The 111,117-nt window shown below is 37.4% G+C and overlaps 2 protein-coding genes across 14 annotated transcripts; one reads left to right on the top strand and one right to left on the bottom strand.

Moving 5' to 3' along the window:
- Window positions 1–19,769: 19,769 nt before the first annotated feature.
- On the bottom strand, window positions 19,770–48,646 carry NDUFAF5 (NADH:ubiquinone oxidoreductase complex assembly factor 5). Of its 12 annotated transcripts, none has more exons than XR_006606291.1 (11): window positions 48,357–48,646; window positions 45,724–45,764; window positions 41,884–41,947; window positions 38,668–38,715; window positions 37,469–37,572; window positions 35,875–35,914; window positions 33,035–33,232; window positions 27,031–27,091; window positions 22,796–22,892; window positions 20,041–21,706; window positions 19,770–19,881 (listed from the first exon to the last, which is right to left on the bottom strand). XR_006606291.1 is itself a non-coding variant. In XM_004754204.3 (11 exons), the coding sequence occupies exons 1-11, from the start codon at window positions 48,576–48,578 to the stop codon at window positions 19,789–19,791; spliced, it is 1,038 nt and encodes a 345-aa protein (XP_004754261.1). In that variant the 5' UTR covers window positions 48,579–48,645; the 3' UTR covers window positions 19,770–19,788. The 12 variants fall into 12 exon arrangements, 6 of the variants coding, with proteins under 6 accessions (XP_004754261.1, XP_012912547.1, XP_044934360.1 ...); XR_006606293.1 differs by having other exon boundaries at window positions 20,041–20,563; XM_004754204.3 differs by lacking the exon at window positions 22,796–22,892 and having other exon boundaries at window positions 20,041–20,123; window positions 20,469–20,552; window positions 48,357–48,645.
- A 26-nt stretch (window positions 48,647–48,672) lies between these two features.
- ESF1 (ESF1 nucleolar pre-rRNA processing protein homolog) lies at window positions 48,673–110,408 on the top strand. Of its 2 annotated transcripts, none has more exons than XM_004754205.3 (14): window positions 48,673–48,774; window positions 50,361–51,042; window positions 54,338–54,723; window positions 55,740–55,853; window positions 57,747–57,847; window positions 58,741–58,893; window positions 61,034–61,148; window positions 63,017–63,164; window positions 68,796–68,957; window positions 94,447–94,568; window positions 97,949–98,036; window positions 105,723–105,802; window positions 108,712–108,858; window positions 109,567–110,408. In XM_004754205.3, the coding sequence occupies exons 2-14, from the start codon at window positions 50,403–50,405 to the stop codon at window positions 109,858–109,860; spliced, it is 2,550 nt and encodes an 849-aa protein (XP_004754262.1). In that variant the 5' UTR covers window positions 48,673–48,774; window positions 50,361–50,402; the 3' UTR covers window positions 109,861–110,408. The 2 variants fall into 2 exon arrangements, with proteins under 2 accessions (XP_004754262.1, XP_004754263.1); XM_004754206.3 differs by lacking the exon at window positions 48,673–48,774 and adding an exon at window positions 49,721–50,080.
- Window positions 110,409–111,117: the final 709 nt, after the last annotated feature.

Below are 111,117 nucleotides of genomic sequence, written 5' to 3'. Positions count from 1 at the left end.
TTTCCCTTTTTTTTTTTTTTTTAAGATTTTATTTATTTATTTGACACAGAGAGACGCACCAAGAGAGGGAACAGGAGCAGGGGGAGTGAGAGAGGGAGAAGCAGGCTTCCCATTGAGCAGGGAGCTGACAGGGGGCTGGATCCCAGGACCCTGGGATCAGGACCTAAGCCCAAGGCAGACACTTAACCGACTGAGCCACCCAGGCGCCCCCTCTTCTGTTTTTCGCATTTCATCTTCACGATGAGGCTGGAGGTGCACATAATTACCTCTGTATTCCACAGAAGGAAACAGAGGCTAGGAGAAGCTATGCAACTTGTTAAGATCACACAATAATGTGATCACATAATAATAAACAATAAAGCTAGAATTTGAGTCCAGACCTGACTCCAAAATACTTTTTCCTCCATAGTACTATTCCAGTTATTTCTCACTGCTTAACAAACTACTCAGACCTCAGCTGTTTAAAACAACCATCATTATATCTCAGGCATTTTGGGCAGGGAGTGGCTGTGTGATTCTTCTGTTCCACATGGCATTGACAGGGGTCACTGGTTGGTGTTCAGCTGGTGGACAGATGGTTCTAGAGACTCGAAGACAGTTTTGCAATCCTGGCACCTTGGCAAGGTCGCTGAAGGCTAGACTTAGCTGTGAGGGGTGACCGGACTCTCTGTATGTCGTGATCTCTTCTGCATGATGGACGGAGTCATGGGACTTTTTACACAGCATCTCAGGACTCCCAGAGAGGTTCACAGAGACCCAGGCAGAAGCTGCAGGTTTCCTAAGACCAAGGCTCAGAAAATCCCAGAATATCACTTCTGCCACATGCTGTTGACTCCATCTCTCAATGGGAGTAGCAACAAAGAATTAGTAGCCATATTTAACCTACTACAAATAGACGATCTAAAAACTGACCAAGGAGGGGGAAAAAACACCTACCTACCAAGGGTTATATAAATTCACTGAGGCATTGAGCTACTCGGAAGACAGGGTGGTCTGTGAGGTGAGATTCTTCTTCCATGTTATAGCCTTCCCGCTGCAGTGATCTGATTACTTCTTCAGAATAGTGTGACTATTAGCAGAAGATACTTAAAAGCAGAATCATAGTATTTTGATACTAACTGATGAATCGGTTCTGTCTCAAGAAGAAAGATACGTGTAAGCAAAGTACATGGATTGGCAAATGTAAGGAGTATGTCAAAAGAACTGAATGCAACAAGTAGGCCTGCTTCAGCCTGGAACCCCTGACTGAGGAGCAAGGGAATATGGGAAATGGTCAGTTTGAGCTGTTTCCTCTCCTATCCCCAGCTGCCCTGCTTCTGGCTCTTCCATGGTAGAGGGAGAAGGAGTGGCAAGAGGAGTGGCTTAAGGACTAGGCCAGGTTTTGCTAAAGCTGCCTGGAAGAAATCTTGCAAAAAGTGCTCACTGAGCATGGAAGTTTACCATGTCTGTTCCCATGGAATAGTTTTGTGACTTTCTTGTGGATTCCACTGCTGGGAACGTTTTTGTTTGGGATCTCCTGAAAGCTAAGCCTGAGACCAGGATTTGTGTCTAGACAATTCAACTGGAAGGTGATCCCAGGATTCAGAGTGAGGGAGCCAGAAGGATGAAAAGTCATAAAAGAAGGTGTATTATTGAGGTCACTACTGTGACCTCAATAGGTAGGACCTTGGGGGTCCTACCAAGGACCAAAAGTTTACAAAATATCTCCCAGAATTTTATGTCTGAAAAATGAGAGGCTGGGTCACTTGCCCATCAGTTACCTTCTCCAACATCTGAGGATTGCGCAGGGCTGCAATAACTCCCCCTCATCCCTTTCCAGGCTATTTCTCAGAGGCTTTGGGGATGTCTCTGAGATAAAGACCTGTGCCTTCCCTCAACATTGGGCACAACTATCAGGAGTCTGGGGTTGCAGGAAAAGGCCCTCCACAGCTCTAACTGAAATCAGAGCTGACCAAGAAAAGCATCTACTTCATGAGTGAGGCCTCCTGAGCCCAACAGCCCTGCTCATCCATTAGTCCATCCAACAGATTCTCTGGTGGGACTCCCTACCTATGGTAGGCTGAATAATGGGCCCTCAAGGACATCCATGTCCTAATCCCGGGAACCTATAAATGTTAACTCCTATGTCAAAAATAAAACTTTGCAGAAGTGATTGCATTATGGATTATCAAGATGAGAAGATCATCTTGATTATCTGGTAAGACCTAAAAATCCAGTCATAAGCGTCCTAATAAGAGAGGGGCAGAGAGGCCTGACACAGACAGAAGAGGAGGAGGCAGTGTGACCACAGTGGAGTGATGTGGGTGCAGCAAAGGAATGCCAGCAGCCATCAGAAGCTGGAAGAGGCAAGGAATGGATTCTCCCTTAGAACATATGGAGGTAATGTGGTCTGGCCAACACCCTGATTTCAGACTTCTGACCTCCAGAACTGTGAAGGAATGACTACCCGTCATTTTAAGCCACCAATCTCGTGGTGATATCTTTATAATAGTTCTAGGAAACTAATGAAGTACCCTCTCTCCAGGCAAGCTCTAGGCTGGCTCTATCCTTGTGTCCTTCATCTGGTCCCAGAAGAACACACATTCTTGACCCTGCCCTTGGTGGAAGAGCAGCCAGCTCTAAGGACAGCCCATTAGAGAAGGATGATATGGAAAAGCAGAATCATGGTATTTGATACTAGCTCATGAACAGTGTCTGTATCAAAAGGAAATGCAGGTGCAACAAAGTAAATAGATTAACAAATGTAAGGAGTATGTTGAAAGAACTGAATGCAGTAAGCAGCTCCTGACCTGCCTACTTCAGCCTGGGACTTCTGAGAAAGGAGAAAGGAATGCTCCTCTGATTCTGTTGGTCTCATTCTCTCTCTCTCATCTGGGGCAGGTAACCATAGCCTCTCCCCACTCAGCGTCTGTCACACTCCAGGTTACCATCCCCCACATTCTAGGCACTGCAGATGAAGTTCTCCAAGCTGCTTCCTTTGAGCCCCCCTCCTTTGGTGACAGTTGATGGCAGAGGTCCCTCTCTCCCTCCTGCCTTGGGAAATACAACAGCAATCAGAAAACTCCATGCAAAAAAAGTTGCTTCAAATACTCGAGCCCCCAATCTCCACCACTTTGCAAATCCACGGAGGATATCCAGCCACTCAGTTTAGAAAATTGGTTCTTTTAGTTAATTCTCAGCCTATAGGCCTCAACATAAATCTAGGCACCAAGAGTCCTGTATTATCACCCAGAAAATCCCCATCTGACGAGGTCATCACTGAGAAGTGTGCGCCGAGCTGGGAACAAGCAAACAAAGAGCTCCAGTTCTAACTGTGCCAGAAACTACTGCTGTGGGCTCCATTAGTTTCTTTCTCAGGAAAAGTACGAAGGTTAGAAGAGTCTGCAGTTCCAAAGCCACGAAACCAACAGTGAGGTGCACAAAAGTAGCTTCAGAGCTAAGATGGCCCCCCTACCACTGGCAAGTTAGAAAAGGCTCCTTCAGTTTGTAATGGGTTCATAAAAATAGTCTCAGCCAACTCTATTCCACACCCATGGAAAACACCTGAGGCATCAGAAAAGAAATTTATTATTATTTTTTTATAAAAGTCATTGTTACCAAAAAAAAAAAAAAAAGGAAAATGCAGAACGTGAAATCATGGATTTCACATTAAATTTGGCTCCATGTGAGGTTACAGGTTTCCCCACCACTTCTGTCTTCCCTTCATTCCTTATTCTGCGAGAATGAATTCTTTCCCCATGGAGTATTTTGTTAATATGATTAACATGGAAAAGCTATTTACCTCCTATAAGATGTATCCTTTTCATAAGGAAAAGTAGCAACCCATAGCAAATATAAACATGCCATTGTAACAATGGCTTATTATTAATAGAAAACTAAAAATAGTGATTCCACTAGCGCTACCTGGAGGAAAGCAGTCTTGTGCTGAACATGCATTTCCAGAGGCACCATGGACCTGAAGGGTTTATAGTTCCCCAAACTCCAAATGCTTCTCTTCTCAGCATCTTCTGGGAAAACCCAAACTAAAATAATCTGTTGAAGAACAAATTGTCACATCTTCCAGATAAGAATATCCTGGCTCAGAGAACACATAGGCAACATGCCCAAGGTCATACTGATGAGGGAACAGAAGGCTGGCTGAAGACAAAGTACCACCTCCCCAAGCCCCCTTGCCCCCACTCCTGGATGGGACACGTGTGACATTCTTCCAGAAATCTCCCAACTATGTTAATGTTAATGCCTTGCTAGAGGGGAAAGCAAATCTTTTTTAAGATTGTATTTATTTATTTATTTGTCAGAGAGAGAGAGTGCACAAGCTTGCAGAGGCAGAGAGAAGCAGGCTCCCTGCCGAGCAAGAAGTGTAGGACTTGATCCCAGGACCCTGGGATTGTGACCTGAGCCAAACCCAGTGGTTTAACTCACTGAGCCACCCAGGTGTCCCAGGAAAAACAATCTTAACCTGACAATGGTAAGTCCTGCGGTATCTTGTAGGTCCTCTTTAGCATATGAAAGTTCATAATCAGCCACTCCTCACAACCCCAGGGCAGCAACCCTTTCTGCCCACAGGTCCTGTCCTCGTGCTTTAATAAAATCACCTTTGACACCAGAGACGTCTTAAGAATTCTTTCTTGGTACTCGGCTCTGGACCTCAGTTACATTCTAAAACTTCATCAACACTGTCAGTTAGTGGAAAGATTTAGAATTCAAACTCAGAGCCAACCTCAAAGCCAGTGCGCTCTCTTCCATTCTATCCACCCTCCCCATTATGCTATTATCTTATTGTCAAATATAGCTTTTAACATGACATCTATTATTTTTGCTTCTTCACATTAAAAATATTAAAGTGAACTAAAGTTAAAATTTATATGTTTCTTTAGAAAAATCCTTGTTTTAATCATGTTTCAAAAGCATCACAGAGAAAACCTTGCCAACATACAAAAATCCAAAAGGCTATCATTAATCTTGCCATGTAATTCACTGACAACTCAAAATGGAATGTGAAATCTTGATCATGATCAATCAATGCCATTGACCAATACTGTGGGTCATTCTCTGAGCTATACTGACTTTCCTCACTGTCTGGTTTTTTCTCCCATTCCCAACCCCTTCCCCACACTGTGTAAATTTGCTTTCCAAAGATGGCTTCCTTTTCCAGATGAACAGTGTCAGTATCAGCGCCCCATCCGGGTCCTCTCAGGCCAGTTCTCAGATCACCTGCATCTTCCATGTGCAGTCCCTGCACGTGGCTTCCTACCTCCAGCACCTGCATTTCTCGGTCTGAGGACGGTCCTTGGCTGCAGGAGAGTTCTTGGCCACATACAGGGCACTGGGACCAGGCCTCAGCCAAAGAAGAAGAGGAATTTCCCAGTCTCCTTGCCTGAGCAGGCTGATTTGGAGTATTTAGAGCTCTCAGAAGGTGTCCAAGCAGGATTGAACCCCAATAGTCCCCTTTAGTAACCTACTAACTAGCACTTTTTTTTTTTTACAGACTTTTTCTCCCTTTCATTTTTCCATTCCCTCACTTCCCCACTCCCTTTCCAAATAAACTACTTGCCCTCAAATGTTTGTCTCAGGGTGTGCTTTGGGGGGAATTCAAACCAAAAAAGAATCTAAGGAAAGATCATATTTAAAATACCAGAAAACAGAGATAATAACCAAGTTGGAATGAAATCAGCATCTATTTCCATACGCACTAGATTGTACACTCTGTGGGAACAGGGATCATATTTAATTTGTTCACTATGTATCTTGAAAATAGTTTATACTGTTTGGCCCCACTGTATAAAAACTGAGAAGTATGTATTTATATCTGTAATATATTAGAAAATTCTATAAAAGCATACATGAAAATGGAACATGGATCTCTGAGGCACTAGATAGAGACCCTCTCCCCAAATCCTGCAGACTTGTCCTGAATGAGAAATTAATTTTTGCTATGCAAGCCACTAGTAATTCAGAGTTTATTTGTAACTGCTGCCTAGTCTAGACTAGTAGAACTAAAATAAACAACAGGTAGATTAAACCACTTTATACAGAAGCATTAAGAATTAGCCTAGAAAAAAAAATCAAGAAAAATATTTAACATCCCAGCATGAAGAAATAATTTTTAAGCACCAAAGCAGTGAAAGTTATCACAAAGGAAAATATTACAGATATGAGTAGAAATGAAATAAAATTTCAGTACATTAAGAAAGCCACCACATACAAAATGATAGAAATGTGGAAAAATGTATGGAATGAATAGGTCAGAGAGTTAAGGTCCTTAAAGTTTAACATAAACTATGAAATAGAAAAAAGTGGGGAAAACACATGAAAAGACAAATAATTTAAAGCATGATCAACATTGATTTGCTCTACATTTGCCTGCACTACACTTTATACATCATATTATTCTTCATCACAGTGATTCTATAAAGGGGGGTACTATTATCATTTCTGTTTTAAAAGGAGATCACAGGCTTAGTGAAGCATTTTGCAAAACTCAAAAAATTGCACAGCTAGTAAGTGTATGTGAACTTGAATCCTATCAAATGCCAGAATGAGCCAATACCCTTTCACAGGAAAATACATGAGCTCATACTTAATGATCAAAGTAGTATTTGAAAACAATAATATATCATTTTTCACTTATCAAATTGGCAAAGATCCATTAAAAATTATAACTGAAATAGCGAGGGTGTGGTAAGACATCCATTCACTCACTCTTCATTCATCTGTAATTTCTGACCATTAAGTAATTGTTGAAAATCCATGAGGAACCAGGTACTTTCTAGGTCCTGAGAGTGTAACAATGAACAAAACAGACCAAAGTCTTTGCCTTTCTGGAACTGTCCTCTATCTGGCAGGTATATATTGGTACAACTTTACTAGGGGTGCAGCTTGATAATAATGCTCAAGAACCCTACTTATGTTCATGATTTTAATCTAGTAATCCCACTCCTAGTAATTTATGCTATTCATCTTATAGTTGTCTATGATGAGAAAAAAAAATAGAAAAAGGTACAATCCTACAAAACAGAAATCTCTTACTAATATATGACTTACTCGCATGATGAAATGTTACATTGTCATTAAAAAGTTGTGTTTTTTAAAGAATGACAGGAAAATGCTCACAGTATGATATGTGAAAAGGACAGGATGCCAGATGATATACTATATTTGATTTTTGTTATCTAGTTAGCTAGTAGTATAATACTGGAGAGATAGACACTGAAAATTTAATGGTGGTTGATGGGATTTCAGGGTTTTAAGAATTATCTCCCCACATGTCCACAGTAAACCCATACAACATTTATAATGACAGTAGGAGGTAATTAGGAAACATGTTTTCAAAAAGTCTTGGTCATCTTTTAATGGACAGCTCAAATGGGAAGGAAGCTCCCTGCCTGTGTGGTATTTACTTCTCACTGGATACATTCTTCCTTCTCTCTAGCATTCTCCATCCTCTTCCCAGCTTCCAAGCTGATCAGTCAGTCATGGGTTCTCACTGATGACCACCTCGTACAGCTCCCGTCCTCACCTGTCAGTGTAGACTCACCTTCATCACCATCTGTTCCTCCATTTGGGATGCTTCAACCTCTCTGGACACTTAGCTCTCTGGACCTAAATGTTCTGTCTCCCTCATGGCATTCCTCACACTGTATCAAAAAGAAATGATGTTCCTCACACTGTATCAAAAAGAAATTACGTTCTTTTTCAAAAAGAAATGATGCACCACTCCTCAATTAAAATTCATCAATGACTCTACATTGTCTTTAGGATGAAAGTCAAACTCCCTATTATTCGTTTGGGTTCCCTGAAGAAAACCTTGAAACAAGGACTTGGTATGTGTAAATCATTTACTCTTGTCTGGGCCATAGAAAGCACTCTGAATGATCTATTCCTACCTTATTTCATTAATTCTAAAATACATATTTTCCCAAAATTTAACATCTCTAAAATTAGGATACAAATCACAATGAACAGCACTTAGAATTGAAAAAAAAAAAAATCCTGTATTTTTTGTTGTTGTTCTGCCCCAGCTGACTGAGGGCCCTTAAAGACTGCAGCCTCTTCATCATTACACCCTAGTACCTGGCACGATGTCTGGGACCTAGTAGGTGCCCAGATAATTGGTGAAATAAACAACACAATTAGCAAAGTCTTCTCTGATACCATCCCCACCCATACAGACAGCATATCATCTCTCTCCTTGAGTTCCCCCACATGTTTTGGCCAGACCTCTTTTCTGGCATTTCTCATAGTCCATTACAAACTATAGGGGGGCACCTGTGTTACCCTGCACCCTGAAACGAAGGCAGGATCCCTGCCCTATTTATTTGAGAATCACCACACACTAATTTGTATAGTGTCTTCACACACGTGTCTCAATCAGAGTATTGTTGGTTGCAAACAAACAAACAAACAAACAAAAAAACACATAATGTCAGCTTCACTGTGGTCTCTAGTCAGCCCAGGGAGAGCTCTGTGAGGGCAGCGATTAGGTCCTGCTTATCACTGGGTATCCAGTGCCTTGTCTAGTAGATGCTCCGTAAGTACTGAAGGATGAACTTGCACACACCCACCTTTCTTCAGCCTCCAACCCAGTCTGACACACTCTCTCTCTCCAACACAAGCTCATCACCAAGCGCACAAAGAAAGACTCATGTGTTTTTATAACCAATATGGCAGCACAAGTCCTTCAAAATCCGCAACCACAAGAGAAGAGAGGTTAAAAATGGGGTCTCTCTGTGATTCAGTACCGCTGCAGGAAAAGCTGTTGCTCTAGAGCAAGTTTTTAGCTTTTAACGCCCCCACCCCAGCTCTCCACCCACCCCTGCCCAAGCCAAATTAAACCAGAATCTCTGGGGTAGGAGCCAGGCAGTAGTACTTTTCAGTTCTCAACATTCAGTCTACTATAATCTGCAACATAGAAATTTGCTCTAAATAAATCCCACATAAGGGGTGACTCCAAGTTTTGCAAAGAACTCAATATGGAAAGCCCTTAAATGGAGTGTTGTGCAAGGGACCTCAAGGACATTCACTTGGCATGCTTCACGACTCTACATCCAGCGTAGGGGAGGTGTGGCAGCCGGGCCCCAGCTCTGCTGGGAAGGCTGACATCCTTCCACAGGTTCCTACACCAGACTCCCTGGAACACCTACACTGCAGACCCGACTCTCCACCACCAGCTAGTGACTTCAGGCAAATCCATCCCTGAATATGGAAACTAAGGAACTCCGTTTCCTCAATGGTAAAACGAGATTTCTCTGATGTCTTATACCTCAAAAGTTTTATAATTCTAATCTAGCCTCTAGAGAAGAAACAAAATGTCTACAATAGAAAAATGCTTTAAAATCTTTTCATGTGTGGCAAGAATAGAATTATTTTTTAAGCTATGAGGTTTATTTTAATTCTTAGTTGTTGGGTTTTTTTGACACCCAATTAATTTCATCCAGCATTGGTATCTATGTTTTGATACAGAAATTTTTTTTATCATGTGCTTGTGTGAAATAAATTATCCTAACTTGCATTTAATTAATCAGAAAATAATGTCTAAGTGCCTCTAAGAAAGAAACATTCAATCTTCACCTAAGAGAGAATTAGAACAAATCTCACTTAACTGAGATCTATTTGAATTTTGTGATAGAGGCTAAACAGCTGTCTGAGGTTGTGCAATTTATTCCTTTTTATTTTCTTAAAGATTTAATTTATTTATTTGACAGAGAGAGAGAGAGATCACAAGTAGGCAGAAAGGCAGGCGAGAGAGGGGGAAGCAGGCTCCCTGTCGAGCAGAGAGCCTAATGTGGGGCTCAATCCCAGGACCCTGAGATCATGACCTGAGCCCAAGGAAGAGGTTTTAAAAAACTGAGCCACCCAGGCACCCACAATGTATTCCTTTTTAAAAAAGAGATAATGACTTTAAAAACAGTGTCTGTTTATTAATCAATCTTCTTGTGTGGGCAAGAGGGAATTTTATGTAGGACAAATGGTAAGCTAGCATCACAACATAAGTCAGTAATTTATTCCTGAAAGCATCCTTAAAATTCATTCTGTCTAGAATAATAATAGCTAACATTTCATGCTTATTATGTGCCAAGCACTGTTCTAACCGAATATATTATTAACTCATTTGATCTTCACAGCTACCTTCCCAGGAGAATAGCCTATCATCTTTCCTCTTTTACAGAAAAGGAAACTGGGTCAAGAAACTTGTCCAAGGCCACATATTCAGGACAACCAGGTCAGAGTCCATGCTCTTAACCACTGCACTGGAATGCCTTGAGAAAGTTTGTAAACAATTTTTCAGGTGAGTAGATTCTGACAATTGAATGTAGGCTCTCCCACAACTATTGAATTCAACAAGGCTATATAAATATAATGCCTAGCTTTATCTAGGCTAACGTTCCCTCAAACAGGTTCAATGTCTTGCAAAGCACTCCTTGATAAAATGGTTATTGGGTCATTAAGTCCATTAGTCTGAAATTCAATGACGACAGCTGGACATCTTGCCTGGACTTGAGACCTACCATTCCAGCATAATGCCCACCAGCACCACTGCATACCTTGCTTTGACTCCCATCATAGCTCTAGTCTTATTCTCTAGGACTGAGCTCTTCCCTGTTTCCCAGTCCCAGCAACTATGTCCCGTACCGTTATCCATATCTGCTTTGTTTGATACCCAGATCCCACCACAATAAGAATCTGGCCTTGAAGTCCAATCAAGTGGCTGATTCTTAGGATTTGCAGCTGAATATGCCCAATGCAACTGCTGGTCTTTCCTGTCTCCTGCTGTTTTCTGTGCTCACAGAATCCCATTGTCTGCTTGGCAGTGACTCCTCTGGGAGTTTCCTGAGGCACATGAAACTCTGATTATAGCAATGTCAATAGTTCAAAGAACTGAATATTTAGCTGAAGAGGAAGAACTTAAGGATGGGAAATAACATATAAATGGAAAAAGGAGAGTGAACTAACAAAAGTTCAAGATAGTCTGGGACAAGAAAGTAAGATGAACTTGAGCTGGATTTCTTTTTTTTAAATTATTTTTAAAGACAGATTTATTTATTTGAGAGACAGCATGAGTGGGGTGAGGGGCAGAGGGAAAAGCAGACTCCCTGCTGATCCTGGGACTCTGGATCATGACCTGAGCCAAAGGCAGCCACCTAACCAACTGAGCCACCCAGGCATCCCAAGCTGGATTTAAAGGATGGCTGAGTGTAGAGCGGGAGGGATGCGGAAGAGGTTGGAGGGCAGGAAGCTCTGCAGGAACAGATTCAAGCACAGGGGTGAGCATGTTTTGGACAGTGGATGGAATCACCTGCCTGGTGTGTACAGTGTTGTGGCAGATTGGGGAGACATAGAGGGAAAGAATGGTAGCTCTTGGAAGGCTTTGACCTTCCTTTGACCTGAATTGCACTGTTTGTCATCTATGAGACTGAAGTCCCATATTGTCTGTGCCATTTATGTGACTCTGAAGAACAGTCTCCCTGAAACCGTTTCCTCCTCTGAAAAATAGGGACAATCGGACTAGTATCCACCCCATAAGGAGCTGTGAGGATGAAATAATTGAGAATGCATATCAAAGGCTTGGCACAATACAAGAGTGCAAGAATGCACTTTAGAGAAAGGTCTCTACCAACCCATGACATTTTGGTACAGGGTAAAGGAAGCTGCCTTTGTTGAGAAGTTCAGCTGGCTTCTCAAGAAACAATGCAGATTTCCTGACTCAGAGATCACAAGGTATTTCCTATCCGTGCCTTTGCTTGGTCTTCCAGAGTGCTGCCACTTGCAGCCGGAGCACTGTCTCTTACGATCTTACTGACAGAACCTTGTCACCTGGACAAATAACTGGGAACTTCCTGTGAGATTCAGGAACACTTCCTAAATGCTAAATGTTTGGTGACTGTGAATAAATGGCATGTTCCATGAAAAATGTAGAAGGCAGTTCATGCTGAATATGTAAGGATGTGGAGCCCTCCTTTGTGGCCCGTGGACTTAGAGTAACAATGATGCATTTGGACCACTTCTAAGACCAGGAGACCTAAGGTAAACCACACTGTGCCTACCTTATCCTCAAATGAAATCCAAGATAATTTTGAAAGGAGAAGTCTTGGGGCACTTGGGTGGCTCAGGGGGTTAAGCCACTGCCTTCGGCTCAGGTCATGATCTCAGGGTCCTGGGATCAAGCCCCACATCGGGTTCTCTGCTCAGCAGGGAGATTGCGTCCTCCTCTCTCTCTGCCTGTCTCTCTGCCTACTTGTGATCTCGGTCTGTCAAATAAATAAATAAAATATTAAAAAAGAAAAAAAGGGAGAAGTCCTCAAACATCAGCATGGAGTCTGAAAAACAGCAAAGGGAGGAAAAAGAAAGGCAAACCAAGAAAGAGACTCTTAACTATATAGCCAATCTGATGGTTACTGGAAGGGAGGTAGGTGGGGGATGGTGAAATAGGTGATAGGGATTAAGGAGTACGTTTGTTATAAAACCAGGTGTTGTATGGAAGTGTTGAATCATTGCATTGTACGTTAATATTACACTGTATGTTAACTATCTGGAATTCAAAGATTTATGGAAAAAAAAACCAATAAAACAAATCAGTATTGTAAAGGATTTCCAAAAAAAAAAAAGGAAGAAAGAAATAAGGATGGAGGGAAGGAAGGACGGATGGACGGATGGGTGGACAGATGGAGAAGGAAGGATTGTGCAGCTGGGAGGGCAATCTTACCAACTTGTCTTGGGACCCAGCTCCAAGTACTGGGCTAAATGCTTATGATATCATCCCGCTGAATGGCTCACTGCCATCTTCCCACCATGACATGATGAAGGGATGTCCCACAGTCCCTTCAGTGACAGAAGATCCCTGTGGCCAAGGTTTCCAAACAATAGGGAGATGGTAGAAATGTTCCATTTGAAAAAGCCCCTCAGGAACATGGAAGCAGGCCTGTGCCCTCCTTTGAGACTGAGTATCAAACCTGTGATTTCACAGATGAAAACCCTGAGGTCAGAGATGGAGTTTGCCCAAATGTTAGGGACCAGCAGGGCCAGGACTAAACCCAGACCATGACTCCCAGGCCCTGCACTGACAGAGCTACTGATGGCATCCTGAGCACCTGCATGACAGTCTTGAATAAGGAGTCTGGAGAATGTCCAGACTACATGGGCCACTTCGAAAGTGCAGGCAGTTTACCTTTACCTTTTGGCAACAGCTAGCAAGCCTAGATCAATCCTTGCTTTAGGAAAGCCTTTACCTACTTCCACAGCATCACGCTCATCTGACAGCCTGGCAATTAAGTGCACAGTGCCAACAGTCTATACTGGTAACAAGTTGTCAGGAACTCAACAGTTAAAGCAAAAGGGAAGGGAGTGAGGAAGCCACATGTACTTTTTACACTGAATCCTCATGGTCAGAAATTGACTTTATGGTTTCATTTGACTTTACATAATTTGAAATAGCAGGCTATCTTCTATACTTAAAGCAACAGCTTGGCATACCCCGGGCACCCAACGTTTCTCGGACAGTATTATCGGTTATCTATTGCTACATTAAGATATGACTCCAAGGACAATAGCTTAAATGACAAACATTATCTCAGTTTTCGGGCTTTGGAAATTTGGGAGAGGCTTAGCTGGGTGGTTCTGGCTCAGGGTCTCTCAGGAGGCTGCATCGAGGTGTGTCAGCCAGGACTGTGATGACATGAGTTAGACAGAGTGGAGGATCTGCTTCCAACACGGCTCCCTCACACGGCTGCTGGCATTTCCTCACCTCTATATCCTCTCTACGGTGCTGCTTGAATGCCCTCACGCTAAGGCCACTGGCTTTCACGTAAGTGATCCGGGACAGAGCAAGGTGGAAGCAATGCTTTTCATCACCTTCTCTCAGAAGTGACATACCTTCTCTTCGGTATTTTACTTGTTGGAAGGGAATCACTCAATTCAGCCCGTGCTCAAAGGGAGGGAAATTAAGCTCCTCCACTTAGAAAGGAACATATCGCACAATCTGTGGATAGATTTTAAAACCACCACAAGCCCAAAGCATTATTTACTCATTTGTTAACAACTTAACAGTGCCCACTGTACCTTCCATTATTTTCGAATTAATTGTTTTTATACCAGCAAGATAAATCTCTGTCAAGTATCCAGGCAGAGAACCACAGTATATCAATTTCTGAAAGGGCAGGCCCACTGATGGTAAGTTTCCCAAGATAAACTTCACATTATTAATGGCAACAGTAATAAAGCACTACTTCAAACCTCTCCCTGCAACCCAAAGCTCAAAACATTTCTTCTTGGGCAAGAGAATAAAACAGTAACTTACAAAGGAGTAAAATAACAATGACTGTGCCAAATATCCTTCTTACCCCCAGATATCTATTAATCTTCTTTCCTACCCAGAATCCAATCCTGATAAAATACTTTGATCTCATCCTTATTTAAGGGCCAGATGTGGAGTATAAAAACTGTGTCTTCAGTACAGGCCATACTGTAATTGTTCCCATCTAATAGATAAAATGGTACTAAAACAGTCTGAAAAGCAAAACTTGCTTCATACTTTATGAGTTACACACTTGTGTCACTTTTTACGGTCATATCACATACTCTTTTTTTAAAAAAGATTTTATTTATTTACTTGACAGAGAGAGAGAGAGAGAGAGAGATCACAAGTAGGCATAGAGGCAGGCAGAGAGAGAGGGAAAAGCAGGCTCCCTGCTGAGCAGAGAGCCCAATGTGGGGCTTGATCCCAGGACCCTGAGATCACGACCTGGGCCAAAGGCAAAGGCTTAACCCACCGAGCTACCCAGGTGCCTTTCATATCACATACTTGATGTCTAGGAGTGGCTTCCATCTCAACAAATCCTGCAAAATGTTTCTATAAAGCAACAATCTTTATTTTGTTTTTTAAATATTTTATTTATTTATTTGACAGAAAGACACAGGGAGAGAGAGAACACAAGTGGGGGAGTAGGAGAGGGAGAAGCAGGCTTCCCACCAAGCAGGGAGCCCAAAGTGGGGCTCAATCCCAGGACCCGGGGATCATGACGTGAGCCAAAGGCAGTAGCTTAACGACTGAGCCACCCAGGTGCCCCAACAATCTTTGTGGGTTTTTTTTTTTTTCCCTTAAAGTTTTTATTTATTTATTTGACAGAGAGAGAGATCACAAGTAGGCAGAGACAGGCAGAGAGAGAGGGGGAAGCAGGCTCCCTGCTTCCTGCCAGATGCGGGGTTAGATCCCAGTACCTTAAGATCATAACCTGAGCTGAAGGCAGAGGCTTAACCCACTGAGCCACCCAGGTGCCCCAATCTTTGTTTTAAGAAAGTTAGAGTGTTCAAAGCAGGCCCGAGCCGCCTGGATACCACAGCTAGGAAAAATACAAATTTTCATATACACTGCCTGTTCTGGAACTCTCCATACCAACAATGTGGAATACTGTTAAGAACCAGAGAATAACCCAAAGTCTCCCAGCAGCCGACAGACGTCCCAGGGGCCACAGGTAGAAGCCCTGTTAGACTGACAACTAAAAACAGCGAATTGGAAGCCTAGCACAAGAGACTCAAAGGAGATTTGTTAAGGGAACCAATAAAACCCAATGCATTTTACTGCAAAGGAGAGTCCTTTTCCCAAAACCTTGCTCCTCTTTCCTACCTTACACACTAGTCTAGAAACCTTCTAATCTGAACTCTAATAGATCAGAAAGTAGAATGGATTCAATAAAGTTCATTTTTGCTGAGCTGATGAAAGTGACAAGTGGCAGTAAATTTAAAAAGTGTTGGATAAGAGACAAACCACATCATTCCAATATCAGAATAAGCAATAAAGTACAACTTGAATTTATGATAATAACTGTGGAGTTATAAAGAAATGGCTATGTCCTACACACCATTCAAGAATGTGACATATTTTGGACTTATTATTGCTTAAATATTTTTCTAGATATGTCTCCTCAGGCAAGAGGAAAAAAAGGAAAAATAAACCACTGGGACTATACAAAAATAAGAAGCTTGCACAAGAAGGAAACCATGAACCAAATGAAAAGGAAACTTACTAAAAGGAGAAAACAGTTACAAATGATACAACTGATAAGGAGTTAATATCCAGAAACATATAAAGAACTTATACAACTTAACACCAAAAACCTCCAAACAATCCAATTAAAACATGGGCAGAGGACCCAAACAGACATTTTTCTAAAGACATACAGATGGCTAAAAGCCATATGAAAAAATATGTTTAATATCACTCATCATTAGAGAAATACAAATCAAAAGCACAATGAACTGTCACCTGCACTTATCAGAATGGCTAGAGTCAAAAAGGTAAGAAATAACAATTGTTGGCCAGGATGTGGAATAAAAGGAACACTCATACGCTATCAGTGGGAATACAAATTGGCCCAGCCACTGTGGAAAACACTGGAAGTTCCTCAAAAAATTAAAAATAAAAATACCATATTATGCAGTAATTCCACTACTGGGCATTTACCACAAGAAAACAAAAACACTAATTAAAAAAAATATATGCATCCCTATGTATATTGCAGTGTTATTTTATTTATTTGAAAGAGAGATAAAGAGGGAGAAAGAACAAGTGCACAGACAAGCAGGGGGAGGAGCAGAGGGAGAGGGACAAGTAAACTCCCCAGTGAACTCCCCGGCCGGGGCTCAATCCCGGGACCCCAGAATCATGACCTGATCTGAAGGTAGACACTTAACTGAGTCACCTGGGTGACTCTATTGCAGTGTTATTTATTATAGCCAAGAAGCAACCCAAGCGTCCATCAATTGATGAATGGATCAAGAGATGGTATTTATATACATATATACAATGGATACAATGGAATGTTATTCATAAAAGAATGAATTCTTGCCATTTGCAACAACATGGATGGACCTTGAGGGTATTAAGCTAAGTGAAATAAATCAGGTAGAGAAAGACAAATACTATATGATTTCATGTGTAAGTTGAAGCTAAAAAAACAAAGAAACAAAAACAGAAACAGACCCATAAATACAGAGAACAGATGGTTTCCAGAGGGGAAGGAGGTGGGGGTAGGCAAAATGGGTAAAGGGGAGTGGGAGATACAGTCTTCCAGTTATGGAATGAATAAATCTTGGGGATGAAATGTACAGCATAAGGAACATAATTAATGGTATTGTGATAGCATTGTATGCTGATAGATGGTAGCTACACTTATGGTGAGTACAACATAACATAAACTTGTCCAATCATTATGTTGTACACGCAACATTAATGAATGTGTCAACTATACTTCAGTTTTTAAAAATAAATTTTAAAAAATAAAGTATTGTTACTTAAAAAGAATGAGATCTTAATCACTTGGAAAACACAGCCATTCAGAAAAATGAATTGCCTGAGGTTTTCAAACAATTAAAGCTTGATAGATACTTCAAGCAGATATTAACTAAAAAAAAATTTCACTACTGTCACTCATGTTAAACAAAAAATATCCTCAATTAGTTGTGCTAATTTTTCTTTCCTTTGTTTTTTTAAGCCATGATCTTATTTATTTTTTAAATAGCCCAGGGTAGACTCCTTCCCAGGCTACCCCACCATCCATGTATCCATAATCAGCATGAAATAAACAGGTAATATTCTTGGTAAGAAACTTCAAATTTCACAGAGACATTAAAAAAAAAAAATGAAAAGTACCAGTCTCCTTCCGGCTTCTGGCCACCTCCTGCACCCAACATTCAAACCTGACAGATGCACACACACTGAGTTCCTCAGTCCCATTCCTCAGCAATAAGCACTTCACAAGTTTGTATGCATTCCTCAAAAAACAAATAATGCATACAAAACACATGTCCTTTAGGAAATACAGTCACCATAGTATATCCGTTCCTCAGTCATCAGTTTGCAATTTTAACAATAGGGTCTTTTATTATTTTTCTCTTCTCCTTTCAAATTCTGAAAATTAAGCTTAAAAACTTGACCAAATTTTACTTCCTGAATATTATTTTCCTGTGTTAAAAACAAAATAAAATAAAATAAGAGTTAAAAAGAGTATCCCAGTTTCTATACTATACCTCTGTAAGAAAGGATGAAACCCAACTTTTGTATCAATATGGATGGGACTGAAGGAGATTATGCTGAGTGAAATATGTCAAGCAGAGAAAGTCAATTTTTGTATGGTTTCACTTACTTGTGGAGCATAACAAATAACATGGAGGACATGAGGACAAGGAAAGGAAAAATGGGGGGGGGGGATTTAGAGGGGGAGACGAAGCACAAGAGACTGTGGACTCCTGAGAAACAAACTGAGGGTTTTGGAGGGGAGGGAGGTGTGAGGTTGGGTGAGCCTGGTATTGTGGAGGGCACGTATTGCATAGAGCACTACGTGTGGCACATAAACAATGAATCTTGGAACACTGATAAAATAAATTAGCCTGGGACAAGGGTGAAAAGCAGGCATAATATGGTTCAAAAAAAAGAGTATCCCAGTTTGTAATATTGATATATTTCCTGGGTTTTAACTGTAACTTAAGTTTTTCAAAGGGGATACTTTCCCCTATAATAATTTAATTCAATTCAAAATGTAACTGAATATCTACTATGTGCAAAGCACTATGCTGCGGACAAGGCAGATTAGTGTCCTTACCCAGGAAGAGCTTGGTGCCAGTGTGGTCAAGGGAAGGCAGGCAGGGGGAGATAAACAGTAGTAACTTAACTAAGGCTGGAGAGGGGGCTGAGGCCCATGCCTGGTGAAACGGTGAACTGTAAAGGGCAGCAATGGCTCTCCACCGCCTAGTGAATCAGACTCAGTTCTCACCAGTTTTTTTTTCAAAAGTATGGTTAGTTTTGTGCCTTATTCCATGTGAACTGGCATAGACCTGTCTCTGCTGGGTTTATTTCACCTGGCATTTACCAGTGAGGATGAAGTTTTAACACACCTGCTCAGGGTCCCACAGTTAGAAAGCTGTCAGCACTACTCCCTAACTCCCTAACTCAACTGGGAGCAATGGAAGTCGCCACTCACTCTTCCCAGCCTCCTCCCTGCTCCCTCATCACCATCTTCTTCCCTCCATTCTAAGCTGTCTGAGCCTGACGTCTTCCACATGATGGTGATCCCCGCTAGATGATAATGGGACAGTGCGCCCGGATTAGAATAATAGTGTCAAAGGCCTGAAATGACAAAAGAAAATCAAACAACAAAGAGCACTTTTCATCACTGTGTGGATACTTTCACACAGGATTTTTCTTCTGTAATTCTTTAAAATGGTCCCTTCTTACATAAGGTAGCATGGGGTCTAAAACCCTATGGTCTTACACAGATCATGAAGGCAAAAAAGAAATGACTGAATTCAGATGCTTTAAAAAAAAAATGCTGAGGAAAGATTCAGTAAAGGTCCACACTTTCCTGAAGTATAAAACTATGTAATAGCTCTGGAGAGACATATAACCCTATACTGTCTTCACAACAAAGATGACAGTGTGACAATTTAGCTTGAATAACTTAGTCATTATAAAAACTGTTTTTATTCCAAATGATCCATAACTCTAGATAATCAATCAACTTGTCTTCTTCTCATCTCCATAGCTATCGCCCTCTCATGGCAATAACAAAAGATCAGGAGAAAAAGGTACAAAATGTCAGTGTGAGCAATGTCTTTCCATCAAGTCAGCATTTATAAATGTGAACATATTTGTAGTTTTTTCATTGAAGTATCTTCCTGCTTTTGGCTGAATGTGTAAATAAGACATTCGAATCACCAGATAACAGTATCCATATGAAAACAGAAACCACATTAAAACTGAAAGGGTTACCAAATGTAGATTAGAATTGAATAAAATATTTATTGTGATTTTTTCCCCTGTGACATAAGATTGTTTATCTTTCCCAGTTCTCCAAATGACACAGTGGCCGAACCTCTTTCAGCTGGTCTTGCCTGAAAATAATGAAACATTGAAGATATTAGAAATAGATACACAGCTCTACATGAAATCCCTTAATGCCATCATATTTTTTTTAAACCCACCCTATGTAAATAAAAAGTAAATGAAAACATGAACCCACTAAGAGAAATGATTTGTCTTAATAATATTACCTGTGAATCATGGTATTTCCATCCTATCATGTAATAGACCTGATATGTGGCAGGTACTGAACCATCCTCATTTTTGTACATTTCTATAAAGACAAATAATGGTTACAATCTGAAAAAAATGGAAGTAGGAAGAAAAAAACCCGCTCAGTAAAAGTCATGTCTCCGAAGAGAAATGGATATTGGGATATTTGGAGGACTTTGAGAATGCCTTACATGAAAAATCTTCAAAGCTGAGAAGCTGACAGAAATACAGTTAAGGGCTGTTTGGAAAAAGGATATGGAACTACAGGATCTGTTCTGAAAGGAAGGACAAAAAATCTGATGCCTCAACAGGAAAGGAAAAAGTACTAGCAACTTTAAGGGATAAACCCGGCAGGGCACACGTTCCTCAGTGAGGCGAGGGTGGGAAAGACGGCCCGCTCACTTACCTCCGTACACCGCTGCGGCTGCCAGCATCGTGTCTCGGTGCAGCAGGCCTTTTCTATTCCAAGCACAGTTACTCTCACCCATACCTAAAAATACACTACAGGCAGTTTTAGATAATACCGCCAACAGCTGAGCTGCTCAAAGCACAATTTTAACCTCACATCCAACAGTGTACCCATCCCCATTCCCTAATAGGTTGTAGCTAGGCTCCTTAGGGACAAAACTACTTGAAGTTTCTAGATGTTAAGACCAGAGAAGTCAAATTTCAGGAGGCAAGTCCCATAAGCACACCTCACTTGCTAACAGTGGCCAGGTGGGCAAAAGCCAGGCAACTGACCGTCCAGGTGAGTCACAAGGAGTTGAAAGTACCTTTCCAAGGATGCCACCTTTCATGCTCCTTTTAGATGTTCTTCAGAGGACAGAGCACTGCTACAATGCCTCACTCCCTCTAAGCCACAAATGTCTGACTATGAAACCTGGGAGAGGGCTCTGAAATTCATTAGACAGTATCCGAACTACAATGTGTTTTCAGATTTTACAATATTTTCTTACTCCCAGATTAGGAAGAAATTATGTGCATTCTTTACAGGGGCACTGGGGCACTTTTCCTAATGTTTTAAAATTTAGACTTCTGGGACACCTGGCTGGCTCAGTTGATTAAGTATCTGACTCATAATTTCAGCTCAGGTCTTGATCTCAGGATTGTGAGTTCAAGCCCCACATTTAATCCAAGTCCAGTTTGGAGCCTACCTACATACATATATACATACATAAAATTTTAGACTTTTTTAAAAAAAGATTATTTGTCAGAGAGAGAGAGAGAGCACACACAAATAGGGAACAGCAAGCAGAGGGAAAAGCAGACTCCCCACTGAGTGAGGAACCCATTGTGGGACTCGATGCCAGGACCCTGGGATCAAGACCTCAGCTGAAGGCAGAAGCTTGACCCACTGAGCCACCGAGGCATCCCTAGACTTCTTTTCAAGTTGATAGCTAAAAGCTAGGATTGATATTTTTCTACAACGAGTGCTGTGTATTTAATTTTTTTATGCACACATTTAAAATTCCACTGAAAGGTCACATTTTAAACAAGTCCAAGAAATTAAAACAAATTTCCAAAGTAAAAATCCTTTACATTTATTCTCTATATACCATACCATCAAAAATCAGTTTTTCTCCTTTCGCAAAAAAGCCCCAACAATCTTCCCAATATCAGTTGTTCTTTAGATGTTTTCAATGGCTTTATTAAAAACAATCAACAAATCAGCTCTAATAAGTGAACGTTTTTTTTCTCCAATCCCAAAAGGTTCCTATTATTCCTTAAAATAATGATTCTCTGATACTAAAAGCAATGTCCAGCATCCTGTGAGTACAACAGCCCCAATTCATGAAATAACAACATACGAACTAGACTGCCATGAAGAAAAAGGCGGATCGTATTCTTACTGTCACAACGATGCAGCTATGACCTTAGACCAATTGCTGTGGGTTGAAGGCTTCTATGGCTAACATTAGAGACCTATTACATAACCTGATTTAAAAACATTCTCCTACACTGTGAGTACCAACCATATCAAGTGACCAGAGGTAAACTGGAAGCTGGACTGAAAGACTCTAAGTTGATGACGGCTGTGGTGTTTTCATTCCTGCTCACCTTCCCAGTGTAATGACTTACTACACATTAGATATAGGCAATACCAGCGGAAAACAGGTTTAATTTATTTAATGTAAATATTTAATACACGAGGATGGGGGGAATGCTTAATACACGAGAAATTCTAAAATGCCTTTTAAATAATTGGTATTAGATATACTAATTAAGATGATCAGGCATAGTGTTCTCTCTGACAAAGAAATTCAAGAACACTACTGCATAACACAGTAACTCTGCTGCTAGAGGAGCACACCTTTCCCTCACAAGAGAAGCAAACCACCATACCAACCTTCCTTTTTCTCTGCATGGTAGCAGTGTGGGGTGGTGCACAAGTCTAGACTTTGGGATCATAATCCCAGTTCTGATCCTTAAGTAATCTCAGGCAACATCCCTTAACTCTAATTATAAACTGTTTTATCATCCTCAAAATGGAATGACAGCACTTCATAATGCATCATGATAGACCTTTACTGAAGACAACCTGGGAAACACATTTAGGAATTTCTGACCAGCTCTGGGTTTTGGGATAACAGAAAAATCCTGGAAGCAAGTGACTGTTACAGACTCTCACAGTGTTTTTAAGGTTAAGTTCAACTACTAGTATAAAAATCTAATCTATTCTGCTTTAGGAGGAACAATACTGAGTATTGCCTTTAAAAAACAAATTGAACTTACCTTAAAACTACTGTGAAAGCCTCCAAAACTTTTCATGCATTCATCAGCTGATAAACACTTGTTTTGTAAAATTATGTCAACATTCTGGACTTTTTTTCTGTGAATTAATAACAATGGCAGCTCAAATGAGAAACACTACAACATCAAGAAAAAGTATAACAATATAAAGTACCAAAAACTAATCTGAAGGTAACACCATCTTCCAGTTGGCAAAGCAGCATACCTGGAAGTAGTCACCCAAGCTCCTCCCCTCCTCGGTTCTTCCCTGGACTACTCTTCTTCCCGTCTCAGCTGCCTCTGACCTTTTGAAGGCAGAGTGGTTGAGATTTCAGAATCTGAGTTAGGCTGCTTCACTGGACTTAAATCCTGTCTCTATCACTTATATCACCTTAAGCAAGTTACTTAATTTCTCTCTGTGCCTCAGTTTACTCATGTGTAACATGAGAAATGAACTATATTAGTTCTCGTCTTACCTTTCTCATAGAGTATGCCTTATAAACAATGCTGGAGGATGAGTTTTTTAACACCGTGATCTGACAGTCACTCTTCTGCATGAAATTCTCCCCCACAGTACCAGGCTCATCTGATAAAATCTGGAAGCCTCTGGTGGACTATGCTGCATCACTTCCCACCATCTCTCCATTCTACATATTCAAGCAATAGAGAATTACTGTAGAGTTTCTTAATTAGGAAAGTGAAGGAAGTTGTGTATCCTCTCGCATCTCCAAGATTTTACACAGACCATTCCCTTGACTTGGAAGGCAATGTCCCAAACCTGCACCCACTGACCCACTTTCCTGGCAAACTCATTTTAGCTTAGGTTCTGTCTCTTCTACAAAAGCATCCCTGACACCTTAAGCAAATTTAGGGATTCTGTTTTTCCCTATACTTTAAACCACAATTATCTCATTTTACAGTTAAATGGCTATGTCTCTCTCTTTATTTTGGTGTCTCTACTAGAGCACATGCTCCCTGAGATTAGGAACTATGTAATTTCATCACTGGCTCAATAGTTGGCACATGGTAGGTAGATGTTCAATAAATGGTAGGGGAATGAATATAAAATCAACCATTTACTGTTTATATCTACTTTGTTAAATACCACTTCTACAAGTTATCTTTACATAATTCTTCTTAATTCTCCTAAGGATAAGAGACTCAAAGACTAAAATATATGATTTATGTAAAAGGCTTAACAGTAAAAATAAGAGGCAAAGCCTCTTAAGGTAAATAGTAGGCAATGGGTCCTCAAAATAAATGACCATTTAAAACCTGTGGGGGAAGCAGAGGTTCTCAACTGGATAGTGGCATGAGGCAACCTTCTGAGGGGCTGGAAATGTTCTACTCCTTGTCTGGATAGTGACTAAAAATACAAGCAACTATACAGGTAAGACTGGAGCATTATACTATGCTAACTTCAACAACAAAAAAAAATGCGCACAGATCAAGTAGGCAGTATTGGACTTTGGATCCAGATCCAGTGTGACCATGAACAAGATACTCCTCAATGTCTTTATTTGCTCATTTGTAAAATTAGGATATCAGAAAATGTCACAGAACTGCACCCAGCACAGAGTAAGTCTGTATTTTTAAATCAGTGGATAGTAAACTTTTCCAGCTGATGCATCTAATTTCTAGTCTCTTTGTTGCTTCTCTCTTGAAATCAATCATGAGCATAGCATTTATTATAGAGCAGAATGAAAAAAATGCTGCATTTGGGAAATATTTTTATCATTAGAGTCTGAATGATACATCATCAGCCCACCACCACCGGCCTTTAGATGAAGGGGCTCCATGACTATGTCATGGGAAGCTAAGTGTTTGGGGCAGTGCCTGGGAAGGGATGTGTGATTGATCATAGATCCAATCCTTGAAGCACACACGCTAGTAATTTAATCCCTGTATTAAATTATAATAAACAAAGAGTGACTATAGTGGTAAGTTTTTAGCTACATAGCTTTCTCCTTGTAAAGCCAACAGAAGTACCATACTCAGAGGAGGCTGGATGATGGGTAAAATGGACTGTTATTAAAGAGGCAGCCAAATGAAGTAGAGTCGGGTAAGAAAGTGCCAGAACAGGAGTCAAGAAGGCAAGAGTTTGGTACCTAATTCTGCCACTAACAGGCAAGTGTTCCCTTTGGGCCCCATATTCATTCCGCACTTGTAATACAGGCATTCAGTAGTTACCAGAGGACTACCGAGAGAAGCAACTCAATAGCATTTAAGAAAAACTATGTATCTGTAAACAACTGCAGGGTATTTAGTCCTCCAATCTCTTGCTTGAATCATCTTATCACTTTTCAGGATCCAGATTAAGGTTGCCCTAGGTAAGCACAGTTCTGGTTTCAACGAACATACCTTTAATCGCTTCAGCTTCCCTCATTTATCAAAACTGCCTATGCCATTTGTTTAATACAAAGTCAAAGCTCATCATTTCTTAGGCAAGTCGAAGTTCTTCTTAGAAAAAATCACTTCTCCAGCAGCCCCGTTTGTGGCAAACATGTATGTCTGAATGCCTTACCTCCTTCAGAATTAGGAGGTAAGGATTTGTATCGCTGGTGTTCCTCAGAGCCTCTTCCAGGCCATTTTTTTCTCTAACTTGTTAAAAACCCTTGCTCTGTTGGGACTCACACTATTTGGCCGTCACCTTCTCCCACTCCTGCATGCTGTGACACAGACATCAGGCTCCCAGTCTCTCTTCTCATTACTGGAGGGTTGGCACCTGGTTCAGGTCCCATCTGTACCCCAAGTCCTGCCACCACCTTAGGTGACTTTAGTTTTAACAATCACCAGTACCACGGTTTCCAAGATTCTTTAGTCTCCCCACCACCAATGGATCTCCGTTACTCTGCCTCTGCCACCATTCAGTAATACGTCCAGACACGTCCTTCTTCTACACAGTCACTGTCTATTAGGTTCCTAACGGCTCAGAATCTGGCCGTGTTCTCTTCTTACTTCATGCTCTCGTTCCAGGCAATTGCTTCATAAACATATATTTTTATCCCCAGGGGTACAGGTCTGTGAATCACCAGGTTTACACACTTCACAGCAGGCAATTGCTTCAAATACCACCAATTCACAAGTGACTCATGATATTTTAACCAGGCAATCACCTCCTCTAAAACGGCACACCCACACACACAGCCACCTACTTGACATCTCCTCTTAGACATTTCACAAGCACTTCAAACCCAAAATACCCACATGTGAACTCAAGAGGTGTCCCTGCCTGTACTTGGTCTTCTTCTACTATTTTCTCTGTCAGCGAAGGGGCACCATCTGTCTGGTTATGTGAGCCAGAAACTTAGCAGTTATGTTTGAAATAGCTCTCTCCATGCACCCACAGGTAACCCATCAGCAAGGACAGCCAAATTTACATCCTAATTATCTCTAGAATCCATTCACTTCTCTCAAATCTCCATGGCCACCACCTTAGTCTAAGCTGCCATCATTTCTCAATAAGCTTTACAGCAATGAGTCTCCCCTACTAGTTGATCTGCCAATCCACTTTATCCAAAATGCAAATCTGGAATCATGACTTTCCCCCCTCTCATTCCATTAAATGCCTCAAAGGGGTTTTAAGATAAAGACAATCTCAACAGACAAAAGGTCCCCATTTACTCACTAATTTCATTATTTAATACTCTTTTTATTCCCTATACTCCAGTCAAAATGCCCTGCTTTTAGTACCTGCCATGCTTTCTTGCCACAGTGCCTTTGCACCTGCTATTCTCCCTGCCTGCAACTCACTTCCCTCCCCTCTTCACCTAGTTAACTCATCATCATTTTTTAGAGCATAATCACCACTTCCTCAGACATGACTTCATTGATTTTCTCCCACTAGGGTTTATCCCTTTAATAAACCCCAAACCTACACTAGCCCAACGACCCCACTTTCTTGTGCCTGGATCTGAACTGCCAACTGTTGTTGGAGAAAGTCACTGATGTGCTCTACCAGCCTCAATGCACCCTTCCAGAAAGTCCTGCCCTCTTTTTAGAAGCAGTCACAGCACTATGCACTTTCATTTAGTGGCACTTATCACAATTCTAACTTAACATTTATCTTTACGGCAGCTGTGTGATGTCTGCCTCATCCATTTATTTTATAAGCTCCATGAAGACAGTCTGCGTTCTCCTCACCAATGTATCCACAGTGCTTAGCCCCAGTACCTGCCATTGGGTCTGCTCTCAAATGGTTCTCAAATAGAGATTAAACATTCTTTAAAGGGTGTTACCTTGTAAATCTTCCATCAATTCAAACATCCCAGGATAGTTAACTTGAATTTCATCAGTATCCTATTTTAAAAAGAAAAAGGAATATTCATTTGACATTCATCATAAAAGACCCAGATTTGAAAACAGGCCACAGAGATTACCTAGACCTGTTTCTCATGGTAAACAGGAATGTTCTTTATAATAATCTTCACAAGGGCGCCTGGGTGGCTCAGTGGGTTAAGCCTCTGCCTTTGGCTCAGGTCATAACCTCAGGGTCCTGGGATCGAGCCCCACAACGAGCTCCCAGCTCTGTGGGGAGTCTGCTTCCCCTTCTCTGTCTGCCTGCCTCTCTGCCTACTTGTGACCTCTCTTTCTCTGTCAAATTAGAAAAAAAAAAATCTATAATAATCTTCACAAATGTTATCTTGATTATGCTTGATATATGAAAATGTCAAATTGCAGAATAAATACTCACTATTCTAAGAGAAATCTTCCTAAAACTCCATCAACCCAGTTCTAGTTCTCTCCCTGGAAACAACACAGAACAAATCTATTTTGTATCTGCAAACCATCACCCTCTTCTTCAAGTCTTTGAAATTTTCCAGGACACTATAGGTTTTAGAAGGAGGAATTAATCTTCTGGACAAAATTTCTAGATTTATAAATCCTAACACATCTTTACTGTGTTACATTAATGTAACACATTAATTAATTAATTAATTAATTAATGTACTAAGTACATCGTCAGTTATCAGTCTCTTAAAATGTGGCACCCAGGGGCACCTGGGTCATTCAGTCATTAAACGTCCAGATCTTGGTTTCAGCTAAGGTTGTGAACTCAGAGTCATGAGACTGAGCTCCACATTGGGCTCTGTGTTCAATTCAGAGTCTGCTTGGGGTTCTTTCTCTTTCCCCACCTTCCCTGTCTCTAAAAATCCTTAAAAAAAATGTGGCACCCCAAATCAAGCCAAATAGGGTCACCTCCCAAGATGTTTCCAATCTGCTTCTAGTAATGCAGCCATACTGCACTGCTCACTTGGGAGATAGGCACACCACTGGTATATTTCTCAAATGGACTTCTGGGCAATTATGTTCCATTCTTTCTGAAGCCTGAAACAAGAGTTTACTGTTGGTACAGTGGCTGAGACTGATGCTCCCCAAATAACCTGGTGCTCCTTGATAATTCCCAGACCTCAGAAGGCATTTCTTCTGGCCTACCACAGCAAAAGGAAAGGAAAGAGCAGGTAATAAAGAACTAGTGAGGCTTTTCCAGGCATCCCTTTTGCTGTGGTAACCTAAGAAGATGCCAAGGCCAGGTGGCACTATTACAGGACGGAGAAAAGCTGCCCAGCCAGCACAGGGCTGTGATGTGATAAAATTCTGTGTTAAGCACAAAGATATAGAAGTTTGTCTATATTGGAAATTGGCTCCCAAATACAGGACACATACTTATTTTTTTTTCCAAGTTTGGTATCAAAATGCTGCATTTATCTCAAACTTTATCTTATTTGCACTAACCACTTTTGAAGTGTCTAGATCTTTGCACATTTTCTAAGTTTATTAAATGTGTTCATTATTCTTCCTTATTTTGGACTTTAACGTTGAACAGAATCAAGATAAAGCTCAGGGGCGCCTGGGTGGCTCAGTGGGTTAAATCCTCTGCCTTCGGCTCGGGTCATGATCCCAGGGTCCTGGGATAGAGCCCCACATCGGGCTCTCTGCTCAGCAGGGAGCCTGCTTCCCTCTCTCTCTCTGCCTGCCTCTCTGCCTACTTGTGAACTCTACCTGTCAAATAAATAAATAAGTAAAAATATTTGGAAAAAAAAGAAAAAAAGAGAAAGCCCAAAGAACACTTATCAAAAACATCCATTCTAGGAGTGCCTGGGTGGCTCAGTCAGTTAAGTGTCTGACTTCGGCTCAGGTCATGATCCCAGGGTCCCAGGATTGAGTCCTGCATCAGGCTCCCTGATTCTTATACTGTTGATCGGGCACATAAATTGATGCTACATTTGGAAAGTCATCTGACCCTATCTGTCAAAATTTCAGTGTAGAGCTTCTTTGACCCAGCAATTCCATGCTAGAAATTGACCTGATAGATATGCCAAAATTATGTGAAAGGAAATTCACTGCATTGAATTAGAATTGAAATAGCAACAAAACAACAACGAGAAACCAAAAAACTAGCTGTAAATAATCTAAATGTCCATTAATGGAGAAATAGGTATATGTAGGGGAAGATCTCCAAGATATGCTATTTAACTAGGGCATGTGGGTGGCTCAGTCAGTGAAGCGACTGTCTTTGGCTCATGTCATGATCCCAGGGTTCTGGGGTTGAGCCCTATATTGTGCTCCCTGCTCAGTGGGGGAGTCTGCTTCTCCTCTCCCTCTGCTCCTCTCTCTGTCCAATAAATAAATAAAATCTTAGAAAAAAAAAATATGCTATTAACTAAAAAGAAACCTAAGAGTACTTATAGAAAAAAAAAAGCAACCAAATATACATATTGTTGCAAATATACGTTTAAATGACATAACTGTATAGCGGTGTATAATGAAAAATTGTTCTGAAAGAAATACACACACAACAATTGTCATCTTTGGGGCAAGGGTCCAGGTATCAGAAGTTGGGAGGAGGAGACTTCTTTTACTTTAGACCTGCTCTGCTTATCTCATTTTATCTATACATTTTTAAAAAATTTCTTTCCTTGTTAACACACACATGGCAATGTTGTATGTGTACTTTTTAATAAGACCATCTCTGGGTAGTCACTTTCTTTTAAAATTTCCTTTCTTGTTAACATATGCATGACAATGTTGTATGTGCACTTTTTAATAAGACCATCTTTGGGTAGTCACTTTCTTCTCTATGTTTCTCTACCTTAGGAAACTATTTTTTAATAAGAAATCATAAGATCGGGGTACCTGGGTAGCTCAGTGGGTTAAAATCTGCCTTCAGGTCAGGTCATGATCCCAGGGTCCTGGGATCTAGCCCCATATCTGGCTCTCTGCTCAGCGGGGAGCCTGCTTCCTCCTCTCTGCCTGTCTCTCCACCTAATTGTGATCTCTATCTGTCAAATAAATAAAAAAAGTCTTAAAAAAAATCGTAAGATTAAAAACAAAATTCCCTCCAGCCTGAAACATAGCCATTAAGCAAGATCTGTCAAAAACAATCTTTCAATGAAACTAAAAACACTATCTCCATCTCAATCCAAAGAATACTATAATTGCTTTGTCAAAGTCCTTATTCAAATTAAGATGGACCATATCTGCTGTTTCCTCCTAATATATTAGTCTGGCAACTCTAAAAGGAAATGAGCCTCATTCAGAATGCCCACTAACTCTGAAAATAATTCATTATGAAAGTCACATAAATGTAAACAGGCAAATCTTGAATTCATGTTAAAAATAAAAACCGACTGCAGTATAAAAATGATATACCTAATGTTGTATGCACAATAAACCTGTGTAACGAATTTTATTAGCTGTTTGGGATGAGATATTTTAGACAACGAACTATGATATATACAACATATTAGAGACAGTGTAAATGTACCAAGGAACAAATCTGTATATATTTATTATTAAACTTGCAAATTTCTTAATTTTTATAAACCACAAAGAAGATTCCACATCAATATTTTTGTATTATCTTATTGAATTATTCAGCTCATTTTTAGAGAAGAATACAGAAGGTATTTCAATAGATTTCCCAACTAACAGAAATGTAGTATTTTAAGTGCTATGTTAGGCTAAACATTTTTAGTAGAAAATTTTAAAATTTTATTTATCTATGAAGCATGCATGTGCTAGTCGGGTGGGGCAGGGGAGAGAATCTCAAGCAGACTCTGCACTGAGCACAGAGCCCGATGTGGGACTCAATCTCACGACCCCAAGATCCTGAACCTGAGCCAACATCAAGTTGAACACTTAACTGACGGAGCCACCCAGGGTCCCAGCAGAAATTTTTCTAAAATGCACAGTCCACTTTACAACATAGAAAACTGCAAGAAGGCACACCTTTGGGGGTCCACAAAGTCAAAAGTTAAAACTATTCTCCCCCCTCCAAAACTATTCTTATAATAATACTAAGATGCTATTTGGCTTTTTCACCTCTCAATCTCTCATGAGTACAATGGATTTTTCATAAGTTACGCGACATGTGATACTTTAATAGTCTTATGACTACAGGAGGAGGATGAGAATTTAGCACTTTTATTATGTCATACATCTAAGAAATTTGTAAAAATGTAAAGCAATAACATTCTTCTAAATTTTTCTTTTAAAAAATAGTTTCTTTCATAGGTTTTTTTATGTTAACACATAATAGGTACACTATGTTAGTTCTTAAACATATTAGTAAAAACTAAAATTCAGTTTAAATTTCTAATTTGGTTAATATTGATAAATATAACCCACATAACCAAAGATCTCTAAGGCCCCAATAATTTTAAGTGTGTAGCATGGTCCTAAAAGCAAAAGTTTGAGAACTGTTTCTTAAAGGAGAGAGCTAAGATTTGGGGGATTAAAGGCAAATAACAAACTGCCACTTTATATGTACAGTTTAATGTTTACAAAATATGTTTCTGTTATTGCTTATATAATTAAAAAGTGTTGAAAAATACACAGTTGTCCCTCCTGTACAACTGCCTGTGCTTGCCAGTGTTTGCTTTGATTACAAAGCAGAACCCTCACATGAGGCAGAGCTTTCCCCTTTCCAGCTGCCAACAGCTGACTGTTGTCTGCTGACTCAGGCCATTAACAGTTTACAAAAGACACAGCTGTGAAATCTTGAGGGTTGCTATCATTTCCTAGCCTACTGCCTCCTCCCTTCTTAAGGCCCCTTTCCAACTTCAGAGACCTTAGTGGTCTATGGTTTATGCCCTGTGCTTTGTACCCAAACAAGGAAGGACAGGACAACCTTTTCTTGGTTGGTTGATTTTATGAAATATATTCACACTGAATCTCCTTAAATGCTTATTTCAGTCTTAAGCCTATCATCAATGAGAAGCTTTCTTCGTCAGTAAATTCCTATTTCCTCAAAACAGAGATGTGTTTAAAGCTGAGGGGTTTGGAAATCATAGCAAGTCTGACCTCTGAAGGCAGAGTGACTATCCTTTAGAGTGACTATGCTAGTGAAAGGAGCTGGAAGGGGGCAACTGTCTCTCCACAGAACTCCCTGTTGGAAGCCTTGGATGGCAAAGTACTAGATGTATGAGGAGGGGGAAAGAGGAAGGCAGGAGCAAATATTAATTGAGCATCTACCATGGTCCAGGCATTTCACATCCTTTATCTTAATTCTAATTGCCACCTGAGGTGAGAAACATTGGACTTTCTTAAAAAAAAAAAAAAAAAAAAAAAGAATGCTCAAAGAAGAGAATTAAATCTCCCAAATTTCCCCAGCTAGTAAAGGGACAAGATGAGGAACCAAATTATCCCTGTCAGACATCTAGGCCCCATACCATCACTGTACCATGCCGACTCTATGTTTCTTCTGACATCTTACAGGTCCTCTTTGCAGATCTCTCTAGCCCTAATGGAGTATAGCCCTCTTTCCTACCATTTTGGTTTCTTCCCCCCTACCATCTACCATTGATTTTCTACTGTTGACCGAAAATGCACATACCTTCATCTCTGCCTCATTTCAGTTAAGGGCCGGTGGTAGAGGTAGAGCTGTAAATGCTCCTGCACATCTCCTTTTCTCCATCATCTGAAATGCTGTCTCATACTACGTCTAACTCTGGTTTTAAAGATTATAATGGAATAGTAAGTCTTGGAAAACAATCTCCTTGTTAACTGAGGTTTGGATTTTTTGAGCTACATTTTCAGACACCAAATACTAAAAATTTCACTTCCTACCTTTATCAATCAAGACGTGTTTATACAAACTAAATTTAAAGAGAGAAAAAGTGCAAAAACCTCTCTATGATACCATCAATACCTACATATTTTTACTTTAAAATGAGAAGTTGTTTCTGAACTGTGTGATTAATGGGTTAATGAAAATTAATCAACTCTCTTGATAGTTACCACAGTCAGTGTATTAAAGCCAGCTCTCCCAAGCAGATGTCCTAAGTCATTGACAGCAGTGAAAGGAGAAACATGTGGAGAAAATCCTCCTTCCCTTTCTGTTTCTGCCAACTGTAGTGAACACCGAAGTTCATAGAGTGTGTCACCTCCAAACATTGCACCAATAAATACTCCATCTGGTTTTAAAACATAATGAATCTGTAATAAATACAAGACAACAAAAGTAGTTAAAATTTTATATTAAAAATGTTAGAAGGAGAAAAACGTTAAAAGAACATACGCTAAATTAATATTTTACAATTACCATTCTTATTTTGTCAAATAATGAAAAAATAAATAACACCCAAGGCAACCAAATGTCAGAAAGGAAATGCAGTGTAATATTACAAAGATAGGCAATAATTCATTGATAGCATTAATACCTCTAAAATATATTGAATGTTTTCAATTCTTCTAATAATAGACAAAAATTACTTTTATAATGAGAAAATACTGAAAGAAAAAAATTTAAAAGTGTGGTAGATTGCGAAAATCACAAACAATTCCATCAAACAATTCCATCAGAAAATGAAGCTATTTCCCCTCTCCCTGAATCTGGGACAGCCTTGTGACTTGCTGCAGCCAAAAGAATGCAGTGCAAGTGGCAGTGTGCCAGGGTCACACCAAAGTTCGAAATGGCCTTACCTGATTCCCTATGCTGCCACCATGCTGTGAACAAGCCTGAGCTAGCCTGGTGAGGGCTGAGAGGTATGAGGAGCAGAGATCTCTGAGATGTCCCAGCTAATGCCATTCTTGAGAGGCCAGCTCTGATCTAGCAATAAATCACAGATACTGGCTTCATGAGCCAAGCCAGACCCAGAAGGATTTCCTAACTAATGCCAACACAAATTCCCACCCAATCCACAAAATCCTGAGCTAAGTAAACTGTTGTTTTAAACTGTTAAGCTGGGGTTGCTTTTTAGCAGAATAAGCTAATTTATACAGAAATTATTATGATTCACATTAACCCAATCAAACAGTTTCCTTTAAGGAGAAGTAACTAACTTATTTCCAACTTTCAAACAAAAGCAATTTTTAATTGATAACTCAAGCAAAATAGTGGTTATAATGGCTTCCAGAATCACAAATGTTTACTCACTGACTCTCTTAGAACTACCATCTGCAACTAGATTTGATGGACTATTCTCAACAATGAGGAACATTACAGGAAAAGGTAGATTCTAAAGTAAACCCCAAATCATAGTAGGCCCTCTCATCGAAGTATCCATCTTAAAATTTATATTTAAATTTATGAAGCAATTACAAAACAGTGTATAAGCAAACCAACCATAAAATCTTTGCTTTCTTCCCTTCTAACTCTTTGCTTCCTTCTCTTATCACCAAACTATAATATAGCAGGGACCTAAGATTCAGTCCTCAGCTCTCTGCGGCTTCTTTCTATCTCAGAGGAGCTTATCAATTCCCATGGATTTCATAAGGATGACTTCCAATCACTATCTTCAGTCTGGACATCTTCCCAGAACTCTAAACTCATTTTCATTTGCCTGTGCCATGGCCACTTGTATCTTGGCAAGCCCCGCCCCCACAACCAACACACACATACAACACTTAATTCTCAAACCCACTCCCCTCTCCAGTTGCTGTATTTCTGTCAGTTACCATTTTCCATTCCCTTTATCTGATCATTACCATTCTTTCCTCTGTTTTTACTAATTACTCTTTCAGGCATCCAGACTTAACTTTAAGGTGAGCTTGGACCCCTCCCTGTCTTTGATCTTCAGATCCAACCCGCCACCAAACTGAATACCCTCTCTTCCTGTTAACCCCTGCCACTGCCACCTAACTTTAGTTTCTCTCATGTCTGGACCATGGAAACAGTCTCTTTAATTGAACCAAAACTTCTAGCGTAAGTTTTCCAAGTAGCAAAATGAAGACATCCTACAGAGTTATTTATTTAATGCACATATAAAACAGGGCACAGCAATTGGCAAACAGTATGTGCTTAAGATGTGGTAGTTATCCTGCCTACCAGCCTTTTAATCACATCACTTTCCTCTTCAAAATTCTCCAGCAGCTCTGAATTGCATAAAGAATGAACTCAAAATTCCTTAATCTGTTACCTAAGTCTCCCTAAATCTGGTCCCAATATGCCCTATCTCCTAGTATATTAATCTCCCAACAGGCTTCCTCTCTGTCCCTCATGCTCCTGAGGCTCTTTTACCTCCCACCTACATACCCTGTGATTCTGCCTTCCTGCCCCAAATCTGACCTAATCCCAAAGGCCCTGCTCAAGTAATTTCTGCTTCTTGAAGCTTTCTGAGGCCACTCCAAGTCACAGTGATCCTTCCCTCTTCTGAACACAATGCTTTTTACTTACTCTTCACCAGTTCACTGATAAATATCAACCAACAAATATACCTCACACTAATTATAAGCTGCAGGGAAGACACAAATATGAAGAAATAGTATCCTCCCCACACAAAACTTATAGACAATTAAGAAAAGGGATCCACATAGGAAATGTCTTATATCAATGTGATGTCAATATTATTTTGTCCAAGTTATTTTGTATGACTTTTCATAAATATTTGAAACATCTCCATAATTAGATTTCTTCAATTCCTAGACAAGGGAGTCACTCAATGTACTTCTTAATATGCCAAAAAGCACCAACTATATCTGGCCCCTAGAAGATAATAAATATTTGATTTGGTTCCATTTCCAACTGTCAAAAGCATAAAATGGAAAATATCTGAAGTTTCTGGTAAAAAGTAGAAATATTTAGAAGTTTCTACTAATAAAATAACACAGGCTATTAGAATCAACATTAAGTTTCTTACCTGTTCAAGCGCTCTAGGAAGGTCATTCACCCAGTGTAAACTAGAATATTAATAACATATTGCTTTTAGCTTAATTCATGTAATTAATTGGTATAATTATCACTCCTATAAATAAAAGCCAACAAAAAGATATTAATTTTGAAGTGTGAAGTTGCATATCAAAATTCACTGACTGTTTTCATATAAGTTTTAAAGTAAAAAATATTCCTAGGGGAAAACCTTCCTTCTATGACACTAGAAAATGTGACAGTACTATAAATACTACAAAGCGTTTAGAACTTAATTTAGTAAATCTCTTGCATTTTATTTTGCCTCTTTCACCCCCTACCAGTGTGTGGTGATATGTGATGGCAAGAATCACAGTCTCTGTAGAGTATGGTCATACTTTCCTGACAGAAGTGGCATCCTCTTATACTGACATCCAGGATAGCACTGAATACCCATTTCAAACCATACTATGTTAAGATCACATTTATCTTTCATAATGCTTTTTAGTAATTATTAGGTAGTTTAAAAATGAAGAAGGTCATACCACAAGCTCTATCATACTTATGGGGAAACTGAAAGCAACAGAATTAGATATTTGCAAACAGCAAGTAGAAGAGCCAAAACTCATTCCTACTCCCCGTCCAGGACTCATTCCCTTAGACCAACATTCTTTATAATGTTTTTCATTTCCTGATAGAATGTACTTTTCTAAATTTGCTTAGCATACCTTAAAAAGCATGGAAGAAATTACAAACTCACTGAAGAAAAAGCTAGAGTACGACTCTCCCAGTCTGGGAATGAGGGGTTCCTGGGAGATAGGCCTTTCAGTGCTAACACTACCAAAGTCTTAGGTGAACCACAATGACTGGTCACCCTAAAAACAGCTATCAAAAGGGCTGTGTTGACATGAAGAGCATGTTGAATTTTTGTAAGAAAATATGACTATAAAATGAGGTAGGGGAAATAAAGTTACATACAAACTATTACTGCTGAGTTGTTTGAGGACAGGATCTCCGTCCGGACTCATTTGTGTATTTCCCTAAAGCATCAAGCTCAGAGCCTCACATATTACAAACTATTCAATAAATATTAATATGTTTATGTAATCAATGTGGAGGGGACATGGTAGGAAGCACAAATGGGAAAACATAACCTTAAGGACTATATTTCTGTGTGAAGAAAAATTGAAGTTGAAGGAAATACTAGCTTTTCCTTATTGGCCAAGATGAATTTCTAAGACTGCACTAATATTTGAATGCTGGAGCCAGTATTCTCTTTCCAAATCCTGCCTCCATCAATATGGATACTAAGTTATGTATACTGAAACTCTTCTATCACAGATGAGCTTCACCAAATTGAAAAAAAGTTGTGGAGAAAAAAGTTAAGGTAATATACCATATCAACTCCACTAGGGAGCATATAATTCGTTATTCTTTCCCAGAGAAATCTTATAGTTTATAACATAAGAAAACTGGTCTGTGACTTAAAAAAAAATTATTAAGAATTTACTTCATTATTTTTTATTTACCCCATAATATTAAAACTGTACATCATAAATTATTTATTTATAACATACATTTTTAGGAAGTACAAACAGATTACCAACCTTAAACTGCTAACCACCAAGTCAAATGTATTTTCTCTGAAGGGAAGGAACTCTTCATCAGCTAAAATGCTGACAGTAGGAATTTCCATTTCTATGATATTTTTCTAGTGGTTAAAAAATAAAAATTCAAAATAGATTCATATAGAATCTCAGTTACTAATGCAATCATTGTTAAATTTAAGTCAATGTCATATTTACTTGGCAGTTTCTATTCCTTCCCAAAAAAAAGCCACAAAAAAGCTCAAGAAGTATTTCTTTTTTTTTTTAAATATATATATATATATTTTTAATTTATTTGACAGAGATCACAAGTAGGCAGAGAAGCAGAAGCAGGCAGGGAGAGAGGAGGAAGCAGGCTCCCTGCTGAGCAGAGAGTCCAATGCGGGGCTCGATCCCAGGATCCTGGGATCATGACCTGAGCTGAAGGCAGAGGCTTTAAACCACTGAGCCACCCAGGTGCCCCTCTTTTTTTGTTTTTTTTTTTTAAAGATTATTTATTTATTTGACAGAGAGAGAGAAAGAGTTTGAGGGAGGGAACACAAGCACAGGGAGCAGGAGAGGGAAAAGCAGGCTTCCTGCTGAGCAGGGAGCCAGATGCTGGGCTCAATCCTAAAACCCTTTATTCTTTCTAATGGCAGTCTGATGTATATCAAAAATTTAAAGATGAACATCAATGAATCTGTAAATTCTACTAGTAGGAATTTATTTCCAGGGAGAAAAAGAAATCAAATGTACCAAGTTGCTTTATATAAGGATGTTCTTTACAGTATCAGTTATTAAGAAAACAGACATATAGCTGCCCTTCAATAGAAATTTAGCTTAATAAACCATGGAATATTCTTATATTGGAATACTATATAGCCATTTAAAAAGGTGGAATTTGGGTTTATATGTATCATTTGCTGATATAAAAGAATGATACCCTGTGAAAAACATGGCATGTTACCTGTATAAAATTATATGTTGGGAGACAGTTATACATCTGCAAAGGTGAAGATCAAAATGTCACCCGTGGTTGCCCCTGAAGGGTGGAACCAGGGATGATATTTTCTTTCCCCTTTACATTTCCTGTATTGTTTCATTCTTTATATGTATTATATATAATCAGGAAAAAAAAAACTATTTTCATTTTGAAGGAAATAAAAAACTAAAAATAAAACCAAGAGATCAGAAATCATGACTGTTATAAGGGTACCTACCAAAGCATTTTCTGCAATGTCTACTTGAAAAAACTTTCCAACAGTTTCCTGCAATTGAATAAAGTTAATCAGGTAAGACAAAACAAACAAAAAGCCACTGACAAAACAAAATAACTGCTGAAATTGCTAAAGGAGAAAGTGGCAATCATAGAGTCATTTTGAGCTTTGTAAGGGTATTTTTCTGCAATAAAACCAGTATAGTAAACTATTAGCTTTAATAACATATAGGAAGTTACACAGATTTGAATAAATGCAATCATGCCTATATTTAACACATTTAACTATATTTAAAAAATACACAACATATGTATGAGTAATCAGCCTCTTCAGTTCACGTCACTGGATTAAGGCTTATGTGTTAACTTTTCCATAGCACAACAGGCTGAGAGTTGGTCTCCACTCCTGGGCCACAAAAGACCTGGACCTTTCAGTTGTTCATTCAAAGAGTTTACAAAGAGTAAAGAAAGACTTAATAAATGCAGACACTTGGGGAGAAGGGGAACTCACTGGTTTCATTTTTCCCTGTTTCATCTCTCCTTTCTTTCTTCCGAGAGCCCTGCACCATTTCTTTCCCAGAATAACATTTTCCACTATGCTCTTTTCTCCAGGATTCTGCTGCCCCCATCATCATCTCTATCAAACTTCCATCTCTGTCTTCTGTGTCTCCTTCCCTTACCTTGAAACAGGCATAAGCCTCCCAATCTCTCCTCACCTCTACCTTCTAGTTGTTCTGTTTGCAATCTACAACTCCAATCTCAATGTTTTTCTCCTTAATTCTTCGTAATCTATTCCAACTTTCACTGTTCTAACAACACTATTTACAAACACTATTAACAACCTAATCAACTACAACAGCATGTCTGCTCTCAGTCCTACTTTACTTGACCTCTCTCAAGTCCAGCACTGTTGGTGGTCTCCTAGAAACATCTTCAGTACTTTCTACTCTGCCTCCCCTCTTTCTAATCCTTTCCACTTCATGCACACCCCCTTCTTAAAGACCTTTCTTGCCCACAACTTGGAAAGGGTACCCTATTATTGCCTGGTCACTGCTAACTAGTCAAGTGCAACTGGTGTGCAAGTGAATGTTTAACTACAGGCCTCAAAAAAAAAAAAAAAAAGTCCCCTGAGTTGTAGTGTTTGCCAGTTTCTGTGGTGTAATTCCTGTTCATTCTCCCACCCCCAGAAACAATTGTGGATGGTTCTTTTCTATATGCTTCTCAAGTAAGCTTATATTCCCATGGCTTCAGTTATCACCTCTGATAGGCTTCCAAATAAGAACAATAGCCTCCACGTAACCTTGTCTCACTTTATCCTGTTGCTAACCTTTGGAGATAGGTATTACTGCTCACATTTTACAGCAACTGAAGTCTGGAGAAGTTGGGTAACTGGCCCAACAGTATATAGTCAGTAAGTGGCAGAGCAGAATTTGAAATCCCTAACTGTCCAAGTTCAAGTCAGTGCTCTTAACCTCAACATCCCAATTCCAGTTCTACATTTCCAGCTACCTGTCAGACATTAACGCTAAAAACAGTCCACTGTTACCTCAAACGTAACATATTTAAAATGGGAAATTCCCGGGCTCCTTGCCCCACTACATCCCCTGACTTTTTCCAGTCACTGAAGTAACTTCAAAGTTATCTTGCATTTATTCATGCAATATTAACTTAACAAATCTTCACTGTGTATTCTAGGTATTGAGAACTTAGCAGTGACCACAAATGAGCAAGACTATGGCGTTTATATTCCAGTAAGAAAAGAGAGACACCAATTAAACAAACATATATCAGATGCCAATAAATAAGTGGAAATAAGCTATGGAAAGAGGGAAATACCCAGTGGTGAGTGGGGACCCTATTTTATAGAACAGTCAGGAAAGGAATCTTTGATGAAGAGTCATTTGAGCAAAGACCTGAAACAGGTAAAGAAGTAAGCCACCCAGATATCATGAGGAAGAACAGAGAACAACAAGTATAATGCAAAGCCCTGGCCAGTTTGAGAGACAGAGAGAAGGTCAGGGTTGCTGTAAGTAAGGAACCAGGGTAAGGACATAAGGCCAGATAAATGTTAGGGGAGCCAGATCACTGAGGGTCTTATGGATTAAGAATCTGGATTATTACTGAATTAGAGGAGAAGCCAACAGCTCTGAGCAGAGGGCTGGCAATGAAATGACTTGTGCTTTAAAAAATTACTTTGCTGTGAGAATGGACAGCTGAGGGCGAGGGTAGAAGCAGGGAGACCAGTAAGGAGGCTACTGCAGTATAGACCAATATGATAATAATGAAAGTAGTAGGAAGTGGTAGTTACAGATATATTTTGAAATCCAAGTAATATTTGTTGATGGATTCAATGTGGGAGGTGAGGACAGAAGAGGCATCAATGAACAAGTTTTCTGGCCTGATCAACTAGAAGAATAGATTTGCCCTGTCCATGACAACAGTGTTTTGGGAGCTTCTCATACCCTACGCCTACCAGCCTAGCCCAAGTGTATGTTTTTGTTGAAGTAGATTCAATATAGAAAGCCCACTGTAATCTGTTGTCCAACACAGTGTCACATATACAGGAGCTAAGATGATAAACAAATGTCTTTATTGTCTGAATTAGAAAATGCAAAATAAAATGGTATAAGCCTTAAAAAAGATACTTATATACAATCACATAGAAATATTTCTAATAACAATATTAATATTTTTCTCAGATAAAAGATTAGCTTAATAATATTTTCCAAATGAATGTCAATCTGATTTTACTTGAAGTATCAAAAACATTTGCACAAAATGAGAATGAAGAGCAACAGATCTCATACAGATTTAAAGAAATTTTAAGTAGGAATCACTGTATAAAGCAGATTGAAAAAAAAACCCACTTTAAGAAAAAAATACTTAGGAGGAGACACAAAACAACCATTGGCTCACCATTTTTTAAAAATTTAGTGATTTTGATAAAATCTAAATATGAGGGGCATCTGGGTGGCTCAGTGGGTTAACCCTCTGCCTTCAGCCCAGGTCAGGATCCCAGGATCCTGGGATTGAGCCCCACATCATGCTCTCTGCTCAGCCTCTTTCTGCCTGCCTCTCTGCCTACTTGTGATCTCTGGTAAATAAATTAAAAAAACAAAAAACAAAAACTAAATATGATACAAACTGAACTAAGGAAGACTTTCTTTAACAACAGTCAATTTTATTTCTTAAGGTAAATTAAGTCACTGAATAGATATACCTTATTCAAATGTTGTGCTATGTATCCTCTTCCACAACCAACATCCAAAGCAAGGGAAAAATTTCTAAAAAATAGACACAGAAGTTATATTTTATCTGTAATAACACAGTCTACAGAACAATTACTAAAACTGATTTTTCTTAAGTAAAAACATTTTAATGAACACAACTTTCAAAAAGTTACACCATCTGCCTTTTCTGCCTCACCTTATAAGCTGTTTCTACCAGAGAACATATTAAAGGAGCAAGTCTATCTGTTCCAGACATTCACAGGACCTCACAGTCAACTGGCTTCCCATGAGGTTGGTCCATGATGTGGATTCAAAGAACAAATTTAGTGGTGATATTTTAATTTAATTACACAAATAAAGAATGAAAAGAAGCTAACATAAGTTAACATGAAAATATCAGCATAGCTGTCAGGAACGTAATGATCCCTTTTTCTCAAATTTGTCGAGGCAGCAGATAACTTAAAATCATGTAAAATACCGTGAAATACTAATATGTTAAAATAAAAAACAAAACAAAACACCAACTAAATAGTAGCTAACTTTTACTAAAATCATAGCAGGTTTAAAGCAATATGCTAAGGGTTCAAAGTAAGTCAACCCAAGGTCACTCAACTAATAAGCAGTAATCAGAACTTGAATTCAGTTAGTCAGAATCCTGAACCAGAATTTTTTTTTATTAACATATGTAATGTATTATTAGCCACAGGGGTACAGATCTGCCAATCATCAGTCTTACACAATCCACAGCACTCACCATAGCACATACTCTCCCCAATGTCCATATCTTAGCCACCCTATCCCTCCCTGCCCACCCCCAGCAATCTTCAGTTTGTTTTTTGAGATTAAGAGTCTCTTATGGTCTGTCTCCCTCCCAGTTCCCATCTTGTTTCATTTTTTCCCTCCCTATCTCCCATAACCCCCTCCCTGTCTCTCAAATTCCTCTTATCAGAAAGATCATACAATAGTTGTCTTTCTCTGATTGACTTATTTCACTCGGCATAATACCCTCTAGGTTCCATCCCCGTTGTTGCAAATGGCAGGATTTCGGGTTTTTTGATGGCTGCATAGTATTCCAGTGTGTGTGTGTGTGTGTGTGTGTGTGTACCACATCTTCTTTATCCATTCATCTGTTGATGGACATCTAGGTTCTTTCCATAGTTTGGTTATTGTGGACATTGCTGCTATAAACATTCAGGTGCACAGACCTCTTCGGATCACTACATTTGTATCTTTAGGGTAAATACCCAGTGGTGTGATTGCTGGGTCATAGGGTAGCTCTATTTTCAACTTTTTCAGGAACCTCCATACTGTTTTCCAGAGTGGCTGCACCAGCTTGCAATCCCACCAACAGTGTAGAAGGGCTCCCCTTTCTTTGCATCCTCAACAACATCTGTTGTTTTCTGACTGGTTAAGTTTAGCTATTCTGACTGGTGTGAGATGGTATCTCACTGTGCTAAACGAGAATTATTATCTCCCATACTACATTGCCTCCTCTAAGTATATGTTATACAAAACCAGTTCATACATCTAGTTGTAAGCCAAATTCATTGACAAGAAAACTTAAAAGTTTTATCCACTAATAACATTTTTTCTACTGGAACCAAAATTAGGAGTCCTTTTTCAATTTCTGTTAAAAACTTATGTCAAAAATATAGAACACCAGAGAACTGGTAGTGAGAAAGAACCATTTACTTACATAACACCCTCTATCTTGGTTGTGAACACAGGCAGTATGACATGATAAAAGTATACAAGCTTTGGGATCGGAAAGACAAGATTTAGAATTCTGAGCCTGCAATTTACTGGCTCTGTGACCATGGACAAGTGATTTAATCTTACTGAATGTTTCCCCATCTATAAGATTAAATCACTTGTCTATAAAATGAAAAAGTTACTACCTCCCTCAAGAGAATTTTATGAAATGGTGCATTTAAAGTATCTAGCACAGTACAAATGCTCAACAAAAGTTAGTTATGAGTTATTTTTATCACAGATTATAACACTTCTTTAAAAAGATTTATCCATGAGACAGAGAGTGCGTGCCCGTGTGCAAACAGTGGGGGGACAGGAGGATGCAGATCCCCAGGACCCTGGGATCATGACCTGAGCCAAAGGCAGACACTTAACCTGCTGAGCCACCCAGGAGCCCCCAGTTTATAAAAGTAATTAAATGGACTTCAGATACCACAAAGAAGACACTTAATCTGTGGGGTTAAGTTTTTTTAAGAATAAACAAAAGATCAGTGTGGACAATATAAACTATACTTCATAACAATAGAACATTAGTGCAAGGGCATTTACACTGGTATTTTTTTAGACTGTATTTTTAATAATTTAGTTCTAAAGAGTTAATGTTAGTTTAAAACATGCTTTTAGCCACAATCCCAAGTCTCACTGTAGATCTATGTTTTGCTCAGTACTATGACATAAAAGACTGCAAAATCCATACTAACTTGGAAAATTTATTTCATTTTTATTCAATGGCCTATAATCCAGGCAAATGACTGCAGTACAGAGAGCTAGCTACTTGTTTCATATCCTTAAAATAATGGAACTAATAAAACAGATGAAATGGGGGTGATTATCCGTAACAATGAAGAATTTTTTACCATATGAAATTAATTCATCCCTAAACTCTTTTAAGTAGCAAGAAATCTCTAAAAAATGACTTAGTTTTTGATTTTAAAAAATTCCCCTTTTTATAAACAAATGTAATAAATTCATCCCTTGTTTGTCTAATTTAATGGATGTCTTTAGAAAAAAGAGCACAAAAAAGTGATTTGCTAACATCATAGAACAATCTACAGTAAAGACATTATTTAACTATTATTTATGTGGTTCCTGCCACACATCTATAAACTTGAATTTGTAAAATTTTTGTTATGCCTAATACAGAGCAAAGAATTCATCAAGGTTTTATTTTTTAATAATTTTTTTTTTTAATTTGACAGAGAGAGATCACAAGTAGGCAGAGAGAGAGGAGGAAGCAGGCTCCACTCCGAGCAGAGAGCCCGAAGCGGGACTTAATCCCAGGACCCCGAGATCATGACCTGAGCCGAAGGCAGACGCTTAACCCACTGAGCCACCCAGGCACCCATGGTTTTAATACTTCTTCAAAGTGTTCTCAAATCTGCCACTATATAATTGTCAGAGAAACCTACTGCCATTAACAATACTTAAGATAAAATGGCCAAAGTCTCATGTAATAACCCGAGTGGGGAATGAATCTAGGTAGTCTCTTTCCTTCACTTAGCCAAAGATTCTGTTGTTATTGTAGTTAAATTTTTAAAGCTAGGTTTAGTAAATCTTAAAAATTCACAGGTGGTCAATTTTCATCTTCAGTTTTGGAGCAATGTTTTCATTACTGGCTTTTAGCCAAATGAAACTGAATCAGTCATTCAGGTTCATAAAGAAGCTATGAGCTGAGCTTCTATTCTTTTTTTTTCCAACAAGGGGAAAAAAAGAACACTTGCTCTTCAGACATAAAAAAGGAGCGATCTGGGGTGCCTGGGTGGCTCAGTCAGTTAAGCATCTGCATTTGGCACAGGTCATGATCTCAGGGTCTTGGGATCAAGCCCCACATCAGTCTCCCTGCTCAGTTGGGAGTCTGCTTCTCCCTTTCCCTGTGCTCCTGTTTTTTTTCTTACTCTCTCTCCCAAATTAAAAAAAAAAAAAAAAAAAAGGGAGAGACTTAAGAGTGATTAAAATCACTAATCCCAGTAATAAATTCCTTCAGATTCTGCCATTCAAAACATTAAGCTCTCAACATTCAATCTCTTAAATCTTCAGTCAAAAGTTAATTGCATTTTATTATGATAGTCATCACATACCTCGCTATGTCATACACACGGTCTGCGATCCGACTTCCAACCTGAAGGATTACAAGCAGCAATGATGTATACAAGTTGAACAGGTTTAACAAAGGAGCAACACTTTTTCAGTATTCAATAATCCACAGGTTACTTATGTTTCTACATACTGTTAAGTACTTCTCACTATCCCACTTTCAATTTGACCACAAATTATATAAATCTGACCATAAATTATAAACAAAATAAATTATACTATCCCAGGAAACAAACTGAAGTGAATTACTTCAGAAGTCCATTTAATGAACCCAAGACTAAATATCCATGAATATGTATGTATACGTTGGCCTTTACATTCTATGTTCTATATAAGATTATAAGTATAAGAAGCAACAGAAGCATAACAGATACATTATTGTCCAGAGATATTAGCATGAAGTATATGAAAGTGAAAAAATATTGTTAGCTAGGGTTTATTACAGATCAATGTATAAATGATCAATTAAAAACTCTTATTATTTGAAGACTCATAGGAAATTCTGTGAAACTACTACACAAGTAAGCTGCTTTTCCAAGGAACATGTGCAAATTAGAAAGTCCGTCAGATCTGAAGAACCTGCGCTTCAGGCTATTCTTCCTAGTCCCATCCCAATTTAAAAGAGGCCATAAGGAAAGTGCTTCCTTTTGCCAGGCTAGCTTCATCTGACAGGAGCAAAGATGTGAGAGCCCAAGATTCTTCACATTCCTCTATTCCTTCATAAACACCCCAGAGCTTCTATTAGGACTTGGAAGTTCAGAACATATGTGTACTTGCTTTGGGGGAAAAGAAGGGGAAAGGAAAGAGGTATACCAGAAGTCTTTCCCTGGAGGAGTCTACTTTGTATATCATTCTTATTATGAATAACTTGTTTATTACAAAAAGAACATTCATATACTTCACCTCATTTATTCTAGTTCTACAGATTGATAAGGCCTCAGTCAATTCATAATCTACACACTTTGCTTGGAGAAGAGTGGTTAGAAATATACATCTTCTAAGTATATGTCATTATAAGCCCTAAGAACCAACACAGTCAATCACCTGGTCAGGCCAAACTTGCACAGAGTTCTGTCCAAAGGAGCTCAAAAACTGTTTCTTGCTTTGGCTTTTAAGAGTTCACTACACTTAACATCAATTTTAATTCATTCCCAAAGAAACATTCACTTAGGCCTGAAGTTGGAGCTGTGTGTCCAGAGAGTACAAACCCTCAGTTTCTAGTCCACTTGGGCAGAGGAAGAGGTCTTTCAAACGAGTATAAATCAGAGATCTTAATTTATCTTAATTAATTTTCCTAAAACATAAACCAGATCCCATCATCCCACTACTTAAAGACATCCAGGCGCTCAACAGGCTAGGAGTGCCCAGATGGTTCAGTCGGTTAAAAGACTGACTCTTGATATTTGGCTCCAGTAATGATCTCAGGGTTGTGAGATCAAGCCCCAGGGTTGATTTTCCACCCCCTATCCCCAAAACCAAAACCAAAAAACCATTCAACAGGTTCACATTCCTCTAGAGCAGGGCTGACCAACAGAAAAACAATGAGAACAATATATGTCACTTTTAAAAAGTAAAAAGGAACAGGAGAGATTATTTTTCACATATTTTACTTAACACAATATATCAAAACTACCATTTCTTTTTTTAAAAAAATATTTTATTTCTTTGACACAAAGAGGGATCACAAGTAGGCAGAGAGAAAGGGGGAAGCAGGTTACCTGCTAAGCAGAGAGCCCGTTCTGGGGCTTGATCCCAGGACCCTGAGATAATGCCATGAGGCGAGGGCAGAGGCTTAACCCACTGAGCCACCCAAGCGCCCCTCAAAACTACAATTTCAACAGGTAATCAAGATTTTTAAAAATCTACTAATGGAATATTTTGCATCCTTTTTTCACACTAAGTTACTGAAATCCAGTGCATTTTACAGATGCATTGCATCTCAATTGGACTAGCTATATTTCAAGCACTCAATAGCCACATGTGGCCAATGATTATCATACTGACTGGGCAGTTCAGCTGGACGAGAAAATCCAAAGTTCCTATCTTCTACTGCCCTAATAACCTGCGCCCCTCCCTGACCTCCTCTCCCACTCTCTCCTTCACCGAAGCTTCAGTAGAGACCTCAATAAGGTCCTTTCCGCCTCAGAAACTCTTCTTCCCTTTGCTTAAAGGCTATTCCCTCCAGATCTTAGCTTGCCTAATTCCTCATCATGTCGTCTGCCTGAGCGGCCTTCTCTGACCATCGCAGTCATTATACCACTTCACTTAAGCACCTCACCTTACTTCTTTGGCTGAAATTACATTTCTTGTTCACCGACGCCCACAAGAATGAAATTTCCTGAAGGTAGCGGTCTTATTCTGCCCATGGCAGAGGTGTAACTGAAGCAATATTTGCTGTGAGTGAGTGAATGGATGAATGGATGAATGAATAGCAACGTACAAATAACCTCACCCACCCGCTCAGTGATTACGGTAGACGCAGGCAGGGCAGCTGCTCAAGGTCATCCGGCGAGATGGGGCGAAGTGGGTTCAGGTGGGGTCGGCTGGGGCTTGGCCGGAGCCCCTCATCCGGCGCCAAAGCTAGGGGCCGTCCTCTCCCACTGCCCCGCGGACTTACCTCCTCTTTCAGGTAGTCAAACTTCATCGGCTCAGGCTGCCGGGCCGCCCAGTTTTTCTGTTTCCTCTTCAAATCCCGATCGAAGATATTTAGGGCTCTCGTCGAGGTGCTGCCTGGGGAAGAAATGCCGGACGCGACCTCCCTGAGGCCGAGGTTCTTTACTGGGACCCCAGCCGCGGGAGATCGCATTCTCAAGACCCAAAGACCACCAAGCCGCAGCATGTCCGGCTGAGACGCCACTTATCGGCGCACTTATCTTGCGCATGCGCCACCGCGTCTCCCGCGCCTGCGCCGAAGATCGCTGCAGAAAGGAAAGGGGAGGTAGTTTGGCCGGCCTCTCTTGCCATCACGGCGAAGCGTCACGCAGAGGATTGTGGGTGTGGGTCGCACGTGAGACTCGGCGAGAACTCGGGGGGAGGTGAGTGGATTTCGATTTCTAGAAGATGGGCTGTGGAGAGTCCCGAACCGGTTTTTGACAGGGTCTTCTTTGGATTCATGAGGGGTTGCGCTCTTTTTCTTTCCCATTCCGGTCTCATTTTTCAGACTTTTTGGTCCTCGCCAGGGTCTTGTCGAGGGGCCTCAGCCCAGTAGCTGTGCCTTGAGGTTTGGGCTTGGAAAGGAGATCGCCGTTCTAGGACCACCCTGGTGTTCTCTGCCTTAGAGGGTTGTTAGAGGGGACAGTGAAGGTGGGCGTCGGAAGGTGAGGTCAGGTCATCCATCTCTGAATATCTAACGTTTATCGAATGCTTTTGTTGTAAACATTTATATGCATTGCCACTCACAGTTGGATGAGATGGTACCTGCCTCGGTCCCTAACTGTTTAGAGGGTTAAATGCTTCATGTATAAGTGCATTATTGAAACCTGTGTGTCTTTTTTTTTTTTTTTTTTTTTGATTTATAAAAATTGTTTTCAAATTTAAGTAAAAATTCAAGGCTTGTTTTCAGAACAAAGCACTGCTATTGCTACCCTGCTTGATCAGTTCCTTTTTGTTAATGATAGTCAACGACTCTGGGGATGCCTGGGTGGCTCATCGGTTAAGGGTCTGCCTTCGGCTTCGTGGTGATCCCACGATCCTGGGATCGAATTCCCCATGGGCCCCTAGTTCAGCGGGGAGCGTGCGTCTCCCTCTACCTGCTGCTCTCCTGCTTGTGCGCGGTCTCTCTCTCTCTCTCTCTGACGAATGGATAGATAATCTTTAAAAAAAAAAAAAAATTAGCTCCGCAAAAATCTAATCGAGATGGGGAAAAATACTGATCTCTCTCTCTCTCTCCCTCTCTTCTCTCTCTCTCTCGAAAAATACTAATCTCTCTCTCTCTCTCCCTCTTCTCTCTCTCTCTCTCTCACACACACACACAAACACACAGTCTAATATGTTTGGGGAGAATCAGCCCACTTGGGCCTTATAGAATAAATTATAGAGAGAACTGATGTTTGTTAATAACTAGGATAAAAATTTGCCAGGTTTTTGAAGGATGGTAGGAGTTAAAGAGGGAGTTTTGTGAACCGAATCTGAATTGATTTGAGTCTATTTAGTTAGGAGACCAGCCTTGTACAACTAAGGACTGATCAGAGTAGTAGCATGAAGTAAGGACTAACAGGAAGAGTGGGACCAGAATGTGAAGAAACAAATAGGATCAACTGAGGCTTGGGAAACTTTTGATTACGTTAGCTTTTAACTTTTAACAGGTACACAGGTATACAAAAAGAAATGTAGAAATTCCAGGTGAGTGCAGTTGGCTAGTAAGCGTTTGTCTCCCTCTGTAAAGCCCTGGAATTGTGCTTGGTTTTGTTTTAAATTTATTTCTATGCTCTGTAGTCAAAAGAGGATACTCTGATAGTTTTTGCTTTTCTGTATGTGACTCAGAATAAGTTTGGGAAATGAAATTGGATGTGTTACCTTTATTTATATTTAACTTAGACTATATTGTGAATAAGCATTTTTTTCCCTAAGTATCTTTTTAAAACTAATTCTTCATTATCATAATATTTGTTTCACTTCTTAGGATTTGATTTCTTGAAGCATTTGTCCAGTCAGACATTTAAAAATGGCATCCAAACAAGAAATAATGAGTGACCAGCGATTTAGGAGGGTTACAAAAGATCCAAGATTTTGGGAGATGCCAGAAAAGGACCGAAAAGTCAAAATTGACAAGAGATTTCGAGCAATGTTTCATGACAAAAGGTTCAAGTTGAATTATGCTGTGGATAAAAGAGGACGCCCTATCAACCACAGCACTACAGAGGACTTGAAACGTTTTTATGATCTTTCAGATTCTGATTCAGATCTATCTGATGAAGATGGTAAAGCATTGAACCAAAAGAAGATGAAGAAGAAAAAACCCCAGACTAACAAAATAGAATCAAAAAGTATAGTTGAGGAGAAAAAGAAAGAAACCAAGAAAATTAACCAGAAGGATTCTGGAGATAAAAATGATTTAGATAACTCTGACAAAATCCAGAAAATGAAAAAGTCATGCAAACCTAAGAAGGTAGATTCAAAAACAATTCCCAAGAAAGACACAGACGAATTTACACAAAAAAGGACAAAAGAGAAAAAAAGCATTATTCAGCATAGTACAGACTCATGTCCCAAAGGAAAACTAAGCACAGGCGACTTGGGCCACTCTGAAATTGTGAAATCTCCCAAGGTCAAGCACTCTGAAGCAAGAAGAGAAATGCAGTCAGGTTGGTTGGAAAGAATTATAGGTTCTTTTATATTACATTATTTGTTTTTAGACTGATTTTTTTAAAAAGGCATATATAGCATTTTCATAGTCTAATGGAAATGATCTAATGCTTATTTGGGAGCATAAAGCTGTGAAAGAAAAAAAATGCCACATAATGATTATTTTTTATTTGGTGCTATAATGGCTAGGAGAGAAAAACTTGAGACTAAGCAATGATTTTGATTTGTGGTAGGCACTAGTGAAAGTTATATTCTTCAACCAGATCAAGTGTTATATGTTGTCATGAATAGTAAGAGAAGGTGTGTGTGAAGAGGGCTAGTAGAGTTGTGTATTCATCCATCCTTCATTCATTCAACTACTTTTAGTAACTAATATGTGGCAGGTAGAACGTGAGTAAGACATGGTTCCCCATCTTGGGGCTACTGCTAGCCTGTGCAAATTAGAAAAAGTTATGCCCTTTTGGATACATAGAACTCCTACTAGAGTTCACAGTTTGGTAAGGGACAGCATCTTTGAGTGAAGCGGTAGGTTTATTCCCCGTGAGTAGACACAGCACCTTTACAAGGTGCATAGCTAGTTGAGTGGATTTTATCTTATCTTGATTTCAGCCCTTCATAAGATCCTGTATTGCAAATAAAAGCCTGCTAAACTCTGCAGTGGCACCAGCCAACTGTTTCAATATATAATCAACTTAAATTTTAATGGCATAGTTCACGTTCTATTTTCATACTAATCTGAAGTATAAAATTTGGACGAGCCACATTACAAGTGCTCACTTGCTGCATGTGGCTGCTGGCTATGTACGGGACACCACAGATCTAATGTAGAAGAAATTAGATCTATAATATAATATAAATAACAGTATGTGCCATAAAAAGTGTTTAGCAGAGGGCCATGGGAATTCAGAGGAAGAGGTCACTCTAAGGTATGGTAATCAGAGAAATTCTTAAGGGAAGTACCAATGGGTTTGGAAAAAGTAAATCAAGAGACCAGAGTACTCAATATAGAAAGGACTTTGAGCAAAGATGTGGTTGGATATGTTCAGAAGAGATCAGTATTCCCATTTAATTAGATAATAAGGTCTCTGAAGGGGTAAGTAGGTAATACAACTAGAGATCGTTGTTCGGAACTAAGAAACATCTGTTCTGGTTCATGCTTGCTTGTTTACTGAGCTTGTTAAAATTTGGTGTCACCTCCAGTAGCAAGAAATTTTGAGTGTTGGTTTTGCCTGTTGTTTATGTTGTTAACTGAAAATTGGTATTCAGATGAGCCAAAGCCTGGCCATGGTTACAAGATTCAAGGAAGATAGATATTGGGAAAAAGTCAGAGAAAACTAGACAGGCTGAGATCACATTTGAAAGATAGGAGGTATTAGTTAGGTAGGGGATAGAATTCTAGACAGCAGGGACTAGGAGGTCAGAGTGGGATCTCATTCCTTTTGTAGTGGAACCAGGAGGCAGCAAACTGAGGTATAGGGAGAGGGATAGGAGTTTGGTTACTGAAATTGGAGAATAAGATCAAAATAGGAACAGCAGCAGGGTTTGTTTGATGCTGTTTGTGAGGTAAATTAGTCTAGCATCTTTCAAATTTCACTTGATTTAGGGCACTGGATTAATAAAACATATCCATACACTCATTTGGATTGATTTTACAGAATCTTTTTGCTTATCTTTTTTATTGAAATTTCTCAGTAAACTTGAGAAATTAGGATAGATTAATCAGGAAACAAGGCTAAAGTGATTTATGTGAGGGTATACAGAGTTGGGCCTGCAGTTCACGTCTTCGAAAAATCTTTCTACTGCATCATGTTGCTTCTAGTCGTTTACATCCATTCCACAATCTAGAAAGGCATTATGTAATAAGTAGGGATAAATGACTTTATATGTACACCATCTTTTGTTCATTATTCATCAGTTACCAGCAACTACTATGTGCAGAGAGGTGGTTTTTTTTTTGTTTTTTAAGATGTTATTTATTTGAGAGAGAGAGAGATCATGAGCAGGGGGAAGTGGGTAGAAGGAGAAGCAGACTCCCCACTGAGCAGGGAGCCCAATGTGGGACTCCATCACAGGACCGTGGGATCATGACCTGAGCCAAAGGTAGGTGCCAACCTACTGAGCCACCCAGGCACCCCTGCAGAGAGCTTTTTAAATGCTACAAGGTAAAGGTGATGGAAAGAGTGCAATTTGGTATTTTGTGTTGTAAATGTTGATGCCTAGGACTTGCACTCCTAAGAACTTATTTTAAGTAAATGCTTGCACATTTGTGCAAAGAATGTGCATCTTAGGGCTGCCTGGGTGGCTCAGTTGTTAAGCCTCTGCCTTCGTCTCAGGTCATGATCCTGGGGTCCTGGGATCCATCCTGGCACTGGCTCCCTGCTCAGTGGGAAGCCTGCTACTCCCTCTCCCACTCCCCCAGCTTGTATTCCCTCTCACCGTCTCTCTCTTTCTGTCAAGTAAATAAATAAAATCTTTAAAAAAGAAAATTTACACCTTAGCATTGTTTTTAAAATTTAAAAAGTAATATAAATCATTAGGGACTTGATTAAATTGTGATATACCCAAACATGTTTATGATATATAAAGATTTTATTTGTTTATTTGGCAAAAAGATAGAGTACAAGTAGTCAGAGGGAGAGGGAGAAGCAGACTCTCCACTGAGCAAAGAGCCCTCTGCGGGGCTCGATCCCAGGTCGCAGGGATCATGACCTGAGCTGAAGGCAGAGGCTTAACTGATTGAGCCACCCAGGCACCCCTCCCTTTTCCTTTTCCTGAGCTCAATGCATTTTACATAGTTGATGATAAATATTTAGTCAATGAATGACTATTATAAGACTATAGGACCAAGAAAAAAATAAGTTCAAATTTCATTCCAAGTGTTAAGCTTTTAATGTTTTTTTTCTTTTAATTCTGCAAGCAGAGCCTATAAGCAGAAACATTAAGTTCCAATTTAAAGGTGAATAAAATGTGCAAGGTACTGTATAATCAACATATTCACATACCCACAGCAGAATCATATGATTGCTTTTGAAATAGAAAATGAGTTTTTTCAGAGTTATGTGTATAAAAAAATCCAACTTAAGTAAAAATAGTCTTTTACTTTTCATATATCGCTAACCATAGTTAGTTACTAAGTTCAAGATTTAGCAGAAAACTTACTATTTTGCTCTGCGTATGTGATCGCATCCACAACACAACTTATATTCTTCCTGGATTTGAGGTCAAAATTAGTTGGATTCAATTTAATTGTGTCTACATTTTCTTAATTTCTCCCTCCTTTAATCTTTTTTGCAGTGATTCCTCTAATAATGGCAAGAGACAGTGACGGTTATGAAAGCTCTGCAGGTGGTAAGATGGTTGACAAAGATGCTCTGGAGGAAGATTCAGAAAGTGCTAGTGAAATAGGTGATGAGGAATCTGAAGATGGAATTACACGCACTGGTAGAGCTTCAGCTGATGATGATGATGATGATGAAAATGAAAGTGATGAGGAGGAAGATGAAGATGAGGATAGTGACAATGATGATGAAAGTGACAGTGGCCCTGATCTTGCAAGGGGTAAAGGAAATATAGAAACTAGTTCTGAAGATGAAGAAGATATGGCAGATTTACTGCCAGAGGACTCTGGTTTTGAGCATGCTTGGAGAGAATTAGATAAAGATGCTCCTCGGGCTGATGAGGTGAACTTCTGAATAAGATTATTTGTGAAAAGCATAGTTAAAGTCACTTTTGTAGATGGTAGAATTGCTGTCATTAAACTGAGTTGGAAAACGTTTTTAGTAAATAATAATCTTAATGATTGTTCTGATTGAAACTTTTTGGTACAAAAAAACTTCTTGATATGGATTGTAGCTATATAAATAAGATGTTTGTCCAAGCAAATAGGGATTAGTTAAAGAAATAATTAAAGGTCACATGAAATTTTTGAGATTTTATTATGTGACAGACAGTGAGAGGGAACACAAGGGAAAAGGGAAGAGGGAGAGGGAAAAGCAGGCTTCCTGCTGAGCAAGGAGCCTGATGGTGGGACTTGATCCCAGGACCCTGGGATCTTGAACCAAAGGTAGACCCCTAATGACTGACACTCAGGCACCCCAGGTCACATGAAATTTTTAGAAGATATTTACTGTAGCTGGTAGTTTATATTTCAGTTCCTACTGCACTGTTAGAAACGCTTTAGGGTAATATACTCAATCTCCATACTAATGCACGGGTAGCAAAATAGCTTAACAAACTTGGGTGTTAAAAAGTAAACTGATTGGGATACCCAGGTGGCTCAGTTGGTTAAGCTTCTGCCTTCTGCTCAAGTCATGATCCCAGGGTCCTGTGATTGGGTCCCATGTCGGGCTCCCTGCCCAGTGAGGAGCTTGTTTCTCCTTCTACCTGCCACTTCTCTGCTTGTACTCTCTCTCTCTGGCAAATGAACAAATACATAAAATTAAAAAAAAAAAAAAAAGTCAGCTGATTATCAAGTTCTGATTCAAGAACAAAGAACTGAGTAAGAGAGAGTGCTTATCTATCTGTTGACATTTTTACCATTGTCTGACTCAGGCGAAGTTTAACATATTGAAACGACTTAGTAAATACTGTATTTTCAGATTTCAGAATTTGGGGGAAAGAAGACATTTTTTTATATATTTTGCAAGTGATGGGAATGATAGAGATTATGTAATATTTAATTTTTCTCATTTCTTAGGTTACACGTCGATTAGCAGTTTGCAACATGGACTGGGACAGATTAAAGGCAAAAGATTTGCTAGCTCTGTTCAATTCATTTAAACCTAAAGGGGGTGTTATATTTTCTGTAAAGGTGAGAATTGATTTCATTTTGAAATATTTCTAAACATTTTTAAGTTTAATCTTTTTTTAAGTCATAGTTTTCCTTTTAAGGAAAAATAATCTGGCAGTCGTCTGGTATAGTTAGGCACAAAACTTGTAGAATAGATGCAAAAGTTAGAAAGGAAGAGATAAAATTATTGCTCTCGATACGTTATACGATTGTATGTATTTTAAAAATCTAAAGAATACAATTGAAAAGCTATTATAAGGCTCAATAAAGGGACAAGTAAAATAAATATTTTTTAAATTGCATTCTTCAATTCTTAACCAATTAAGAATAATCTATTTTTGCTAGCAGCAGAAATGTAAAATTCTTGGGAATTACCTTAAATATATATAATATATATGAAGTAAACTATAACACTGGATAAATTTGAAAAATTTAAGTAATTGTTGAGATACCCTATTTCTGGAGAGCAAGCCTAGTGATTAAGAATCTAGGTTTTTCAGTATGACAGACCCGCATTCATGCCATGTGATCTTGGGCATTTTATTAATTTCTCAGATGTGTTCTCTCACCTGACAAGCGGATGTAATAATAGTATTTCCTAGGGTAGTTGTAAGAATGAAATGAAAAGAAGCTCACATTAAGTATTTAGTTACAATCTCAGTTCAGATCAAAGAAAAAGGATACCAGTAATCATCTAGAAGAATAAATAAGTGAGAATGACTAATAAATTTTTAGGAAAACATACCAGTATAAAAGGATTTTCTCTGTGAGGTACAACATGTGAACATTTTATATTACTACAAGAGTTAACAGTTTGGTTAAAAATGGAAAGACAAATTGATGGAATGAAATAGGTAAATAGAAAAATTCATATTATAATACAGGCCAAAGTAAGCTTGAATTGGGACAAATGAGTGAGTCTTTGTATAAAGAGCTTAGTTCAGATCTTCACCTCATCATAGTCCAAAATATACTCCAGATAAAGTAAGAAAAAAAAAGTTAAACCATAGAAACAGAATAAAATAGGATTGTGTTTCTGTTAAATCTTGTGTTTCAGAAAATGCATGGTAAGAATTTCTAGACTTAGAAAAACAGAATCAGCAGATGCGACTACATATGTATTTAAAACTTCTACATCAAAACCTATTACCACTCAAATTAGTAAGGAAAACTCAAATCCCCTATTTAATAAATGCATATTGCAGAGAACTCAGAAAAGCATGTATTGGTTAGCAAAAATATATTAAGCCCAGTAATGTCAAAATAAGACAAATTAATACAGTTTTATTTTTTCTCAAAAGTAGCCAACATACAAAAATTATCAAATCCCAGTGAGGGTGAATTCTTTTTCTTTTACCAAGACCCTCTAAACTGTGTGGTAAGATTACTATCAGTTCTTTTCTATTTAAAGTATTTCTTAAAAGAAGGCATTGGATAAATGATATGACTTAAGAGAGAAAACAAAATTGTTTTTCTTTATGTTTTATATACTTCCTTAATCATTTTTGTGTATTTTATGCCAACTATTTAACCTAGTCATTTGTGTGTGTGTGTGTGTGTGTGTGTGTGTGTGTGTTTGTGTACGTACTTTAAGTTCCTTGAGCACTTAGAGTCTTCTTTTGCTTTTCTTAATTTTTCATTTGGATCCCAGGACCATCTTGTTCTAGTTGACATATGGAGGAGATAAATCTGTTTTTGTTCTCAAGCTCCATATCTGTTACTCTCTAGCGAAAATTATTTTTAAGGAGATTCCTCAGGGTGTTTTAGCTTCCTGTAGTAGGTTTGGAAGTGAGTCATCCTTGCTGTTTTCATCGAGTTCGCTTGTAACTCTCAGAATTCCTGACCTTGACAGGTTTGGATGTTTTAAGATAAGTAAAGTATAAATTACATTGATCTTATTTTTTGTGTGTCTAGATATATCCTTCGGAGTTCGGAAAGGAGAGGATGAAGGAAGAGCAAGTTCAAGGACCAGTAGAGTTATTAAGTATTCCTGAAGATGCCCCTGAAAAGGATTGGTATTAACCTTTTACAGAAAATAAAACTAAATCTAAATTCATGTCACTAACTCAGAATTCTGGTCACTTTAATGGGATTAAAGTATATGTTGTGCCTGCCTTTTATAATTTAAAACAAGTTGCAAGCAGATTAAAGTCTATCAGAAGTGGCACACTATTTCAACAACCTTTTGTGTGTATATTCATATTTCTATATTCACCAAAAAAATTATTGAAATTTTGAAAAACATTTCATGATTAGACTGATTTAAGGTTCTCAACCTCTTTGCTCTTAGTAAGTTTTGCTTTTTTCCTGGAATAAGTTTTTATCATCGTAATGTATAGAAAAAAATTTAAGGTAGTTTTTAAACCACTAGGTGGAGCTATTTGTGCACGTAATAAAAATGGTAGTTAAATAGATGAGTGGCAGAACAGCCAATGAAGACCCTCAAGGAGAATGTTGTAGTTCAATGAAATTAAACTTATAACCATTTAGACTTGAAAACACATAAATATGGAGTAAAAATTTTCAAGATTAGGAATTTCTTTGTACTTAGACCTAATGTTTTCCTATCATATTTTATAATACAGTGATCTTGTTCAGGAGTTTTACTTGAGAGACTATAGGTGGTAGCAAAACAAAAAAGACTATTCAAGAATTAAAATTATGAGTAAGCATATGTGATTCTCACATGCTCCTTTTCTGGATACTAAGTTTCAATCAAAATATTATCAGAATAATAAATTGATCTTAAATATCTAATGCCTATAAAGGTAGAATTGAAGGAAAGATGGATTGGGATGAAGGCCAGGTTGTAATGTGTTTTTCTTGAAGTAATCACATTTATTTTTTAAAGGAAGGTAGGTATTTGTGTTCCTGAATAAGTAAGCTTAATGAGTTTTCTACCTTTTAGGACTTCTAGAGAAAAATTGAGAGATTATCAATTCAAACGACTCAAATACTATTATGCAGTAGTAGACTGTGATTCTCCTGAAACAGCTGGTAAAATTTATGAGGATTGTGATGGCCTGGAATTCGAAAGTAGTTGTTCATTCATAGATTTAAGGTAATCCAGTATGTGTCTTGCCAATTTTATCTTGTGTCATAATATTATTGTAGGAAGTAGGATATTAGATTGGTAGTATTTTCTGTTGTTCCATATTGTAAGAGGATTTTTTTGCTTTAGGTGAACTCTGTCCTATGGAACATCACTCTCTTAACAAAGAAAACTAAAATGAGAAAATTTTAAAGTGTTGTGTGTGAGTTACTCCACATTTATATCCTAAATTTCCAATATATTGGCAATGTTTTTAGGATAATGGCTTATATGCAGTGATATTTCTTTGCAACCCTCTTTTAGAACTAGGAGCCAGGTGAATTAACTCTGAAAAAAGGCACCAAGGCGGGGCAAAGGCATTTCCTAATAAACTGGTTCCTCTAGAACTCTGCTAATATAGTAGTTACTAGTCATATCTATTTAGTTAAAATTTTAAAAAATTTTAAATTTATTTATTTGCTTCATCACTAGACACATTTGAAGTACTTACTGGCCATATGTTGAACAGAGCAGATACAGGACATTGCTATCATCACAGAAAGTTCCATTGGATGGTGCTGCTCTAAATGCTCAGTGAAAGGATGGTGTTACTGGCTTTCTCTTCAGACTTGGGCATTATTTTCGCCCTATGTGCAGGTTTCACTGGCCCAAAGCTGAAAAACCTTAAATGGTGGTAAATGTCAGTTCTGAGGAAACGGGAATCTGAACTACTATAACATTTTTTCATTAGCCTAGTGTTTTTGAACTCAGTAAATCATTCTCCTGTGACACTTGGAGAAATCAGTTCTTTGTTTCCAGGTTTGTGAGAGGCTTTGTTCTAAAAATGAAATATTTCTGAAAAAAAAATGCATCATTTCATAGTCCCTGGCTTTCATATTTCAAAGGCATTTGGACTGGTATAAAAATACAAATAAAAGTTTTTGAATTGATAATTTAAGGTAAGATTTTAGTACATTGGCCTTTATAACAAGAAGGGCTTATCTCATCAGACAAGTGTTTCTTTCTCTTCTTTTAACAATTTCAATAGGAGGTACTTGTTTTGAGTGTTTAAATAGTAGGTACCAAACATTTGTTAGAATGTCAAACTCCTTGGGTTTCGTGAATTCATGTTAACATGTTCTTTTCAGAATCATTTTGTTCTGTTTCCTTTTTGGAATAAGGATAGAATAAGGATAGTTAGAATAAGCTCTGGCAGGCCTAGAAAATAAGATCAATGAGCATGGAAAAAAAATCGCATTCCCTGTTTTATTTTGTTAAACATAATATCAGAAAAGAAAGTTGAGTTTTCTGCTACCATCCAATTATCTAGAAACTTTGTTTCATCTCCCCCAAAATATAAATGCATGCATATTAATAACACTTAAAAATATTGATTTCAGATTTTCTTCTTCTAGTCTTTGTAAAAGTATTGCTGGAGAAGGATATTTTGTAAACCTAATGAGCCTTAATTACCTGTTTCTTTCCCCTAGAATAATTTTTGGTGGATAATGGAGCATATGCCTTTTGTGTGTATGGAACCAAAATCTCCTTATATAAATTACAAAACCTAATATATTAACCATAGGGTTTTTCACCCTATGTTTTAGCCTGATGCCTAAGCATTGTCAGACAATTACAGTGGTTAATTTACGTCTAACAGCTAATTACTTGTGAAAATAATTACAAATTATCTTTGAAAGATAAGATTTTGAGGATTTTTTAGTCATAAAGAATCAACCTTAAACGTTTTTCTTATTTTCAATGACACCTTATGTGTCTGATACTTTACATTTAGAACACTTATCTACTACTAATTCTATTTGATATTCAGTATATCATATAGCAAATGAAGACTGTGCAGGAGTCTAGGTCTTTTTGAAACATGAGGGACCCATGTGCGTTTGCACCTGACTCATATTAACTGACTCCCAGCACAGGGCTTCTGCCCACAGATTCCACTCAAATTAAGTGGAATTAGAGATTCATAGTTCATGAATTTCAGAAATTTTGTGCCAAGGTTATTTGTAACATAGTTTGCCCCATCTACATATGTGTTCTATAGAAACTTACGGTATGCATATATAAACTATAACTAATTAGAAGAGAACCTAAACTCTGGTTATCACTACAGCATATGTTTAAATAAATTTATTTTTTCTTTGCTTCTTAGGTTTATACCAGATGATACTACTTTTGATGATGAGCCCAAGGACGTAGCCTCAGAAGTGGATTTAACAGCATATAAACCAAAATATTTCACATCTGCTGCAATGGGAACATCAACGGTATCTCTTAACTTTTAAAAATGTATAGCTGGACTCTTGCTTTCAAAAAAGAATTTGTGTATTATTTACTTACAGCATCTTCAGAAATGGGAGGTATTCAAAATTTTAATGCACAAATACAAATAGAAGTGAGACACAAGAATATTTGCATTTTTATCTACCACATCTGTTTGAACCTATTTTCAGATTTTTGTTATCCTTTTAAGCTTGAGTCAAAACCTGCAAATGTTTCTTTTTTCCTCTCTCTTTCCCATATATTCTTATTCAGTTAAATTCTTTAATAAGTAATATGTCAGTTATTAGTATCCTGAGGAGGGAGAAGGAGGTAACAAATAACCTCAAATCACAGTTAAAACCAGTGGAAATTTTTTTTTTTTTTTAAAGATTTTATTTATTTATTTGACAGAGAGAGATCACAATTAGGCAGAGAGGCAGGCAGAGAGAGAGAGAGAGAGAGAGAGGGAAGCAGGCTCCCTGCCGAGCAGAGAGCCCGATGCGGGACTCGATCCCAGGACCCTGAGATCATGACCTGAGCCGAAGGCAGCGGCTTAACCCACTGAGCCACCCAGGCGCCCCCAAAACCAGTGGAAATTTTAAATAGGAACACATTTTTTTCTGCAGATACGATCTAAAATTATAAAAAACAATTGAAGTAGAATAATTCAGGACTATTAGATATCACATTATTGCTTAGTAATGAAAAGCCAGAAGATTTCTTTTGAATTAATTTGTTACTTAGCTGCCTACCTTCTCTTCTCCTTTTCCCCACCCCCACCATAAACCTTCTGCTCACGGATAGACTCTGCAGGAACCACACAGGTTTCCCATTGCTTTTTCTGTGACAGACCACTGTGCTCTTCTGAGAATAGGCTGGTGGTAGAGAAAGCTACCATATCTGTCACCTGCATACTATGTTGGGTACTGTTTGGCCTTGTTTAGTTACTGAGTATGGGAAAACCCCACTGTTATGCAATAAATGACGTTTAAAAGCTTCAGTAACATAAAATATAGGGCCAGGTTATTTTCAAGACTGAAAAATGACCGAGGCAAGTCTGTCCAGACAGCCATTCTGGAATTCTAGGGTTTGGCCATACCATCCACATATAGACATTCAATTCCAGCAGCAGTTTTATGGTTATCACTCTGACAAATTATCAGAATAGAGATAATATGACTGACTAACCAGAACTTCTAAGGTAATGACAGCTGTCTTAAAGATTCCCTTTGTTAATTGGTGCCCATTTTGTTGTCCTTATCTGAGGAGATTAGACTGAGGGAAAAAAAAAACAAGGGTAGGGGACCTACCCTGTGATGAAGCTAAAACTTCTGACAAGACCCTGTCTGAGAATGGGGGCAGCATGGAGGACAGGAGCCAAACCAGTCATGCTATAGATGAATTTCTGTGTCATGAGGGTTTGCCGTACTTCCAACCAGTACATGCCTTTCTTATCAGTGGCTCTTAATCTTTTTTGGAAAAGGGACCCTACTGAAATTCTGTTGAAAGCTTTATGAATGGATTTCGTGTAGTTTGTAGACCTCCTGAAAAACTTAGAATTCCAGGTGAAAAACACGTTTTTGTTGATTCATAATGTTAACTTTTTCACTGTGCATTTTATTTCTTTTCCCTACAATTAGTTGAATTTTTACTCCTAATATTAGAATAGCTTGCATATAGCAGAGAGTTAGGAAGGAAAAGGTACAGGTTAATGGATATGGTTCCTCTTTCATAAGTAAAATACTTTGTTATGCGTGTCATTAATTATTTGTTTTAGCATGTCTTTTTTAGCTTACATCCACAGTAGTGGTAAATATTCTGTGAGTAAGAGTTACTGACACTTCTGTTTTTATGTTTGTTTTATTGGTGAAAGGTGGAGATCACGTGGGATGAGACTGATCATGAAAGAATTACAACACTCAACAGGAAGTTTAAAAAGGAAGAGCTTTTGGACATGGATTTTCAAGCCTACTTAGCTTCCTCTAGTGAGGATGAAGAAGAGATAGAAGAGGAGCTACAGGGTACTTAGTAATCTTTTGATATTTTACATTTGTAAGCATTTAGACTGTGCCTAATCTAGACTTGCTTTCAAAAAAGAATTTGTGTATTATTTACTTATAGCATCTTATAAATATGGAAATATGTCTTTGGTGGTAGTTTAAAAGGGAGGGTCAAGCTAATTCTTAAGCTGTCTGCAAAGCATACTTCCATGTATAGTGTTATATATACCTGCAGATAGTATTTGAAATTTTTTATTTAGAGGTATTTTTTTAGCCTGGATTTCTTTAACCATGAACATTTTGTTTAAAACTGTACCAAACAAAAAAAACCTGGCCTTTTACATTTGTCCTAATTCATATAGTTTTGCAGTCTCTTAACAAACTAGTAAAATGCACTATTACCCCTCCTTCTTTTTCTTTTTTTTTTTTTTTTAACTAAGTGCTTCTTTTGGATTGACAGATTATTTTTTTTTATGATTTATTTATTTATTTTAGATAGAGTATACAAGTGGGAGGGACAGAGGGAGAGGGAGAGAGAATCCCAAGCAGACTTATCACAGGCCTGAGATCATGACCTGAGCCGAAACTGAGAGCTGGATCCTTAACAAACTGTGCCACTCAGGTGCCCCAGTTGATTGAATATTTTTATATTCATTTCTCTTCGAGTAGTTTAGAGGGTAAACTGTTTCTGTCCATTTAGTGATTATCCTAGAAATTGTGACTTGCGTTCTTAATTTGTTAAGAAATTTTGTAATTAATATTTTTACCCTCCTAAATAATACAGGGAATCTTAAAACAACTCTCATCCTATCCTATGTATTGTAATTCTGGTTTTTTGTAAGTCCTATGAGCTGTTAATATTTAAATTGTCCTTATTTCCATTTACCCACATTTCTTCTACTTTCTTAAATCTCACACTTATATCTAGGATCATTTTCATTCTACCTTATGTATATCCTTGATAAGTTCTGATAGTATTTGCTGGTGTCAAACTCTCTTGAGTTTTAGTATAAAAATATCCTTATTTTGCTTTCATTTGTGAAAGATACTTCCACACGCAAAAAAATTATAGGTAGGAAGTCCTCTCCATCCCCACACTGATGATAATATCCTACAGACTTGTAGTTTCACTGTGTTTTTGAGAAGTTGGTTGTCTTTTTTTCAGGCTTTGAAGATTATCTGAATTTTCTTTTTTCTTTTGACTGCATTTAAATTTTTTTTTGGTCTTTCTGCAGTTTTACTACGATAGATTTCTTTTTATTTGTGTGCTTGGGGGCTGTTGGGTTTCTTGCATTTGTGTCATGGCATCTTTCATCAGTTTTGGAATTTTCTCAGTCATTATCTAATTACATATTTCTTCTAACCTGTCCAGGGATTCCAAGTAAGTATATATATTATTTCTTTCCAGTATGACTTCCATCTTGCTACTGTCACAGATTTCTTAATCTGTTGTCTCTCCGCTGTGTTCTGGATATTTTCTTTTGACCTATCTTTCAGTTCATTAATTTGCTTTTCAGCAGTGTTAAATCTGTTGATAGACCTATCCATTGAGTTCCTAATTTTGGTTATTATATTCTTCCTTTTTGTTAAGTCCTGTTTGGCTATTTTTCAAATCAGCAATAACACTTTTTATAATTTTTTATTCATGCAGATATTTTCAATCCTTATCTCTGTAAATGGTATAAGCATGTTTTTGTAGTCCATGTGTGATAATTTCAGTATTTTAAGTCTTTTGGGGTTCATTTTTTGTTACTTTACAAGATATTTCCCCTTTGTTTATTTGTATACATGGTTAACTTTTTGTGCTAATTTGATAGTTGAGATGAGTATCTGATCAGACAGAACTTTCATTTACTCTGGTCATTCTAGGACTACATTACTCCAAAGGTTTAAGGCTTCAGGTTCCTGGGACTTTGTGGGTGATGCAAGTCTTCATGAAGGCTGGTTTACTTCTGGTTGGCTTCTACCCTAATTGTTCATCCTTCTGGGTCCTTGCTTAAGGTGGACATAGTAGTTGTCTTCTCTTCTCTGGTAACATTTGTCCTCTTGGCCCTGCCAGGCTGCCAAAACTAGTTTAGTTTTATAGTTTTTACAGTTTTTAGTTTTATAGCTGTTTCTTCTGTGGATCAGTAAATGTTCTCAGGAAAAAAATAAATATTGAATATAGGATCAACTCCCTGTACTCCCTTCTTGATTTTGAGTCAGTAATTTTTTACTAATTTATCAGTTCTTCGAAGGTTTTTTTTTCTTTTTATAAACTCCTTGAAGATTTTAAAAATATTTCATCTGACTTGATATGCTTGGTGAAAAGATTGGTCTGAAGTGTCTAGCTTGCCATGAATAGAAACAGAAGTTCTCAAATTATCTATGTTTTATTAAAAATTTTGTTTTGATGATTGAAATGTTCAATAGCATATTTTCTAATTGTATGTGCTATTTGCTTAAAATAACTCATTTTTAAAAAATAGAACCAAAAAAAAATCTTTTTTCCTGTATGTAGTATGGCTCTGTTTGGAAATGGTTGCTTAATTGTAATTGCTTAATCTATTTGCTTAAAATAACTCATTTTTAAAAAATAGAACCAAAAAAAAAAATCTTTTTTCCTGTATGTAGTATGGCTCTGTTTGGAAATGGTTGCTTAATTGTAATTGTTGATGTCTTTGTCTCCCTGATATATTCACATCTTCATTTATTTATCTGATAGAATTCCCAGTCATGCAAAATTGTGTTAAGAGGTTTAGTGCTGATAACGAATACCATAAATGTTAAGCATAAGTATTTTAAATTAGCAGTCATGAATATTCTTGCTTTTATTTATAGCTTAATATTTTTCATAGCTGTCTTTTGGTTTTGGTATTTTATATGTGTTATTTTTGGGACCTGAACATCAAATTATATAAAATTCTTTTTTAGTATTAACATAGGACCACTAATTCTTAACTTTTTTAGGTCCTGTGATTGGCCTGTCATCGTTTCTTTAAACTACTGGAGACACTGCTTCATTTTCTGAGTTTTTCATAAAGTGCTACTCTTGAACTATGCTCTACACATGGAATGGAAAATCATGCTTAATCATTCTAGTTTCTTTGTTCAGACATCTCATATTAATAAAACCACATAATTTCTTAGGTATTTAATAGTCTTTTTGAAAAAGTATGATTTGCAGGAGTAGTTATGGGCACAAAAGCCTTCTCATTTATTTTAAGGCCTCAGTGGCTGTTGCTTGTTAATGTTTTGGCTTTCCAAACAATTGAGTGACCATTTTATTTCTAGTGTGCCCAGAAGAGCTAAGCCCTTTTTCAGATAGTATTTGAAATATATATACTTACTTATTTATATATTCTTTTTATGCATAATGCTTATGTGGTCATTTAGCGCTTTCTGAAAATTCTGGTTAGTTTTTCTTCATTAGCTCTAGATTAAAGGAAAGAAGAGAATGTATACTTGGGGAGAGTGGTTGTATGTTAACAGTTTTCTTTGATACTGATACAGATTTTAAAATGACATTATTGGCATTTGGACAAAAATGTATTAATTTGTCAGTATATTCTTAAGATCTTGGGCCCTCTGGTTTCAAAGCCTGAGTTTACTACATAATAGAGTTATATAGATTACGTTTCCTAAGCCCTTGTGCTTTTCTTTCCATAGCTATGAAATGAGGATAATAATAGTACCTGGCTCAGGTTGGAAAGATTGAGTTAATGTTCATAAAGTGCTTAGCATACTATCCCATATCAAATATTTTTCTTTCTAAAACTTTAAGAATTAATAGCTTTTTGTTTGACATATACTACTCATTAAGTTTTAAAAGCGTGCATTTTTCTTCAGTATTTTAATTGATTGCCAGCTTACTTTAATCTATAATTTAGTGGCTCTGATAGATACATTAGAATATTTGAATGTGTTGAAGTTAGTAGATGTTCCCAGTGTTTATAAAAGATCGTTGCAAGGCTTCCAACCATTGGATCTTTTTTTCATTCCTTATATAGTAGTAAGGCTTTCACAAATTATTGTCTTTTTTTTTTTTTAAATTATTGTCTTTGAATTGGAAAAAAACAGATATACATGAGTTATCCCACATTTTAGAGCTTCAGAAAGTAAAATTTTAGTACTGGAAAAAATCAATTTAAAGTAGGCCATCAGAGACTTACCACTAAAATTTCAACCTGGAAGGAGCTTGCTTCTAATTATGTTTTCAGAAGTAAGCTTTTAATAGAAAGAAATACATTGCCATTTTGTTAATGTGTTCCTGATGCTTTATCCATTGAATTATGGGATACATGACAGAATTCCATCCAACATTATTTTTGTGGCACAAAGCACAAACAGGAAAAAAATGAATTTCAGCTGTTTGAGTGAAAATATAAAAGTGTGATAGGATGGAAAGAATGTCCTGGACTATTTTTTTATTCATTTAGAGAAAAAAAACTATGAAAACATTTATTTAACCATGCTTTTTCCATGTCACCTTTTTTAAGATGTGAGGACAATCTTAATATTGATGTTTGACAGCTAAGTGCTTAATGGTGTTAGACATTTTTAGTGACCAGTTAGCCATAGCTTATAGAGGAGAGGGTCTTCATTATGTTGCTTCTAAATTTTCCTCTACCAGGGACGTTTAGTCAGTTCAATAAGTCTGTATGTTTTGCATTAAAACCCAGGTTCTCAATTTATGTTTTTGACTTGGAAAATTACAGTGGAAATACAGAACAAACAAACTTTTCACGTATTAGTTTTCTTCAGTATTTGTTGGCCATGAATTTTATATTGTTCCTTTGTATTCTGATTATTTTTTATAAAATTAGGAAATGGAAATGTGGATATTTTTCCACACAGGGATATTAGTTGAATTAATTTCTAATTTATTCACTTTTATTCTCAGTGTATTAATGACATCCTGAGAGTAAGCATACTTTTATTCACCTTCAAATGGAAAAGATTCATAATTGTTTGTTTTCGATTTAATGGAGCTTCCTTTATCTGCCTCTTGAGCATAAATAGTTAAATCCATGTACCAAATGCATCCCAACAATATTCAGCCTCCTTTTAGTGACCATAACATTTTAAAGCCAGTGTGCAGGTGATGGAAGACATAAAGAGGGATAAAATGCTGCTTCCCCTGTCTTGTTTATAGGGAAGAGACAGTCCAAGGATGTTGCATATTTAGTAAATTATTCTGAAACATGAATTTTAATAAAAAGGGAGAGTCCCAATATCCTACTTAGACAGGACTAACTTACATTGCAGTTGATTTTTATTATAAACAACACCAAATGCTTTCATCTAATTCATTTAATATTAAGTTTGTCTGAGGGGCGCCCGCCTGGGTGGCTCAGTTGTTAAGTGTCTGCCTTCGGTTCAGTTTGGGTCATGATCCCAGAGTCCTGGGATTGAGCCCCACATTGGGCTCCCTGCAGCAGGAGGCCTGCCTCTCCCTCTCCTATTCCCCCTGCTTCTGTTCCCTCTCTCGATATCTCTTTCTCTGCCAAATAAATAAATAAAATCTTTTTTTTAAAAATGTTTATCTGATTTTGGTATTCTGTTGTTGCATTTTATCTGACGACAACTTTTAGAAGGTACTGTAGTGACTGAAATTTAAATACTGGATTTAAAAGTCAATTATTCTGTGTATTAAATTTATTTTTGTACTAGGTGATGATAAAGTCAGTGTGGAAGAAGAGGGGAAAACAAAGAAAAGTCAGAAGGATGATGAAGAACAAATTGCTAAATACAGGCAGCTCTTGCAGGTTATTCAAGAAAAAGAAAAGAAAGGCAAAGAAAATGATATGGAAATGGAAATTAAGTGGGTTCCAGGTAAGAATTAGATATTCATTAAATGTTCACTTATTTTTCTTCATTTCAAGATGTTGAGTGCATTTTAGATATGAAGGAAAAGAATATTAACTCTTTGAAACAAAAGCCTAAAAAAAAATCTTATTTGCCGGGAATATTTTGGTGAGGAAGTTAACATGGTAATTGCATACATCATTTAATTCCCTTAAGGACTCTTGCCAGTTTATTCTTGATTGGTTTCTTTGATTTACTAACTACAGATTATTTCTGTGTACTTACGAAGGTAGAACTTGCCTACGTTTGGTTCCAGTATGTTCAGTATATACAGACTTGAATCCAGGCACCATGCATTCTAAGATCGTTAAACGTCTTTTTAAAATGTGTAATTCAGGGGCGCCTGGGTGGCTCAGTGGGTTAAGCCACTGCCTTCGGCTCAGGTCATGATCTCGGAGTCCTGGGATCGAGTCCCACATCGGGCTCTCTGCTCAGCAGGGAGCCTGCTTCCTCCTCTCTGCCTGCCTCTCTGCCTGCTTGTGATCTCTCTCTGTCAAATAAATAAATAAAATCTTTAAAAAAAAAAAAAAAGATTCTACATTAAAAAAAAAAAAAAAAAAAAAAAAAAAAAAAAAAAAAAAAAAAAAAAAAAAAATGTGTAATTCATAAGTGAACTTTTCTCCCATAACTCCTACTAATCCTTAATTACCAAGGTTTCACTAGCTCAAAATATGTAATACATAGTTTTCCATCTCAGTTTTGCTGTGAAGAGTCAAAGAAATACAGCATCGTAAGTGATTTTTATAACTGCCTTGAAGGACTCCACAAACTTTTTTTAAAGTGGTACAATACTAATTAAAACCATGTCAAAGCTAAGCAAAGAAAAAAGCTACTATATATGAGGATTGTTTTCTAGCATACCCATTTTTTTAGCAACCTGAGCAAAGCAGCATGTACCCTTGGAACCAGTATTGGTTTTGGAGATTACTGCTGTTTACATACATGTATATCTTTTTTTAAAATTTCAGTATAGATAATATATGGTGTTACATTCATTTTCAGTGTACAACATATATGTATATCGTTTAAAGCTAGGTAGAATTTTTGACCAAGATTCAGTTCTTTTGCCATAATTCATCTCCAGATGAAAGAATACTAACAACTTGTAAGAATATCATTGCTAAAAATTAAGTGTTCTATATTCAGTTATATCTTTTTTTACAACTAGTATGTTTATTCACTGGGAAAAAAATGTTTGCATAAGATTTTTATTTGTGGGCGTATTTTGATATTTGAGAGTTGATTGACTTGTTATAAATTTCCTAGAGTGGACTCATCCCCTGCATATTCCTGTAGGAAGGTGGTACTGTGTTGTAGACCATTTCTTTTAAATGTTTGTCTTTTGCAAGAAGTGGTGGTGAGAAAAAAATGAAATCTAGTAGTGTTATCATCTGAACAATGGTTGGGAGAACTCAGTTAGCCTGGAGATGGAAAGTCTAAAAAGTGACTTGCTAATTATTTTCAAGTACTTGCAGAATGAATGTATTAATGAAGACTTCATTACTCTTAATACTTCAGAAATCAGTATTTTTGCTAGTAAATCAAATTTAAAGGAAAATAGAGTATAGCGTAATATAAAGAGGAGTTCTCTTCATCATTAGAATTGTCCAGCAAAAAATCAAAGATGCTACTTTAAGTGGTTGGATGCCATTTTCTGTAAGTCTTTCAATATAGTGATATTACCATATCACCTAGGGATATTTGTGAAGCCATATTTTACTTGAAGTTCTTTATGGTTCCAAGGAATGTTGAATTCTTTTTTTTTTTTTTTTTAAGTCAAATAGGTTATAACTGCAGTTTAATCTTAGAATGAGCTCAATGAATTAAGATTTTTTTTTAAAAGATTTATTTATTTATTTATTTTAGAGAGAGAGAGAGAGAGAGAGTGCACGTGTGTGCTGACACACAGAGAGGGAGATGAAGAGGGAGAGCAAAAACCTTAAGCAGACTCTCTGCTGAACACAAAGCCCTAGCAGGGCTCAATCCCATGACTACGACCTGAGCCAAAACCAAGAGTCGGACCCTAACTGACTCAGCCACCCAGGTGCCCCCAAATGAAGATAATTTAAATAAAAGTTTAAAAAAAAAAGATTTTATTCATTTGACAGAGAGAGCACAAGCAGGGGAATAGCAGGCAGAGGGAGAGAAAGAAGCAGGCTCCCCACTGAGCAGAGAACCTCAGAGATGCAGGGCTGGATCTCAGGACCCTGGGATAATGACCTCAGCCGAAGGCAGATACCCAACTAACTAACTAACACCCAAGTGTCCCTTAAATGAACACTTAAATTTAAGTATTCACTGGACCGAGTGAATTGAGTTTTGTAACAAATATTTCAGCTTTGTCAAGTGAACCAGGTCAGACCTTTGTCTATGGTAATACAGTTATATATGGAAAATATAAAGTGATAGTTATACTTGTATTTATAACTGGAAGATATAAGCAGTACAGTTTTCCTGGGTTAAACCTCACTTGGTAGTGGTATACTACATTTTTTATATGTTCCTGGATTCGATATAGTAATATTTTGTTAAAGATTTTTGCACCTGTGTAAAATGAAGAGTATTTGTTTATAGTTTTTGTTTCTTGCGGTGTCCTTAGTTTTTGGTGTCATTCCTGAAATGAATTGTGAACTGTTCCCTTTTCTATTTAGCAGTACATTTTTTATCTTTGACTTTAATTTCCAGATACAATATTGTCACAGAAAATATTTTGAAAATGAAAAATTATCATCTATAATTCCACTACCCTAATTTAGCCACTGAATGATTAGTTGGATTGATTTATCATTTCTCTGTTGTTGAATACTTAATCATATTTCTAAACTTTCATTGCCATACACTTATGGCTGTTGGGAAGAAATGTGACTAAAAGCCATTAACGATCTCAAACCCACAAATATCAGTATTTTCTTTTCTTTTTTTTTTTTTTTTAAAGATTTTATTTATTTATCAGAGAGAGGGGGGGAGAGAGCGAGCACAGGCAGACAGAATGGCAGGCAGAGGCAGAGGGAGAGGGAGAAGCAGGCTCCCTGCTGAGCAAGGAGCCCTATGTGGGACTTGATCCCAGGACGCTGGGATCATGACCTGAGCCGAAGGCAGCTGCTTAACCAACTGAGCCACCCAGGCGTCCCATCTTTTTAAAGATTTTATTTATTTGACAGAGAGAGATCACAAGTAGGCAGATCAGCACACAGGGGTCAGGGGGAAGCAGGATACCCCCTGAGCAGAGAACCCAATGTGGGGCTTGATCCTAGGACCCTGGGATCATGATCTGAGCTGAAGGCAGAGGCTTAACCCACAGAGCCACCCTGACACCCCAAAATAACTGTATTTTCTTAGACTCTTCACATTCATCACTGGCTAAGTAATTGACTTGCTATTTTAGGGCTTTTTTACTTTTAAGCATTTTTTTTTTTTTAAGTTGGCCATCCTCTCCCTTCTCTGTTTCAGAAATGTCTGTGCCTATAGAGAGCAGTCAGACCACAGGGAAAAGCTAATGCTGGCAGTCAGGCTCACTCAGTAGTTAGTTATGTGACTTCCTCATTCACATAGCAACTTGACATATGCTGTGGATCAACCTGTGGTTCTCTCACAAGCTGTTAAAACTACCAGTGTTAAAACCTCAAATGTTAAATCTCAGATGTCAAGCATCTAGGATGTTATAAATAATCTATAGCTTTTTCCATATTTTGAATTATTATTATAGGATAGCTTCCCAGAAATGGAATTACTAGGAGAAAGCATGAATACTTTTTGTGTCTTGATATTAGTGCCAAGTTGCTTTCCAAAAGGGTTGTACTAGCTTATAATGCCTTCAACAATAGGTAGAAGTGCCTGTTTCATGGACTTAATTGGGAATTTTTTTTTTTTTTTTTTTTTTTTACTGCTAATTGAATGGAGGAAAATTGATATTCTGCTACATAGTGCATTTTGTAAGTCTTCAACCATAGTATTTTTGAAGGCCTCAGTTAGGGTATCGCTATCTGTGGATCTTTGGTATATACATGAACACAACTATGTATGTGCATGTATGTGCATAATGTTACAGGTCTGTTGTATACTACACATTAAATGACGTAAATGAGCTAATCTTTCAGGATCTCTGTTAGGAAAGTGGCACTGATTAATACCTTTCTTGCTGAATCTGAGATGTTTATAAAGGTACCTAATAAGTTAGAGTATGATTCATGTCCTATGTGTATTTTGGTGGATTTGTGTCTGACAGAATGTATGTTCCCTATAACAATTATCCTGAACCTTGGGACTTTACAATGCTATACTTCAGTAAACCACAAAGGGTCAGTATGAGATTATACTACATCATTCATTGGTTTCTCTGTGGCTTCATTTCCAAAATATTAAGCTCTTCAGAAAAATAAGTATCCTAATCACTAACACTTGTTTTGGAATATGCTTTGGTTTGGTTGGATTTTTAAAAGGAATTTTAGTTCAGACTATTTAAACTTATCTTTTTACGTTGGGTTATATGCTATAGTAACATCAGGAGTTTAACTCCTTAAAGGTAGAATATTAAAGGAGGCAGATAATAGGTATATAGGTGTATAACAAACTAGCCTTTCTGTTGATATTCTAGTTCCCTGAGACACCCAGGTGCCTCGAATTATAACATTTTTAAATAAAGTCCTAATTCAGTATTTTGATGTTTGTAGAATAATATTTTCCATCTCAGTGTGTTGCTGAAAAGATACCCTGGCTGGCTGACTTTGATAAATAGATAAGGTGATGTACATTGGGCCTTCATCAGTGAATGTGCCTCATTAGGGAATTTATTTATTTATACCTACAAATAAAGGATATTCAGTTTTATCTCATATGTTAAATAACTTCTCTTATGTTAATAGTTCACGCTAACAATTTTTTGTAGCTAATACAAGATACATATAAATAATATCTTTGAAATTCCATCCAGAATATGAATAATGACATGTTTCTTTGTTTATAATCTTAAGAGAGACTAGATATGAAAGACTAGCTATCTTTGGTTTAATAGATGCTGGTGAAAGAGTATCTGGTCTTTTTTTTTTTTTTTTTTTTTTTTTTTTTTTTTTTTCCTTAATATCCTTCAGGACCCAACCTTCCTTTAAATACTTATCAGGCACCTAGTAATGCCGGGGGGAACTATTCTAGACACTTTGTGAACAAAATTCTTGACCTCATAAATCTTACGTTCAATTGAAGGGGAGACCGACGAGTCTAATAAAAAAAATATTTGACTAGAAACTAGTAGAGGTCAGGAAGTGAGAGATGCAGAGAAGAGTGTAAGAGCAGAGGAAATAGTAAATACACAGTCCTGAAACTGTAGCTTATCCTATTTAAGGAATAGCAGAGAGAGAACAGTGTGGTGGGAGTGAGTGAGTGGAAGAAAGAATAACTGATGAGGTTAGAGTGATAACATAAAGCCAAATCATGAAGGTCTTTTAGGTTATTTTAAGGGCTTGAACTTTTTCTCTGAGTTAAATGATAAGCCACTGGAGGTTTGAGCTGATCTGAATTATTTTTTAACAGGATCACCCTGGCTGCTGTCTTGAGAGTAGATTATGGTAGGAGGTAAGGACAAAATAAGGAAATCAGTCACAAGGCTATTGTCATATTCTTAAGATAATGACCATCGTGGGTAGAATAGGTTTGCAAAGGAACCTCAGAAATTCTCTTTTGGACACATGTTAATTTAAGATGCCTATTAGATATCAAAATAGGCATGTCAAGGAGACATTCGGATATATAATTAAGCGTTTAGGAAAGAGGTCAGAACTGGAGATCTAAATTTGGGGACCTTCATTGTCTAGGTCTCTCAAAGTGAAGAACACCAAAAGAATGAATATAGGTAGAAAAGAAAAGAGGTTCAAAAACTGATCCCTGGAACACTCCAGCATTTACAAGTTGAGTAAAACATACATTATCCAAAGGGCTGGGAAGAAACTACCAAAACCACAGCAGGAAATTCAGTGCTGTAGGGTATGCAGACATCCAGGTGTGAAGAAAGCATTTTAATGAGAAGATGGGCAGTAAAATACAGACTAAGAATAATTGGTGTGGAGATCAACAGTGATTTTGAGCTGTTTTGAAGGAATAGAAGGGATAAGATTAATGTGGGATCAAGAGAGAATGAGGAGTGGAATTGGAGAGAATAAGTATAGACAACTCCCTTTTTTAAATATTTGAATGCTCAGAAGTTGCAAGCATTGTGACACTGCAACATGTAACTCCCAAAAACAAAGACAGTCATCTACAGGATTGCAGTGCTGTTACCACACTAAGGGGATTTAGTATTGATACAATAATAGATATTTTACTCATTCTAATAATTCTCTTTATAGTTCTGTCATGGTCCAGTGTCAGTTTTAAAGTGTCTACTATAGTTGCTTATAGAATATCTACAATCTGGATTTGTCTGATTGTTTCTTTACAGTTAATTCCAATAATGCGTTTTGGGCAAGAATTCTCCATATGATATTGTATATTTCCTGTTGCCTTACATCATGAGGTCCCCGATGTCAATTTGTACCATTATTTTCACTTTTAACTTTGCTCACTCAGTTAAGGAGGTATCTGACTCATTTTTACCTTAAAGACACATTTTGTTTTGGGTAATTGGTGAGTTAATTAGTGAGTGGGGCTGTCTGTTTCCCAACAATTTAGCTCACGCCATTGGCATTCTTTGATGATCCTTGCTTGAGTCAAGTTGTTATACCATTCATTGCAAAATACTGACTTTCTGTCATTTCTTCTACATTTATTAGTTAGCATCCACTCCTTTCTTAAGTTACCATGCACTAATGGATTGACAGATTTTGAGGCATTTTCTTGTAATGGGTCACAGAGGAATGGAAAAGAAACTGGAGGAGGAAATGAGATCAAGAAAGCATTTTTCTTTCATATGGGGAAAATAACAGCATGCTTCTGGGAGTGATCTACCAGCAATAGGAAGAAATCATAATGCAGATAACTGTTCTAAATTAGGCAAAAGGAGTAGGAATATTTTTATGCAAGTGGAGGAAGTGGCTTTTGGTTCATGCACATGGACATTTCATCCATTGTAACAGGATAGAACCCAAAGAATATGGTCACAGGATAATGTAGAAAAATGGCAGTGAGAGCTTGCAGTACTCTTCTATTTGCTTGTGTTAGTGAAACAGGAAGGTCATTAGCTGAGAGCAGGAATGGGGGAGGAGATAGAGATGTAAAAAAAAAAAAAGATATGAAATAGTTGTTTAAGAAATGGTGAAGAGGGAAATTTAATAGTATTACTGAGCAGCAATAAGAGTGGACTTGAAGTTCTTACTCTTGTAAAGTTAGATGAATCAACATAATTGTGTTTTTCTTCAGCCACATTTAATGATGTACAGTCAGGGAGTAAGGAGAGAGTTGGATTAAATCAGTGTAGAAGATTTGTCAAGTATGACCAAGCAAGAGAGGGGCAAGGGGATTGAAGGTTATATGCAAGGTCTTGTTCGTAATAATGTACCAAGGTATCTGTGTTGAGTTAGGAGGAAAATGAGGGCACATTGAGAGTGAGGAATGGGGAAGAGATGAGAGGACTGATGGATTGTAGGTCCCTGTAAAACCTAAGATTAGCCTTGTTAGCCTTGGGATATTAGAATAAAATGGAAAGATGGTAGCTAGTGTTTGAAGAATAGGATACTTGAAGCTAAGGTTATGATTGGGACTGCAGTTTTGGGTTATGACATGATCTAGTTACGATTCTAGTAGTAAGTTTCTAAGATGAGATGGAGTGCAGCGTGATAGGAGAAGAGGAGGTCAGTGAACTGGGAGGCCCACGGAGTTAGAAGGATTGTCTGTGTAGATATTGCAGTCACCAGGAATTATGACAGGACTAGTATCAGAAAGAGTAGCAGTGAGCCAAGGGCTTAGTTCTTTAAGAAATGAGAGAAGAGACTATGGTCATTAGATATCTCAATAAGAAGAGATTTTAGGTGGTATGGCCTCATAACGTGATATTCACAGTCGGGGGCTTTAGGGAGAAGGGCCAGCCAGTAGACTGAAGGTGGCAGTGAGAAGTAAGGAAGACTAACTATGGGAGAGAAAAATTAACCACCTAAAAAGAATATAGGAGTATAGGCCCCAGAGGAGAACCAGGTTTCAGTGAGACTTAGACTAACAGGTGAATGAAGAGAATTCTATTGATGAATATTAATGACTGTGTCTATGACTGACTGCTAGAAGGAAGGGTGAGAAATGGGAATGTTTACCACGTTATTAGAAAAATAATTTGGAAGTTGTAGACTTCTTGTGACAGTTTTAAATAGGGATAAAGGGCATGATGAGATTAGTGCTGGTGGTCTTAAAGCTTTATTTATTTTTGTTTAAAGATTTATTTATTTATTAGTGAGAGCACATGAGTGGGGGGTGGGGACCAGCAGAGAGAGTGGGAGAAGTATGCATTAGGTTCCTGAGCAAGGAACCTAATGTGGGGCTTAATCCCAGGAGCCAGAGATCATGGCCTGAGCCAAAGGCAGATGCTTAACTGACTGAGCCATTCAGGCGCCTAATGGTAGTGAGACTGTGAATGTCTTGAGGGAGTTCTTGTCAGGAACCTAGAGCTATAGGATGCTTTTTCAAAGGAGACATGGAAGCTAGAAGAGAAGCAGCAAGGACTCCTTTTTGCTGTCTAAGCCAGTTCAGTGAGGCAGGAGGTACAGTTGCAGCTCTTCCTTACTCAACTTACTCTTTCTTCCACTCTTTATAGTTGTAATTTTATGTTTATTCTGTTATTTGCTTTGTCCTTTATCCTTCCTTTTTTCCCTTTTATTCCACCTTCATTCCTCTGTTTAGTGTCCCACTGGGAAGCTTAAACACAGAGGCACATTAATAACAGGTATCTATGGCCATAGTATTATTTATTTTCTATACAGAAGGAAAACGCTTTTGAATCAGTAGGGTATTCTTTCTGGTAGGCAGCCCAGTTTCAAACATTTAATATTCAGACATCTCAAAACCTGTTTACTGTTTACTTTTGGCTATATCAATATCTCCATTTATTGTCAAGGTATCCACCTTATGGATATATTTGAAATATATTTGAAATACATTCACAAAAATGTTTTTTTGGTAAGATTTTAAAGTAACAGGCTGTTTAAATTTTGAGTTGCATGGAGAGAGGAGACCATTAAATAGAAAACCTGAATTTTAAAATAAGCTAAAGAATTTGCACTATGCTTTGTATTTTGATGATGGGATGGAAGTGAGTTTATAGTGCACTCTCCTATCTTGTACACAGCTGGGAAGTGGCTAGAACTTTAAAACTTAGGTGTGTGCTCCTTCCTTGAATCATCTAGTTAATAGGTTGGCTATAAGGGTTTTGTAAGGTAATAAGCTGAAACTTTTTACTGTGCAAAAGAAATTCTTTTGAATCATTTGTGGAATGTGTAATGAAAACAAAAAGCAGCCAAGGTTATCTGAAAACAATGCTAGCACATTCTCTCCATAGAGTTGGTAGAAAATGTTTCCAAATTTCCTGGATTATTTTAAAATTTATTTTCTCTCTTAATAATATTAAGACTGTTAAAAAAAGATCCAATGCAAAAATTTAGGATATTTTTATCCCAGTCATAGTGTCAGAAAGTGTAAAATCCCCATATGTTTTGAAGTTTCAGATTAATTGGTCTGCTGTCTTAGGATGGTTGCTAACATCTAGGATGATTTTTTTAATCAGTTCTTCCTTCTCTGCCCATACGTCACATCAGTTGTACCATTTGCATCTGTAGCCACTATTTCCAGACAGTAGTACTTTTTTTTCGCCTTTGCCATAGATTTATAATCTGCCTGAAGTCAGTTCAAGAAGAGTGAGCTTGTTTCATGTATTATTTTCCCACAGCCCACAGCTATGCTGATTTGTTTGAAGTTGTGAATTCTTTGGTCTTTAAAGCAGAACTTCTATTTGAGGTTGTCCCACATCATCATTCTATATGCTAACTGCCTGGCTAGCAAACCATCATTTTTCTCACACATGTTCCATATGTTATTTTGACAGAATCCACTCAGACTACTTACTTTCAGCACTTTCATTATTCTTTTTTTCCAAAAACCTGAAAATCGCATGATCTTAAGTTACTACTTGAACACATTAATTTTTTTCCCGATTTTTTTGTTGCAATAAAATACATATACATTTATCATCCTAAGCATTTTTTTAAGTGTGCACAGTTCAGCGGTGTTAAGTATATTTATGTTGCTGTGCAACCATTACCGCCATTATCTCCAGAACTGCTTTTCATCTTTGCAAAACTGAATCTATATCCTTTAAACAGTAACCCCTTTCCCTTGCCCCTGGCAACCACCATTCAACTTTCTGTATCTATGAGTTTGACCACACTAAGTACCTTTTAAGTGGAATCATACAGTATTTATTTTTTTGTGATTGGCTTACTTCAGTTAGTGTAATGTCTTCAAGGTTCATCCATGTTGTAACATTCAGAATTTCCGTCCTTTTTCAAATCTGAATAATACACACACCACATGTTGCTTATCCATTTATCCATTGATGGTCACTTGGGTTACTTTCATATTTTAACTATACATTACCTAACTGTACATTATTACCTTTTCTGCAAGCAGACATAATTGAGAGGTACCTGGGTGACTCAGTCGTTAAGCGTCTGCCTTCTCCTCGGGTCATGATCCCAGGGTCCTGGGATTGAGTCCCACATTTGCTCCCTGCTCAGCAGGAAGCCTACTTCTCCTTCTCCTACTCCTCCTGCTTGTGTTGCCTCTTTTGCTATCTTACTCTCGCTATCAAATATATAAATAAAATTTTTTAAAAAATTATTTAAAAAAAAAACCAACCAAGCGGACATAATTGAATAGACCCCCATTTTGAGTTCTCCTTTTTAAATTTCATTTCTCATAATTATTTTTACATGTTTCTAAATAATCTTTATAATCATTATGCCTGCATCACATTCCATTGTGTTTCTGATTTATAAATTATGGAATACTTCCCTGATATGTTTTAGGCTGTTTCTAATGTTTTGCCATGTGGATAACATAACCTTATATTGGATTTTCTTAGCATAAATCCCTAATAGAACATCTTCGTGTCTCTTATCATATATCTTGAAATAGTTCTCTTAATTTATGGTGCTAACTGAGAAACATTTTTTAATTTATCAAGGTGCCTCAGAAATGCTGATAACAGGGGTGCCTAAGTGGCTCAGCTGGTTAGGTGTCCAACTCTCAGTATCAGCTCAGGTCATGATCTCAAGGTTCATGAGATTGAGCACTTCATTGGGCTCCACACTCCTCATGGAGTCTGCTTGAAGATTGTCTCCCTTTGCCCCTCCCCCTGTTCCTGCATATGTACGTTCTTTCTGTCTCTCTCTCTTTCCCAAATAAATAAATTACAGATAATAGGTTTAAATTTAAGAAAAGAAAAAGGGGGCACCTGAGTGACTCAGTGGGTTAAAGCCTTTGCCTTCGGCTTGGGTCGTGATTCTGGGGTCCTGGAATCGAGCCCCACATCGGGGTTTTCTGCTCAGCAGGAAGCCTGCTTCCCCATCTCTCTCTGCCTGCCTCTCTGCCTACTTGTGATCTCTGTCTGTCAAATAAATAAATAAAATTTAAGAAAAAAAAAGTGCTGGTAACATTTTACACAAAATCAAATCTAGCTTCTACAGTAGGTTCAAGTTTTGTAGCCACATAAGGAAAGGGCATAAGTACTTTCTGCAGATCTTTGATTTGATGCAAAACTTAATCCCACTGGGAGACCATATGCCATATCCTTGTTTTCTGAAACATTTGCCAGTCTTTCTCAGTGCCCTTTTGGTTATACCATTGTAAACAAATGTTCACTGACTATAATGCAATGATAATTTTCAGTTATGAGGTCCAAGATAAAGCCAGTAAAATGTCTGTGGCTTGAACTGGTGGCTAGGCAGGCCAAATCTGCCGACTTCACGTGGGAAGGACTCTGTGTTATTCATTTCACATTGATATTGTTTTCCTGATGTAACATATTAGAAAGAGGTTGTAGGGGTACTTTCCTCCGTTAGAATAATCTTCATTGAGGGTGGGTGGGATAGCACTCATCAAATGAACTGTCAAGAGATAGATCCTTAGCTTACCCTACTCACTCAGTGACATGGAAAACCTGTATCTGTAAAATTATTTGGCATAGCTTAGAAGAGCCTGATCCTATGTATGCCAAAAGGTGAGTGCTAGTAATTTGACTTGGGTGAGTTCCCTTTGGTGTTTTGGTATAATATGCCTTAGTGATAAGTTGGAACATATACTTTGAAAGCATATACTTCCCTAAGAATTGGCTTGTGTAAAATAGGGAATTCTGTGTGCAAAGGACTTAACCAAGATTTTCCTAAGCATTTCAGCTTAGATTGTCCTAAAATACATTTCATTTTAGATTCCCATTGCTCCCCTCTGTAGAAGTAGAAGGAGATTTTAAAATATTTTTAAAGCAGTTTATTTGGATGCATAATTTTGATCCAGAAGAAATACATTTTAAAATGCTCATTAGGGGTGAGAGGAGACATTTGCACCTATCAGATGCCTGTGCTCTATCAGAAACTGTGCTCTGTGCTTTGCAAAAAATTTACATTAAATTCTTCAACAATTTTGTAAAGTCGTTATTAAGCCACTGTACAGAAGAAAAAACTGAAGGATAGATTTACTCAAGATCACACAACTAGGAGGGGCGCCTGGGTGGCTCAGTGGGTTAAAGCCTCTACCTTCGGCTCAGGTCATGATCCCAGGGTCCTGGGGTCGAGTCGCACATCGGGCTCTCTGCTCACCAGGGAGCCTGCTTCCTCTTCTCTCTGCCTGCCTCTCTGCCTACTTATAATCCCTGTCTGTCAAATAAATAAATAAAATCTTTAAAAAAAAAAAAAGATCATACAGCTAGGAGCTAGAAGAACTGTAATTCAAACCTTGATGTGTCTGACTTCTGTACCTGTTAGAGTATTTTCCCTGGCTTACTAATTGAATTTGGGTCCAGTGTCTTCATTTCGTGCTTTTCTCAATCTGCATGTGTTTACTGTTGTGTGCACAAAGACACACAAAGACGTTCAGTGAGTTTTACTTGAGAATTTGGATAAATTTTATAAAAAAAACTAAGCACTTATCAGGGACGGACCAGTATGTGCTATTACAGACTTCTCAGGGTGTGGGAACATTTTGGTCTCCAGCCAGTGTCACCTGTGTGACAGTGTCAGAGAGGGCTGTCTTGTGACTAATAAGCTGTTCTGGAGGTTAACAAACAAACAGAAAAGGCAAAACATTTTGCCAGTGTTGAACACTGCAGGCTTCTGGGGGCATACATGTTAATAGTTGGTATTCTAAGATTCTATCTTGGGACCTAAGACTGCTTGGCTTGTTACAGATTTCCTCAATAGATTCTGTCACCAGAGAATTCCCAAGAATAGAAACAATACTTACTTACAAGACAAGCTGTGGAAATATTGAAGTCCTAAGTATTAATGTTACTTTCATTCTATATTACTCTCATTCTATAATTTTTTTTAATGTTGCAATAGAGGATATTGCCCATGAATTAACTCTGGGTTAATTACAAATACTGGAAAAGTTGAAAAAGTAAACCTTGAATGATAGTCTGTCAGGGATTCCCAACCAATATGTTGATCCCGTTAGCCCTTAGCCCAACTGGAACCCTCAGGGTGATTTCCTTCTCTGGTTGCCTCCTCCATTTCCTATATAAATCTTATCCTATATAAATCTTATCATTTATAAGTGTCCTATATAAATCTTATTTTTAATCTACCAGAATAGGAAGAAGGTTGGCAGTCTATTGCTCTCCTAATAGTTATTTGTGACATCTTCTTAAAGTAGTCAGAATGTATAGTTTACTTACATAAAACTCCAGTAAATGTGGAAGAAAATAGAAAAATCTAGCTTGAAAAGTTGTTAAATATTGAAATGCTAGGGAGGTTGATATATTTTTCATTTCCTTTTATTCTTATAAAGTTTTTTTCTTTAATGGACTTAGAAATTCCATTTTGGTTGGATCCCAGCCTCAAATTGTCCTTACATATTAATAGCTTCTGTGGTCAGAAACTCTTCCAGGGAAGAAAACAAACTTAGTTTCAAGCCACCAATTTATAGGTGGGTTTTTCAATACAGTATATAGATTGGGACCTGCTTACAGTGAAATTTGGAATAGCATTAATAGTTTACTGTGATTATTAAAAGAGGATAGAGGGCTTGCTATCAGAAAATCTGGGTTCAAGTTTTTCATTATTTGGATGGGGAGTAAATGAAAAAAGGCAGGTGAAAGCCATTTTTGCATACAGTTGTCAAAGAAGTAAGCACTCTTTTTTTTCTTTTTCTTTTTCTTTTTTTAATGCTTTACTGTGGGGGGGTAGACAACAAAAGATTAAAAAAGGCAAAAACAGTGAGTTATACAGTTTAAAGAAAAATAATAAAATGAACACCTGTACACTCAGCTTAAGAAAGAACTTTACCAATGCTTGCAGTCACCTATGAGACTCCCCAGTTGCACTCTCTCCCTTTCTCTACTAGAGAAAATTTAAACTGTATTTCATGTTAATCATTCTCTTCTTCTGTATAATCATTTTACCACATATACATAATATCCCTAAACAGTCTTGTTAATTTTGATCATTATAAAAAGTATCTTCTCTATATTCTTCTGCTGCTTGTTTTTTGTTACTAACATTATATTTTTGAAAGTTATCCTTATCAGTATGTAAGGATATGTTCTATTAATTTTCACTATTAGACAGAATTCCATTTTAGATATATCAAGTCTGCTCTGTTGCAGTTATTAAAGTATTGCTGTTACAATGTCTTCGTGAATATTCTTGGGACTTCTCACCTAGGAATATATAGAGAGAATGTCTTGGATATGGGTAGAGTTTGTTGGTTGTGGAGCCTGCTCACAGAGTTACATTTACTAGGTTATGCTGAATTGTTTTCCCAGGGGCCTGTCCCATTTTAACCAGTGGTGTGAGTTCCCAAAGCTCTTTATCCTCATCATTAATAGATATTATCAGGCTTTTCAGTTTCTGCTAGTTGAATATGTAGCTAATGGTATCTCATTATGGTTTTAATTGTGTATTATTCTTAAATATTTGTTGAGTTCCTGCTATGTGTGCCAGACTCTTTTCTCTGGACAAAACACTGAACGGACCTTTATGGGGACCTACATTATATGTGTGGGGGAGAAAGGGGAAAAAGGGAATGAGACAAATAGGTAAAATAACCAGGTGATGATTCAGGGCTGTGAAAACAAAAGGATAAAGCCTGAATGAGGAGTAGGAAGTTCAGGGATAAGAGTAGGTAGCTATTTCAATAGGTCAGGAAAAGCTTCATTGAGAAAGTGACATTTGCACAAAGACATAATAGAAAGGACAATACATACTAGTTGTTATCCTGCAGAAGAGCATTTCAGGCAGAGGAAACAATAAATGCCAAAACCTTGAAGGGGGAGCATTTCTGATTTGTCCAAGAGCATTTAAGAAGCAGCAGTGGCTGAAACAGAATGGGCCAGGGAATGGACAGCACTAGAAGATGAGGGCAGAGAGGTAGCCAAATCATAGAGGGCTTTGAGACCTCTGAATGGACGTTAGCTTTTACTGTAAATGAAATGAGAAGTAGAAGGATATGACCTGACTTAAGTTAAAGACGTGCTCAAGCATTTGCCTAATTACTAATGAGGAAGAACATTTCTTTTTATTTCCTTATCTGTGAAATACCTGTTTAGTCTTTTGACCATTTTTATGTAGTATTCTGTTTTAGTGATTCATAGAAGTTCTTCAGATATTCTGGACTGGTGTCTATCAGTCATATATTTTAGAAATATGTTCTTTTTACTCTTTATAATATCATTTGAAGAACAAACGGTGTAGTCAACTTCATTAAACTTGTTCTTTATTTTTTTGTACCTTTGGTTCATATAATTAAATCAATTATAATCCTTGGATTAGGACACTCATCATTGGTCCAGCTTGGCCCTTTTATTTATTTATTTTTAGTAATTAATAAATGAACCCACAACAAAAGCTAGAACCATACAGTAGCTTACATTTATCCTTTTGATCTCCCTTACTTCTCCATACCTGTTATAACCATTATCCAGATTTCAGTATTCACTCCATTGTATATATTTTCATCTCATAAGTTTTCCTAAAAAGCATGAGTGCATGAAAAGGAATAAGGTGTACTGATATATGCTACAAAGTGGATGAACCTTGAATTTTCATGCTCAGTAAAGGAAGTCAGTTACAAAAGACCAAGTATTTTATGTGAAATGTCCAGAGTAAGAAAATCTATAGAGAACGTAAGTAGATTGTTGGTTGCTGGGGAGAGAGATAAGAGTGTCTTTTTGAGGAAATACAAATGTTCTAAAATTGACTAGTTACAGTTGCACATACTTGTGACTATATTAAAAACTATTAAATTGTATAAATTAAAGCTGTTAACTTTGTTCACATTGAGGAAACAGGTGTGGGTTTTAGATACTTAAAAAGTCTTTGGAGACTGATTTTTTTTTCACTCAACATTATATTGCTAAGATTTATCCGTATTTTGTGTAACTGTAGCTCATTCATTTGAGTGTATATACCACAGTGTATATCCATTCTCCTGTTGGATATGCATCTGGGATGTTCTTTACTATGATGAATCATGCTGTTATGAACATCTCTGTGCATCTTCTGGTAGGTGTTTAAGTTTTTCTGGGTATTTATCAAGGAGTATAATTGCTGGGTCATAGGGTATGTGAATGTTCAACTTTATAAGATGAAATACTTAATTCTTTTTTTTTTTTTAAGATTTTATTTATTTTATTTGACACAGGGAGAGAGAAAGCGTGAGCAGGAGCACAAGCAGGGAGAGTGCCATAGGGAGAGGGAGAAGCAGACTCCCAGCAGAGGAGGGAGCCTGATGTGGGGCTCAGTCCCAGGACCCTGGGATCATGACCTGAGGCGAAGGCTGATGCTTAACTGACTGAGCCACCCAGGTGCCCTATAATTAGTGACTTCTGTGTTTCATGTACAAAATCCTTTTCAATACAGTTAAGACTGATACTCATCTTTATTTTCTACTGAAGGTAGAAAGTTTTAATGTTTTCGACATTGAAGTCCTTGATTCATTAGGAGTTGATTTTTTATATGATATAAGGTAGACATCCAATTTCATCTTCTTCTACTTGGACTTTTTTATCCTGTTCCATTTATTGAATAATCTCTCACTTCAGTAATCTGACATGTCACCTCTGTCATGTACCCAAGTTTCAAAACTGCATGATCTCTTGCTTGGCTTTCTGTTTTATTAGTTAGTCTGTCTATCCCTGGACCTGTACCATACTTCTTAAACTGGATAAAAGGGCACTAATGACCATCAAAAATATCCCACCCCCTCCCAGAACAATTGGTTGAGGGTTCTCTGAAGAAAACAAGCTCCAACAACAACAAACCATTTGCAAGTGCTGTAGTTTGCAGTATCTTCTGGGAAGAGCCGAGTTTGAATTAGAGCAAGAAGATGAAGAAAATGTTCAGAGATAAAATAGAAAAAATTTGGTTTCAATTGGTCTTGGATTGGAAGTGCCCTTAGGTATCTGGCAAATACTCTCTCAAGCACTCTCTAAAGAAGTACTTTATCAGTTTTTACTGATAAGGCACTATGAATTCTGGAGAATTTAGTGGTAGAGAGTTGGAGGGGAAGAGAAATAGTAGCAGAAGAGTCGATTTGTAGTTAACCTCTGAGGATAAAAACATGGGAGATTAGGAGGAACCTGGTGATTAGGGCTTTTTGTGGTAACCGAAATGAATACGGATAAAAAGGCCACAGAGTTCGTTTCTTATAGGTGTAAGGCAGATTTTGGTGGTGAGGTTTGAGTGTTGAGGATTAGGGAGGGAAAGGTATCTGCTGTTGCCATGAATGCACCGAGCTAATCACCGTCTTAACCCCTTTCTGGGGATAGGCAAATTTACTATGAGCTCACAAGGGTCCCCCTTGACTCCTGTTGGCAGTTACAGGTGAGGAAACCAGTATAACTAAAGAACACACTTGCCTTGCTCCACAGTGCTGGTTTTTTGTTCCTGGATTTTAAAATACTTTAATGTTTTGGAGTTTTATTATGGTTTATCTAGGTCATACTTTTGCTTGGTAGCTTTAATCTTGTGTAGAGGTAATTGGATACCCAGAATCTTAAAGATTAGTACCTTTCATCGGTTTTTAAAACTTCAGTCATATTCTTTTAAAATATTACCTTTTTCTCGTGTTCTCTCTTTTTGCCTCCTGGAAATTCTGTTTGATATATGTGGTACCTTCTCATTCTATATCTCATAACTGACATGTTCCATACCTTTCAGCCTATGTATAATGCTATGTAATTTCTTAAATTTGTCTTTCAGTTCATTAATTTTTTCTTTAATTCTTACAGGCTGTTGTTTAACTTGGCTGCTGACTTTATTATTTCAATTATATGTTTTATTTGAGGAAGTTTTTTTTTCTTTTCCAAATCTGTCTCATACTTTTGATGATTTTATCTTTTAATTTTCTCTTTTTTTTAAAATTTTTATTTATTTATTTTTAAGATTTTATTTATTTATTTGACAGACAGAGATCACAGGTAGGCAGAGAGGCAGGCAGAGAGAAAGGAGGAAGCAGGCTCCCTGCGGAGCAGAGAGCCCGATGTGGGGCTCAATCCCAAAACCCTGGGATCATGACCTGAGCCGAAGGCAGAGGCTTTAACCCACTGAGCCACCCAGGCGCCCCAATTTTCTCTTTTTTTAATGTGCTTTTTTTTTATTCTGTATCTGATCATTCCAAAATCTTTAGTCTTTATAGACCTGGCTTTTATATTTTGTTTCTCCTTACTCTGGTTCATATTGAATTTTTTTGGTGATCTCATTGTTCTTGGATCTTTTTTCACCTATGGGAATTCTCAGGGCCTGGGCCAAAAGTACTTATTTAGAGAGTGCTTGAGAGAGTATTTGCCAGATACCTAAGGGCACTTCCAATCCAAGACCAATTGAAACCAAATTTTTGCTTTGGGGTATTTGGGGCCCCACAGATAGTGTGAATTCTAGCCACAAACCCATGGATTTGTGGGCTTGTGGTTATAAATTCTCTAGGGGGGAAAACGTGTTTTTACTTCCCTTGTTCTGCTCAAAGCCAAAGCCCAGAAAGGCAAGTATTCTAAGTTTTTGGAGGAAGGGCAGCACCACTGAAGGCACCCTTAAGGATCCTGGCTTCATGGGAGTAGTATCAGTGGGACTTTCCACTATAATCAGGCTCCAAACTTTGAATCGTGTCTTCCTTGGCTAGCAGCCCATTAAAATCCAAGATCCATCCTGGACCCTAGTGGAATAGGGTATGTCCCCAAAGGAAAGTCCTTGCTTCTGAGCTAGTTTAACAGTTCTGATTGAGTTTTCTTATTGTGACTAGACTCCAGAAAATCCCCTTTGTTTCCTTATCTTAGCCATTTGCTGAAAAGTTTTATATTTACTTTCCACCTTGTCTGTAAACATTAATGTGTAAAAAATAACAGTAGCAAAGGCAGTTCGTCGTTCCTCTTTGCCATAAATTAAATAGCTGTATGGCTTCACCAAACTCAGCCAGAATTTTACTCTGTTATTATTAGGACAGGTTGTTATTATGTACATTGTGATTACAAACTATTTGAAAAGCAAACAAAAACAAAAATAAAATACAAATAATTACAGACAAATACAGAAAACAGTAGCTCCCTAAATGAGGCCCAAATGTCTTGTATTTGAAGTCAGCTTAAGAACATTCAATTCTAAGAAGCAGGGACACCTTGGTTCACAGTAAACTGAAAATATTTACAAATGGAGGGTATCACTCTAAAGGAGGGTAAAAGGAGATTTAGAAGAGGTTAGAGTATAAGCTCAAATTCAAGACAAATGTGAAACAGTTGCTACCCACTGAAATAGCTTTAAGATAATCAGCAACAGCAAAAAGCATTAACATTCATTCAGTACAGACTTGAGAGGTAATCTTCTATGGATACCTGATTGAATATTTTGGGAGATAACAAATTAAATGTTATGTGAGAAACCTTTTCTAGTCTAAGCAGCTTGCCTGTGTCCTCTTATCATTATCATCTTTATTAAAGATGTCTGTGTTGTTTCCATATAGTAGGCATAATAGTATACTAACAGTATTAAGTGATTAAGAAGAGCATTTTTGGTTTTGGCTGACTGGTAATTTTTACTGTTTACTGTTGTTCCCCAAACTAGTTGTTATTTTACTTCTTTAATTTCATGAATTGTTGCCCTTTGTCCATAAGGTTGGCAACAAATTTGACTTGTTTATCCTTTCATTTGTCAACAGACATTTACTAGGGTAGGCCCTCCACTAGCCACCGGGGTGAATCTCACTGGGACTGGTAGAGAGACAGGCTATGAATGGCCTCTCCCCTCATGGAGCTTGCAAGCTAATAAAGGAGATAGCTATTAAGAATAATTTTAAAAATCACACAAATTATGAGGTTGCAGCTGTGATATAGGTACAGGATAAAAATATAATGCTGTAAGAATTTGAAAAGGATTTACAGATGTTAAAATAAGAAAGAATGGACCAAATTCTGAACATGTTCTAAACAATTTCTTGTTCTGAACAAGTCTTGAACCAAGTTCAAAACATTTCAAATCTTCATCTTTCTCATTATAAAAATGGATAGTTTGACTTAACCAGTATGCTTTGAGGATACCCTAAGTACTTAATCACTTGATTACCATAGAGGGAAAAAATGCCGCTGGTGAAGATCGCCATTACTCACAGGGAACAAATATTCCTGTGACCTCTATTATATAAGTAAATGTGTTCTTCCCTCTCCCCACAGCATTGAGGATAACTGGCCAGTTTGAAGGGGTGCCTTTGATGTCAGTGTTCTTAGGACATGGTTGGTGGTTTTCCTTTAAAACCTTTATACCCAGAGTGAATTCCAAGTTGGGAGTTCCTTGCAGTGGTGGTGGTGGTGGTAGTTACATTTTAAAAGCTGCTTTTGGAATTGAGTGTTACACTGTTTGATTTAAACATACAACCATAAATAAAGATAGAACCATAAGTGTTCATAAATATTCTCAGTGGATCCTAAGTCCTCATTTAAGTAAAAATGCTAGTTTCAGCTTATATCAGAAATCTTAAAACGTGCTTTTTGTTTTTATAAACAAAACCAACTACAGTACCTAGTTGAGTTAATTTAAGTCATTCATGTCCTACCTGTTGAAGACTTTCCAAATATTTCGTATTAGTAAGGTCAGGGGAAATGTATACTTTTGTTTTAGTGGATTTTGAAAGCATATTTAAAGTATTTTTGTACATATGCAAATTGCCAAAATAATTCTGAATGGATTCTGCTTAAATTATTGTCATAATTGAGTAATCTGTGTTCATGGTTGGCTTTGAAAGAGTTTTCTATCCCTTATTTGTAGGATTATTGATGTTATTTTTAACTAATTCGGCAGTCTTTGGCTATACACTTAAAATTTTTAAAAACAAATTTGTGCAAAACTAAAAACAGCTAAAATGAAGTTGTTTTTTAGTCACATAGTGGCTGCTCTCAAATGAGGCTGAAACTGTCTGAAGAATGTTCTTGTGCATATGCCAAGAGACTTCTGGAATGGACATATTTTTTAAGAACCAGAACATAAACAACTGTGATCTGTGGCAAGAGATTTAAATGACCTCATGATGACAATGAGAACAAAGCATTTTTAAGTTATCATGGTGTTGTGTTAATTCACTGCAATGTTTTTGTCATTCTACTTCAATACAGATTTGGTGTGTTTAAGTGAGAGCCAGGCAAAAAATTTCAGACTGTATTTAACTGAAGATAACTATTTCTTTGTTGTTATAAACAAGCTAAACACCAAAAAATTTTATTTTCTGAGAATAATATTTCATGAATTATTCTAGAGCTGTAGGTCTGTTAGGCATGTGTGGGAGCATACACACACACACACCCCACTTTGAGATGAAGGCCATTTGTATTTATATCTTAAATTTGATTCATTTTCTGTTGGAGAGTATGTTCCAAACTTACAAGATCAAACAGTTGGCTTGAAATAAGAATTCTTCCTTTAAGACAGATCAATTAAGTGTTTATTAAGTACTTACTATGTGTCTGGCACTATGTAGAATATCATGGAATACAAAAGAAGGTGACTTTAGCTGCCTTTGGTTTAGTTGGGAGAAAACTCGAAAGTGAAAGACATTATATAATCAAGTACCAAATAAAATTACACATAACTTATATGATGCAAATAATGAAATAATCTTTTTTTTTTTTTCAGAAGTGATTTCTAATCATTGTCTAGAACAGTGGTTCTCAACTAGGAGTGATTTTGTTCCCAAGAGGACATTTGCAATATCTGGAGACTTTTTTTTGTTTTTTGTTTTTTTAAATTTTTATGACTGGGGCTGTTGGCATCTCGTGGATAGTGAAGAGATACTGATAAACCCCTTACAATGTACAGAATAATTCCTCACAACAAAGGATTATTTGGTACAAAATGACAACAGTGCTGATAGGAACTGTGCTGCAGAATCTACAAATGTCAGTGCTAATGAGTTTTCCAGTTTTGGGAGCTGGCCTCCCATTCTCATGTAGACTTCTGCTGCCTCTGAGACCCTAAGTCCTTACATAGAAATGAGCATGGAGTATCCATAAGCCCCTGAACACTGTAAGCAAGTGTTTCCAGTACCACAGTGTTTCAGGGAGAGATTCTGTATCTTTTATCAAATTCTCAAGGTATCTATGTTCCCAAAAAAGATTAAGACACATCAAAGCAGGGGTGCCTGGGTAGTGGCTCAGTGGGTTAGGCCTCTGCCTTCGGCTCAGGTCATGATCTCAGGGTCTTGGGATTGAGCCCCACATGGGACTTTCTGCTCAGCAGGGAGTCTGCTTCTTCTACCCACCCACCCCTACCTACCTGTGGTCTCCCTCTGTCTAAATAAAATCTTTTAAAAAAAAGATACATCAACGCAGTGTCCTAGTTACCTGAGACAATGATACAGAACTTTCCTTAGCATCATAGTAAGTTTCAAAGATCAAAATTAAACAAAGAATACTTTTTTGGTGAAAAAAAATGTTTAAACATATTAATTTAGTATTTTAGAGTAATAAAAGCTTAATGTTTGAGGAAATTATACTAGAATACCTTAAAGATTATTTAAACATCATACTCTTCTAATAATATAGTACTGTGCATGTAGAATTGCACTGAATTGATTGTATGCTAACCCATAGGCATAATATATAAACCTATTATTTTGTGATTTAAAACCAACTTCTTTTGTCAGGATTTGCTGCTTTCTCCCAAGGATCCCAGTTTACATTTCCTAAATGTTGTATATTTGTTGATTCAAAGATCTGGACATCATTTTATACTGCTCACATTTCTCTTAAAAACAGTTTAGTAAGGAGAACTGTATTTTTCTCATAAGAAACATCTTTGAATTGAGAGTTGTGTTTCTGATTTAGCATTCAGTAAGTCAGAGATCTTACCAGCAGCGCATCATAAAAACAAATCTATATAACCTTGAGTATGCAGATAATTTAATACTTTTCTAAGTCATAGAAATTTGAAGATTAAGTCTTGGCCTAAAAGCCAAGGAAGGGACCTTAGAGAACATCTGTTCCAGCTGTTTCAGGCTGTTCGTTGAGGCACAAGACCCAAAACACTACTTCTAGTTGCTACATATTTGGACGTCTACCAAATATTTTCTTTGAGCGGGGAAAAGAGGTGTATGTGGGTGGGAGGGTTACATTTCAGATCTACACCAAACAAACTCCTTTTGCAGATAAGGAACCTGAGGCCCAAAGCTTTTGACTGTATTCATTCGCTTTATTTATTTTTTTAAGATTTTATTTATTTATTTATTCGACAGAAACACAGCGAGAGGGAACACAGACAGGGGGAGTGGGAGAGGGGGAAGCAGGCTTCCACTGAGAGGGAGCCTGATGTCAGGCTTGTCACAGGAACCTGGGATCATGAACTTAACTGAAGGCAGATGCTTAATGACTGAACCACCCAGGCCCCTCTATTCATTCACCTTATACATTTCTTTATTCTGGGTCAAATCAGCATTTTAGATGTATCTGGTCATAGTATAGAGGATAACCAGGCAATTTTAGTCATGTGGCTTCCTCGCTGCATGTTCTTAGCAAGTTGCTGAATACTCTTTGTCTCAGTATACTCATCAGGAAGAAAAAGAATTGTTATATCCTTAGGATTGCTTTCACCTTAGAATTTAGAGTATTATCTGGGAAGATGATCTGGATTGACCATGTCTCTCTCAAAAAACATTTTGAGGGGCACCTGGGTGGCTCAGTGGGTTAAGCCTCTGCCTTTGGCTCAGATCATGATCTCAGGGTCCTGGGATCAAGCCTCGCATTGGGCTCTCTGCTCAGCAGGGAGCCTGCTCCCCCCCCCCCGTCTGCCTCTCTGCCTACTTGTGATCTCTCTATGTCAAATAAATAAATAAAACCTTTAAAAAAAAAAACATTTGGAATCATTCCATTAAGTATTATTTTTCTGAAGTGAATATCATGTCATATAAATAGTGAAGCTTCCTCCTCCTCAAACCAAACTGTAATGTCCAAAAAATAAAATAAAATAAATAAAATAAAACAAACATCTTTATTATCAAAGGTAACAGCACAGTAATCACATTTCCTTTATTTTGGCAGTAGTGAGGGTCTTCAAGGACTGATAGGTCAGCGTCAGGGCTTTTTCTTTCTCACTGTCATCCAATCCAGTTATTACATAAGCCACCTAGAAACATGAATTAGGAGCTATAGAATATAAGAAATAAGGACCTTTAAAGATGAAATACAAGAACAGATAACGTTGAAAGAGGTAAACCATATAAAGTGGGATCTGACCTTGGTAGTCCTTTTGATCATAAGGATGTATCTTACAGAGTACTTGAGACATGAGAATTTTTTTCTCTGGGGGTGCTTCAACAAAGATTGCCTTTTTAATCAATTTTTTTTAGTCACCTATAGTTTCCAGGGAATGCAGTCTTTTATTTGGGCAACAGAAGCAATTAGAAATAATTATGTTAAAGACCACTTATCTTTTTGCCATCAAAAATGAATTACTAGTAATATACTGAGAAGATTTTGTTCCAGGATTTTTCTGAGTCTCAAAGCAATTAAGTATAGAGAAATGAAATTTGAACCTAAATGAAAGACTTTACTTCAGTGGCTTGACTGTATATCAAGTTGTTCAGTTTGTTTATTTATTTGGTCTGGTTAAATTTATTGATTTTTTATTAAGAAATAACTTTGATATGAGTTGATCCTATATTACTCTGAGGAGTATTACACAATTTAGTATTGCATTTTATTTTGTTATTTTGGTAAGTATATGTAAATTATCTTTTGAGGTAAATTACATTTTTAATGGATAAGGATACAGCATTTTAAGTTGAACTCTCTGTTTTTTCTTAGGTCTGAAAGAAAGTGCAGAAGAGATGGTCAAAAACAAATTGGAAGGAAAAGATAAATTGACCCCTTGGGAACAATTTTTAGAGAAGAAGAAAGAGAAAAAAAGACTAAAGAAGAAACAGAAGGTATCAATGATATTTTAAGCAAATATTTATTGAACAACAACCATGTATCACAAGGTACCAGGTCCTTGGCATCTGTTATCTCATAATGTAATCACTCATTAGAATAGGCCTTGTTATCATCACAATTGTAAGAAAGGACAGGAAGAACCCGATAGCTTAAGTGTTTTCTGCAAAGTGATGTACTGAGGTAGAAATCCTAATAAAAACCCGGGGCCACTTTAACTACAGTGCTCTAGTATTTTACCTTTATATACCACCAAATAAGATACATAGTTTAGTTGATACCTAGATATAAAACAGCTCAATTCTATTTGTGTTTGAGGAAGAAAGATACAGAATTTTTTAACTTGAGGATGTATATATACAGAATTTTTAAGATTGTTTATTTGAGAGAGAGAGCACAAGCAGGAAGGGCAGAGGGAGAAGAAGAGTCTTAAGCTGCCTCCACATAAGTGCAGAGCCCTGTGCAGGGCTCGATCTCATATCCCTGAGATCACGACCTAAGCCAAAACCAGGAATCACACACTTAACCAAATGTGCCACCCAGATGCCCCTACATACAGAAATTCTTGACATGAGTGAAATTTTTTTCTCTACATTTCTCAACCTGCATTTTTCGTGTTTCACTATTACCATATGGATCTATTAACATCTTGTCATTAAATCCCTTTTATTAAGGATATTTCCTCTGCACTAAATATTGTCTTGAAAAACCTGATTTGACTCCCATTGTTTGAGGATAACATCTTTTCCACAGACTCTTTAGAAATAGCAGAGACCACTTAACGATTTTTGCCACTAAAAATACTCTTATCACTGAAATGCAGCATTCTAGCAGTACTGGTATAGCCTTAAGATAGTATCAGTAATCACAGAATTTTTCAGTTTTAGTAATCTTAAATGATTTGTTCTAGTCCAATTCTAATGCTTTATAGTTGTAGAAAAATAACTGATTTATCTCCGGCTACGGAGCTTGTTAGTGGCTAAGCTGAGACTGGAATCCAGATCTTTCTTACTCCAGTGTCCTTTCTACTGTACAGTATTATTTCTCTCTGTCCTGCAGAAGCTTGTGCTTTTGGTACAGCTTTGACTTTCCAATGCTTGTAAAGACAGAGGGCTGCAAAACTGAATGATGGACTGGAGGGATTTTTTTTTTTATGCTCCTCTATTTTAGTCAGTATTTCTGGAAATAGATAATAAAAATGAGAAGGGTAAGGGCCCTGTCCTCATTGATAAGCTGCCTCTCTTCTTCAGGAAACAAACTGAGGGTTGCTGGGGGGTAAGGGGGAAGAGATAGGGTGGCTGGGTTATGGACATTTGGGAGGGTATGTGCTATGGGGAGTGCTGTGAATTGTGTAAGACTGATGATTCACAGACCTGTGCCCCTGAGGCAAATAATACATTATATGTTAATAAAAAAATAAAAACTAAGTAAGCAATAAAATATCTTCTAAATGGGATAATCTCACAAGTTATTAAGCCATCAGTTTATTGTAAAATTTACAAGTGGGTCCTTTTTGGGTCAATAAAGTAGTCACTTGTGTCTAAGACCTTTAGCAACTATTCTTTTTTATTTTTATTTGCTGGGCACTTCGAGCTTATCTTATGCTTTTACTCTTTCCCTTCATTGGGCTAAGATGACTAATTTTTATTACTGCTATTAAAAATATATTTGTTGAAAGCCAGTTTGTTCTAGACTCAGTGCTCTGTGCTGGATTGGTATTAGATTCCAACAGATCCCTTCCATCCATAGTTTTCATGTAGAGAAGAGTTTTAAGAATTTCCTTCATTTTTTTTTTTTTTAAGATTTTATTTATTTATTTGAGAGAGAATGAGTGAGAGAGAGCATGAGAGAGGAGAGGGTCGGAGGGAGAAGCAGACTCCCCAAGGAGCTGGGAGCCCAATGCAGGACTCGATCCTGGAAGTCCGGGATCGTGACCTGAGCTGAAGGCAGTCACTCGACCAACTGATCCACCCAGGCGCCCCCAATAATTTCCTTTGTGTTAAAAATACTTTTCCCCTTTTCCTCTCTGTGACTTCAGTTTTGAAACTGGGAAATTATTACTAAAGAAATCAGTACATGGTTATGGGCCAAAATTGATATAGCTATAGTTTAGACCTAAAAGCAGTTAAAGAAATATGTGGATAGATGTGTAGTTAGATATGTAGGGGTTCCATAATCTTCGTTAGAAACATATTATTACTGAATCTGTTGTAAGTTTGGTGAAAAATTTTTTAACTCTTGTTCTTAAAAGGATATTAATATCGGACAGCTATGTGGCACAGGTTGTTAAGCATCTGATTCTTGGCTTTAGCTCAGGTCATGATCTCAGGGTCGTGAGGTCGAGCCCTCTCATCAGGCTCCTTGCCAAGCGCTGAGTCTGCTTGAGATTTCTTCTTCCCCTCTTGCTTGTGTTCTCTCTCTAACATAAATAAATAAATCTTTAAAAAAGGATAGTAATATTAAAATGAATATTCTTTAGGGCTTGGTGGGTCTTCTTCAGCATGCAAGGTGATGTTTAGCAATGTGCACTCTAAATATTTTTATTAAAATGACTTATTTTTTAGATTCCTTGGAATAAAAGTCAATCGGATTAGTCTGATCTTAGTTCATATGTTCTATTTATTTTATAGGCTTGATTTTTAATTTAAATATTCTAATTTAATAGACCATCTGTTCAAATTTAATTAGGAAAAATTTAACCAACACTTCTTAAAAATAGCTAAAGGGTTTTCAGGGGCAGATTACAGATGAAGCAAGATAATTATTGAAATTGGGTGTCCTTAACTGCTTTTGTATACATTTTAATTTTCATAATTTAAAAAATCACTTTCTTGAACCAGCAAATAAATTGTTTTAAATAATAATTTAAATGATAACCTACCATATACTTCAAACTATTGATAGTCACTGCAGTTTCTCAGTTTTGTGAGAGAAAAGGCCACTACTTTTGCTGTCAGCCACAGAAAAGTGTTCTTCTCTTTTGAATGTCTTTATCATTTCATTTTTGCCCCTCTAGCACTACCTGTTTTGAACTAGTATTACTGATATATGTGTCTGGTTTATGTGTCTAGCTTTTGTTTAGAGATTATAAAGTTTTTAAAGACAGAAACTGTATATTGAACTATTTGATTTAAAAGAAATGATAGGGGGGCACCTGGGTGGCTCAGTGGGTTAAGCCGCTGCCTTCGGCTCAGGTCATGATCTCAGGGTCAGGGCTGAGCAGAGAGCCCGCTTCCTCCTCTCTCTCTCTGCCTACTTGTGATCTCTCTCTGTCAAATAAATAAATAAAATCTTTAAAAAAAAAAAAAAGAAATGATAGGATTTTCCTTCATGGCCTTTGTAGTAAACTATATATATTCTTATATTCAACTTTAAGGCTCTTGCTGAAGAGGCCAGTGAAGATGAACTTCCCTCTGACGTGGATTTGAATGACCCATACTTTGCCGAAGAAATGACAAAAATAGGTAAGCCAGCCCATATTTGAGTTTTTAATTGGAGGTATTTTTTAAAAGGTGATATGGGTAGAAACAGTATAAACTACCATTCTCTTAAAACTCCTAGAATTTGTGTAGCTCTGTTAGTGGCTTATAAACAGTCTGTCCAATGGGGTATAAACATCTCTCAGCTTAGGAAGGGTCAGCATGCCCCTGTACAAACAAGGAGAAATTTTATTAGGAAGCTTTTGGTGATGTGATTGAGGATTGATTGATTAATGGTTTACCAGGGATTCCTTTCTCAGAAATATCCTTACGGAAGGATTGATGAGAGAAAGGATGAAAGAAAAAGGAAGTCAGCTTCTTCTGTGCTTTCACTGCTTTGTTATGATGCATCTGTTCTAGGTCTTTACAAAGGCTATGAAAAAGTGAACGTAAAATAAATTTATGTTCATGTGGATGTGTGTATAAATTTCTTTGAATTTTTACATGGTGTTAGATGATGTGTAAAAAGCTTTTCTGCTCAAATATACAAAAACATCTATGTTCCATTTTATCCATTTTACATTTGTCCTGCTTCATCATTGCAGAAGAAAGCCAACTTCCTCGTTTTTCCTTGGTTCATTGAACTATCTGGAATTCGGTTTCCTATATCCAAGGAGCTTTGTTTCCATTGTGTATGCACTTCTCATTCTTTCCTGAATTTTTTCATTCTTACCTTTTTGGTATGTGTAAATGTGTGTGGTAAGGTTCAGGCCATATTTAGACCTAACTCAGTGCAGAGACTACTGTAAGCATTTTCCATTTGTTCTCATGCATTTTGCCTTTCCCTGATCTAAATACCACACACATGAACTCCAAAAGACTTGCTCCTGGAGCAACTCCAAGCTGCCATTGTAAAGAGAAGGATTTTATGAAATTTCCCTGCTTTTGTCCCTTGTGACTAGTGGGCCAGAATAGTTCTCAACAGGAAAGTCAAAATTGCTCAAAATTATTTCCTGGTTGTTATAGCCTTTTAGCACTGACATTTTATTGATGAAAAGGAGATCAAGATGAATAAAGTCTATTATAGGATGTCAGATTCTTAGGCATTGGAAAGGGAAATGGAAACTTAGCATATTCTGCTTTTTATCATACCTGAGCGGTCATTTCTAGAAGATGATGGATTTTAGCCTTATCCTCTGATTTCAGGAAACCAAATTTATAATGGAGAAATGAGAAGCATTATAGTTTCCTTGTTCTCATTCCAAAGTGCTTCATTTGGCATGTACAATCTGGTCAGATTGTAGAACTCAGGGTAAGACTCAAAGAGTAAGTTAAAATGTTTTGATGGCTTGGGTGGTTTGTTTCCTGGAATCAGCACATTTAAATTGTGAATAAGCTTCCTCAAAAGGCAGTAGCAGAAGTTCCAAAGGAAGGTATAGATAAAATTTGTTTGCTTTCAATATACTTTTGATTTCAGAGTATATCCTAGGAATAATTATTTATATCTGGGCTGAAGTTGTTTCTTTAAAGGAAAAAGGCTGAGAATTTTTTTTACATAAGATTTAGGGCCAAAAAATAGTATCTTGCCGTGTTTATTTATTCATACAAACAGTAAGTATTACCTACTGGGTGCTGGACACTCTGCTAGGCTAAAGATAGAGCACTAATAATACAAGGAAGGTTATGTTTCTTGAGAAGTCTATGGTATTAGGGAAGACATGCTAAATAGGTAAACAAATAATATTATGAGAATATGGTCAGTGTTTTAAAGAAGATAGGGCAATATAGAGAATATAACTGAGATGAAGGAGTGTAGCATACTCTAGACATAGGGTAGGCAAAGAAGACTTTTCTGAAGTGATGACATTTGGCTAAGCCCTGTAGAATGAGTCCTGCATACAGAACGTCGCAGACAAGAGGTAAGTGGTAGGAAGGCTGCGAGGAGAGAAGGAATTATGGTGTTGGAGAAATTGAAGGACCCCGATGTGGCTGGAGCATGGTTAGAGGAGTTAGGTATGAGGCCAGACTGGAGCACAGAATCAACCCTGCAAGGCCTTGTGTCATGGCAACACATTTGGATTTTACTCTCCTGACAGTGGGAAGCCACTGAAGAGTCTTTAAAGCAAGAGCATGACAAGATCTGGTGGTTCCCAACTTCTGGTTCCCATGAAGTTCACAGATTGGGGCGCCTGGGTGGCTCAGTGGGTTAAGCCTCTGCCTTCGGCTCAGGTCATGATCTTAGGGTCCTGGGATTGAGCCCCACATCGGGCTCTCTGCTTAGTGGGGAGCCTGCTTCTCCCTCTCTCTCTCTGCCTGCCTCTCTGCCTACTTGTGATCTCTCTCTTTCTGTGTCAAATAAATTAAAAAATGAAATCTTTAAAAAAAAAAAAAAGCACAGATTAAAGCATTGGTGAGAACTGGGAGAACAGGCTTTGCAAGAGATGATGGTTGGTTTAGATAGCATGCCAGTAATGGAATTGGAAGGAGAAAAGTAAGTGGAATTTTAGATATATTTTGGATGTAGACTTACTGACTTTCTTGAATAAGGAAATAATTTAACATAACTCTAGATTTTTGGTGTGAGCCTCTGCAGGAATATTCTTCCATTTACTGAGTTAGGAAGGAATGTAGGAACAATAGGTTTGGGTGGGAAGTAAGGTCAGTAGGTCCTTTTGGGTATAATCACTTTGAGATGTTGGAGATATTAGGTTACATTTATAAAGGAGTCTGGGTGATCAGCTGAGAAGTCCATGCAGTTTTAAACTTGGGAATAAATTAGTAGCATATAAATAGCATTTTAAACCATGGAACTGGAGGTGAAAAGCATTGGTAAGGGAGGAGAATGCAGGATTGGGCTCTGAGGTCGGGTAAAGCCTACACAAGGTAGTATTACTCTTTCATACTGGTGAAGGTACTATGGGGGGATGGACACTGAAGAAACTGAGAAGGAGCAGCTGCGGAATAGGAAGGAAGGCTTTAGAGTTTGGAAGAGTATATAGTTCAAGTCCCATGGTTGAGCAGGACAGAGACATTTTAAGCCAGATGGACTTGGATACGTTTATAACACCTTTGCCCTTGGCAGTCCTGTGGAGCTAAACTTAACATACTTTTCAAACTATGGAGGAATTGAGTTCATTAATTAATGCCAGACCTGATGTTTGGCTTGAGTTAGGAGCCAATGTGAGTACTAGAAATCTTTTCTCATTTTTCCTTCTATTATTTACCCCTGCACTGTAAACTTGCTATAGTTTTTTTGTTGTTGTTTTTTTCTCAACTGCAAACTTGATATCAAATGAGAGTTTCAAAAATATAATGTACTTCTAGAATTAATTAAAAGTTACTTTTTTCTTAGAAATGAAATACAGCTGACCCTTGAACAACATGGGTATGAACTGCACTGTGAACCGTGACTCCACTTTTACATGTGTTTTTATTTTTTATGATAAATGCAGTATAGTACTGTAAATGTATCTAATATTTTCTTAATAATGTTTTTCTTTTCTCTAGTTTACTTTATTTTAAAAATAGAGTACATAATACAAATATATAAAATATGTATGAATTGACTCTTTATATTATTAAGGCTTCAGGTCAACTATAGGCTATTACTAGTTATGTTTTGGAGAAGTCAAAAGATATATGTGGATTTTTAACTGTGTGTGGGGGGGTCAGTGCCCCTAATTTCTGTGTTGTTCAAGGGTCAGCTGTATTGGAAAAATTTGTTTATTGCTGTCTAATGACATAAACTCTTTAATAAAGATTTTGTTTTTTAAGAAGTAGGAATAAAATAAAGTATATGTAAATCTACCCTGTTAAAATATATCCTTTGTTTTGACAACTTTAGATATTTGATAAACTACCATGAAAATATAACAATATGCTACATATACTTGATTCATTCAGTCAGTATGTTGATTGCTTATATCATACTACTTGTATATATTGGTCTACAGTTTAAAAATGCTTTTTTATGTATTCTATCCTCTAATCTAAACTTTAGCCCCCCTTATACGTGCATAAATTGGAGCTCAGAAAACATAGCTGAATTGCACAGGGGTCAGTGGTAGATGGTAGAACCTGAATCTTGATGGACTCCCTTTACTTTTTGTAACCCTCAAAGTATGTAGTAAAGGCCAAAGCCAGAGCCAGGACCCATGTGTATAAGAAGTTGACATGGGGAATTGCTGGATTTCCAAGCAAAGCCAGAATGCCCAGGTCCAAAAGACAATTAGCAGTGTGTGTCTAATTATGAGCATTGAAATTTGCTACAAAAACAGTGAATTGCAAGGGGACTTACCACTCCTGTCTAGTCAGTACTGAGATTGCATTTGACCTCCAGTGAATTCTTTTAACTGATATAAGAAGTGCTCAGCAGGGTGTCTGGGGGGCTCAGTAGTTCAGCGCTGTCTTCAGCTCTGGTCATGATCCTAGGGTTCTGGGTTCGAGCTCCGCATGGGTCTCCCTGCTTGGTGGGAAGCCTGCTTCTCCCTCTAGTACTCCCCCCTGCTTGTGTTCCCTCTCTCACTGTGTCTTTCTCTGTCAAATAATAAATAAAATATATATTTTTTAAAAGTGCTCAGCTAAACTGTTTAGAGGAAGTTTTTTTTATGAGAATACTTGTTGGACATTACAAGTAATGAAAAATGGAATTTCCTTTCACAGGTCAACGTTTTGCAACACATCTTTATCCATAGATATATTCTGTTACATTTTTTGCTTAAGGAGTTAGTAGCCTCAGTAAGGATTTTTAAATTTATTTCTTTAGTCCATAACATCTGATTTAGAATTATTCAGTACGTTAGAATCATCCGTATGTACTTCGCAGCAGTCTCAGGACACGTGGTTTCTTACTTGCCAAAAGATTTACTGAAAAATAAAGATAACATTTCAGAACAGGGATTTTCATTTTCCTAGTACTCTTTATCTAACTTAGGTCTGATAACTTTCCAAAGGAAAAAAACCAACACATTTTTTTAAAAAAATTAAGATACACCCTCTTAATATGATCTTGTTAACAGTGCAGAAAAGATCTCTACACGTTATTTGTTATCTGGCTAAACAGTTTGGGCCAGCACAGTAAATTCTTTATGAGCAAAGAAATTTTCATCATGTTAAAATTGAATATCATTTTTTAGCCCTGACGATTTTGGAGATTCTTTTTTTTTCCTCCTTTGCTACAGTCTTTCTTTCAAGTTTATTTTTATGACTTTTCACCAGGTTGTTATAAAATCCGGAACAGTTCACTGTGGGCTCTTTGATATTATTTCCCACAGCTGTATATGAAGATCTTTATCTCCTTTATGTATTAATCATAAACAGCCTGGGTTTTTTTCCTGCCACAGAACAATCTTCTGCATGTGTCACTTGTCTGTTCACTTTAAAAAGGAGCTCTTGCCTTGAAAACATAGAGCAGAAGTAAACTTAGGATGTAGAGAAGTCAGACCCCAAGAAAGTGGAACCTTGCTGATATTATGTATAAATAGGCACATTTTAAAATAGAGAAAAAATGATAATGAGAAAGTAGATACATCATTTCCTGGAAAACGTTTGAGATAGAAACAATAAAGTCTTTCACTCTAGGAAAAAGGGCTGTCTACAAATATTTCTGGCAGTGCAGACAGATGCCTTGGTAGCACTGAGGGGCGCACCTAAGCAGCACTTACATGCTGGCATTTTCTCTCAGCTGGGCATGCTGCAGAGCAGTTTCTAAAGTCTCTCTCAATTTTTAGTCTTCATTTGTTTTGTTACCCTTATTAGCTGCAGTTACTCAACCATTATATGCTATGTGAATTTTCTTACTATCTCATGATAAAATGTATTTTTTTTAAAGATTTTATGTATTTATTTGACAGAGAGAAATCACAAGTAGATGGAGAGGCAGGCAGAGAGAGAGAGAGAAGCAGGCCCCCCGCTGAGCAGAGAGGACTCAATCCCAGGACCCTGAGATCATGACGTGAGCTGAAGGCAGCGGTTTAACCCACTGAGCCACCCCAGCGCCCCGATAAAATGTATTTTAAACAGAAAGAGTTGCTACAAAGAGAATGACATTCAATAGTAAAGGAGTATTGTTTAGTGATTAATAGTAGAGACCCTGAGCCGGACTCCTTAGGTGTGAATCACGTTTTCTTCACTTACTAAACTTGAGAGAATTACTTAATCTCTCTGCTTCAGTTTCCTCTTCCACAGAATGAAGATTATAACAAATAATGGGATCTACCTCATAGCATTATTGTGAGGATTATATTAGTTAATACATGTAAAGTGAGTAGAACAGTACTACTGCCTGATACACAGTAAGTGCTATGTAAGCATTAATCAATATTACCTCGCAGACCATTAGTTTCTCTGTGTTGGAAGGACAGAGCACAGCCTAGCCAAAGAGGACAGCATTCAGTAGAGAAGATTAGCATTGTGTAATAATATTCTAGAGTAACAGAACATGTCTCTGTAGATTCTGAAACTTTTTACTCATTAAACTAGTTTTTCATACTTCAGTACCCTGGTACCAATTCCCTTTGTACCCCTCCCACTCCAAGAGACACCAAAAAAAAGAAGAAAAAATAAGGCATCAGCATGATCACTGAGGAGCCCAGGACGTCTTATTTATGTGTAGTAATAGCAGGCACTTTATAGCATCATGTGTCAGGCATTAACTGAACTCTTCACATTTACCAATTTATTTAGTACTCACAATAACCTTGTGAGGTAGGTGCTGCTATTAGAATCCCCATTTTATAGATAAGGGCTTAGGTCCAAATTGCCACAGCATAAGTGTGGCACAGCTAGAATTTAAACCCAGTTCAGCTGTTCCAGGTTCACGTGCCCTTAGCTCCTGCATGTGACTATCTCATTCAGGATGAGAACATCTCTTCTAACATCTTGTCTCCAGAAGTCCCTGAGTCCCTGGAAATATAAGTGGTGTTACTAGTCAGGAGCCACTTTTACCATAAGTAGTTGTATTTAATAATAGGCATAGAAAGTTAACTGAAGATCAGTTTTGTCTTTAGAGAAGGAAAAATTGTTTGTTAAACTTTTACTATGAAATTCTTATTGTAAAGAATTTTTCATTTTCCAGATGAATTTTTTAAATGCAGAATTTTAAGTGTTTATATATTCAAATCACTTTTGTGTGTGTGTGTGATTTCTTCTATTCTTATGCTAAGAAAATATTTCTTCTATATAAGATCAGGTAACTTGTCTTCTGGAATTTTCATAGGTTTTTTTTTTTTTCTTAGTGTTTAACTCTTTAGTCCATTTGCATTTTATTTTCCTGTACATTATGAGGCAAGGCTATAACTTGATTTTTTTTCCCTAGAGTAAAGCAGATTTCCCAGCACCAGTTACTGAATAATACCTTCTTTTTTCCAGTGATACAGAATAGTGCATTTTATTACACAGTAAGCCATACTGTTCTATTATATGAATGGATGTTGAATTTTACCCAGGGCATATTCTGTATCTATTCAAATGATCTCATGGTTTTTCTTTTTTAATTAATAATGTAATTATACATTACTTCCAGAAGAAATTCTTTATAAGTCACCCATCCAGATGTATTTATTTCATTCATTTCCATAGTTATCTCCAATGACATTTTTACTTTCTTTAGTTTCTGTATGCTTATTGATAAGATTGTTCCTAGATATCTTGCATTTTTGTTCCTAGTATAAATAGAATGTCGCAGATAGTCTTGAAATTTTTTCACCCTTCTGTGTTGGTTTGTTGTGCCAGATATAAAAGAAAAGAAAAAATCAGCGAAATCTACAAAAGGTGGCTCATCAGTGGAAGAGGCTGAAATAGAAAGACAAAAGGTAAAACATGATCATTGCTATATTCCTAGTGGATAATTGATATGTACAATTTAAATGAAATGGTCTACATGAGTTTCTAGTGTCCCTAATAAATAATTGATTTTAGCAATGAAATTTATAAATAAATTATAAAACACAAAATAAAACATTTTAGCAATGTAGGTTTTTTTTAAAAAGATTAATTTGAGAGAGAGAGTGTGTGTGTGTGTGGAGGGGAGGGGCAGAGGGAGAGAATCTCAAGCAGACTCTGAGCCTGATGTGGGGCTCAATCTCACAACCTGAGATCATGACCTGTACTGAAATTGAGTTGAATGCATAACCAGCTGAGCCACTTTGGTGCTCCTAGCAGTGTAGTTTTTACCAATCATTTTTCCAGCCAATACAAAGTTGAAATTTTATCTCAAACCTAAGTCATGTCCCTTTTTGATTTAGAGGAAAATAATGTCACTATTAAAAATTCTTACTATAGCTAAGACAAAAAAATACAACTATTAAAACCTTGAAATAATATTGCCATAAGTTTAATTCTTTTGACTTTTTAAATTTAAATTCAATTAATTAACGTATAGTGTATTACTAGTTTCAGAGGTAAAGTTTAGTGATTCATCATTTGCGTATAACACTCAGAGCTCCTTACATCACATGCCCTTTTTAATGCCTGTCACCCAGTTACCTCCCACCCACCTTCCCTCCAGCAACCCTGGAGTTTGTAGTTAAGAGTCTCTTATGGTTTGTCTCCCTCTCTGATTTCATCTTATTTTATTTTTTCCTCCTTCCCCTATGATCCTCTGTTTTGTTTCTTAAATTCCACATGTGACTGAAACCTTATGGTAATTGTCTTTCTCTGATTGATTTATTTCATTTAACATAATACCCTCTAATTCCATCCACTTTGTTGCAAATGGTAAGGTTTCTTTTGTTATTGTTGTTGGCTGAGTAGTATTCCATGTGTATATATCCACCACATCTTCTTTATCCATTTATCTGTCAGTGGACATCTAGGCTGTTTCCATATTTTGGCTATTGTGGATATGGCTGCTATAAACATTGGTGTGCAGGTGCCCTTTCCAGTCACTATGTTTATGTACTTACTTTGGCTAAATACCTAGTAGTACAATTGCTGGGTCATAGGGTAGCAGTATTTTTAACTTTTGGGGGAACCTCCATACTGTTTTCCAGAGTGGCTGTACAAGCTTGCATTCCCACCAGCAGTGTAAGAGGGTTCCCCTTTCTCCACAGCCTCTCTAACATCTGTTATTTCCTCACTTGTTAATTTTAGCCATTCTGACTAGTATGAGGTGATACCTCGTTGTGGTTTTTATTTGTGTTTCCCTGATGTCAAGTGATGTTGAGCTTGGGTCTTCATCAAGATAAAAAGCTTTTGCACAGCAAAGGAAAAAGTCGACAAAACCAAAAGACAACCTTCTGAATGGTAGAAGATACTTACAAATGTCTTATCAGATAAAAGGCTAGTATCTGAAATCTTTGAAGAACTTAGCAAACTCAACACCCAGAAAACAAATATCCCGTCAAAAAATGGGCAGAAGATACAAACAGACATTTCTCCAAAGAAGACATACAAATGGCCAACAGACACATGAAAATACTGCCTTAAGTTTTAATTCCGTCTGAATCTCTCCTATAATTCAGACTTTGTTTTTGTGTTGTCAGGTGCTAATTTCTCTCATTACTGCAAACAACATAAATGTAATGTACAAAATTGAAGTCTTCCTTAGAAACGCACTGACCTTTATGCTTTGCAAACTCTACAAAGATCCATGGCACAGGTTAATAGTATTTTTGCTGAGGCAGGAATTAGAGTCAACAATGACCCTATGACTGATGTTCCTATCACTGTCTGGGAGTGAGCCTAACTGGTTACCTAAACTCTGCATGATAATGCATCTTTTCTATCCTCCATTTATTGCACACAGTTAATGTTCATAGAGTAAAGCAGTGCAAATAAAATCCCTCTTTTGTGGAAAATGGCTCTAAAAAGAAAGCCAACTGCAGGTGCCAGTGATGTAAGTGAAAGAAAATTAAAGCAGTCTAGAGTTGCATGGATGGCTCAGTTGGTTAAGCATCTGCCTGCAACTCAGGTCATAATCCCAAGATCCTGGGATCAAATTCCGCATTGGGCTCCCTGCGAGGGGGGGGGTGCAGGGGGGCGGATGGGTGGGGAGCCTGCTGCTCCCACTGCATGTGCATGCTCTCTTTCTCTCTCTCTGAAAAATAAATAAATCTTTTTTAAAAAGTAATCTGAAGTGGTAGTATAGAAAGATTCATATAGAAAGTTTGGCAGTATACTCTGTATTTTCTCAAGTACACGTGGTTTATTTGGTTCCTAAAGTTTCATGTTTAATCCCATGGTTGGAAGAAAATTCCACTGTTTACTGGAAACAGACATATTTCAGAAGCAAATATTAAGATCCTGCATTCATAGAAATGTATCAGTATTGAAAAGTAAAGGCAAAAAAAAGCAAAAGAAAAAAGAAATTCCTTGCTGTTAAAACACGTTTGGAAAATGTAGCCTGTTTCACAAAATAATGCATTTTTGCTGATTTAGTGTCATTGCATGAAAAGACCAAAGTGAAAATGAGAAATTTTTATTTGGGGGTCTGATTGAGCCACCCAGGCACCTCTGTGGTCTAGTTTTTAAACAAACTTTCACACCTTTCCTACTCTTGGTGATGTTGTTTCTAAAAATTTTATCTTACTGCTCTACAGAGATCTTGGAGTTTCTTTTTGAGTTTTGGTAATTCAAAATCGGTTATGGATGGCAGATGTTATCCCAGAGCATTAGTGACTGGGATCTCCTTTCCTAGAGGGCATATCTGTGCCCCATACTTCTGCCTGGGGAAAAAAAAAACCACTGTTGTATATTTGATCTTTTCTTTTTCTCTCCACAGGCTGAAATGGCTTTGCTCATGATGGATGAGGAGGAAGAGAGTAAGAAACACTTCAATTACAATAAGATTGTAGAGCACCAGAATCTGAGCAAGAAGAAGAAAAAACAGCTTATGAAGAAGAATGAATTATTAGAGGATGATTTTGAGGTAACCAGGGACACCTCTTAAAGCTGGTGTTGAATTTAAAGTCAACTCTGGAGAGGAGTATTTAGCACAAAGTTAGCCTGAAATGTCTTAGGAAGGGCCCATAGTGGAGCCAAAGCTGCTAAATTTTAGTCCAGAAGAGCTGCTTTATCCCAGGGAGGATCAAATTACTGTTTAGTTGAACACGAGGTGAAGTATTGGCTTGTCTTTTGATTGCGCCAAAGTTAGGGCTTTGCTTTATTTTTCCCCCCCTAATACTTAGCTTTTAATGTTAGAATCACGTGCAGTATGTCGCTCATGATAGGAAAGATGTGCATACTCAAGCTTGACTGAGAAAGAGGTTTATGTCACACCATGTCACACACTCACTATGGACAGTGACCACTGCAGTAGGCCATGCTGTTTTTGTTGCTCTATCTCTTTGTTTCCATCACTCCCTCTCTTCCCTCTTTTTCCTGGCCATTCACTCCTATGTATGAGTTTGAGCTTGTACAAAAAATCTACAAATAGCTGTCAGCAACTAGTTAATGACTTCCAAGACAGGCCTTAAAACCGCATTGAAGATCTGTGGGAAAACAATTTTCTAATGAATCAATACAAAACACTCATATTTATATTTTATATAATCGACAGCTCACTTTCAAAATTGGCCCCATTTCTGGGCCTTTTGATTTACTAATTTAATTATTTGTTTTCCTTTTGAATTTGCAGGTAAATGTTAAGGATGCACGGTTTCAGGCGATGTATACCTCCCACTTGTTCAATTTGGATCCTTCAGATCCTAATTTCAAGAAAACAAAAGCTATGGAAAAAATCCTTGAGGAGAAAGCCCGGCAGAGAGAACAAAAAGAACAAGAACTTACTCAGACAATAAAGAAAAAAGAGAGTGAAATTCAAAAGGAATCACAGAAGAAATCCATTGATCCTGCCTTGTCAATGTTGATTAAATCTGTAAAAAATAAAACAGAGCAGTTTCAAGCAAGAAAAAAACAAAAAATCAAATAGCTATATGTTGTTTCTTTTTGGATTGAGAATGTATTCTTCTAAAGTATAGTGAAGTGATAGAGGGATTATTTATTGGGAACAAAGCTATCTTTCAAGAATATGAATAAAATCTTATTCTGACCATTGTAAAATTTCACCTTTATAATAGTTTGACCTAATTATGGATGATATACAAATTTGCTCTGTATATTTCTACAAGTTAATAATAATTTAACTTAATTAAAATACAGAATTTATAAAATTTTTGTATTTTATGAAATTCAGCCTTTCTAGTAGAAACTTACTCTTAGCCTGATTTTTTAAAAGATTGTTTACAATTCTGTGTAAAGAACAGTGCCCAGTTTTTAAGTCTGAATAAGTTACAATTTGGAGAAATATATATGCTATACATTAATTTCTCTGAAAACAGGAGGCAGATTTAGGTATCTGTGTAAATAATTTATTTTTCTAGCCAAATTGGATAGAAGCCTGTAGCTTTCTTTATTGTTTGTTTGTGTTTATTATAGTTTATGAAAATAATTTGTAAATAAAAGTGTAAAATATTTTTATTAATTTGTGTAGGACTGATTTATTTCATTTTATGCACTTTAAATAAACTACTCTCTGAAAAAATACCTGAAAACTTGACAAAGAGGACAATTCTATGAAGAGGCAGTTCAAGGTTTGCATTGCTCATAATTGTATTTGAAATGTTCGTGAGCCTCTGCAATGATTTTTCTATTTGTAGTAACAGAAAATTCTTCTGTCTGCCCTTCAGATTTTTGGAATGCTTGTGAAGGGTGGATATGCTGCTATAGAGTTTAAGGAATTTTTTTTTTTTTTAAAGATTTTATTTATTTATCAGAGAGAGAGAGGGGGAGAGAGAGAGCACAGGCAGACAGAATGGCAGGCAGAGGCAGAGGGAGAAGCAGGCTCCCTGCTGAGCAAGGAGCCCGATGTGGGACTCGATCCCAGGATGCTGGGATCATGACCTGAGCCGAAGGCAGCTGCTTAACCAACTGAGCCACCCAGGCGTCCCTAGAGTTTAAGGAATTTTAATTCCTTTTAAAATTAAAGCACATCTTTAAGGCCTTAATACACCTGGATCTCATCTGGTCTAGGTTTTATATACTACTAACCATTTAGAGAGGAGAATTAGGTGTGCTATATAAACAAATGAAAATAAAAACCAAAATGGTCACTTGGAACAAATGATAAATATGGTAGATTCTGAAAGGCAATAGGAGATTAGCCAGGTTTGTGGTTAATAGTAAACTT

Source organism: Mustela putorius, unplaced genomic scaffold, assembly GCF_011764305.1.
Source record: "Mustela putorius furo isolate JIRA1106 unplaced genomic scaffold, ASM1176430v1.1 tig00000253_pilon_pilon_pilon, whole genome shotgun sequence".
NCBI lineage: Eukaryota > Metazoa > Chordata > Mammalia > Carnivora > Mustelidae > Mustela > Mustela putorius.
Note: the sequence above shows the minus strand (reverse complement) of the source record. Positions and strands in the feature narration are given on the sequence as shown.

Bases quoted from the DNA above. Each gene is read 5' to 3' on its own strand.
- NDUFAF5 (XM_004754204.3), bottom strand. From the start codon at position 48,578: ATGCTGCGGCTTGGTGGTCTTTGGGTCTTGAGAATGCGATCTCCCGCG. The intron at 45,765-48,356 runs GTAAGTCCGCGG...GTAATCCTTCAG, and splicing joins TTGACTACCTGAAAGAGGAG to GTTGGAAGTCGGATCGCAGA. The intron at 19,882-20,040 runs GTAATATTATTA...CATTATTTTCAG, and splicing joins GGAAATACCATGATTCACAG to GCAAGACCAGCTGAAAGAGG.
- ESF1 (XM_004754205.3), top strand. From the start codon at position 50,403: ATGGCATCCAAACAAGAAATAATGAGTGACCAGCGATTTAGGAGGGTT. The intron at 58,894-61,033 runs GTAATCCAGTAT...TTTGCTTCTTAG, and splicing joins TGTTCATTCATAGATTTAAG to GTTTATACCAGATGATACTA. The intron at 98,037-105,722 runs GTAAGCCAGCCC...TTGTTGTGCCAG, and splicing joins CGAAGAAATGACAAAAATAG to ATATAAAAGAAAAGAAAAAA.